Raw genomic sequence first — 131,968 nt, forward strand, 5'->3', positions numbered from 1 at the left:
GTGTGACATTATACGCTATTTTTGCACTAGTAATTCTTACCATAAATCGCTCTTGAAATGTGTTGTTAAACTAAGATAATTTGATTCACAAGTTAAATATGTTTTCTATTGTAAACTATTATAAAAAAATTGTGTTTCGTTTTTATAAAAGTCATGCAAAACATTTTTTTTTCAACAAATGATTTGTTAAATGTTTTTCATGTGACAAAAAGAGTTTGAGTGGATAAACTATAGTATCCAGATGTTTGTTAAGAAGAATATTTTACACAATTATTTATAATTTAGCTTAAAACTAAACATAACTTTTTATAATAATTTATAAAATTATATTTATCCCTGATTAAATTTCATAGTAATATTGACTCTAATAAATATAGAGTTGTCATTTTACACTAACGACAAGTGGTTGATTTTTCATTAATTGGGAGACGAATTTGGAAGTCAACATTTTCTAACACCACTGTTGATTTCCAAGGATAAAATGAAAAAAAGTATAAATTTCTATTTTTCACCTTTATACCAATATTATTACGAATTGATGGTTGATGTAACATTTGTAATTACAATATATACATAAATCCAGCATAATGAATCTCTTTTGTTAGTTAAAAAAATATAATGAACAATTACAAACATAAAAAATATAAAAAACATATTTACCATACAGTACTTCAATAAATAATAATATAAGAATTATTAATTTTAAAAACAAAGTAATTAATCACAGAAGAAAAACAATAAAAAATAAAAAATAAAACAAATTTGACTCTTTAAAATTTACTCCTTTTAGTCATTTCAAACTCTATTAAGGTGAATTTCTCCTTTATACGCGATTTTCTTTTCATAATATAAATATGTTAAATATTTTTATAATATTTGAAAACAATGTTTTATGATATCGATGCTGTACTATGAAGAGTAAACACGGTCTCAAATATTTTAAACAATTCTAGAAAAGGTTGATATAGTTTTAGACTCATTCAATCAACATGTAAAAAACTCAATCGAGTACATCTCTAAAAATTAAAATATTAATAAAAGACATAACATTAAGAATGCTTGATTAATTAACTAAATTAATTAATAATGACATTTTAAAGTAAAAAATGTGTTAAAGAAGGTCCATCACATCTAAATCTATTGCAATTCTAGAAATTGGTTCACATTTTACAAGTTTGGTAGTTTTTTACTATTACATTTATTATCTATTAATACATATGGTCACTAAAAGCATAGAAAAATCTTTTACATGTATTTCATATTCCCCACATCAATCAAAACATTAATAAAAAAGCATAGTAGATTATCATTGTGATATAACACCACAAATGTTACAAACGTGTTAAAATATACATGGTAAAATATATTTGTAGTTATAAACTTGAAAGTAAAATTAAATTTATTATTGTTTAAAATTTCGATATATTTTGATTTTTAAATTATAAAATTAAATAAATATATATTTTTTAATTTAACTATGTTAATTTTTTTTTACATATTAAACTAAAACTTGAAATTAATGTTTGAGAATGAAATGGTGTGAAAATATAAAACACCAATAATTTAACATGTTAAAAAAATTCACACAATTTTAATTAAAATAATCATTTTTTTTTTAATTTTGAAATTTAAATTATATCAAGACATTAACAAATTTTATTAAACACTAAAAAATATTTAATTGAAAAATATATTATGTTTCACATATTATTTATTATTTTAAAAACTAATTAAGTATTATGTAAATATTATAAATTACAAAATTGATTATAATTTTTTTATTATATTAATAAATAAAATTATTTTACAATTAATTTGTTTTTCTTTGATTAATAGATATTCATCCAAAGAAAATGAAAAAGAGGGAGAACAGATAACATAACATAGCAGTGATTTGGTTTGCAGAGAGTTCACAGTGAAGTGAAACCATTCCATCGTCTTTGTGCCTTCCTTGGATAATCACTCTCAACCATGCAAGCAGCATTGGCAGCCATGGCTGCTCACACTATTCTCTCATTCCAAGCTCCTCTCTCTTCTTCCTTCCCACTCCCACCTCCTCCTCAATCCATAGCCCTTCCTACCACTTCCAAGAAAGCCGTTGCACTCCTCAAGGGAAGTTCCTCCGTCCAAGGCATTGTCACACTAATCCAGCAAGACAACGGTATGCCACTGGCAACACTTCCTTTGTTCCCTTCTCACCGTTTTAACCACCTCTTTATGCTGTGTTTGTAGGTCCAACAACTGTTACTGTTCGTGTTTCTGGTCTTGTTCCCGGCCCTCATGGTTTTCACCTCGTGAGTTTCAGTTCAGGCATCTTTTCCTGTGCTTTCGCTATCCCTTTTTCGAAATCACTTTCTAATTTGTGTTATTTTCTCTTGCAGCATGAGTATGGTGATTTGACAAATGGGTGCCTATCAACTGGTATTTTAAAGGCCTTGGTTTCTATTTTTGGTTACCATACCATGGTTTGGTTCTGCTAATGAATTGAGGAGTATTTACTTTTTGAATTGAATGACATATGTAGGGCCACATTTCAGTCCTAAGAAATTCACACATGGTGCTCCGGAGGATAAAATTCGTCATGCGGGTGACCTTGGAAACATAGTTGCTAATGCCGATGGTAATGCCCTTTTCTCTTCTGTTCTCTTTCGTTGGAATGTTTTTAAACCTATCCATGCCCTAATTTCCCACTTCTGAAATACAGGAGTCGCAGAAGCAACAATTGTGGATAATCAGGTACTCCTTGTGTTTTTTATATGACTGATTGTCTTTTAGCATGTTTACAATTGCAATTAAACCCTTGCTCCTTGTGTCTGCGGGTTTGAATCTCAATTGTTATTTTTTAAGACCTATTAAAAAATACTTAATGTTAAGAACAATGGTTTCTTCTTTTTGTATTTAGCTGATTACATTGGCACCCTTCTAATTTCTTTTAAAATCACAAACTTTATAGTTTCTTCTCTTAATTTTTTAGAATATATTACTCTGATACTCCCTGTTACTCAAGAAACACATTACATCTTGTACTCCTATGAGTGTTGCTGTAAAGCAAAAAAAGACAGGTGTGATATGAATTTCAAAATATTACATGAGGTTAAAGTAATTTGCTTTATTGCATTTGTGAGCTGAATGAGGTGTTTATGCCTAAAATGTGCAGATACCACTATTTGGACCCAATTCAGTGGTTGGAAGAGCCTTAGTGGTTCATGAGCTTGAGGACGACCTTGGAAAGGGTTAGCACTTGGCAACTTTGCTATAGACTACAGAGGAAATCATTGTCAAGTTTCCGCGCTTTATCTTAGCCAATTAAGCAGCAGAAGGATGTGCAAAGGATACTGGCTTACCACGGGACTAATGTCGTGACATGAGCACGATATTGATTTTTCCTATTCTTGCTATATTTTTTGTACCTAACAGTACAATAATGGGCTTCTACAAGTTTCATTTGTGTTCAATCATTATTAGAGTATTTTTACTCTAGTCTCATTTGTTTATACTTTTGTAGGTGGGCAGGAACTTAGCTTGAGCACAGGAAATGCTGGGGCAAGATTGGCCTGTGGTATGACTATATGTTATTTGATTCACCTTTTGTTTTCATGTTCAACTATAACTAATCTTCTATGACTTTGTATCTTGTATTAATTCTGTTTCTTTGATAGAATGTCCATCACAATAATATGCCCAATGACCTAATCACATTAATACAAATGTTAAGTAGATCAGAACATGCATCTATTCACATTGGAGGTGTTAGTGCGTTCTCATATTGTATACAGATGTTGGTCGGATGTCTTGATAGAAAATCTATCTTATATGGAATTTTTAATAAAAGCAAGATGTATACACCTCAGATTCTCTTTTCATGTTAAAAAAATTGACTTGTAAATTGAACTATGAAATCTCAATTGAATTTGTAATTAGTCTTCAACCTAATATTTGGCTTGGAAAAGCTTTGCCAGCAATTACCGTTACTTATCTTCTCCAAGGCTTGGACAATCTCATTACGTGGTTTAATGATCAAACTGCTGTTTATTTTATGTGACTGCAACTGTCACAATGCTAAATTTCTGCATCATATCAACGCTTCTTCCTTTTAATATGATGAGTTTTGCACTTTCCTGTTTGCAGGTGTGGTTGGTTTGACTCCAGTGTAAACACAACTAATGTTTTTGTAGAAGTTGTGCTTTATCTGTTGCTTGATTTCATCAATTTACCCATGTAAGCTCTGAAGCATAACATCCTTCTAAAGATGAATGCAAAATGGAATCCTGAAGAGATGTGGTACCAGATATTCGTCTAATAAAATTATACTTCTAATGAATTTCTTGTGAATAAGCCACTGCCGAATGTTTTTACTGCAGTGTTCCAAGTATATACTGATGTTTTATTCAGAATGACTCCATATTGCATGTATATAGAAGATGACTTTTGTAGAGTTTGGCCTGTGAAACAGCTTATATATATATATATAATGGTGTAACAATGATGAGTTTGCTCAAAGCCCCAAAATCTTGGGGGTGCGTCTATGACAGTTTCGTATATAGAGCATCCTAATTGATATAGTTTGTGGATTCTTAAACATAGGAAATAATTCTTATGCCGGTACTTTGTTAGAGTAATTGATGTGAATGTGATAGTTTTTATGTAAGAAAACTGCTTACATAAGTAAACCAATTCTAATATTTGATGGACATTGAGAGACAATTGTAAGGCCTATTGTAAGTTCTTCAAGAATTGTTGGAATTCTTAAATTGTATGGGACTATATTTGTAAAAGTTATTTTCTATTAACTTCTTCAAAATTTTATTTTTAATTTATACAAAAATTAATTTTAGTTTATGAAGAAATATATATTTTTTATTCTTATTTCTTTTTCTGGAAGTGCATACAGAGACTATTCTTTCAAACAGGCCTATAAGGTGCACAAAAAACGAGTTAATCAATTTCTACACAGTTGCACCATGAGATGTTCTTATTTGCCTTTCAGGAGTTACTTGTGCTTAAATTGTTTTCTTCAGTTTGTATAAGACTTTTTGGCTCAAATATGGGAGTTTTGGGCTTTGAGTTTGATTCTAGCCTTCAAATGGGTGGTGGAATTATGTTTCCTTTTAGTGGAGTATTTGTCTGTTTGTTTTTTTCCTTATATATTTTCAGGTCAACTGAAGAATATGGAATTATAATGTAATTATTGACTTTAATCCATACTTAAAGATTATGAGCACAATCGTGTCATCCACTATGGTTTTGCATGCAATTTGGTTAACTGAATCAATTGTAGATAACAAGGCAATAACGGCCTCTGTGAAATACATCTACACAGCATCTCCAAACAAAGTGAGTGGTCAAAGAAAAGGAGGAAAAAAAAAACAAATTTGTTCACAAGGCAAGTACCACTTTTAGCCCCCCACCCAACTTCATCTATACATAATTAAATTTACATGTGGAATGTTTTTTTTTCTGCATTATTACTATTATACTTCTACTGAAGAACTGTCTATTTCGTGGCTAAGAATTCTTCTGATGGCATAATTAAATAATTTGGCTTTGAAAGGGTCAGGCAACTCCTTTCTCCATTATTAATTATGAGTAACCACTTGCGGTTAGAAGTTGGACTAAGAACAGAATAGAAGCCACCTACAATTAGGTATCTACCAGTGACTACAGCCAGAGGTAAAACCCGCTTTTGCTCTGGTGTAATCTTGCATTCACAAATGTAACTCTATAAAGTTTAAAACAACAAATTCAAATGAAGTCACCTAACCTCAAATGCACCAACTTTAATGATATTATGATTATGATAGCAAAAGCAAGAATTAAGAGTGCTATAAATCGTAAAAACCCCCTTCAAGTATTAAATACAGTTCCGTGCTCATGATTGAAACTTAAAATCACTAGTGAAACAACTGCTCTGTCCCAGTTGCACAAAATGATAATTTTATACTTTTTATCATTGTTTTTTGACTAGTGTACACATGGCCTTGGAAATTAAGTTGGAGGGCAGTAGGTAAATGGTATGACAGTTTCTTTCTTTCTTTATTTGCAACAAAAATTGGTTGTTTGTGATGTTCGGTAATTAAGTAGGGTATTGGTGTGACCTTGCTGATGCAGTTATAAGATGTGGTGAAAATTTGATGGAAAAGTTTGGTCACGAGGCAGGCATGAGAATGAAATTAAAGTATATAGCAGCTAGCTAAGCTAAGCCAAGAGAGTAGAATAGCTGTGTTCTCTAGAAACAATAAACCAGACAAATATAAGGTTGTTCCGCAGAGTCATTTTCATTCAAGGAACGGTTCAATTTTTGACCCGTGACCCCCTTGTTTCCACTTTCCAATTGTGAATTAACTTCATTCATTTCACACATAACCTCCACCATTCAATACTCAATAGTGGATGTACACATAAATATATACACTGAAACCTTTTCTTTGGTTTCAGTTTTCACTCATTATTCAGTACCTAACTGCCTGAAGTGGCAGTCTGAGAGACAGTCTTCTTTTTCTGCTGTGTGTGAAAAGACATGAACAAGTAATCAACAGTTTCAGATGGAGAAAGGATAATAATGCTAATCTTACGAACAGTTTAATTGCAAGAGTGGTTCATAACCCAATGGATAATAGTTTTTTATTTGTCAAATTTTTCATGTGTGTACATTTCACTCAATTGTGTATTATGAGACCAAAAATTTATTCAGAGAAATACCAGGTTCTACCATGTAACTACCAACTATTTGGTGGTTAGGTAACATTTTAATAGAGATTTAAATATTCTTTAGAGAAGATAAACATGCATCCGCCAAATAAGATTATTTAACTTTCATTTAAATATTTAACATAATTAATGTATATTGAAGATTTGAACTTGAAATTATTAATGAAGTTAAAAAATTGACACTTGATGGTGGTTTGGTGGTTGTCCAGTAGTATGAATACCAAAAAAAGTAGTATTTTTTATGTGAATCGATCCTAATTATAACATATTGTTTACTCGTTTTAATAATCAAATCCCAAAAGTGATTATTAGTGAGAAAACAAACCAAGAAAAATGCAGTTCTCCTTAGAGGAAGAAAGGATCGATCAAACTTTTGCTGTGATGAGTTCAGTTTTAGAAAATTAAAAACCAGAAAAAGACAACTCAATAAATTGCAAGTTTATTGTTCCATGCTTTCATTTTCGCAAACCTTTGACTTTTAGTTTTATAGTAATTTAAAAGGGGATGTGAAATCTTAGAAATCCCTTTCATATTAGTGTGGAGATTGTTATTTTACATTTTTTAGTTTGTTTTGGCAGATGATTAGAAAAAATCTGACAGATGTGCCTACACAGAATGTATTAAACTATTATGGGGTTGTGAAAGCTGGTTGATTCAGTTCTATAAACCAAAACATTGCATAAAAGACAGGGATGAGTGGAGAGAGTGTTTGTTTGTTTATTAGAACTATAATGTAATGAATAGTGATGTGAGTGTTTCATGCTTAGTTGCAACAAACAAGCTTGTCTTTACCATGATGCAGTGGAGTGAGTATTAGGTTTACTGGTTTTGTTTGTGCTGTTTCTCATGCCTTTTCAGACAAGCAATGCCAAACTAATTGCACTTCCACCACTTCTACCAAAGCCTAACAAAATCACTATTTTAACCATTCCCTTTATTGCAGGGTAGTTGATTTTTGGGTACAGAACTTTAATATTAAAGATAATTATAGAACTTAGAATATTTTGCAAAAAAAATTAAATGATTGGAAAATTAACTAACAAAATGAGGGTATAACACATTCATATAATTGCAAAATAGAACTTGTGTTAGTTTAGAGAAAAGAGACAAGGTGGTAGACTCTTAAACTAACAGTCTACCTAAAAGATACACACATTTTTTTTCTAAATTCATGAAAAAATTCCTATTTTTTTCCTAATAATTGACTTGCTTTCATGATTTTTAAGATAAGGTATGCTTAAACTTTATACTTTTTAACTGATGAAAGAATTTTTTTTTTCTAAAAGACTTGATAATTTTTGTTACATATGATAAAACAATTCGATGTAATTTTAAAAAGTATGTATGATTGATGGATGCATATGACATCTAATCCAATTAAATGTTTTGTCTAGAAAACACTTTGGATACACTTTCTAGAAAGTATTGGAGAATCCAATTACAAACGCATGTGGATGTTTTCTTTTTTAGCAAAATCATATTTTAGATGCTTAGTTTAAAACATGTATGGCTTTAGATGATTTCTGTTTCTTTGTAAAAACCACAGTTTATTTTTCAAAGCAAGCTTTTGCAAACTTTATTTGAACAAATCGTTTAATCAATATATTTATACATATAACACTATTATTTTGTATCATTTAAAGTTTTAAGATTGAATACACTTTATACGCTTTTTTTAACAAAAGAAAAAGAAAGGATAAAGGAATGGAAAAGAAGAAAAAGAATCGTGAAAACAAGAGAAAAAAAAGTTCAAAGAAGCAGAAATTGAAAAATATTTGCATCATATATAAAATGAATAATAAAAAATCTGAGGTGTACAAAATTTATTAACTTTAGAAGACCAAAATAGCAAACCATTTTATTCAAGCATTATTTAATTTTTTTTTTCTTTTAATAGAAAACAATTTCTCCACCAATTTTTCATCATTTTAAACCTGTTCTACTTAACATTTTCCTTTGTACAGTATAAATTAAATCTTGCTACCATCATATTGTAAACAAAAAAAAGCTAGATAAATCTACCATTACAAGACCAAGTCAGTAAATTTTAATTTAACATACATGATTATAAATTTAATTATATTTCCTTTTCTAAAACTTCCTCCTATAAATATGGAATTAGTCATTCATTTTTTTTCACAACATGCCTTTTCTTTCTAAAATTTATTCTTTCACAATTTGATTTTACGACAAATAAAAATTATACATACATAGATACATACATATATATATATATATATATATATATATATATATATATATATATATATATATATATATATATATATATATATATATATATATAAATTAATTATAGGTGTTTTAGATACAACCAACTTGTTTGGTTCTTATGAGTGGCTCACAACATTTGTATTAAAAGTGACGTGTGAATTGTTAAAAGTGGAGTTGGAGTATTAAGTCCACTACTTTCACTCTCCTATGCTAATTGCTACTGTCAAATATATATCTGCTGTCTCTACCTTAATTTTATATCAGTTTCATCTCAGGAGCGTGTTCACCACTCATGATCTTTATTATTTAGAAATCACAGAAAATGAAGAGTAACCAATAGGAGATGTTCCTTTTGCATTCTCTTCCTGAAAACGATTACTCAGTCTTTCATGATTAAGGTAAATAGGAGTATCCACCAATCATACGTAAGATTGAATAATATTGGAGCATGGTGTTTGGAGAAAAAGGCTGCGTGGTCAGAATTAAAGGATAAGGAAGAATGGTGTACTTCTCCTTCTTCTAATCCTTTTCTAGCTTTTTGTTTTTTTCTTCTTCCACTAATTATTATTTTTTTTTTCTTTCTCTTTTGAAAAAGGAAAATGGTGGAAAATGTCACTAGCATGTTATGTTGCATATGCCATCTTCACGTTACGTGCATCACACAAAACAAGTTAAGTTGCCACATTTAATTTGCTACGCTAAGAATCTCCCTTTCTTTATTCACAAAAACTTCACTGTGCATTGAACCTTCTCCTTCTATCTTTCTATCCACTTCTGCAAATGCATTCCACTAACCTCTATTATATATATCACTCTCTATAAAGGATCCAAGCTTCCTCATCAATTCTCCTTCTGCGCATCAACTTTACTGCATGCAATTTCTTCTGCAAGTTCATGCATCACAAATATTACTTTTAAATCTTATTTCAAACTTACATATAGTTGAATAAATGCTACAAGGTGCTTCAAATGAAGAGGTAACTACAACATAAAAATCTCATTACGTGAATTTTGTAAATGCAAAACACATTACAAGCTTTACTATGTCATCTAAGCGGGAATTAAACTATGGTGACCTTAATAGTAATGCTAATTTGGATTCGATTTATAAATATATCAAGAGTGGAGAGTGGTTATTTTATTAACTCTTGTTAACTAACTATTTTCTTTACGATTCAAATTTCACAATTCAGCTATAAGTTAGTCAAATTCATTCTCTTTTTTCAAACAATTAATGTAATTGGCAATATATTTATTTATTTAAAATGTTAATTTGATGTATGATATATAGACTAGTCCCAATTTATTCTTCAATAAGTCTTTCTTTTTATTGGTTCAAGCGTGGACTAAAAAAGTTTCATCCCTCAAAACTCTTTTTTAAAGATTTACTATTAAAATAGGTTTGAATTATCACAAGACTTTAGTTACCTTCTAAATATATTTTATAAAAGACTCGTCATTCTACAATTTTGACGGTTACCACCATGGGATAATCCTGATTGGGGTTAGAGGCCTTGAAATATTCATCAATGAAGGTAATCTAGGACATAATTGTCATACCCTTTTTGTATTAAATGCACAGTCATGAGAGATCGAATATGCCTCTTCCTAGCAGTTGCTGAGGATCCTCCTTTAGCGAACCCTCTAGAAATTGTGTTAATCATATCCTTTAGTGGATGGTCCCTACTAGGACTTCTGCTTTGGCTTCATCGATGAGATTATTCTCTATGTCGATCACTTTTAGACGTTCTTCGAGGACTGTAAAGTGAGTTATGCCTACGGGGTGAACTTCTCTCTAAGCATTCAGTTTTGACAAACTTCTTTAGGTGTCTCACCTAGATAAGTTCTTCAATCTTGTCTTGTAGTGTAGCACATTCTTCTATGGTGTGCTCGAGGTTACGATGATACAAATAATGTCTATTTTTGTCCGCATTTGGAGGAGTCGGTTTCTTTATTAGTGCAGACATCAAATACGCATTGAGGGCTTTCTCTAATATCTTTGCTCTAGGTGTATTTAAAGGAATATACTGATGGAAACAAGGGTCCTTGGTCTATTCTTTAGGTCTTGAATCTTGACCCTTATGGTGCAGTTTCTTATCAACACCCTTTTTGTCACTAAATAAGGATTATTCCTGCATTTGCTTCCTAAAATCCCTTATTTCTTCCATCTGCATGAAATTTTTTGCCCTCTGCCTAAGTTTGTCCAGGTTTTCTGCAGACTGCATGCATAGGCTATTCGCGAAGGGTCCTGGTGATGGCATACTTCCTAACCACATAAACACATTTAAGAAAGAGTCATTTATACAAGGTAAAACAAAGCTCTTTCTCTAAGGCTATCATAAAGTATTTCTAGACCTTGTATTAAGGATCAAGTATAGTATAAGATATCTTTTAAGCCTTGTATTAAGGACCAAGTAGTGTAGGGATTATAACTACAGCTTAATGGAAGGTGTCCTATCGTAGGACATGGTAACCACATGACAAGCTCTCAATGAAGAACTTTTTTACAAAGATAGTGATCATATGTTATTTTCTAAGTAGAAAAGCTTTTGCTAAAGTGGATTGCCACATAACATTTTAAAAGTTGAGAGTTTTTAAAATTTTTGTCTACTTTGAAGACACATTCTTTTATAAATGAAAATATTTCTCTCCTTGTAGAATCACTTTAAGAATTCAAAATGGTATGCTACCTCTCTCTCTCTTTTTCTCTCTCTCTTCTCTCTCTCTTTCACTTTATTTCTCTCTCTCTATATATATATACACACACATATATATATATACACACATATATATATATACATATATATACATATATATATATATATATATATATATATATATATTAAAAAACTATTTTAAATAAATAATACTTTAAATTAAAATAAGTATTAAATATTAATAAATTAAATTGTTAAATGATTTTTTCTTTAATATTAAAATATCACTTTTTTTTAATATGCACGCACATTATATACTGTAATTTGGTGATGAATTTTATATTTACAACTGACTTTCTCTGTTTGGATATTTAATCAATGTATTTAAAGTATCATTTTAAAAATCACTGTATTGAATAGCTACTAAAGCGAAAAGATTCTAAAAAACAAAAATATCAAAAAGAGAATTATGAAGTGATAAGATTTTAATAGTAACTTAATTGGGATAAGGTTTCCTATTAACACTGTGTAACTGATCTATCACACATTTTCAATCATTATCTTCACAAAAGTATAAATTAATTGATGCCTAATTACACGATCATGAACTCCAAATCAAAGGTAAACGCCAATTTTTGGATCTTTCTTGTCATACAAATATGACAATTTATTTTAGTTTTTCTGAAACATATAATTGCAAGAAATATACCATTTGTTTACTAAGACTAATCTCTTTCAAAAGATTTGAAGACACTTGAAGATTACTTGTCCTTTTCTAATCAGATTTTTTTTTTCCACATATAAGTGTGAGTTGGAGTTATTAATAATTTTCTTAAGGAATTCCACCATTAATTAAATCAACAACTTATTACACAATTTTATTCCCTGTCCAGAGCATGCACCTATTTAATGACAATTGAATTTATTGCAGAAGTGCTGTATATTGATTAACAAATATCTAAAAGTATTAAATATATTAGGATTGTTTTCATTTAATATATATGTTTTTTAGTTAATAGAAATTACAAAAATGTTAGTAATATCATCACAACTAGTAGTTGAAGGCATTATATTAGCATTTTCTATAACAACTTTTATACAACTGAACCTAATTAGTATGTTGCATTATACTATCAAAGTAAATTTGTATATTTATATAAACTATTAATATTATTACAAGACAAAAATTACGAGAATATAGATATTAATTAATTTAAAATTATAAACGGTAAGCACATATATACTTGTTTTTTTTTTAAATTATGTAATAGTTATTATATTAAGAAAACTGTGGTTTTATCTCTTCAATTATGGGAATTGAGTGCTTAATATATACATGCATACAAATTAAAGAATTTATTTGATCCAACCAACTTGCTTGATCTTTGAGCAACTAGAAATTAATTAGTAGATCCATAACATATAGCATGATCTTAAGATGTGGGTCAACGATACATGAACCAGATAATGAACTACTTTCGTACCTGCCAGCAAACAAATCCTCACACCAAATGGAAGATGGTAGCACACAAAACTAGCAAATGATGTCAAATGGTGAAATTAGTATTTACAAAAAAAAATGTCATTAAAAATACTTAGTGACAAATTTTGATGAATAATTTTGTCAAATTAAAATAATATACTTAAACTAAGCGTAATTTTAATTTTTAATATTATAATACATTTTTTACATTTTTTACTTGTTGAAGATAACATAGGCACATTTTTTTATTATATCGTCTTTATTTTGTACATGAACAAATAATATAAAGCTTTTTCTTATTCATACTCAAGCAATTGTAGTTTTCCTATTCATCAATAAGGACTCTTGATTTTACTTTTACAGAAATTGTTTTTATTTTAGTCTTTAGCGTGAACTTGCGGACAGATAGTAAGATCCTAATGATAATTTGATTGTTCTTGTCATCTGCAAAGGGCCTTAGAGGGGGAAGATCTACTTACAGAAAACTCTTTGACACTGAAGTTAGTAAGAGAGTTAGATTTTTATATAAATTATGTGTATCAGTGTTTATGAGAGAATGTGTATTCTTCAAGTATATTTATAGGATCAACATAACCATAAATCTATATTCTTATTGGAATAATATTTAACAGTATGTAATAAATAGTAATAGAAGGATAAATATAACTAACATACTAAAATACCAAGATTTAGTTATAATATGCAAATATAGTCCAAATACGCATAGTTTTGCATTGTTCCACAATGAAGAAGCTTATGCCTGTTAGGTTGGATAGAAACAAAAATAATTTTAAAAATATTGTATTTGATGACGTTATTGAAGGATCAAAATTACCCCATCCTTTATAATGTATCCTTTATTAGTGATATATCTCCAAAAAATATTCTTGGAATGCTAAGATAAATATAGTCAAATTTTGAAAATATCAAATACATAAAATATACTAAAATTAGAAACAAAAACTTTTATTTATATATTAATTTACATGTATAAAAAATAGTTAAAAAAGTTAAGGCCTGGTATAAGTCTTCTAGGCTCCGTTACTGGCCTTTATAATATAGTTTACAATATAGTGATATTTGGATTGAAGACATTACTAGAAGTGAACTTTTTATTTTGTTTCTTTGTTGATAATATTAGTACTAGTAGTGTGTTATTTTTTTTTTTGGAATTAATTAGTAGAATATATTACACATTAACGAGTAGTATATTTCTCACCAACTAGTGGACCATGTCTTAGTAAAGACGATTAAGTCAATGATTTGAGATCCACTTAATCAGTAACATAAAACTTTATTAAACCAATAGTGCTGGACCACTCCCCCATGAATGAAATGCTTCAACCTATTTACTAATTATATCAAATCAATATACATGCTTAATTATCCCCTAAACGTTGTTGATTCCAAATCACACTGTTTTTTTTTCTTTTTTACCTTTTCACATCTTTTAAATTTTCATTTAAGATCACATTTTCATCTCTGATTTTTTTTTTTCTGGTGAATTAATGTACTTCATGTAATATAATGTATATATTGTGTTTACAATGCCTTCTTGAAATGTTTTGTCATTAAGGTATCTTTAATGCTATATTCTTGAAAGTCATCTCATATGAGGTATCTTTAATTTCTTTAGGCAGAGAATAATTAATTGTAATTAAATGGAGTGGAAACATATAAATATGAACATATATTTGAAATGTGAAATTTTTTGTTTGAATTTTTAAATCGTTTTGTAGTAAAAATTGATTTGGAGTTTTTCCTTGGTTATTAGTTCTTGATATCTATAAATGATACAAAATCTATCAACAATTTCAAAACACTCTAATTAGTTGTTAGAAATACCAGACTAAAAAATATTTCCTAACCTGTATAATCCATCTAGAAATATATTATGGAACAAATCAATTTGCATAGAAATAAATCTAAAACATCCATTTAAATTTTCAAAAATGGCATGACCTCATATATTATGAATCAATGTTACATTTCTGATATAAAAATATTATAAATTTCAACCAAAGCTTAAAATACCTAATATGGTAATAAAATAAATTAATTGAATGGTATAAAAAGTTGACAGTTGGTAGAATACCCTTTTTTGACAGTAAGTATTTTTTTAATTTTTATTTTATTTTTTATCCATAAAAAACAGATTAGTTATTAACATTTAATTTTTAATAGATAAATAATATTGATCTTAAAATAATCTTGAAAAGCCTCTAATGTCAAAATTATGTCACAAACACTTGCCATTTAAAAAAGTTAATTAATATTTAAGTATAGAGTGAATAAAAAAACAATTTAATTTTATAGATAAAAAAACAAATAAATCATGGTTACAAAAATTAAAATTTTTCTCTAAAGGCAAATTGAAGCCTATGTATTATTACTATATATTAATTATAATTATCTACATTAACATATAGCTTATTTTTTATTAAATAAAAGATTAGAGGAAAGGAATATATTTAATAATTAAGTTCTTTTAACACATGTCTGACCTTTTTAAAAAAAAAAAAATGCTTACAAGCGCCTTAACCGGTACAAATTGCAGAAAAAACAAAGACAAATAAAATCAAAGAAGCTCGTAGTATTACACAATGTAACATATTTTTTTTTGTTAGGCACGAATATTTATTAATAAAGTATTCTTTAGAAACCATATTATATCGTGATTTAACCAGCTTTCGAAGCTCTCATTCTGCATGAAATCACATTAACATTTTTGGTTTTGCCATAAATGATGGTTATTATGATGACAGATTAGCTGCAACATCAACTCTTGAACGTTACTTTAAGCAGAAGATTAAGCTTTTTATAATAAGCTAAAATTTTACATTGAAAAAGAAAAAAGATTAAATGTTTAAATTTAATTTAATTATAAAATAAATTTATCAAAAAAAATTTATTTGTGTAAAAAAACAAAATTAAATCTACTTCAATCTCACACCATTTGTATGATGATGTTTGCAACAATAATTATTTATATTATAATTTAATTTAATTTTTAATCTAGAATTAGAGAGCTTTAATGAGAAGATTGAGTATAAATGAGGAATTTAATAAAAGTAGGAACCGTCCTACAGTGGTTATGTGATAGAGTTGTATGTTACATATACCCTCCTTAGTCCATGCTTCTTACCCGAATCCTATACTTAATCACATGCTACTTATGTCCTTTTCTTTTCTTCTTCCACTGCTAATTATAATATACATCAGTGTTTGCTTCAAAGCCACCACCATCTTCCATCTCTGCTTTAACATAAACATTTTACAAAAACAAATAATCATACATTAAATTTATCAAACAATATTTTTAATAATGTTATAAGATAATCAGTGCTAATATTCTTTCTTCAAAATAAAAGGCATTTAACAAATTGACATGCTCCTTCTCATTAAATTCGAACATTAACTGCAAAATGCAAAGCATGTTTAATCATTGATGAATCATACGCATGCAGAGTCTGTGTGTGAAAACAGTGTGCTGTTCTGGAGCACAAACTGGCGAGAAAATATAATATTCTTTCGTAAAAAGTACTTCCACCATACACAGCAATAAATAAAAGAAAAGAAAACATTAATTGCAGCAGTTAAACAAGGCAAAAAAAAAGTATGGTCATGATTGAAGCGTGCTTCCACACGCTGTTAAAGACGCGTGACCAAACACAAGAACTTTTCTTGTTTCCAACACTTCCAAGGTTAGAAAAGCAAGGAAGATTTTGGGTGGCTGACTATTTGGAGTAGCTACTGTAACATATTATCATAACATAACAAACCCTCTTCTTGCCCATTCACTACCAATATTTATAAATATAAATATATATATAAATATAAATATATAAATATATATATATATATATATAAAAGCTGTTCACACACTCCTCCTCCATATAAATTCTACATGTCTCTGTGTCTCTTTCTCTCCACTACTACTGCATCTCTTATTGCAAAGCCAAAAACCTCTGTGCTGTTCATAGAGCTCACTGTTTGATTGTCTTTGTTTAGTACCATATAGGATATCTAATGTTGTCAGAAATATCAGACATGGAAGGCATGGCCATGGAGGAGCTTGTCTCATGCAACAACGATCCCACCAACATAGCCAAAGGGAAGCGAACAAAGCGACGCCTGAGGCCTTTGTCACCTTGTGTTGTCACCGCCGTTACTGCCACGGCCGCCGCCATGACATCAAGCTGTTCGAGTGCTTCTGGCGGCGGCGGTGGGTCGTTTTCGTCTATCACCTTGGAGGAGGAAGAGGAAGACATGGCAAACTGTTTGATTCTCCTGGCACAGGGAAGAGGAGGAAGCGATCCTCTTCATCACAAGGACTTATGTGATGATGTGAAGACGGAGAAGGGTGGCAGCAAAATTGAATTTTATGTTTACGAGTGCAAAACATGCAACAGAACATTCCCTTCTTTTCAAGCACTCGGTGGCCACAGAGCGAGTCACAAGAAGCCCAAGGTTGAGGAAAAGAAATCCCCACCACCGTCGTTGCCACCGCCACCGTCTTCGTCCTCGCAACTATTTAATTTTGAAGAAACGAAACCGAATCACATGAAGATTAGCCCTTCCGTTTCGCTTCAATTAGGGTGTGGAAACAATAGGGGTGGCTTAAATTTCCATGGGAACAAGTCCAAGATTCACGAGTGTTCCATTTGTGGGTCAGAATTCACATCAGGACAAGCATTGGGTGGCCACATGAGGAGGCACAGGTCATCTAACAACAATAATACTAATAATATCAATACTGTTGTTGTTCAGACGACAACAACAACTTCTGACGGTGCCGTTGAAGTTAAGCCTCGGAGTGTTCTACAATTGGATCTCAACCTGCCGGCGCCGGAGGACGATCTCCGGGACTCGAAGTTTCAGTTTTCGGGGAATCAGAATTCCATGATGCTGTCGGCTGCTCCGGCTTTGGTGGGATGCCATTATTAGAAGCCAGAGTGGGAATTGGACGGAGAGGGGGAGAAAAGTTATATTATTTGATCAATGATCATTGTGAATTATTAGCTCTATTTTAATTTACAATTATTCTTAATTATCGATTCTTTGGATTATTTTTTCCTTTTATTAATAATTTCCCATTTGGATTATCTACTCGTTCAAGTTTTGGAATACTTTGAGTAAGTAAGTGGTTAGTGTTGATGGTTGCCTTTCATTCACGAAAAGTGATATCGAGTCATAGAGCATCTTCATTTTCCCTTTTTTTTTTCCTCTCTCTTTATTAATTTTAATGTATCTTATTATAGTTTGGATGTTTCTTAGTAATGAATCATAAGAATTAGAGTAGAAGATGATGGATCAGTGGAATGGATTGGCATGGCCAGAGAGTTTGATTGCATCATATCCACAACCAAAAGTCATGGGATAGGCTTCCTCTGTTTGCCTTTTTATCTATATCATTATCACTTCAATAATACTTAAACAATTTCTCTTTCAGTCTCTGTCTTTCTCACTTCTCCTCACTTACTCTAGCTACCACACTCATTTCTCCTCTTAAGGGGTGATTACCAAATTAAAATAACAATGTCTCAACCATTTCACTAATCCAGTTTACCAACCGTTTAGTTCTTGGTAAATTTGATATTTTGATGAGAAAAAAAATAAAGAATAAAAGTTGGGTGGGTATGTAGGTTTGTGGTGTGATTATGTAATGGAAGTTCCGCCCATACAAAAGTTGATGCTCCCAAGAAAGATACTGGTGAGTCTGAGACCACAAAGAAACGTTTGATTAGGAGGTATAGTAGAGTGTGGTCCAGTGTTTGGACCCATCAACCATACTCTCTATCTGTCTTTCTAGTATGTAGTTACAAAGTAGAGGGTTATTATTTATGCAGTTCACAGAAGGGAGATGAGAAAAGGACATGAGAAAGAAATGACAACATTGTTATTTTTTCTCTTCCATGAAAAATAACAACATAAATGTTTTTAGTAACGTGTCTTAGGGTGAGAGAAGGGCATAAATGTCGACACGTATTATAGGGTGAGAAAGAGAGAGAGAGAGAGATGGAAGAGTTTTGAAGTGACTTACAGTGGCCACTTATCTAAAGTTAGTTATGTGCACGTTTTGGTGAATGCTGGTAAGCGAAGCATGTGGACACATACGTTGCGTGAGGTGTCTGAATGCATAAGAAATCAGAAAAAGAGAAGTAAGTGATCACTCATTGACATTAGCACATGTAGGTTGGGAACTTCCTTCCATTACATTTTTTTTTATTTATATTTATATATTCTCCTTGCTCTAATTCTTATTAATTATAATATTTCATTGCTTTGCTTCTTTTGTTAATTAGGCCCATCCTAATTTCTGCTTCGATCACTAACTTCTCATCAACTTCGCCATAATATGTGGACGCGCAATATCATGTTTTATACACTTTATTTTTCAATTCAAAAAACATAAACAAATGTAAGATCAACCACAACATAAGTTATATGTTTTGGTCTTACCATTCCTCAGTTTCCAGTCACGGCCAGACAGTGGTATCATGAGATGTCCATGTCCTTTTCTGTGAAAAAAAAAAGAAAAAGAAAAAGAAAAGGAGGAACAACGAGTATTTTAAGTTCTATTATTTTAATATTTCCACGTTATTTGTAATTTTGTATGACATCATTTTCACACAATTTTTCCTTTTGGATAATACAACACACCCACACCACACCACATAAATGACATGTGTTCTTACAAACACATTGAAAGTTTTCACTTGGGTAAAATTAGAGCGTTTCCCTTTATCCCTTTGAATTTCACGTTATTGTTAATATAGTAATTCATGGGTTCAACGGTAGTAAAAATTTATACTACTTTTAACTCAAAACTTTAAAAATAATTATTAATGTTAACTTAAAACTTTAAAATAATTATTAATGTTTACTTCTTCTTACTTCTAAGTATGTTGTATTTGTGATGATAAATACTTAACAATATGTGTATATAAATCCATGTGTATTTCATATTTGATCCGATGTGAGACTTTGTTTGTATCCAACATTCATCAACTTAGACTCGTAATTGTATTCCAATATTTTACAGTGAACAAGAATTTTCCAATCTTAAAGATGTTTGCCGTGACTTGTGATCTCAGGAGTTGAATAGCTGTGATTGAATAGTTTGGAATTATGTGAGTTGTGTAGGAAAATACTCAACCAAACTGAAGAATGGAGTAATTTGAAGTTGTTATGGTTTTTGCTTCTAGGTATGTATTTTGTAGTAGAATCGGTTCACTCTTTCTAGGGATAGAAACAAAAAACTTCAAATGCATGAATTGTGGTTTTCTGTGTCCTTATTGTCCCTACTACACTATAGCCCATCACCAAAAAATCGGGCACCCTTCACTTCTATTTGTGTTATTGGTGTTAAACAAATTTCCATTAGCTTCTCTTACTTAATCATGAATTAGTACTGATCCAACATGATTAGGTTCAAATTACCAGAACCAAACCATGATCTTTATAGTTTATTATTACTAATTGTGTTTGGTATGCAGCCAGGGAACAATAAATGTGGATTTAAGTCTTCCTTTTTTAGATTAATTTAGTGGTAGTTCTTACTTTGGTGTGGTATGTGGCTACCTAAGATCTACCTCACTGGTTTGGGTTTAGTTGGCTTAATTTCCATGGCTACAAATTCTTCACACTCTGAAACAATTAAGAGTAGATATTTTAACATTGTTTTAGAATCTGGGGGTATAAAAAATCAAAGACACGTGCATGTGTGTAGTAGAAAAATAATAGAAATATATACACTTTTTATATATAATTTTTTAAATACTTTTTTATTTACTAAAATTTATTAAAAATTATAAAATGTACATTCTGAGTCAATATATAAATTTTGTTGAGTGTGTGTTTCATGTTATGTATGTTTGAGTTAAACGAAGGATCAAGAAAATTGAAACCTTTGAGATGATTGTTGTGAAGCTGCCCTACATTTTGTTCTAATTTTTATTTCTATGTTTTCTAAAATCTTCTTTCTTTTTTTTCTCTCTCTGATTAATTGAATTAAAATTATTACCTTATTTTTTTATAATGTCAATATAAAACAAATACATATTGTCTAACGTTAGAGATTATTCTACGTGGCTTTTAATGACACGACATTGATGAGAAATAAAAGTAAAGATTCAGATATTTATAGTCCTTGTAATTTATATTTTTATAGACCACGTAAAATTATTTGACTTAGTTTATATTCTTCGAAATATTTGAAGTTTATTTTCGTTTTTTCTTTGTGTGAAAGAAATTCCATTGGATGATGTCATGAGAAAGAGTATTGTGTGAGCATGTTGTCATTGTTGTAAACATTTAATGTATTCATATATTAAAATGATCAAAATAATTTGAGGGCTTGAAGAACAAAAGTAGCCAAATTGATCATAACATCTAAAAGAAATTTTATTGGGAACAGAAAAATAAAAATACTTAAATTTTAAAGAATAGAAAACATATATAAAATTACATTACCAATGCTTAATTAAAACTAAAATAATAAAAAAAGTAATGTGTTACTGCCCAGGATCGAACTGGGGACCTTCAGTGTGTAAGACTGACGTGATAACCACTACACCACAGCAACAATTTTTACTAAGTCAATTCTTAAAATTAATATATCCTGTAATTAAATAACAAACCCTTAAAATAGTGAAAAATGAAATAATTTTAAAACAATTATTTAATATAATGATAATAAATAAAAATGTGCTCGTAATTTTTATCCAAATATATGTATTCTATTCTGGGAAATATTTTCATTTGATTATAATTACCTTTCTTGTTAAGTCATTTTTTTCTTGAAGAAAACCATTGATATTAGCCTAAAGAGAAAAATGTTACTTGTTTCCATGTGTGTTGGGAATTAAATAAAGTAGCCACATAGTCTACATCATAGTATCTTTTTTTCTTTTAACTTTGGACACATTTTTTTCTCCAACCTCAACCATCTTCTACTATCCCTATAATAAAAATACCAAATTGCCGTAGTATAACACTTTTATATTTAATTTAAAACTATGTTTTGAATTGCATATCTCGGAAAAGAATATGTTTTGAACTATTCAAAATTTAGATTATAATTATGGATAACATAATTTAAAATTATTTAGCTACATGTAACACAGCAGTTAGTTTGGGATTTTAGTCAGTATTTCTATCCTAACTTTCTCATGTTCTTCTTATTTTGTGTTGAAAGTATTTTTTATTTATAAAACGATTTCTTTTTTGTTGTATATTTGTATACTAGGGAAGTTATTTTCTTTGAAATAAAGGAGAAGTTAAGGACAGTGGGTGGAAGAAAATAGAAATAAAAGGGATTAAACGGGAGGAGGGAAGATGCAGAGAAAGTGAAGTCTGTGGAAGAAGAGAAAGAGAGAAGGGTGCGAAAAGAAAAAAATAAGGAGTTTAATAGAGAGTTATAAATAACAAAGCCCACTTTAGGAGTTTAAAAGAGAAAGTATGATATGCGTGAGGCATGACCTATTGTGAAAATCAACTTTGGAACATAGAACTGATGTTATATCATAATAATTCTATTTACTATGTTTTTTCAAAGTTCAATAAAATTGGAAGTATATTTTTCCTAAAGCATGATCCTTCCTTGGATCGGTTATACAATTTTTACTATCAATGACGTTTTGATTAAATTTGAGTCCGTAAAATCTCAACAAAGATTGAGTGAGAGAATGACGATTTCAATTAAAATCGATATAATGATATCTTTGATGAAATTTGAGTTCATGATATATCTCAAGTTGATATTGTTAAGTTTTTAAAAATATTAAATATAAATATATTTAATTAATTATGATTAATTGAGAATGTATTAAATTTAAAAACTAGTTTATGTTAACCATTTATAAAAGTAAATGAATGGAATAAATTTACTTGTTGGTAAACCAGATGAATGAAGGCTAAGACAAAATCTACCCTTTTGTCACCTTCACTTATAATCCATTAAAATTTATAAAATCATTTTTATCAAGTTTTAAAAATGAGATTTTTAAAACCACCCAAAAAAATAATTAATTCGTTTATTACACTTAGAAATAATTTTAAAAATTATTTTTACAACCCCTATATATATACACATGCATGCAGAAATGCTAAAATTATATATTTTAACTAGAAATCTACTTTTATAGTAATATTAACGAGGAATGAAGATGGAATGGACTGATGTGAATAATTAGAAGTGGTGGATGGCAAGGCTGCATGAGTTTTGACTGTTTAGCAATGGCTTCGGTTTAGGTCATTTGCTTCTTGCATTTTCCAAGCATGCATGACGCTATTTGACATGTCTTAATTTTGAACAAGATTCTCCATATGAACACTTCAAACTTTGGAATAGGTTGACCAGATAAACCTAAACCAAAATCAAACAAATGTCTGCAAGTCAAAATAATATTAAATATATTTTCAATCCACCTAACATGTGTGTTTCTATTTTTGTGACTGCAACCATTTCAGATACCATTGGTATTTGCAAAAACACTTTCTGACACTGTTCAAAACTCTTTCAAGTTTCAGAAGTGAATATAAAGAAAAAGAAAAAAGAAAGTTATGAAACATGAAATTGATTTCAGCGTATATATGTATATAAGTATATTATATTATTTTTTTCTTACTCAATCTGTCTAAATGGATTGATTGAAACTACAGTGCCTGAGCTACTTCGACTCCTTCATAGTTTTAGTTTTGTTTCCAAGTCTGTCTCAGATTCATCTGGTTTTTTTCGGAATCAATACATATGTTCTTGGTAAATTTCCTTTTCATAGGATGGTCAAGTGTTTCTACGTTACGATCAATACTTCAAAGACAATAAAGAAAACCACATAGTACTGTTATTATAAGGAGAAAAAATGTTGCAAACAATTTATTACAAAAGCAAAAACAATATTTGTTTGTTCCAAAAGAAGGGGTGAGGACAGATAGAAGCATGATAGGTTTATAGATCTAAGCAACCTATAGCTATAGCTATATAATATTATAAAAATTGATCAACATGTTAAAAACGTATTGCCGGGAAGTCCAATAAAGTTATACCCCATTGGTGTGTGTCTGTCACTTGCAATTTCTTTTCAATTTCGAATGAACAATGACCCCACCCTCAGATAGGGTTCATGCAAGGGAGGTCGTAAGTGGGGAAGAACTTCTGAGTTTTATCTCTCAGTTGACTTCTCTCTCTCCTATTACCATCACACATAATATATCATAATATATCATACTATGTCTTGCTTCTCAAACATTATGCTTTGAATATTTATATCAACAAACGAACTCAGAACCAATCTTTATTATATCTTGCTAGCTAGCTAGCTACCACTGTTGGAAGAACAAGGTAATTGATCAAGCAATGATTTCAAGGGGCACATCTAGCTTCCAAAATCATCAAGGGCTTGAGATGTTCCCTGACCATGAAGATTTGGTGTCACCCTCTGTGGAATCTGGCTCAGTTTCACACTCCAGTACCCTCCTCTTCAATCTCTCTATTCTCAAGGACAAGGTGAGTGAGGTGCAGGCCCTAGTAGGTGTTATTCTCTCCCCAAATGAAACCCTGCCCGAGTCAACTTCCATGGCCATATCCAGCATGAACTCCACAATCCAAGAAATCCTAGTCACTGCCTCATCAATGATGTTCGCCTGCCAACAGATGGCTCTCACAACAACCCCTCCAGGTACCAATAATAACACCACTACATGCACCCACAAATTGCACCAGCCCAACAAGTTATTGCCTCACTCAAATTTTGGCACAAATAGAAGTCTGCTTGGTAACATAGCCATAGATATCAGTGACCATCATCAGGGTTGTTTATTTTCTAGCACTGAGTCAGAGGCACTGGACTGGTTTAGTGAAAGCTATAACAACAATAACGACGATAATAGCAATAGCAATATTAGTAAGACTAAGGAAGACGATCCAGGCGTTGTAATTGGTGAAAACAACATGATTATTACTAGAGGTGGAGCTCCAAGGGAAGAACGTGAACTTAACGAAGAAGGGTATAGTCATAGAGGGATTTCACCGAAGAATAGTGATGTAATTGAATTGGATGCTGCGGATTTGTTGGCTAAGTACACGCACTATTGCCAAGTTTGTGGCAAAGGGTTCAAGCGTGATGCGAATTTGAGGATGCACATGAGGGCTCATGGGGATGAGTACAAGACCAATGCTGCATTGAGCAACCCAATTAAGAATAAAGGGAAGTTGGAAGGGGAAAGCGAGCTTTTGATGAGTGTGAAGCCAAAGAGATATTCTTGTCCTCAAGAAGGGTGTAGGTGGAACCAAAAGCACGCCAAGTTCCAGCCATTGAAGTCGATGATTTGTGCTAAGAATCATTACAAGAGAAGCCATTGCCCCAAAATGTATGTGTGCAAGAGATGCAACCAGAAACAGTTCTCTGTGCTCTCTGATCTTAGGACACATGAGAAGCACTGCGGGGATCTCAAGTGGCAGTGCTCGTGTGGCACTTCCTTTTCTAGGAAAGACAAACTCATGGGCCATGTTTCTTTGTTCCTCGGACACCAACCAGCTATCAACAATGTTGGTCTCTCGTCATACTCTGGGAAATTGGAGCACCACACATTGCAAATGCAGATTGATGCTACCTCAAGATGATGATGATGATGTTCATATCAAGAGCTGCTCTCCCAGCTTCGTAACATGTTTAAATAAACTTTTCTAAGAAAAAACAATGTGCAATAAATTTAACTTTCTTTGTAAGTTAATTAACTCGTGCTTTTTAATTTTTATAAAAGTTTTCTTGTTTGGTTTTCCAAATAATAATATGCATAACTTACAAAGGTTTAATTTTTATTTTTTTTATAAATTTTACAGACAGTACTGTCTTTGATTAATTTCCTTGTCACCTTTTTCGTCTGTTGTGATGAATTAAAATCACATGCTATATCTATGTGTATATATAGAAACTTTGATGCATAGATTTTGTATCGCTTGGAGATACGAGAAGATCTTAGAATGGTGAGTACCTTGTCTTTTACCTTAGTAGTATTTCCTTACACTACCCGTAATATCATGTTCTTTTTTTTCTTCTAAAATCAAGTGAGTTTAACTTTTATCCTTCGAAATAAGAAAGTTTAATATTTTATAAGATGAAAAATATTTAAATTTATTATCTTAAATTTTAAGTTAGAAGTGATGTTAATATTGAGTGATTAGACTCGTGTATTATTATTATTTAATCTTCCCTATAATTATCCTTATTTTACACATATTAATATGTTATAACATTCATTAAAAACAGATGTTTTCACTTAAATTTTAAAGTTAAATATGTTTTTAACCTTTAAATATGAATGTAAAATTAAAAATAGTTTATCTTCTAAATTTTAATATATTTTGTTTTTTAAACTTTGAAAATAAATATATATAATTATTTCAATATAATGACATTAATTTTTATTTATTTATTAAATAATATTTCAAGTTAAAATTTGAATTAAAAAATATTAAATTATATAAATAACTCAAATATTAGTTTAAAATGTACGTGACACCATAAAAATTAATTTTAAAACAATTAAATTAAGAGAATTATAATTATAATTATTTATTTATAAAGTTTAAATACTAAATTGTATTAAAATTTGAAGTATAGATAGATTTTATTTTTATTTTTAAAATCAAATCCAATTACAAAGTATGCATAGTCTAGGACTTCCAAAACAAAGTACGCAATTACAAAAGGAAGTGCCATATTAATTAGTATGGTACGTCATATAATAATTGTTACGATAAAATAATAATATTAGTACTAATTTAATGATTCAGCATTTGAAAAAAAAAATATTTTACTGTGAGGGATAATATAAAGGAATAGCTTTTGATGTATATAGATTATTTTGAGCGAAGTGATATACTTATTAAATGAGACAAGTTTTTGTCGGAATTCCTTTGTGCTGTCTAACATTGTATAGTGAATTATAACTGTACCCTTTATCCATCACTCTAATTAATAATTTGTTGTTGAATACGTACATCAAGTGTATAACATATCACATATAAAGTAATATTTATTCATTAGATGTCATTGCCATCAGTTTAGTGTTTAAGACTTAAAGTTGTAATTATTGGACTTCTTTTTCAACCCTCACATTAATTGTATATAGATTCCCTATGGTAGAAATTGATTGACATATATATATATATATATATATATATATATATATATATATATATATATATATATATATATATATATATATATATATATATATATATATATATATATATATATATATATATATATAAAATTTTATTTTTACCCTTACCATTTCGTTATTTTTATTTCTTTCTATTCTCTTCCCGTTAAGAAAATATGTCTGGGACAGCTGAAATTTGGATTCTCTTTGTAAAAGTAATTATGTCTAGACCTTTTAAATTTAGTCTATATGTTTTTTTAGTTTTATAAAATACTTCGTATATGATAAAATTCCAATAAAAACATTTCATATAAATTAATAAATTATCTGTCTTCATGGTGTGCTAATCTTGCTAAGCTTATCTTGCTGATAGAGAATACACAGTTATGTTAAAGAAAATATTAGAAATGCTTTTTTATTATAAATTATGTAATTAACAAACATCACACACACACACACTCTCTCTCTATATGTGTAAACTCATATTGGGAATTAAACATTTTTAAATCATGAGTTAGTTCGTTGTATACTAATTTAAAAAAGTGATTTTGTATAATGATTTTTTTTGTAGAAGAAGTAACTAATTTTAATAAAGAGTTATTCATAATTTACTTATCAATGTCTGATTATTTCAAACTTGAAACAGGATCATGAAAAGAATAAATAATAATAATCTTTTTAAATTATTAATTATAACAAAAGAGATTTTTATAATTCAATCATATCCTTATTATAAGTGTAATATATCCTAAATCGAAGATTAGTTTTAAAATCTCAAATTAGTAATTAAACATAAATACATAAATATTGAGTACATTAAAAGAAGAAAAATACATCCAACATAAATAATTACTTTTAACCAATGGCGAGTCTTATACTAATAAATTTAAAGGATCAAAATAATATTACTTAAATTAAATGTAATTCTAAAACCTACCATTTCATAGTATAATTATGAAGAACATAGGATTAATATACAATATTGTTTTTGTCTAACTCTATCAAATTGTATCCATAGTCTATGCCATGAATAAGCAAACTTGAATTCGACATGCTTTATGTAACTAATCAACCTTGCTTATTTTTTTGTACTTGTAGTTGATGAGTCACTATTAACTTGTTGCTTCTTGTTTTCTTTTCATTTTTCATGAGCAAAAAGAAATGGATTGGTCAATTCAAAATTTTTTGTTCAGCCAAATTGATAGAAATGTACAAACATAAATGATTCTCTTCATAAAGGGGCAATATGCTTATTTAAAAATTAATATGAAATCTTAAATAACAAAAGTTATAAAAATAATCCCTAATTTTTTGTACTTCTTTTTTCTCGTTTTCCTTCACTTCTAGTCCTCCCATATATCTTTTATTTTATTAATGATATGCTTGTTAATTTTTTAAAACATAATTAATGTGTGCTATTGTTAAGTTTGGTGGTAAATAATTAAAAAATGACATGTTAGAAGTGACAATAATTTAAAAATAAGGAGATTTGATTATTTTAGTATAAATAATATTTTTATGAATGGATTTTATTATTTTAAAATACATAATCTTTTTAGAAATCACTTTTTTAGAGTTTTATGACTTTTTTTAATGGTTTTTCCTCTCTGTTCATTTAATTAAAGAACTAAAATCGTATGATTGATCTTTGTGACGAACTCTTCAAATTAGATCGATCAATTTCTCTATTTACGTAAGTTGAGTTCCAACTCATTTTCTTGGTATTTTTCTGTTGCATGTGAACCTTCTTTTACTTAGTGCATCTAGTTAGTCATTTATATGAGTTTTTGTTTATTAGTTGTTCTAATGGTGTGTCCTAATATTGTTTGTATTGTTTCTAAGTGTAGATAGGACATCCTGTGAGCTTGAAGGGATTTGAGATTCCTCATAGTAAGTTCATTTGTCCCTCAAGTAAGAGATTTGCGCCAATGTATGTTTGAAATTCTTTTCTTCTTTGGCTGTTTGAGATATAATGCAATGTAGTTTATGTATGTTTAATAGTATCATGGTGTTTATTCATGTATGATATTGTAATGAGAATGAGTATTCTAGTATGACATGATTCCATGGATCTCTTGCAAAGATTCTATGGTGACATTTCATTAGTGTAAGCATTGATGTGAGAGTCCAAATGTTGGAGATTATCTTGTTGCTTTAATAACCGTTCAAGCTTAGATATAATAAAATGAGGTATGTGGTGAGAGATACAGGAGATCCTAATCTAAAGGCTTACCTTGGCCAAAGATGTTGACAAACTAGCCTTGTGTGTGGTGGCTTGGGTGGTGGTTGTTCCATCACCATAAGTGTAAAATCTACTAAGATTTCACATCAATGTTTTATTTGGATAAATGAGTATGAAATGCGTCTTTATATGTGATATGATTGTTTTATGAATGAGTGATGTATGATGATATTTTTATATTTTTATATTCGATATGAACAGATGATTAATTGACAATAATTTTATGAGATATTCTTCTTTCTTATCTAATAGTTTTTCTAAGTTATTTTAGATTTATTTTATTAGTAAAGTTATTTTTTGTAGATAACGATATTAATATTATATATTTATATTTTTTAAACAATCTGTTTTTTTTAATGTTTTATTTATTAATTTTGTAATATTTTATTTTATTAATGTAAGTTGCTGAAATTAGAATGTTGTATTGTTCTGTGTCATCTACAAATTGCCATGACGTTGATGGTTGGACAAGACAAATTAAAATATCCCTAATTAACCTTAATTCTTTAAAACTACATAGGCTCTATCTACGAGAGTTTTATTGCACCTTAAAAAATTCTATTACCACACACATAGAAGATTAAGGTTAGAGTCAGCGATAATATTTTTCAATAAACTAGTATCAACGTTTCACTTAAATAAATCTTTTTAAATGTCTTAATCTATTATCTTTAAACAACTATCAGATCAAGTCTCATTAGGAATTAAAGAAATGTAAGAGAGAGAAAAAAAGAAATTGTAAAATCAATTAAAGCAATTGCTTGGATCCTTCGCAATCGATGTCATAGTAAATACAAATATATACTACTTATAAAAATGATAAATTAAAAATGTTAATAATAGAAATATACCAACATAAAAAATATTAATAAATATTTTTATTTTCAAACAAACAATTTCTATCCCATATATTTTTAACATCTTTTTTATTTGTTCATGAGCACTACAACAGATTGTTTGCTTAATAATAGAAAGAAAGTTTATTTATTCCATAGGGTGCATAATAATACGTTTCTGCATGTTCAAGGAGCTGGTGATTGTGTAATTGCACCCACCATGTCTAGTGCTACACAGGGTTGATCAACAGGTACCTGTAGCAGTCACCAACCAAATAGATCACTCAAATAAAACATTATAATTTCATACTATTTTATTTTATTTTATCTTTCTACTTATTTCCTCAACTAGTTTTTTTATTTTTGTATAAATATATGTCAGTATACATATATATATATATATATATATATATATATATCATTATACAGGTGTTTTAGTAAGATATACTAATAAAAAAATAATTTATATCATACTTTATGGTTACAGTTTTTAAAAAGAAAATATAAAAATTATTAAGTTTAACCAATACATAGATGCTTACTTAATTTTCTTGATGCACCATAAAGAGTATATTTCTTGATTGTGTAAATAATAAATTATTTAAGTAAAATATACTTCTTATATAAGATGAGCACTCATGATCATAGATTAAAAATATTAGCATTTATTATTATATATAAATAATAAATAATAAAAATATGTTAAAATATCAATTATTGTTATGTTTTAACTACTAAAATTACTCACTTTATTTTTTTAATTCTATAATAAGTAAATCTTAAAATGTGAAGGTTCACTCTGAATTTATATTTTTATAGCAGTTTGGTACTATCATTTTCTTATACTTCAAAATACACTAAGTATACTATTTTAAGGTTTTAAAATATATTAAAAAAAGAAAGATATTAATATCACTGTATTTTGAAAATTTTAACAAAGAATCAGTACCATAAAAATATCAGAAAACTTCAACTGAGTTCACCTCACACCAAAAATTAGAGTCCAGATTTTTTGTTGGATTTTGTTGATGTTGTCCTCTATTGAATATAAATATTAAAAATACACTGATGTTGATATATTTAAATTATTTTTAATATATTTTAAAACATTAAAATCAATGTTCAGCAGTGTATTTTAAAGACACAACAGAGAAACAACACAAGAAAATCCAGTAGAGAATATAAATTCCAAAAATTATGCAGTGGTTATGAATTATTTCGACTTACATAATGACCAGCTCCAAGGATCCAATAGAAATGCAGATTTTTGAATGACTTGAAAAACCCTTTGGTGGTTTTGTCACTTCCACAATAGATGGGGGTTCTGTCTTTTTCCAAGAAACTTTGAAGTCCTTCCCACCTACAAAATGGATACCCAAAAAAGAAAAAACAGCATAACTCGCATAAATGCTTTGCTTCACCAATATTGAAAAGATCCGTAAGATTGCTTACTTCAGTTTCTTAAGCCAAGCTTCTGTTCCCTTGGTTGCACAAATGAGATCAACCTATAATAACCACAAATCACAATCATCCATTGAGATACATACATGTTTTTCTGTGTGAGAACTTCTGCTATTGTAGGTATATCATTAAATTGCACATGACTTTCTAAATAGTAATTTAACTGTTCATTATCTTTCAATTTTGATTATATAGTTGCATGATCCAAATTTAATGTTATCATTTCTCACACCACATGCAAATTTGGGGATGAATAACACTTTTGAATCCACAAACACAAAATTGGGATGAACAATGGTCTCTGCACATTGACAATATGTCAAACAATGGAGATGAACAATCACATAAAAGAAAAATAAAAGATGGTCAAATCAGGTTTCTCAGCAATTTGCTTAAATATACTGATACAATGCTTTAAACCCAGACTACATGTCAAACAATTGGGATGAACAATAGTTATATGTAGGATCAAAATTCAAAGTGTGCACATAAACTGTTTGTAAAAATTGTTGGTGAAGGACACTTACTTGACCACTATACACAGTCACGTTGACCCCCAGTGTCAGCAGCTCATCAACCTAAGAGAGTTAAACTAGAGACATCAAATATAAACTAAAAGAAAAGAAATTACCCATTTTAATTAATCCAATTCCGTGAAATATCATTATCAAAACCCTTTGAGACCAAAATACAGAAACAAATTGTTTTAAGCATATTATAATCTTCTTACCTCACTGATTCTTGGCTTCATAAAATCAGCTACAAGACTTTCGAAAACCTCCCAGGACTGCACTTCGTATCTGTCATCATCACAAAAGTTGTTGTGAGATCACGATTTTGAATTGGAATATGAGATAATTTGACATCATAAACTCACGTAACATTCTCAGGAATGATCTTTAACTTCTTCCTGATGACACCGTTTAGTAATTTTTCAAGATCATCGTCCTCACTACCAAGGGTTGAAATCTTTGCATTAAGATACTTGGAGTATCGCATAATTGACACTTCTTTCGATAATCCCAGCTCCATTGCGTTTATGCTGTTTGAATCACTGTCATCTTGTAGAAAATTATAGAAATCCTGAAATATTAAAAAATAAGAATTTCAGGAGCTGTGGTACAAAACACCTTTACAATTACTTTCAAAATCTACCACAACTCCAAAAGTTAGCCAATGACATGAAATATTATTTTCACTTATACACACTATTTTAATAATCATTTCAAATTTTCAAAGTATTTAAGTGATTAAATAAACACACCAACGTGGTTAATGGAAATTATAGTACCACAGAATTGCTGCTAGCGCTAATCTCATTCTCAAGATCAGCCCATGAGTTAGTCGCATCAGCAAATTGACCTGCCTCAAGTTGCTGCTTGATCCTCTCAGCTATACTGTTGTAAAATCATATTTATCCACCAGATAATATAGAAAATGAAATCCAACTCCTACATTTCATCAATTTGTCTATTTCAGAATGTGGAAAAAAGATGCACCTGTTTGCCTTTTGCAGTCCATTGTCATCAAGTCTTGATAGATCTTTCAGTAGAGGACCCCATGAGAACTTCAAGGTAGAAAATATTAAAATTGTTAAAGTTGTAAGTTAAGTTTTAACCTTTGACCACAACAATACTGGAACCTACCACAAAATCTTCTGGGGAGATCCAGGTATCTCCTAATGCCACACCTAAATTAGAAAAATAAAGTTACTATCCATATAATATTTCATATATATAATTAATGGAACTATGTGAGGAACAAAAAACAAAATTCACCATATTGATGGACAGGAATTGTTATCTGTCTTGGATGATGTTATTGTGGAAAGAACAAATACCTCCAAGTGTAGCCTTCAATGTTCCTTGTTGAATAGCTTTGAAAGCTGATAATGCAAGAGCTACAGCAAACTTGCCACCATAAGACTCTGCCACAATGAACAGAGGACTCTTTTGGAGTTTAGCATCATTGTTGAATAATTCAGCTAACAAGGTTGTCAAGTCTGTGGTTGCCTCTTGGTCTGTTTTGGCATAGAGATCCGAATCTTCAACATAACTGTACCCGGTTCCAACAGGGTTGTCCTACATAGTACATGGCACATTGATTCAATGCCATTGTCATTGAAGGATGTAAGAAGCACAGTCAAAAGCTCATTAGAATGCAAAATCAACTGCTTCAAGGGAAAAAAACAGAGTTAATGAGCTACCACAAACAAGAGATCTGCTTTTCTCAACCAAGTGAAATTCCGGGGCTTCAAATTGCCATCCAAAGGACCAATCTCTCCAAAATTGCCAAGCCCAACTCCAGAAGCACCCTGTTAAATATTTTGAAAAAACTGATGCCATTTGAACAAAATGTGGCTATTCTTAATTCATATAATGACCCAATTAAAAAATAAATATTGGGAAGTCTGTTATAATGAGAATAAACTACTTAGTTGATATAATTTTCATAAACTGATTTAGTCAACTACTATGAGAACAAAATGACCTTTATCATTTTTTTTTCCTAATCTCAGGATAATCGGTTTAACTCTAAAAAAGCACATACTGGTCCTCCCTGCAACCAGAGAATGATTGGCCAGGGTTTGGAGGGATTATCCACTCTATATGGAGTTCTGTAAAGCCACCAGAACAAATGAGCTTCTGTGGTACCAAAATTCAAAGCATAAAGGTAAGTAACCATTGCTAAAAATAATTCAAAGAACATTCTATGCTAGTTTTCTATTAGGTATCATGAGAAAGAAAAGATTGAAGAGATTACTGGGTCTGATTTCCACATATCCCCATTCCTCTGATCCGTCTTCACTCCTTGAGCTGCTACTGCTACATGTTACTAATTCTCCCTGAAATAGTGTAACAAGGAATACAATGGTGATCACAAAAGCTTGAAACTTTTTCATCTCAGAGAAGGGGACAAGAAAAAAAGCAACTACAGAGTGAATGAGTGAGTAAACGGCAAAAAAGGTGTGGGGGATTGAAGATAGATAATAAATAATATTTCATTTTCTGATAAGACTGACTTGTCAACGGAATGTGCCCCATTCCTTGTGTTATGACCATTCACTCCCCTGAGTTTGAATCATTTGATACTATTCAAACTAAGTAAAAAAAAAAAGTTAGATTAGATTTAATTCATATTTTTTAATTTTATAAAAAAATATTTTATTATTGTTGAAGTTAGAATATTAAAATAGATTAAACTCCATACACTTACTACTTATACTGATAAAAAAAAAAGCGTTATTATTGATTTGGTCATTAGCACAGAAATAAAATTGACTAAAAAATGACAAAGAAGTTTTTACTTTAGTTTGTGAACATCATTAATGTTCTGTTTATATATATAAGAAACTTCTTTTCCGTTTTTCAGAATTTTTTCTCATTTTATCTTTTAAATAAAAAAAATTAATTAAAATAATTACTACTAATTTTATCTTTTGCATGGCTCTTTTTTCTAAATTTAATTATTTTTTATTTGACTGTCATTTTTAAACTATGATAATTATTTATAAAAAGAAAATACCTATAAGATAAATAAAAATTATATAATAATATTATAAAAATTATTTATATTTACTTTATAATTATAATCATAGTGATTTTAATATTTTTATCATAAGGATAGAATAACACACGTCCATTAATAAAAAATATTAAAAGGAAAAAAATAATAGATAAATAGATTATTACATAGTTAGCGTTGTTAATATTGTAAGAAAAAAAAACGTTTTTTTACAAAAACATGATAACTCTATGAATTTCGGAAAAATAAAAGATCACTTTCAACACATTTAATGAAATTAGAGACTAAGATTGGTATTAAGCCTTTCTTTTGAATATAATATCTTTTCCCTCAAAAACTCAACAACATATTTTCCAAAAATCTAAGAACTTAAAAAAAATCAAAGAACTTAAAAAAAATCAAAATATAATAAAATTTGAATATGAACTTAAGCAAGTTGATTTTCTCGTCGACATAATCATAAAAAATAAAATATCACATGAAATCTTTAGAATAAAAAAAGATCTTTAAAAATCTGGTCGAATAATAATGATTTTAGTATCTCAGCTACTCCTATATGTGATTTAATTCTAAAATAAACGAAAAGATGGAATCATAAAAGGAAGAAATAGTTTTTCTTTTCTTCTAGTATATTTATATATATTTTTTCTTATCTACGGGGTTTACAAAATTGACATTAAATAAAAGTTTAAATTTTTAATTAAAAATTCAAAAGAAAATATTGTTGCTAAAGACATCTTTTTTGTATTCCTTAACCGAATAAAATATGGTATTCTATTATAAATGTGTGTGCATTTAATATAAAATTATTCAAGTAGAATCTTTCTTTAATTTGGTTTAGGTCATATGAATCAAATATATAAATTAAATATAATTCATTTTACATTAAAATTAAAATCTAAATAAAACTAAACAATAGGCTGTTTCTGAAGCGACAAAGGCCTCTACCATGTTTACTAGGTCTTAGGATTTTAAGCTTTCTGCATTTTGTAAAGCTAGGGAACATTCAATCACTTGTATTAGAATCCTACATGCGAATGATATTGTGATTTGATTTCAGAATACTTGTTTATTAATTGATCATATGTTTATTTTTTGAGATTGAAGTATTGTTACAGATGTTCAAGTTTACATATTCTGCAAAGCTAAGAACAATGCTACACTACAACATGTCCCTCCATCACTGTAACAGCCTTTCCACGCAGAAGCACTCTCTGTGTGGCTTCATCAAAGTGGATATTGAGAATCCCTCCTCTGGGTGATGCCTGAATATCATATATTTATGTTAACATATAATATGGATTCAACTTTTCAATGACATTTGATAAATATAAGGTTGATTTAAAAGGTTTAGTACGAGATTGATTTAAAATGGGAGTTCCCACCTGATAAGCCTTGAAGTCGCACTTCCCTAGTTTCTTGCTCCAGTAGGGTGTCAATGCACAATGTGCACTCCCACAAACAGGATCCTGAAAGGAAACATGAAGTGAAATGGAGCATTGGATTTCTTTTGATATCATTGTTTGCATTGTTCTAAAGCTTCTTCTCTAAAATGGTGAAGTGATTGTTGGAAGAAGGGAATAGAACTTTCTTAAAGGGATTATGCAGTTCCAGAAATGATGTGTCAGAATGGAGTTCAAAATTAAAAGCATGAATCTTTCTGTAGATAAGATTCTTGACCACTTACCTCACTGACTCCAAGTTTTGGACAGAAAAATCTACTTATGAAGTCAAATTCTGAATCTGAAGGAGCCACCCCCGAAACAATTAACCCTATTGCAGGGCATTTAACTATTGCATCAAGCTGTGGCTGTAGTTCTGAAACAGCTTTCCCAGATGAGATTATGACCTAAAAGAAAACTGAATGTTTCATAATGTTCACTGTGCACAATTGCCAAAAAAAGTAGCAGATACACACATATAGTTTAATTCTAAGAATCAAGCAGGTTAACAGATGGTTAACACTGTTCAGCAGAATCTCTAGGTTAACGTCTAAGCTGAACTGAGTTGTATCAGACAATAACAGAAAGGGAAGAGAACAGAAATAGGAATTACGAGCAAGCAATCTCCAATTGTTGTCCTTTTCACATCAATTATGGAAGCACCGCCTAATGCCTCAGAAATTAGTGAAGCACTCTCATCAAAGTTGAACTCTGTAACCGGATCAGCAGGAAAATCCAATTCAATATACAAATCTGTGAGATCTTTCTGCAAGTTTGGGGCACTGGAAGTATGAATTGCTGGGATCCTTTTAGCAACCAGTACTCCAGATAGCGTCTGAAATTCAATAACATCACTATCCACAGAACCTGATGAAAACAGTACGTGCGCACTGGCTAATGTAGCGTGACCACAGAGTTTAACCTGCAGAAATTGTCACAAGTAATAAAGCTCAGTAATACCAGCGATTTAACTGAAAACTTGATCATTGAAGACATAAAAATGAACTAATATGAGATATTAGTTACCTCAGCAACAGGTGTAAACCATCTGAGGCGAAAACTGGGGATAGAGGAGTCTGATGTTGGAGTAATGGGAGTTATGAAAGAGGTCTGAGAGATATTGAATTCTGCTGCTAATGCTTGGAGCCACTTCTCCTCCTTCTCATCTTCCAAAAAACACACAGCTGCAGGATTCCCCTTGAATGCTGACTCAGAAAATGCATCTACCTGATTATCAAACTCAGATTCAGCAAAACAAAACATCCTAATTCCTATCAACAAAGCAAAACAAACATACCACAAAGTATTTCACATGTTTCTTTGCATTTGACAATGGAACAGATGCCATGTCTCTCCAGCGATTGCTAAAACTGGTCAAACCTTCAACGCTTCCCCGACAGCCGCCACCAAAGTGTTATGTGCTTCCTTCCCGTTTATCACTTTACAAATTTTTACATACTTTACATTTACTGTTTTACTTTTTCAATCTTTCTATTTTTTACAATTACAAAAAATTAATATTTTTAATGATGAAAATATTTTAAAAGTGATTTGCAAATGGTGAAATGATACAAGTGGTTGTAAGAAAACATTTTTCTATACTTTTTTTTATCAGATAAAATAATTTAGAATCGAAAGTTAAATTATTTTTTTAGGTTATAATTATAGTTGCCCCTTCATGCAAACAAAGAGGTGCGTGTGCTTGGCTTTGAGGTTTTTCCAATGACTTACCAAAAGTTTATAGTAGAGTTATATTATAAAGTGTTAATATCACTACGTTTTTTTCTAAGAATATGGGAAGATGAGAAAAGAAATAGAACTGGAATCCATATACACACATTTCGTGGGTGGTAAGAAGAAAAACTCTGCATAAGCTTAATAAAAGAATTTATTAAAGAAAATATCAAATATACGCTTCCTTTTATAAGCATTTAAGTATAATACTTTTAACATTTTATTAATATTTTTGTGAAATATTAAATAAAAATAACCATATTCATTATTTTGAGTACGAACGTAGCATGTGACTTAAAAATGGCACATGTTTTCTGTACTCTTTATTTATACTAACGAAATGCATTTGTGCAAACAACGGGTATGAGAGATTTTTCATACTACAATATAAACTTGTCAACAATAATTTATATTAATTGCAGATTACGAACATTTAATCAAATGCAAAATTTAAACTTCTTCTCACTGTCAATTAAAATTCCCATTCTAGTGCGTAAACCAACTGAGGGATTTTACATTAATGATACCGGGAAATACATCTCCGACTGAAAGATACATGGCAGAAAGCAAAATAACTTGACTAATTAAAAAAAAAAGGAGGTTAAAACCAGTGTGGCCAGTAATAAATGAATTTTATAACATAAACCAAAATTTTGGCTAGTTTCACAAAATCCCTTGACCTAGCTTCCTCTATTTTCAACTCTAACCTCCTTTCATTCCTTTGCTACGAAAACAAATTATAACAGCTAGAGGTGGTTGTCAGTATTTCTGTACACCAAAAAAGGCAGATCCCTGTACATACTAGTCGTTTGATCTGCAGCCAGCAAAGCAACCAAGAAAAAAAGTCTACAGCTTATTGTTCCACCAAAAACTTTACACAAAATTCAGAGCGCAGGAACAGGCTTATGTAACACCGACGTCCCTTGAAATATCATCATGCGATAAAATTTCTTATACTTGTTTATCTGAAACCACACCAGAAGTTAGTCCATATATAATGAGTGCAAACCATCGAGAAACTACACTGAACGTAAGATGAAGTTAATACATACCTCATCTTGAGCTAGCTTTGTAAACCCAAATTTACCGGTCCATATCGATTCAGCTTCATCGGCAGCTGGTAGGACAAGGTTTTTCACATTCAAAGAACCAAGTAATGTCTCGATACAAGAAAATAGACACTGAAAATAACCCTGGAAAAAAATACGTTTTTAGTTAGAATATTTCCTGACATTCGCAGAAATCCTTGTCACTATAGTAAAAAAATAAATAAATAACCTGTCCTTGTTGATCAGAAGTTGTTGCCACCAATGGAAGCTCAGCAATTTCTGACCCAAAGACACGAAATACTCCAGCGCACACAATATCTCCACTGCAAAACAATAAAAATATACTTGGTAAGTAACAATTCCAACCAGATTTGCAACCCACATAAACCATGCCACCGTGATATACTTACTTGACAGTAAGCACTGCACAGTACATCCCACTAAAGTCTTGACCCCGAATGTTCCTTCTGAGGAAATGCAACAAATAAGAAAATTCATTCACATCCTACATATACATAATATATAAATAAATAAATATAGAATACACAAAATATACAAGGCTTACCCAAACAACATTGTCGGAATGAAATCTCGGCCCGATGTTGAATCAACTATAGGATCAAACCTTTCCTGTACAAAAACAAGATTCAAACTAACTAAAATTGCACATCCATCAAATTTGACATAAAATAAATGTCGTTTTCAAAATATAAATGAAAAATATACCACAATTTCTATACTAAACAAAGTAACTGATAAAAAGTTCTCCTTTTATACATATTTACAAGACCCTTTTCAGAAATTTTGTCATAACTTTTCAAAAAAAAAAACCTTCGTAGTTGAATAATGCATTAATCTTTATTTCCTAAAATAGCATTAATTTATTGAGAGGTGTTTACCAAAAATATAATAGATATTTGAAATGAATGACATAAGTCTCTGAGTAATCTGATTTAAGAATATAATTACTCACGATATGAAAGTCTCACTCAAATACTTTAGATTTAAATATGACAAGCACAACAATACTAATTATTGATCAACTTATTATTTTCAACCAATTTAACTCACTTTCTTAAAGAGTATGTATCAGTCGAGAAGATCTTATAAATAGAGAAGGAATAGAAAACTAAATAAAGATTAATCTTTATATACTCACATGGAAGATAGCAACAGCCTTTGAAAGCCTTTTCCTATTCTCGACAGAATCATCAAGCTTCCAATTTATAACCCTCCATTTAACATCAAGGTCACCTTGAATGTCTACACTTTTCTCTTCATGCTTCTTTTTAATCAAACTTAGAAGGGAATCTGGGACACTCTTTTCCCCACAAGCTGCCAAATCCGCCAGAGCAGAATGAATTTGATTGCAAGATGTGCCACAAAACCAATTCCCCTCAGGCAATTCCTGTAAATTAATATCCGTTAAAAAAAATGTACTTATTACAAGACGAATTCTCAATTAGAGTAGAAAATAATATAGAACAATAGTACCTCAAGGTTCTGCATATTATGATCCTTCAAGCATCCAACATGATATTCTTTCTCACACTGCAAGAACACTCCTATCAGAACTTAAAAACATACGATATAAAGAAACTTGTCATTAAGACCTTGCTATCTAAAACACAGAAAAAGCAAATACCTGATCACAAATAATTACTGTCCGAGGACCAAAGCTTTTACTGAAATTGTGACGACTGTATATTGCATCAAAGCAGGAGGGAGGAAGGCAAAAGAATAATGTGTCAATGCTAGCGTATTGAATCACATGTATAGAAACTAACAAATATTAAAAAAACAGAACGAAGTATTCAATACAAAAGAAGAATTTCAAATGGCCAGGGAAAAAATTCCCAACGTGAGTTCACCACACCAACTAATAAATGAGCCTAGTGTTAAATTGGCAAGCTTTCAGTTGACTAGTGAAGGCATAAAACGACACCAGAGAGAGGAAATGGCAGTAATAATTTCATCATATTATAACTTGGGTCACTACACTACCTACCAATAAATAAATATATAGCAGTGTTACCTGCACAAGGCACATCCACCATGGTCAACTTCTACAGTTCTGACAACACGAATACATCTTGGGTTCATCTGTTCCAAAATATCAGTGCCTTCAATCCTTCCAGCTGCCAGAGCATTCACATTATGTTGCCCCTGCCTATCTTTCTGAAAAACATTCTGGCAATACTTACAATACCAAGTACCACTGGGAATGCATGGCAAAGGGACACAGTCTGAAATTGTAAAATTTTAAAGAGCCCGTCATAACAATGACTATAAACACTAGCATCAAGATCAAATTGCTGAGCAAAAGAATTACTCTCAAATTAAACAAAAAAGATACCACGACTTAAATTCAACCATCACTGCCAACAATTGCATTAAAGAAAGAAAAAACAATCTCCATAATTCCCAGAGGTGCGAGACTATCCATAAAGAAAATCTTACATAAAAAAAAATAATTTTGAAAATGATTTTCTCATATATTTTGATAAAATAAAATTGGATTTTTTTTTTCAGGAGGGAGACAAGATTGTCCAATTCCTCAGTCAAGAAATGACATGTTAAAAGCACTAGAAAGTGCTTAAAGAGTGTCTTACAGATGGCATACAATGAAGGATCACCATAAAAATAAAAAAGGAATCTCCATAGCTCAACTGTCAGTTCAGATACATAACATTGGTTTTTCTAAAGTAAGTTGACAAATAAAATTAAAAAGCGGACTTACCAAAATAACAAATTTTCCTATTGATTTTGATTATAAAATAAATCCACACTGAAGAATTTATTTAAGAGCTTACAATCACTTTAAAAGTGTTATTACAGAATTTTCTAAAGATTGTTGGGTGCAAAAATATCCTAAACACGGTTAAATAATGGTATGATTTCTAATCATTATGGCCTTTTGTGCCCCATATGCATCCAACAACCCAGAGAAATTCTATACAGGTCCTACATTCTTTTCAAGAAGCTTCCCTACATTTCATTAAATAGTTTTTGGCAGGCAAGATACCATTACTGACATTGTTTCAATATATCAAAGCTGGTTCAGTTTCCGTATCTAGTTTCTTGTTCAGTTTAAAATTTAACTCCTGGATGTATTATACCTCTGTTCGAGCAGAGTGTAAAGGAACACATGTCAATAAAGAATAGATTAATACAGTAAAAAGCAAACAACGTTTCACCTATGTGAAAAGCTCTAGGGCATCCATCACAACACAAAAGATCCCCTCCATCTTCACATATGATGCAGAGATCATCATTATCATTGTTGGAAAATCTCCGGTCTTTTGATAAAGAGATGGACAACTCATGGAGTGAGATTCCATTAGATGTGTAAATGTGCAGGTAACTGCAACACAATAACACAATTTTAAACAAGGAAATGACGACAGTCAACTGTTGAAAACACTCTGCTTTTCCTCAAAAATGATGACATGGTAACAAATAATTTTCCTCACAAATACTTAATCAGTTAATCTAATTATATTTTTACATACTGTACTAGAGCTAGAAAATATTTATAGGACCCAAAACAAATACATTGAGCTGAGCAATTTAACACAAATCTAGATAGAAAATGCGGGCACACGCTATAATTGCATCCAATAACAATTTAAACTCATTTAATGAGCAAGACAACAAATAAAACTCATAATGAGCATATTAATGCAAATTTAGATAAACAATGCAGGTGTACCCTGCATCCAATAATAAAAGTTAAACAAGAACTCACGGCTTTCGTCGAGATGCCCAACCAGCATGAGCTTCAAACTGAGAAGCACTGACCTGCTCAATCAATTTTTTTTACAAAAACGTATAGGTGTTAAATATCTATCAGAGCCTAATATGTGGCACTATATAACATATAACAAGGAAAGGTACCTCACTGTTGCAGCAGGTACAAAATATCGCATATCCCTTTTTGTAACCAACCAACAGTTTCTGACCACAAAACAATAGTACAATAAGGAAAGATTAAACCCAAAAAGACAATAGGAAAAAAAATAGAACCAATCTTAATCAAAGCTACCTCTCCATGAGCATAGTAGGCTACTTCAGTTCCATCAGGCAAAACATCTGCTTCAAATACCAACTTATGCAAGCGCAGATCCCTTTCAAATATTAAAAAAAAAAATACATGAATTAAATCCTTGATAAGTCCAAATCACAGGTATGTTAAAACATGTACATATAAGCAATTCTAAATTTTAAGTGAAGCAAATGTTACAAAAGTTATTTACAAATACACTTACTTCCTAGTTAGTCTTCCCTGACTCTTACCACGAGATGCACTGTGCTTCATCCCATTCTTTAATGAATTTGGCTTCATCACACTGTTTGATGAATTAAGCTTCATCCCACTATGTAACAAATTTGGCTTCATCTCATTGGTTAATGAGTTTGGCGCCAAGCAATTATTTAGCGAGTCTGGCTGCACGCCATTGTCTAATGAATTTGGCTGCATCTCATTGTCTAATGATTTTTGAACCATTACTTGCTCTGGTGATCTGAGATAGATAGGATGTGCATGCATTAAATAGTCATATGCAATACATTCGGTGAACTTTGATAATATTACTATCACAACGCACATTACATAGTCTCTTACAGAAACATCCGTGTGAGAGTGAAAGTGACATTAAAAAAATAACTAGTCATCCTATACTATAATAGCCTGTCCATTTATTAATAAGGAATAAGACAGGATGGTAAAACGGTTGATAAGTTTTACAATTTAGAAATTATCCATCACTTTAAAGGAAGGAAAAGGTTATCATATTTATCCCAAATTCTCATTTCTCATCCTTATAACGTAAAATCAAGCAGCCATTACGTTTATAAAACAAAAAATTAAGTGATACCTTGGCTGAACCGGTGATGAAATCTTTTTGCTACATGCTGTGGCTATTTGAGGGGGACTTGCTAAGCAACAATCGCATACGAGCTTTGACACACCCTTGCATGCTCCTAAAATAGATACCGAAAGACATCAATATCAGTTGTTACATGGCCCGGAAATAAGTATGCATTGCTGCAAACACATTGGGATAATCAAGAGAGAGAAATCAAGAAGTATATGCATTTCAAACCTCGGCAGTGTAAACAGATCGAAGATTTGTTCATAGTGAAGCCACCAAGTAGTTTTTGGACGGCTTCCTCCACTGACTCCAATGGCAAATCGCAGCAGGCATTCATGACATCACGGAGGTTATTTCCACCATTCCCACAATCCATGTAAATATACTCCGGGGGACGTTTATTTGCACTGCCAGCATGCAGCTCAAACACAGTGGGCGTGACCACCTATTTCCACAAAGAACCAAATAAAAAGCATAAATTACAACCATAATCTGTAAGACACTAAACCAAAAAGAATTTTCGTATAACTCACCTCAATCCCCATGCAACTCTCACAAAAGCACAGAATCCCAGAGTTTCGAATCATTCCTTGAAGCGCTGTTTCTCCATTCTTTCGAGCCTAAAAAGTCGTCAAACAAACTCATACATCAAGCAGAAAGTCTTAAATACAAACATTAAAAATCCATCATTAAAAGAAGTAAAGATTGATGTACCTTTGATCCTTTCATGTACCTCACTGTCAATCCGTCAAGAATGCCCGTAGCCAGAAGATCCTTCAACTTGGAAGGAAATTTCCTCAACCTAGAATTCGAAAATCTTCCCGAAATAGGAGTGGTCATTAACACCGAAGCCTCAGTTTCTGATTCCCTCTTAATAACATCATCAACTCCAACCGCACCAACATTTTTCTCGTCATTTGCTTCCTCGGGTTTTTCCTTCAATGCCGACCGCGTAAACCTTCTCACAGTCGGAAGCCTCTCCATCCACTTTTTCGTTCTCTTCTTATACTTCTTCCCCTTATCATCATCATTCTCCAAAACAAGGGTTTCCCCACCAGGAACCTTATCTCCCGAAACACCCTTCTCCGATTCCTCATTAATTTCGCCAAGAGGTTGTGCCGTCTCATCCACAACCTCTTCCTTCAACGTCTCAGCCACAACAGGCTCCTCCTCATTGACACCACTATCCAACACCTTCGGTTCCTCTTCGCACACGACAATTTCTAACGCCTTCGGTTCCTCCTCGCTGATAACAGTTTCCAACACCTTCGGCTCCTCTTCGCAGATAACAGTTTCCAACACCTTAGGCTCCTCTTCGCAGATAACAGTTTCCAACACCTTAGGCTCCTCTTCGCAGATAACAGTTTCCAACACCTTAGGCTCCTCTTCGCAGATAACAGTTTCCAACACCTTAGGCTCCTCTTCGCAGATAACAGTTTCCAACACCTTCGGCTCCTCTTCGCCCATAATATTTTCCATGGCCACATCACTCTTCGTTTCCTCTTCACAAACCAACATTGCCGGAGACTCTGACTCTCCCGCATGATTATTCTTCGGCTCATCATCGCTCTGAAGATCCACCACGTCGCTCTTAGCCTCTTCCTCGCTCAAGACGTCCTCCGACGTTTTCGGCTCGACGGTCTTCCTGGACCGTTTCCGGGCAGATGCCGTCTGAACAGGAGGGTCAGGCCGGTTCTTGCTGGCCCGCGTTCGGCCCAGAGAAGCGCCGCAGATCTCAGATTGGGCCTTCATTGCGAACGCGAACTCCCTCTTGAGACCAGTCCGAACCCTAGAAAGCAACACGAACTCGTCGGAATCGGTGCCCTTGGCCATTGATTGAAGCTATTGGCAGCAGAAAAGGGTGAATAATACCCGAAAATTTATGGAAGATCCGAGAAAGTGTGCGGATTGCACATGCGAATGGGGAAGTTTGAACGAGAGGATTGGGTTGGAAAAGGAAAGTTAGGGTTTGGAGAAAAAAGGGTAAGAGTGAATAATTTGGGATTTGAGGGTCAAGGGAGAGAAAGACGCAGAAGAGATGTTAATGTTTTCTCCAATGCCCAAACTAACCCTGCGATGATCGCGATACCATTTCTCCAGATTTTGATTTTCCATTTGGCCTTGTGTTTCGTGATATTCCAGTTTCTGCCATCTCATTTATACGTTCCATAAATTTAAAATTATTTGACCAATTTTGAATTTTTTTGCGGCCTATTCTTCATAGTTACCAATCATGAGGTGTCAACTAACTATTTGCCGTTATTAACATTATTCTATGCTACATATTATATTATTATAACAAGAAAATATATATATATATATATATATATATATATATATATAATTTTTAAATTTGAATCTTCTACATGAATAAAATGAAACTGGGAAAGAAATCTTACCTAAAGATTACTAGTCGTTTTTATTCAGCAAAGAGATGGTAAATTTTTTTATCGATATACAGTGAAAAGGTTTATATCAATTGATTATGAAATAAATTACGATATTAAAAGATGTATGATAAATTACTATTTCAGTTACTAAGTTGCATAAAAAATGTATTTATTTCATATAATTAAAAATTATAACAATAAATCTTTTTGAAATATGAATTATGTATTGTGTGATAATAAAATTATGATAGCGAATATTTTTATTGTATAAATAATTTGTATTATTGAGTATTGTTACTTTAATTTTAATGTAGAAAACTAATTAAGTTTATATTTCAATTTAATTAAATATTCAGCCAGTCAATATTTTTTACATATCATTATTTAATAAATATTGGTAGCGTTTCTACTAAAATATATTTTTATCATTGGGTTATTATGTTGTTTACTAAAAAACAGAATTCAGCCACATTATTTTATTTTTTTTTAAGAATAATAAAATAGAGAAAGTGGAGACTTTTTTCCTAAAATAATTTTTTTAAGAACAATTATTTAAATAGACTTATTGAAATATTGTTTCTTTAAATGGATTTGTTTATGGTTTTCTGTTTTTTTTTTTCTAAATGGGTAGGAGAAATAAAAATAAAATTGAAAACTAAAATTAAAATTATTGAAAAGTAAATTAAGATTATTAATTAAAAATATTAAGTTGAAATATTAATTATTTAAGAGAAGGAGTCAAATAAATAATAATTTATGGTTTCTTTTGTAATATATTTTAAATTTTAAAATTAAATTTGTTACTGTTAATTTTTTGAAAAAATAAAATATTATAATAGAAAAATTTTATAATAATAATAATAAAAAGAACAATGATAATAATGTTGTAAAATTTTAATTTATATTTTATTTTTTATCCATCTTTTATATAAACTATTATAGTAATAACAAATTTTATTCTAAATTATATTACAAAATTATTAAAGAGAATGAGTCAAATAAAAAATAACTTATGATTTCTTTTGTAATATATTTTAAAATTTAAAATTAAATTTGTTGTTGTCGATTTTTTGAAAAAATAAAATATTATAAGAGAAAATGTTTATAATAAGAACAATGATAATAATGTTGTAAAATTTTAAATTTATTTTTTATCCATCTTTTCCATAAACCATAACAAATTTTATTCTAAATTATGTTACAAAATTATTAAAGAGAAGGAGTCAAATAAAAAATAACTTATGATTTCTTTTGTAATATATTTAAATTTTAAAATTAATTTTTTTATTGTTGATTTTTTGAAAAAATAAAATATTATAATAGAAAATGTTTATAATAATAAGAAGAAGAACAATGATAATAATGTTGTAAAATTTTTAATTTATGTTTTGTTTTTTATCCATCTTTTCTATAAACTATTATAGTAATAACAAATTTTATTCTATAATATAAGAAGACGTATTGACAGAATACTAACACCATTGTCCCGTTGAAGAATTTCATCCAAATATTCACGAAAATATTGCATTAACATGTTGAGGCTATAAACTTTAATCCAAATTCAATTTAGCAAAAGGTTTTAAAGGATTGGTTCACGTGTCATGACGATAATTTATTGTTATAAAATCAACTAGTAACCTGAAGATTATTTTTATTTATATAATATATATTAATTATAGTAACATTTAAAAATTTATAATACAATATTTTTATTTACAATGTCTTATTGTTTGTAAATTTTATAATTATTTTATTAAAAGAATAAGTATATAATTAAAAATTATTTTTTTTTTTTTTAATAACAATAGTTAATTAATTAAAAGTACCATAATTATTATAATAGTAATAATAATTGAAAAAATAATTAATAAATAAGTTTATGCATTTAATAAGTTTTGTCACGTTATTTTATTTAGAGTTGTGAAAATGGGTCACAACCCGCAAGTCAACCCGGCCCACCACGGGTTCGGACTCGGTTGGATATGAAAAAATTGTATTTTTTTATGTGGGTCAGATTTCAACCCGGTTCATTTAAACTCGGCTCATTCGAATTGAACCCGTGGTGGGTCGGGTTGGCCCACTAACACACCTACCTTATTTTATTTTATTAAAATTTAATTTCAATTTTATAAAAAAATATTTATTATTTTTTTTGCTTGAAAATATTATTTAAGTTCCCTATTTCCAAAACTAATTAAACACCCCATGTGAGAATGAAATTTGGGAGTGAAATTTGTTTAGATTTGAAATATAGAAAGTTTGTATTTTTTATTTAAAAAAAAATTATAATTAAGTGAGCCAGTGAGCTAACCCGTTTACCCATCAACCCGTGATGGGTCGGGCTGGATTCGAATTTTTCTGGCTGCTAATAAAATAGTCAACTAAAAAAAGAATTATATAAGTTTGTATTACATATATCCATAAATTTATAAAAAACATGCAAGATGTTACACAATTGAGATATATTACACTAAACCAAAAGTGTAATAGGTCTTCTAAAAAGAGATGAACCTAAAATACAACATTTCACTTTATGTCTCAACTCCATATCCTCCAAACACCTACTCACGAGAGACATTTCCCTAACTCACATCATTAAGGTGACCATTACAAAAGAAAAAAAATAAAAAGATATTTCATATCATTTGTATAGGTTTTGTTACATGTAAATATCCATATCAAAGAATCTTAAAACATGCACTCATATATATTAGATTTGACCATCCAAATATTTGTATTAATGTCAGACTATGACAAATTGCATACTTGTAGTGGAACAACTTGTCCCTCAAAGTTACCACATTAGTCTGTCTACCACCCATAGCCAAAAAATCAAACCATAGACTAGGACCTCCTACTACTTCTTATCACATAACCAATTTTTCTACTTGAGATAGAATGATTATTGAAGCGTTGAAATAACTTTCAAGGTTGAGTCCTACAACAATACATCACACTATCAAAAGTCACCATAAAATATATTCAAGAGATCTATGGAATTATGCCAAGTGTATAACTATAGAGCATCATCATGGAGTCTCGCCACAAGATCCATGGTATTACACCAAGCATCAATATCATACCAACAACCATACTTCATTTTCACTCTCGTACCATAGTTAAAGTAACATTGTACACACCATCATGTTCATCAACCATTAACTTATATAAGTTTACAATTGTACTTTAACCTTATTTGCATTCATATTTAAAATTAACAAAGCATCAACAATTTCCTTCACACATATACAATTAGTATTTACTAAATTCAACTCAATTCAATATATAAAAACACAAAAACCAAAGACACAACTCACGATAGGGCGCACTTAGCGATACAGGGCCACCGCTTAGCGCCCTGCGTCAGAGACTAAACCAAGGTCATTGGAAGGCCAACACTCAACATACAGAATCATCGCTCAGCTCCACGCGTGCAGAAGTCAAAGCCAATGTTACTATAAGGCTAGTGCTTAACATTGTATCAGTGGCCCTCAACGCTACAACAAAAACCATAAACTTTAAACCTTGATCTGGTTGCACTTGAAACCTATCTAAAAGACCAAATTGATATTATTGACACTATGATTTGTTCTAAAACATATTTAAACATCATATTGAATACTAATTTGCTTAATTGGTTAGCGATTCAATACATCAAATCAAACCAACAACCACCATAATCCAAACAACAAACTTAGCATATAAAAATACCATATTTCAGCATAACTAAAAGTTATCCAAGTCTTGAATGGTACAAACACAAACTATCAACATCAAACTCACTCAAAGAATAGTCCCTACAAAATTTCACATGTTAAACCACTAATTCTATACCAATTTCTAATCAACATTGTAACATACTACCAAACCACAATTCGACATCGCTTTCAACCAAATCAAATAATTCAAACAATGTACCATATTAGTAACCATAATAGATTTCAATATTGATTCAATCAACTAAAACAACACTTTAAAGCATTCATAGACCATCAAAACAAGTAATCACATAGGAATTTATCAAACCAGCTACCAATCCCATATCAATTTCAACATGCATAACAATTTATATTAAAGCATCAACAATATTAACAAGTTGTAATTAACTTCTCTTACTTTACACAGGACCCAACTATTCTACAAGAGTTAAGACGACTCCAGCAACTCGAGAAACTTTATCTACACCTACAACTCACAAAACACATGATTAGGGTATATCTTTAGAACCATAATCAACAACGAGTCTTATAGAAAACTCATATGAAACATGCAAAAATACTACGAATCGGATGCAAAGGAAATGATACATATCAAAGAAAAAGAGTAGGAAATAAACTTTCTCTTTAGGAGAAACTGACCAAGTAGACTTGAAGATCTCATTGTTGTGATCACTTAGATAGTCTTTGGTCTGCAAACATATGAACATATGAGAAGAACTCCTAAAGATAAATCAGAGAACTTTATAAAATGGTTTATGGAGAAATTGTGTGTTTTAAAATAGTAAAACTCGTTTATAACGAAGCTATTTATATTAAAACTCGTTTAATATTAATAATGGAGTCTCACTATTTTTAAACTACTACTTTTAAAATTCTATTTTTAGGTCTTTATTGTTTCAGCATGACGAGTCTCATTTATATTGATTAATTACAATAAAAATAAATAGTTAAATATATTTTTTATTCTCAAACTATTGATTAAAAACATATCTCGTCACTAATTGAAAGTACGTACTACTATATAAAAGGAAGTAAAATGTCCATGACAATAAAAGACACTTAACGATGATAGAGTCATTCTTTTCTCTATGCAACTCTCTGTTAAACTTTTGGCAAGCGTACCAATAGTCAACTGTAGTATAATGATTTTTAAGTAAGAGTGTCGAACCCATGAGAAACAGTTTCGATTAAATAGATAAATTGTTATCTCAAACAGTATATATACAAGGATGTTCAATTTGATTCATGTTGGATGTTGATAAATAAAACTACGTTGCGTGAAAGTAAAATAATAACAACAAATAACTTAACGAAGATTAATATGAGAAGTTGGGATTGAATTCATCTATCTCACTCGTCTGCAATCTGGATGAATACAAACATATAGCAACTGAAATTACCAACATTGATGCAACACACCAAAGTCATAAGAGCAATTCCTTGAATATTGATTCCTCACATATCCAACAAACTGTCCAGCATTATATTCAAGTGTTATAAGCAATTGATAAACTAAAATCTATCCCTAGCATCATAGAATATCAAGTATTCTTGCTCAAATCAGAGTTTTAGAAATACTTTACAGTCAAGTCTAAAATCCACATTCATGAAACTATTGTTCAGGTAGAATCAAGCATTAAGAGCAGAACAAAAATACCAATGTTGAATAAAAACAGAAATGCTATATATAAATATCACCAGATTACATCCGAGTTCGAATCGATTACATTCAATCCCAAGAGAAGAGATCAGCCACTCATGGTGGCGATTGACATTCTAAGAGATGAACTCTCTTTCTTTCTGCTTCGTAAGTATATAAACTGCCCGAATTCTCGCTTAAGCTAAAATTATTCTCGCTTAAGCGAGAAGAAACTTCTTGGAGAAGATAATCATTCTCGCTTAAGCTAAAATATTCTCGCTTAAGCGAGAATGACTTTTAAGGTAATGGCTTCCTGGACAAGTCTAGCTTAAGCGAAATCATTCTAGCTTGGGCGAAATGTTGCAGGATTTGCTCTTTTCTCTTAGTTTACCTGAAATGTATACAAACTAGGGATCAAATGATTTCCTTTTACTCAACAACTGAGAAACATGTGATTACATTTCATCTTTCTTAGATTGGGGAAAATTGATACAAATGTACTCAATTCAAAACATAAGTGCTAAAATTCCATATGAAAATTAACTACTTTTTTGCATTTATCACTCTCTAGCTCCCTCTGGTGCAATTCTCTCTTTATCTTATAACTCTCATTCTGGTGTTGGAACCGAAAGGTGATTATGAACTTTGTGGTAGTGGTTACAGAATTTTGGTAGTGGTTGTGAAGGTTAATGATTCAATAATTAAGGTTGTCACACTTTTGGAACAATGATTGAATGAACAAGTCGTAGTTTAGTCATTAAGCAATTGTGAGGAATATGATGTCGCGCTCCTTGTCCATAACACGATTGCTTCATCAACGATCTACACACAATGTAATGCTTTGTCCTTATAATCTTCCATGGTGTAAATGACTACTTTCTTAACTGACTCAAAATTTGAGTGAAAAGTTGGCATGTGATGAATAGAATTGGTTAACCAAAACCTAATTAGAATAAATTAAGAAAGAGGATCATTAAACATCGCAATGATTTACAACTTTTTTTTGTATGAAATGGAAGAAGAAAATGATGTTGTATAGCGAGAAAAATCAAGACCATTGTTGTCACATGAAAGAGAGTGATAACGAAGATAAAGAAAAACTCTAATAAGAGAAGAATGTTGCAAGAAGAGAGATTCTAGTCTAATTATTTGATAATGATATTTTATATATTTTATAAAATTTAAGAATGAAATTGATGTATACTTTTTAAGACAAAAACAAAATACAATTTTAGTCAATAATTTAAAGAAAAAAATTAATTCAAAAATTAATTTATAATTAGCTTCATAAAATTATATATATATATATATATATATATATATATATATATGTGTGTGTGAATTTTTCCTATATCGTACAATTTTATGCCTTGATTCAAGGTACATTTGTGTTTTGTAGGAGGTAAGGATCAGTACTGTTAACACTCACTCATAATTCGTTTACAATATCTCTAACGAACCCATTAATATCATTTCAACCTCGTGCACTTCTATGAACCTTTGTACATTATGCCGTTGGACTAATTTTAGGTTAAAATTGTAATCCTATTAAAAAATGTTACATTCAAATAAACTACTATATTTAATCATGGTTAGATTCCTTATAGTAATACTATAGTAAAGTTTACTCATAATTTAAAAAAATAGTATAATTTATTAATTACACAATAATGTGAAAATTATTAATTACATAATTAGACGTCATATTCATCTTGTATTTAATTAATGTAAATTTTTTAACTATGATCTTTATGAAAAAAAAAAAAAGCATATATCGATTTCCCAGCACTCGGTAGTTGGTGATAGTTTCAATTCTGCAATAGCAATAACACAGGGAAACCAGCAAAGATTCGTGGAACCTTTGAGTCACATCTCTCTGTAGCAAGGGTATCAAGTGAATCATGACCTTTACACTACTCAAAACGTGACCAAGAATCAAAGTATACAATGATTCTAAAATTGAATAACCATTTTTTCAGAAATCACTACTGTCATGTTATTAATACCCAGCAATCATCAAACAGAAATGGAAAGTTTTAATTTCTAAGCAGGGGAATATACTCATTCTTAATTGGAATTCTGTTAAGAATATATACTTTTTCCTAGTATAAACTCGAACAACACATGCCAAAACTTAAATATTAAAGAGACATAATAAGAAACACGAATGATTTTATGATTATTTTTGGTTTTAAAGAGGGTAAGTTTGTTTATACTTTTTTAAATAAGCGGTTTTTAATAAAATAAGAAGTTTTTTTTTTATGCGTGTCGTTTATTTTAAACATTGGTTTTTTTTTTGTTTCTTTCAATAAGTAAATGATATTTACTTTTTAAATAAGTAATTGTTTTCAAATTTGATTGTTTAAAAAAAAAACTAATTATATGTTTAATCAATTCCACTCATAGTCATCTATACATTTTATTCATACCCACGTCAAAATTAAGCATAAATCTATCTACAGATTTTTTGAAAGCATTTTCTTCTCGCTAAATTCTTCAGCTTTAAAGAGATTAGTTGATTTATAGATTTCCTTTTTAACTTTCTCTTTCGTATTTATATGTCATGTTCTTTTTTAATGTATTTGTTTCATCATTTTAAAACACGTGAAAGAAACTTATCATGAAAAGAAATGTAGATTTCTAAACATGCATTAAATTAAATAATTTAAATGTGATTTGATGTATTTAAGTTAAATAATTGATATAACTTATAGTCTGTTTGTTTCATATATGGAAATACAGTGATTTATTGAGAAAGTAAACAAAACAAGACAACATAGTTATGGAATCATTTTTTTTCTTCAACTTTTTCTCTCCAACATCGCAAAGATAATGTGATAATTTTATTTTTTAACTAATGATAATTTTTAATATAAATAATAATAAAATAATGATAATAATAATATAATAATAATATAAGTAATAATAATTGTTTTGGGTAAGATGTTGGGATTCACTGGACTCCTGATGATCCTCCATTATTCAAATTGCATTGTTCGCTCCCTCTCTTCTTTGTTCAAGCCGTGTGGTTTAATAAAAATGAGTATTCAGAATTAGTTTTCTGACCTTCCTATTAAACATATATTTATATATATTAAAATAGATTTACCCTTAAGACTAACCCATATAATAAAAATAATCTTCAATTTTTATTTGTTATTTGTTATTTTACTTTTTAATCTATTAAAATTATCACATGATTTATTTATTTATTTATAAATTTTCATCTAATATTTTCTTTTTTCATCATTTTTCTCTTAATCCAAACAACATCACTTTTATTTATTTTTTCTTTATTTTTCTAGATTTAAAAAAAAACACAAATACATCCTAAGCGTGCAAAAAAATTTTGATGTGACATCCCTGAAATATACATCATGCATATATAATAAAGACGTCATTAAATTATAATAATAGAAAGCAGTTGAAAACATATAACAGTGTATTGGGAAAATTATAGTCATCCTCAGAATGCTATGAAGCTAAAACATGAAGTACTAGAGTCTTTTAAGATACCATAGGTTCCACCTATTACAGTTTTACAAAATGCATAAATTAAAGTAAAGAGATCCTAAAGAAATTAGGATTCAGCGTCCTCTTCTTCCAAGGCTTGCTCCAGGGGCACCTCCTCGACATCTGCTCCTATCCAAGTGGATGATCATCGCAAAAGAAAACACACCAACATAACAAGAACACAAACAAGCAAGGGTGAGGTAATTATATAAAAAGCATACGATACGACAATATGTACATGCATGAGTTAACTTCAATCAAACCGGATAAACACGCATCTTAACATGTTATGTACTAGACTTAACTCGTCCGGACTTTAGAATGATAGTCGAGTTATGACGGGTCTTGCACTCGTGGTGGCTTATGAAACTTGGGCTCCCCCACCCTACCACACTCACGAGGTTAGCCTGTTTCGGGCCTTGAGGCATACTGGAAGCCCCCAAGACTAAGACCTCCTCCTACTCCTCACCACATGATTCAATCCTCTCTACGTGAGAAGAAAGGTCATTGGAGTTTCAGGATGACTCCCAAGACTGAGCTCCTACTCTCATTCTAAACACTAAGAATCTCACCAAGAGATCTTACACAGATGGAACTTGGTTTACAACTTGTATCATCTTACCACCACTTATAACCATACACTTTCTGCTACCATCCACATACTTGTTTGAATATCACAATACAGTACTATAGATGCAATGAAATACTTCACCAACAACCAAAGAGCACATTAATCAAACGCAGCACAAGATGTAATTAGAGGACCAAACCCAGCACTCGTCGCACAGCGCACCACCCTCGCAGGGCGAGACTGGCGTTATTCGCATAGCGCACCCACCCATCTCGCCTTGCGAATTAAGTCTAAATAAGTATCAGAGTTTGGGTCTCTCGCATAGCGTACCTAAGTCACTATGCGAGAGTCGAGACAGAGACCAACCCCCTTACAACTCTCGCTATGTGCCCCACTCGCCTTTCAAATTAAATGGGCAGTGGTCCCAGACCACCACCAGTCGCATAGCGACAGGAGTCGCCAGGCGGCTCCACAAACAGAGAGCAACACCCTCTAGTAATTCGCACAGCGCATCAGCTCGCACAGCGAATTACCCAGACAGTGAGTACCCTCTACAGGGTCTCGCTATGCGAGACAGCTCGCATAGCGAGTCTGCATAATCTGTAGAACGTGAATTCTGCAAATTCATGTAACTCACACCCTCCAACCTATTTCAACCCCCTTTCCCAACTTCTAAGACCTCTAATTCATTATATGAACCTAGCTAAACTCGTATAGGTGAATTCTAACAATTATACAGTGATTCCAAAGTGATTTAGGCTTGAACTCAATTCTAAAACATCAAATCCTATGACTTAGTGGCTCAAATCATATTTACCATTTCTAACTTGATTTGGTCCAATTTTATGATCCTAACATGTCACATTAGGCCTACTTAAGCTACCCAAACAATTCAGTTTCTCTTAAGACTCCAATTGCCCAAAATCACTACTCAACTTCCTTCAAACTAACCTGAAACAGTACCTGAACCCTAAACTTCTCGTCTAAACAACTCAACAACCGGTTTTCTAATCCAAACACCTCAGCACACATCAATTAGAGAGATCAAGCTAAATCAAAACATATTCAAATAATCACATCACAACATACACAGGCTCTATAGTATAATACAGGCAAGTTAGGCCATTGGAATTAAAGTTCAAGCAGAAGAACATGCTTACATAGAAGTTCAACATACATGTGAATCACACAATGAATTTAAAGCATATAATCAGCTCTGCTTACCTTGGTGGTTATAAGCACAGTACTACTCAGAACAGTAGCAAAACCCCACTAGTGCCTTACACAGCCAGCACACAGTAAGACCCTACAACCCATTAAAGTGGAGACAAACACAGCTCTTAGAGCTAGAATAGGCAGAGAATCAAAAAGGAGCACCACCAACTGCATGCAACCAGTAAAGTTGCATGTCCTAGGTTCAAGAAGAGTGGAGAAACTGACTTACCCGTCCAAAACGAAAACTAATCGGATGGATAGGAAGCCCTCAACTCCGTGAGCGAAAGAACACCTCCTATAAGACAATGTAACGATTGAAATTTGTGTGAGGGTAGAGAGAAGGCAGAGCAAGAGAAGACTGAGTTTAGAGAGAGAAAGAGAAGCTGGCTAATGCACTCAGAGTTGGAAAATGAAGAAATCCCTTCTAAGGTCATGGTGCCCTTAGCTTTTTGGGCCTGGCTGCCTCAATCATAAGGCCCAACAGCCCCATATTTTCCAGGCTCTTACAATTGAGGTCTTCATCCCTATACAAATATCAAACGGGAAGTTACATCCTCTCATTTATGATTATAATAATTATAACCCAAAGAGTTAATATGTATTGTTACACAACTTTACATTTAAATTGTGGCAGACAAATAATATAGTCTCAAACTTGTTATTCTTTTTTTTAATTGAATTCACGGATTTTTATTAAAGATATATACCTAATTTGTAAGGGTGTTTTACCTTGCACCTCCAACCTTTTCACCCTACACTTCCAATTTCTTAAAATACTCCTAATTAATGAGGTGGTTATCAAGTAATTTTATGTTTATTAAGAAATTTTGTGTATCACTGAAACCCTACACCCCATTTTCCCTATAAGAAAAAATGCATCTCTGCACCCCATTTTTCATATATTAAGAATCCCCACACTCCATTTGAATTGCACATCATTTAAAATCTAATAATCTGTTATTTTTTTGTTTCTCTCCGTCCCATTTCATTAAGTCTTTTCCTCTCCACTCTATAACAGTGAGTGTGGTTTTAGAGTTAACAGAAATTTGAGAAGGTTTAATGAGGTAGTTTAAGGTGTTCCAACAACTTGGAGGTGGTGTGTAACACCCCAATAATTATAGCATTAAACTATAATAGAGTTCTTACATCATTGATACAATAAAACAGTTGATAGAAGGAGGAATAACAGTTTTCCTCATTATTATACAAACCCTCACTCAAATTTCAAACTAAATACAATTCACGCTTAAAACAGAGACTAAAAATATAAGTCTCATTCTTATAACTAAGCTTCAGTCGATCCTCCATCTAATGCTTGCTCCACCGACATATCACCAATTTCTGCTCCCATCCATCGGATGATCATCGCCAAACAAAATACATAACACAAAATAACAACCACACAACAGACAAAGCAAGGGTGAGCTAATGCAACATAAAATGTTATGGTAAATTAAATTAATAACCACATTTCCAACTTACAAGTTAAATTACTCAATAATACACTAAACATACCATAATCATCGTAAACTCACTCATCCAAATAATCGTATGAATATTGAACTCTTAGCTAGTTCTACACTTACAGTGGTACTTTACTCAGCTACATCCTATCCTACTCTGTTCCCCAAACTGGATCTTCGGATATGGATGCACTTATTCGCTAGCTCAATTATTCTATCCTACTTTGTTCCCCAAGCTGGAACTTCGGATATGAATACCACCACTGAAGCTACATCCTTCCTACTATGTCCACCCCACAGTGGATCTTCGGTAAGGATTTCCCCACTCTCCACCACATAACTTTCTCTCTAAGTGAGATCAAGACTATTGAGAGCATAAGAATGAACCCCTAAATCGGAGTTCCTACATTCATACGTACAGTACTTGACACAAAAATAACAAGGAGTTCCTCCTTATAACTCTATTCCACACTTTCCATTCATAAATACACATGTCAACATATTATCATCTTTAGTCACATCTCAAGAAAATAACTCTTACATACTCAGACATTTCACATCCTCACATAAAACATCACTTATTAACACATAACTCTTTATGGTCTATTAATTCGAACCCGTGAGTAGTTCAAACAGCTTGGATACCCTCACCAATGGCTCCGGAAGAGTTAAAAACCCCCATATCGACCTAAAGAACGTCCAAAACGGACATCAAAAACTCCCAAAACGTCAAAACATCAAAAAACTAAATTTGTCACGCATAACTCGCTCCAGCGAGTTGACTCATTCGCTCAAGCGAATTTACCATTCCAAAATCACGAAAATTCACTTTCCGGGCTATACCGACTATTCCTTTCACCATACAGACTTTCTAGACGTCCAAAAACTCATCTCCTATTAACAACCCATATTCCTCCAAGTCTTGTAAACATCTAAACTAAACCTATAAATAAAAGGCAGCGGATAAATAGTACAATCCAAAATTTCATATCAAAAACCTAGTCTCCTTTTAAATTTATAAACAGATTCAAAATCATCGATCTATACGTATACCTAAAAAAAAACTTCCACCGATTCAAAATACTTAATACGAACAGGATCTCTTCAAAATCATCAAAACAGAAGCATATTCCAATTCCAAACCGTACATCAATTCAAAAGATACAACAGAAGCATAATTTCATTCTAAAATCATAAAGAGAATCAAAATCCTAAACATATACCAAATTTAAGATCACACAGAAACAAAAAGACTCAAGGTTAGCTCCCCTTACGATTTTCTCCTTAGTTAGCCTTTCGAAAACACTTTGCGAACGTTCCCCCGACTCAAATCACAACTCTAAAGTCCCTCTGCTCCAAAACCTTCGTGCTCTAGCCTCTGGTTCAACTTAGAAACCATTCCAGCCCCTGGGACGTCCTTAAATAGCCAAAATTTGGCCAAAAACGCGTTTAAACAGTCAAAAACACGTCAAAAACGCGTCAAAACGTGTTCACTTACTGGGACAACTTTGTCAGTCCTGTTGAACCCCTTCCGAAGTCGGAATTACGCGTATAAGTACTCGAATCGAAGCTGTTCGAGTCTACTTTCTAATGGAAGAAGAATCAACTCAAGATCTAATTTTAACAAAAAGTAATAATTAAAATACTAAACAATGTCAAAGTTGACAGCATTGTATTTTGTACTATGATTTATACTTTGTTACAACTTGTTACATTTTGAGTTTCTTAGTCTTCTAATGACCCAAAACTTACTTTTTCTTCTAATTTTCAGGGTCTTACATTCTTCCCACCTTTTAAATTTTTCGTCCTTGAAAAATGCACTCGTTAATCAAACAGATGAGGATAAAAGGTCTTCATTTCTTCTTCCAATTCCCATGTCATCTCTTGGGTCTTCTCATTCCACAATACTTTGACTGTACGAATATCCTTTCCTCTTAGTTGCTTCGCCTGAACATCAAGAATTCGTACTAGTTTTGTATCTAATGACAAATCCTCTCTGACTTGAACATCATCCACCTCGAGTACATGATCAGGACTTGACACATATTTCCTCAATTGAGAGACGTGAAATACATTGTGCAAGTTTTCCAGTTGAGGAGGTAGAGCAATCTCATATGCTACCGGTCCAATTCTCTTGATAACTTGGAATGGACCAAGAAACTTCGGAGACAACTTCTTGGACCTTATAGCTCTTCCTACTCCAGTCATTTGAGAAACTCGTAGAAACACGTGACTTCCCACTTCAAACTCAAGAGGCCTTCGCCTACGATCTGCATAAGACTTCTGTCTGCTCTGTGATGCCTTCATTCTTTCCTGTATCAGTTTCACCTTTTCTGTGGTTTGTTGAATTAATTCTGGTCCTAACATCACTGTTTCTCCTTCTTGGTACCAACATAGGGGTGTCTTACATCTCCTACCATACAGTGCTTCATATGATGCCATGCCAATGCTTGCATGATAGCTGTTGTTGTAAGTGAATTCAATTAATGGTAAGACCTCATTCCAATTACCCAAATGATCTAAAACACAAGTCCTCAACAGGTCTTCTAAGGATTGAATCGTCCTCTCAAATTGTCCATCAGTTTGTGGATGATACGCAGAGCTCATTTGTAATTTGCTACCCAATTCACGTTGTAAAGACTGCCAGAATTTTGATGTAAATCGTGGATCTCTGTCTGACACTATGCTCGACGGTATTCCATGTAGTCTTACTACTTCTCTTATATACAGTTGGGCGAGTTTCATCATAGACATCCTTAGATTCATCGCCAAGAAGTGAGCGCTCTTCGTCAACCTATCTACCACAACCCATATAGCATCATGACCCTTTCCTGTCTGTGGTAAGTGGGTTACAAAATCCATAGCGATACTGTCCCATTTCCACTCAGGTATCTCTAGTGGTTGTAACATACCTCCAGGTCGTTGATGTTCTACTTTAGCCTTTTGACATGTCAAACATGCTGACACAAATTGTGCCACATCTCTCTTCATTCCAGACCACCAGAAAGACTCCTTGAGATCTTGATACATCTTAGTCATACCAGGATGCATGCTAAGACGACTTTGATGTCCTTCCTCGAGAATTAACCTTTTTAGCTCAACGTTATCTGGGACACAGACTCTGTTCCTAAACCTCAAAATGCCATCAGCTCCAAACATAAATTCTCTAGCTTGATCTGTACCCAATAAACCCACTATTTTCTGCAGCTCGGCATCTAATAATTGTTTATTTTTGACTAAACCCAATAAATAACTTGATATCATTAAGTTGCTGCACCTGATGAAATCCGACTTCAGCTCAACATACAACTTCATATCCCTGAATTTCTCGATCAATTCTAACTCCCTTACCATCATAGTAGATACATGCACTGTCTTTCTGCTCAGAGCATCTGCTACTACATTAGCCTTACCTGGATGATATAGAAGTTCAAACTCATAATCCTTCAAAAACTCCATCCACCTTCTTTGTCTCATGTTTAATTCCTTTTGATCAAAAAGATATTTCAAACTCTTATGATCGCTGAACACTTGGAACTGTGCGCCATATAGGTAATGCCTCCAAATCTTCAAACCAAATACGACAGCTGCCAATTCTAAATCATGAGTGGGGTAATTTTTCTCATGATTCTTAAGTTGTCTCGAAGCATAAGCTACCGCTTTCTTTTCTTGCATAAGTACACATCCCAGTCCTTGATATGAAGCATCACAGTATACTTCGAAAGATCTTCTTGGGTTAGGGATCACTAACACTGGAGCACTTGTCAACCTCTTCTTTAGTTCCTGAAAACTGGCTTCACATCGGTCTGTCCAAGCAAATAGATGATCTTTACGAGTTAATTGCGTCAATAGTGACACAATCTTGGAGAATCCTTCTATGAATCTACGGTAGTACCCTACTAATCCTACAAAGCTCCTGATCTCAGTTACGGACTTAGGTCTCTCCCATTGAAGCACAGCTTCGACCTTAGCCGGATCCACAGATATTCCACCAGCCGATATGACATGTCCCAAAAATTGCACCTCTTTCATCCAAAACTCACATTTGGACAACTTGGCGTACAACTTTTTATCTCTTAACACCTCAAGAACTGTTCGAAGGTGATCCACGTGTTCTTCCCGAGTCTTGGAGTATATAAGAATGTCGACTATGAAGACTACGACAAACTTATCTAAGAAAGGTCTGAATATTCTATTCATATAGTCCATGAATACAGCGGGAGCGTTGGTTACACCAAAAGGCATAACCACGTATTCATAATGTCCATATCTGGACCTGAAAGCAGTCTTTTGTACATCTTCTGCCTTTACTAAAACCTGATGATAACCTGATCGTAGATCAATTTTCGAAAACACTTTCGCTCCATGTAACTGATCCATTAAGTCGGCGATTCTTGGCAACGAGTATTTGTTCTTGATAGTCAACTTATTCAGCTATCTGTAATCCACACACAATCTGGAGCTCCCATCCTTCTTCTTGACCAACAACACTGGCGCACCCCAAGGTGAAATACTTGGTCTGATAAATTGCTTCTCAAGCAAGTCTTCTATCTGCTTTTTCAATTCTTCTAATTCAGCTGGAGCCATCCGATACGGAGCAATTGATACTGGTCTGGTGCCTGGTATCAGATCAATTGAGAACTCAATCTCTCTTTGAGGAGGCAGTCCCGGTACATCTTCAGGAAACACATCCATGAAATCACTCACCACTAAGTGATCTATGCTCCCTCCACTCTGGTTAACCTCTATGTGTGTCAACACTATGAAGCAACACGACCCTTCTTGTACTTCGCGCCACAATTTCCCCGAAGATAATATCCTCGACTCTTCCTCTTGAGGAAATAACAATCTCTTTGCACCGCAGTCTAGGAGAATGTGATTGGAAGTTAGCCAATCCATTCCTAAAATTACCTCTAAACCTTGTAGAGGTAAACAGATAAGATTAACTCTAAATTGACATCCTTCTACTACTACAGGACATCTAGTACATGCTAGAGATGTCTTAACTAAGCCAGAAGCTGGAGTAGATATTATTAAGTCATAATGTAGCTCACTCACAGGCAGTCCCAACTCTCGCACACAATCATCAGACACAAAGGAGTGCGTAGCTCCGGAATCAAACAAAACACAACAAGCTTTCCCAAACAATAAACAATTGCCTATGATAAGATTACCTGGCCCAGTTGCCTCCGCTCCGGTCATCGCATACACTCTGCCCACAGCCTGAGGTTTGGTATCTGCCATCTGTTGAGGCTGATTAGTTGGTTGTTGAAGCCTTGATCCTTCAGATGTGGGACAATTCCTGGCAAAATGTCCCTCCTTCCCGTAGGTATAACACTTCATAGGACCAACTAACTGAGGGCAAACAAACTTATAATGTGGTCCTCCATAGCGAAAACACTTCACCACGCTAGATTGTCCTACTTGACCTGATGGATGAAACGAAGTTCCTTTGAATGCTTGAAATGGAGGTTTAGAATAGGGCTTCCTCTTGTCTCCATGACTGAACTTGGACCCAGATGGTCCACCAATCCTCTGTGGCTGTCTTTGTTGACCTTGCACTTCATTCTTGGTCTTTTCTAACACTTTGGCCCTCTCCACTAATGTAGGAAACTCCTTAATACATAAACCTTTTACTAGCAATTTGATATCTCCTCCAAGGCCATTTTCAAACTTCCTACATTGCCATTCTTCATCCATATCCAGAGTGTGGAAGCGGATCATATGCTTAAACTTATCAGCATATTCCATCACGGACATTCCCCCTTGCACTAACTAAAGAAACTCCACTTCTTTGGTAAATCTTACACTGTCAGGGAAATATTCAGCATAGAACTTCTTCTGGAATAAGTTCCAGGTGATCGAGGTACCACTCCTTTCCAACAATGTCCTCGTACTGGTCCACCAGTGACTGGCCTCTCCTGACAATAAATATTCAGTATAAGCCAATCTATTCTCTTCTGGGCAGTTTTTGGCATTGAAAATCCTCTCCATATCTCTAAACCATTGGTCTGCTTCATCGGCACTAGTATTGCCACAGAATTTAGCTGGATGGTGTTGAAGAAAATTCTCTAGGCTCCATTCTTGAATTGGAGTAGGTGGAATATAAAAATGGTCAGTGGAAATTCTTGCACCACTGTTCATTAATTCCACATATTGTCTCTGGTGTGCCTCGGCTGACACCCTAGCAGCTTCCAATTGTTGTAACGCAATTGTGTTTTGTTGCATCAAGGATGCATTCTGCTGCTGCATCGCCACCACAAATGATTCCATTACTCTTACCAGATTAGAAACATCAGACCGTACAGGTGAAAGAGGAGGAGATGGTCTGGATGCCATGGTTCTGTCCAAAGAGAGGAACCATTAATCTAAAGATTAATTCCTATAATCGGAAGACACAACTAAGATCACACAACTGAAACATGATATCTTCATAACCTACAGGATTCTTAGAGAAAGAACTGCTCTGATACCATTAATGTAACACCCCAATAATTATAGCATTAAACTATAATAGAGTTCTTACATCATTGATACAATAGAACAGTTGATAGAAGGAGGAATAACAGTTTTCCTCATTATTATACAAACCCTCACTCAAATTTCAAACTAAATACAATTCACGCTTAAAATAGAGACTAAAAATATAAGTCTCATTCTTATAACTAAGCTTCAGTCGATCCTCCATCTAATGCTTGCTCCACCGGCATATCACCAATTTTTGCTCCGATCCACCGGATGATCATCGCCAGACAAAATACATAACACAAAATAACAACCACACAACAGACAAAGCAAGGGTGAGCTAATGCAACATAAAATGTTATGGTAAATTAAATTAATAACCACATTTCCAACTTACAAGTTAAATTACTCAATAATACACTAAACATACCATAATCATCGTAAACTCACTCATCCAAATAATCGTATGAATATTGAACTCTTAGCTAGTTCTACACTTACAGTGGTACTTTACTCAGCTACATCCTATCCTACTCTGTTCCCCAAACTGGATCTTCGGATATGGATGCACTTATTCGCTAGCTCAATTATTCTATCCTACTCTGTTCCCCAAGCTGGAACTTCGGATATGAATACCACCACTGAAGCTACATCCTTCCTACTCTGTCCACCCCACTGTGGATCTTCGGTAAGGATTTCCCCACTCTCCACCATATAGCTTTCTCTCTAAGTGAGATCAAGACTATTGAGAGCATAAGAATGAACCCCTAAATCGGAGTTCCTACATTCATACGTACAGTACTTGACACAAAAACAACAAGGAGTTCCTCCTTATAACTCTATTCCACACTTTCCATTCATAAATACACATGTCAACATATTATCATCTTTAGTCACATCTCAAGAAAATAACTCTTACATACTCAGACATTTCACATCCTCACATAAAACATCACTTATTAACACATAACTCTTTATGGTCTATTAATTCGAACCCTTAAGTAGTTCAAACAGCTTGGATACCTCCACCAATGGCTCCGGAAGAGTTAAAAACCCCCATATCGACCTAAAGAACGTCCAAAACGGACATCCAAAACTCCCAAAACGTCAAAACATCAAAAACACTAAATTTGTCACGCATAACTCGCTCCAGCGAGTTGACTCATTCGCTCAAGCGAATTTACCATTCCAAAATCACGAAAATTCACTTTCCGGGCTATACCGACTATTCCTTTCATCATACAGACTTTCTAGACGTCCAAAAACTCATCTCCTATTAACAACCCATATTCATCCAAGTCTTATAAACATCTAAACTAAACCTATAAATAAAAGGCAGCGGATAAATAGTACAATCCAAAATTTCATATCAAAAACCTAGTCTCCTTTTAAATCTATAAACAGATTCAAAATCTTCGATCTATACGTATACCTAAAAAAAAACTTCCACCGATTCAAAATACTTAATACGAACAAGATCTCTTCAAAATCATCAAAACAGAAGCATATTCCAATTCCAAACCGTACATCAATTCAAAAGATACAACAAAAGCATAATTTCATTCTAAAATCATAAAGAGAATCAAAATCCTAAACATATACCAAATTTAAGATCACACAGAAACAAAAAGACTCAAGGTTAGCTCCCTTTACGGTTTTCTCCTTAGCTAGCCTTTCGAAAACACTTTGCGAACGTTCCCCCGACTCAAATCACAGCTCTAAAGTCCCTATGCTCCAAAACCTTCGTGCTCTAGCCTCTGGTTCAACTTAGAAACCATTCCAGCCCCTGGGACGTTCTTAAATAGCCAAAATTTGGCCAAAAACGCGTTTAAACAGTAAAACACGTTTAAACAGTCAAAAACACGTCAAAAACGCGTTAAAAACGTGTTCACTTACTGGGACAACTTTGTCAGTTCTGTTGAACCCCTTCCTGAAGTCGGAATTACGCATATGAGTACTCGAATCGAAGCTATTCGAGTCTACTTTCTAATGGAAGAAGAATCAACTCAAGATCTAATTTTAACAAAAAATAATAATTAAAATACTAAACCATGTCAAAGTTGACAGCATTGTATTTTGTACTATGATTTATACTTTGTTACAACTTGTTACATTTTGAGTTTCTTAGTCTTCTAATGACCCAAAACTTACTTTTTCTTCTAATTTTCAGGGTCTTACATGGTGTTTCGAGGAGGAAGGCTTGACATGAGGTTGGAGATTGTGCTTCGAAGGAGAGAGGCTTGACGTGCTTCCCGATAATTGGTGGTATTGTTGTTCGTTAACAATTTTGGAAGATTGTTGTTGGAAGTTGAAGGGTTTTTTTTGAAGAATCTATTTCAGGTGTATATACATCAAATATAAATCGGACATGGACATCGTAAGTCCAACATCGGATGTGAAGATCCAATACAATATAAATCAGATATGAAAATCTGAAACCGGATCTGGATATCCGATATATTTTGTCTCGATTGTCGACAACCGATAAAAATCGCATTTCCAAATGGATGTAAAAGTTTCGTTACTTTCGAAAATGTGATGCATATAATAACTTTTAATATATTATTTAGTATTTCATTTCATTACTTAAATGTATTATTTAATGTTTTATTACATATTATATTTCTCAATTTCTGTTTCATTAGATATAAAAGTTTGTTTTTTAAATAATGAATGTTGTAAAGCGATGCATAGAATCAAGTTTGTTTATTTTAAATCTTTTATTTTTTTAAAGTTTAAAATTTTATTTATTTTGAATGTAAAACTTTATTACATTAATTTAAAATGTTTAATTATGTTATTTATAAATGTTTAAATAAATAATTTATATACAATAATTTGTATGAATATTTTAAATTTATTTAAAATATAAATTTATTTAAAATATACATTTATTTAAAATATAAATTTATTTAAAATATAAATTTATTTAAAATATAAATTTATTTAAAATATAAATTTATTTAAAATTCATATAAAAAATTATAAAAATTATTATGTAGTTTTAAGTATTATTATGTTTTTGGTGTTTAATTTTTAAGTTTATTATTATGTTTTTGATTTTATAATTTAATTATAGATATTTAATTCATTTTATTAATTTTTAATTTTGTTATAAAATAAATTGTATGAGTTTCTTAATTTATTTTAAAAAAATTGGTATGTAAAATTAATATAAAAAATTTCAATGAGATGTGAGAGAGAGAAATGAGACGGGAGAAAAGAATATATGTATACACTGACAATAATAAAAAAAATATTTGATTACTTTTTCGTTTTTTTAAATATTGAAAGTTTTTTAATTACGGGTAATTTAGGTATTTTGCAAAATTTTAGAGGTGTAGATGAAGGGGTTGGAGAGTGAAACACCTTTATAAGGATGGAAAAGACAGGCCCGTTTGAACAGTACTTGACCTAATTGTAAAGAAACCTATTTTTACATTCGGCCATTTCTTCCTCACCTCCCTTTTTTCTTTCTGCACATCCATATAATAATTTTATCCCCATTTTATCCCTGAATAAAATATATTAAAAACCCTAAACTTTTTTCCTCCTTCTTCATACGGACCTTCCTCTCGGCCTTCATGCTTCCATGTGATTTGAGTGACAAACAATGTGAGTAATTATGGGTGCAGAAAAAAATAAGAGGGGTGCAGAAGAAATGATCTTTGGGCAGCAATCTGTGATCCAATCGAAGATGCATGAGAATTCCATTGACGAAAAGAAAGTAAATAATGGAAACATAGTTATAGGTTGAAAGGTGTCTTAAAAAGTATGAGCACTACAAAGGGTAGGAGAAAGGAGAGATGTGTAGGTTGCCGGTGAAGAGTAGTTGGTGGTGGGGCTTCACCGGTGACAACTAATCCTTTGAATTGAATAAGCTTTGGAGTAATGATGAAAGGCCCCATCAAAATGAAAAATGCAATCATTAGAGGAAATAGCCATCACAAGCAAACCAATATATTAATTACCCAATCGAAAGTGACATCTCCTAACACGGTTTATCTTCTAAACCCTTTTGTCCATTCCCATCACAAATCTCACATTTTGTTTTCGATCACACCTATTCGTTGATTAATTCTATTCCAATCTCAAAAAGTGACAAAATTAGTTCTTTTCCTGTGTGTAGCGCAATTTCACACATTAGATTCCAAACTTTTTATAGATAACTGCCCGACAAATCTTTCTTGGTGTGCTTTTATATTTTTGTTACGTTTTATCAAGTGTGAGTCGAAGTCACACATTGGATAAAAATAAAAATATAAAGTATTATATAAAGGTGAAAAACTCATTAACGCATTGTCTTAAAATTTTGGGTAGAGAATGATGTCAATCTTTTATATGGTTGGACTCATATGTCATTGGTGTTTGTGTCTCCCCGGTAAATCTCTTCCTTGATAGACTCAACAGTAGTATCAAAACCTACGAAGGGATACTCGTGGTTGTGGTTGGTTGGGAATGCTTCCGTTGGAGGGAGAATGTACCAATGTAAAGGAACTCACCCTTAAGGAGGAGATTGTTGGGATTCTAAGTGTGAGTCCAAGTCATACATTGGATAAAAATGAAAAAGTAAAGCTGTGTATAAAAGTGAAAGACCCATTAACTCATTACATTAAGATTTTGAATAAAGAGTGATGCTTATATGGTTGAGCTCAAATATCTTGTGTCTCTCCCATAAACCTCTTCCTTGATATTGTACACACTTTTAATTTATGGAACATGAGTTATTATAGAAAAATATAAGAAGACACTGAGAAACACACACAGTATTCCAGTTTTCATTTCATTTTTAATTCCAAATGCAAATCTAATCAATCAATTAAATGTTATATATATAATTTACTTTCCGTGAATTTCCAATTGTTTTAGATTAAATTGGCAAAAACTATACCCCTAAAATTAGTGATACGTGATGCATCCATATACCCTCCATCCATGATCAAGCTGCGGTTTCGTGGGGCTTGCAATACGTAGCTGTGTCCGGTGTAACGGACCAATTCCATGTGGCCCTGTTTTGAAATGAACCTGAATTTAGTATACATTGAAAGAAAAAGTTTGGTGCAATTAATATTATATCTTTATTTAGTCTTATGTATAACTTTTGAAGGCAACGTTTATTTAATTATTTGATTATCTTTCAGATATTCATGAGGTTCTCTTAAGAGAAAATAGACCAGACAAAAATTATTTGAATAAAGTGTTGGAAATACCATTGAAAGGTATGGCGATAGGAATTGCACATAGTAACATTTGAATTATATATAGGTTTAATCATTTACGAAGTCCTTATTTTCGCGTGAAATCTCAATTTAGTCCCTTAGTTTCTGGACTTCTCAATTGGGTCCCAAATTTATGAAAATTGCAACAATTGGATCCTTTTCGTTAAATTGTGTCCAACGGCGTTAGTGTGTGTCTGACGTGGCACACTGTAGTCAGTTTCTTAACTGACGTGGCTGACTGAAGCAGGACAGTGAAGCACGTGGATAATAACAATTTTTTAATTAAAAAGAAAATAAACGTTTTAAACCAAAATGGGGATTCATATTTTGAATTGATCGAATTAGGGATTGGGATTGTTCTGAGTACTTCTAGGGTTCGGTTCGTCCAAAGTTCATTCCATTTCACAAATTGGGGTATCAATTTGGGTATTTAGGGTTTAATCGAAGTTATCTGAGTTGCCCGGCTCCTGCGCCATTGCCAACGTCCGCTACTCCACCGCTGGCCACTCCAAGCTCGTGAGCGTCCAACCCTTCGTCGCCGGCTACCGTTTCGGCTCCGTCGCCGTCGCGCACAATGGAAACTTCGTGAACTACCGCTCCAAACTGGAAGACAATGGGTCCATCTTCAACATGACCTCCGACACCGAGGTCGTGCTCCACCTGATTGCCACCTCCAAGCACAGACCTTTCCTACTCAGAGTCGTGGATGCCTGCGAGAATCTGAAGGGGGCGTACTCCCTGGTGTTCCTCACGGAGGACAAGCTGGTGGCTGTGAGGGACCCCTTCGGGTTCCGACCTTTGGTGATGGGAAGGAGAAAGAACGGCGCTATGGTTTTCGCCTCGGAGACATGCGCGCTGGATTTGATCGATGCGACGTATGAGAGAGAGGTGAACCCAGGTGAGGTTGTGGTGGTGGACCACACGGGAATCCAATCCCTCTGCCTCGTGACTCATCAGGAGACAAAGCAATGCATCTTCGAGCACATATACTTCGCACTTCCCAACTATGTTGTCTTCAGGAGGTCTATGTACGAGTCTAGGAGGAAATTCGGGGAAATACTGGTCACTGAGAGCCCCGTTGAGTGCGACGTTGTGATTGCGGTTCCCGATTCTGGGGTGGTGGCTGTGCTTGGCTACGCTGCAAAAGCTAGGGTTCCCTTTCAGCAGGGGTTGATAAGGTCGCACTATGTGGGGAGGACTTAAAAAATTGTTATTATCCACGTGCTTCACTGTCCTGCTTCAGTCAGCCACGTCAGTTAAGAAACTGACTACAGTGTGCCACGTCAGACACACACTAACGTCGTTGGACACAATTTAACGGAAATGATCTAATTGTTGCAATTTTCATAAATTTGAGATCCAATTAAGAAGTCCAGAAACTAAGGGACTAAATTGAGATTCCACGCGAGAATGATTAAACCTTTTATATATATATATATATATATATATATATATATATATATATATATATATATATAAACAGAGTCATACAACGAAATAATTTTTGTAAAAAAAAAGTAGTGATATTTTTATAAATAAATTAAAGTAATGTACATTAAATTCCTTATTGGTCAAAGTAAAAAAGATAATTTATGTTGGACTTCATAGTATCTTATATAAATTATTTATTTTACGTTGCACATTGTAGAGTTTGACATCAACTTTTACTAAATATCATATCTAGGTTCTTCTATTCATTTTTTATTGTCTCAAAACACTTCGAAAACGTTTTTGCAAAGATATAGTTTGTTATCCAGTGACGAAATGGTGTTGGTTTGGAGATTCATTTACCAAGTTTTTTTTCTTCAGTGGCGGACTTTTCATGAGACAACCTTTTGTCTAATTTGTTGAGGTTGTTTGATAAATTTTACATATTCGTTTGTGACCGTGATTGTTTTATGAAAAACTTAGTCATAACTTTGCATGAACGTCTCCTTATTTGTATATTGTGTTTGTTATTATATGAATATGTTGTAGTGGTAAAAAAAGTTTGCATCTTTTAAACTTTCATAACATTTAAAATCAAAACCAAATCTCAATTCTCACCTTGATTCATTTCTACCACGAATGAAAATAGCTAAATGAAATGGTGTTTATGAACTTGTTTTAGTTTTGTGTGTTGAATATCAAATGAAAGGATTTTTTAAAGTTGAAAAAATGAGTTGTGAATACAAAAGTCAAATTTAGGATAAAGGTTGAGTCACTCAGAAAGTAAATTGAGTTGTATAGGTTTAAGGGTATTAAAGTTAAAAAAAACTAGAAAATATAATTTTAAGCCTTTATTAGACTTCAATTCATGTATGTAGGACTCAATTATTTTCCATTGTAGTTTAACTATTTTAAGTTCGGCTCCCTATTCATTAACTCTTTTTAAAAAAGAAGTTCCGGAAGATACAATACCAAATGAGATATGAGTCAAACTATATCAAGGATTGACACCATTCTCTATCCAAAACCTTACAACGAGTTAACGAGTTTTTGATTTTTATATAGTGTTTTACTTTTTCATTTCTATCTAATATCAGACTTAAACTCACACTTGAATTTCCAACAAATTTCACTTAAATTTATGTTTTTACATCTGACTTAGTATAATTGGACCGTAAATTTACATTAAAAAGATACAAAATAACATTTAAAATGCGATATATAATTTTTGAATGAAGTAAGTAAGCATGTTCGTGGAGGTGGTTCTGGTCCATGCCCTACATCATTTCACATCCACTTCACACTGAAATAATATGAACTTTGGCATGTTTGGTGATTTTCAGAAGAGCACACACACTTTTCCTCCAGTCATTTTATCTTTCGGTACCCCCATTGCACCAAGTAATGCCAATCAGATAAAGTTAAAGAAAAAAATAAAACGAGATTATAAAATATTAAGAGCATGAAAAACGATTTTTTTTATACATTTTAAATTTTAGCTTTCTTTTATTCTCTTCCAAATTCGTAAACATAACTGTTAGATTATGAATATTGCTAACAAAAACTAGAAAAAAACAAAAAAGGCTTAAGCTCATCCATTATTATATTTTTTTTTTATCAAATACCAGTCGCTTTTGTTTTTTCCAATATATAGTTGGTATTCAAGATTTCTTTCTTCTGTTGGGCACATATTTATAGATTTTTCTAGTCCAATTAATGGTAGATCATGCACATGGAGCTTTTTGAGAAACATTCAAGACATTATTTAAAGTGGAGTTACAAGTAACAAAAATAAGTGCAATTGAAAAGTATATATGTATATATAAGTCTCTAATATATATATATATATATATATATATATATATATATATATATATATATATATATATATATATATATATATATATCTGCATATTGCACGTTCATCTACCAGTAAAATATCTGATTTGAGTTGTGATCGATGGTGAAACATGAAGACAAAGGAACATGACTATTCCCGCTTCTTTCGGAGCATGCATGCAATGTGTTCGAAAATTTGTCAATTAACAAAGACAATCATAAACCAGAGGCAGAAAAGTGGGGCAAGACAAGGGACCTTAAAATTTAGCAGGGGACGTGCTTTTCTTGTCTGTTTTTTCTTTGGGGGAGAGAACCACTTTTCCAATTTCCCTTAATTTCTAATAAACATCTGTTCTTCTCTCTCTCTCTCTCTCTCTCTGTATATATATGTTTATACAAAGCAAGCTTATGATTACCTTGAAGCAGCTTTAGTAGACATGTTTAGCATCTATGTTTGTATAACTTTTTCTTCAACTAATCAATACTAAACTAACCCATATCCGAATCTATCCACTGATTTTAAGAACTCAAATCAACCAATGTTTTAAAGTTAGTTCTGCCTCCACAAAAGTATCATGTGTTGGATGCAGCCTTTTCTTAACATCATCATCACCTACCTTCTTCTTCAAAGCCAGCTAAAGACTTATTTTTTTAGCTCATATAATAATTCAGAATAACCATATTTATTTTGTTTTATGTTTAACATTTTAATATATATTATCATATTATCATAGTAGACTGTAAAGCAAAAGTAATTTTTTTAGCGGTGTCAAAATGTAATTTTTTTACTTTTTTTTAACCATCTTCATATTATATTAAAAATCATCTCATAATTAATTGGTTTTTATTGAACATTTCTTTACATAGTTCTAATTCTTGTCATGTACATAGTGTAACTTCTACTTAAATGGCCACACTCTAGATTAGACCAAGTTTTGCAATATTTAGACGGTGGAAAAACATTGACTAATCTTTAACTACTCCATGTGATGATTAATTTGCCTCTTTTACAGTTATATTATATATGTTCATATATATATATATATATATATATATATATATATATATATATATATATATATATATATATAATGTGTGTGTATGATTGAAGAAATGATCTAATGATTGACAATAATTTTTTTTACTTTGTGAAAACGGGTTGATTAATTAGCTTTTCCTCTTATTCCGCGATTATAACATTTCCCTGGACCTGAATTTTATACTTTATGGTTTATTTTACAAGTGAATTTATAGTATTAATAGGTAACCTAGACCCCCACTTTGTGGTGGCAACTTTATTTGACCTGGGGTAAGTGTAATAATTCAATCTGGATAATTAATTGGAGATAACATATAAAAATAAAACGTAAACATGCATGTATGATGAAAAGCCATAAAGGAGTTTTTGTGCAAGAAAATAATAATTAAAGTGATAAATTATTTATGTGTACAGTCGTAAGTAGTTACTCAATTTTGTGACGTTTTAACCACAGAAGGGATAGTATCTAATTCTGTTAAGGTTTTATTTATGGAAAGAAAAAACTATAAGCTCTTTTTATTTTTCTTGAATTGTTCTTATCTGAAAAGTTAATATAGTCTAAATTCAATTCAGTTATTGTGACATGTTTCTGATTTGGCGTGACGTTTCTGATTTTTACTGTCGTAAGATGTTTGTGTTTGGTGGAGAAAAAACGACAACATTAAATAATTAAATGTTCTGGTTGCAAGGAAAATTATAGAAAAAGATTTGAAGATGTGGAAGTATAACTGTAAAATATAACATACCGAGACGGCGTCGTTCGGGAATTGGCTTCCACCAAACTTCACGTTCGATTTAAGATTTGGAACGTTTCGTCAATTGCCCGGAACAAAAGAGAAAGCGCCACGTGGCATCGGAATGATAGCTGCTTTATCTAAGGAAGAAAAGTCACGCAGACGCTGACGTGTCCGCATATATCAATCTTTTCTAAATTCGCAGCTCTTCCCTCTCTCTCTCTCTCTCTGTACCAGTCTCCGCTGTGTCTTTGAAAATTCTCTCTCTCTGATTTTTGTTTTTTTTAGATTAGGTTACTTTTTCTTTACTTCGAAATCGAAGGCGGAACTTCTTGGGTACGTTCCTTTTCCATGTTTCATGCTCAGTCTCGAGCTTCAGTGCTGAATTTTCTTCCAATACTCAAATGTTTTACACTCAGTTTCTGTGTGGAGACTTTTGCTTTGTTTACTATTGAAAATATTAGAAAGTGAGTTTATGCCTAACTCATCCCCACAAAACCGGCTTGTAAGGTGAGGTTTGCACCTCATTTATATATTATAATTTGGCCTTATCTCTAGTCGATGTGGGACTTCCAACACACCCCCTTCACGCCGAGGTATAGACATCTCGTGCGTGATAGTAGAAATTGGGTGGTCCGATAACGGCCCGATAGCGGGTGGAATAGAAGAATAGAATGCCCACTTAGAACTCGCTAGGATAGGCTCTGACCTGGTTCTGATACCATATTAGAAAGTGGGTTTTTAAGCCTAACTCAACCCCACAAAACCGGCTTTGAAGGTGAGGTTTGCACCTCATTTATATATTATAATTTGGCCTTATCTCTAGTCGATGTGGGACTTCCAACACACCCCCTTCACGCCGAGGTATAGACATCTCGTGCGTGATAGTAGAAATTGGGTGGTCCGATAACGGCCCGATAGCGGGTGGAATAGAAGAATAGAATGCCCACTTAGAACTCGCTAGGATAGGCTCTGACCATGGCTCTGATACCATATTAGAAAGTGAGTTTATGCCTAACTCATCCCCACAGAACCGGCTTGTAAGGTGAGGTTTGCACCTCACTTATATATTATAATTTGGCCTTATCTCTAGTCGATGTGGGACTTCCAACACACCCCCTTCACGCCGAGGTATAGACATCTCGTGCGTGATATTATGAGTTTCTCATTCTTCGACAATATTAGCTTAGAATTATAGCCAGTATGAAAACTCTCAGACTCATGTTGATTATTTTTGTTATCGACAAGCTAATTTTTAGAGTTTTTTATTTTTATTTTTATAAGCACTATTTTTTTCAGAGAATAAGAATTGAATGATTTGGTATTCCTTAATTATTATTATTATTATATTTGTTTTTTGCAGGCTAAGGTAAGGTAGAGTAAGCAGTAATTCCTTTCGTTGAAGTTTTTTCGAAATTCGGAGTTTGAGTTATTTTTCTTGACTACAGTAATACTGACGACGAGGACGAGGACGACGATATCAGGGAGAGGAATGATAATGGCAAAAGTGATTCAAATCCATGGAAATGTAAGGCCTGTTTCTGAGTAACTTTGATTTCCCCACTTGATATGCAAGTTTTAGTGCATTTGAGTCAGATGGATTGAAAAGATCTATGTGCTTGTTATGAAACTAAATTAGAAATGGCGGTTGCGGGTGTGCATAATGTGACTGCGCTCGAATCTACTTTCCTGAGGGAATCCCTTTCTCAGTCACCTGGGAGGCAAGGAGATGGAGGGATGGGAGGCACCCGGTCGTCTTCGGTCATGCAAATGTGGAGAGAGATTGAGGATGAGCAGGCAGTAAGACCAGTTCAAGGAAGACCTGGGGAGGTTTTACTTCAACAAACGAGTGATGAGGTGGTTGTGGACTCCTCGCAGGAAAATATGCCATATAGCAACCAGAGAGAAGGACGTGTGATAGAAGATGCAGGTTTGGGAGAGAATGATTCTGAGACCTGGTCACAAAGTCAGAATGAGTTCCATGACGAACAAGAGGAATTGAATAATTCTAGCCACGAAAACTCCTCTGATTTTGGAGAAGTTGAAAGGGAAAGAGTGAGGCAAATATTCAGGGAGTGGATGAATAGTGGTTCTAGGGATCGTGCATCGAATAATTCCCAAGGAAACAGAGGAGAATGGCGCGGGGAAACTGAGCAGGAAAGGGGCGGGGAAACTGATCAGGAAGGAGTGAGTATCATAAGGGAGTGGGTGCAGACGAGTAGCCCACAGAGAGGTGTTTCTTCTGGGGAAAATAGGGAAGAACAATCTTCTGAAACTGGTACCCAAATTGAATGTGTTCGTGATGGATTTATTAATCAGAACGACGGTCAAGCTGAGCATGCACGGAGGGGAATCCGTAAATTATGTGGCCGACAGGTGCTGCTTGATATGCTTAAGAAGGCCCAGATGGAAAGACAAAGAGAAGTTCAGGAATTGTTGGACCATCGGGTTGTATCTCATTTCCCCCATCGTAATCGTATTCAGGTTAGTGTCCTAAATGGATATCTTTAAGCCTTAGTTCTTTTTACTATTCCGGCATCACAGAGTATGATTTGTGGATGTTGAATATTTCCCCCCTAATGTAATTCGTAAAATATTTGACTTTATTGAGTTAGTGTTGGAAGGTACTCTTAAGTGAACTTGAAGTGTAATAAATTTAGGGTAACTTGTAACAATTGGTTGTATTTTATGCTCAAATTTGTAGGGAAGCTGAAGCGTAATAATTTCATCACAGGCATAGTGAATGGAGAATTGTATTATATGAAGAATAGAAAATTTTCTAGTATAAGGAGGAAACCTAGGAAAGAACAAAGGGGAAATACCATACGTTTGAATACATTTGAACAATGAATTTAAAATCTAGGACTTGGTTTGAATCCGGGCTTTGATGTTGCAATTGATGATTGTTTGTTAACATATTTTCAGGCCTTGCTTAGAGGCAGGTTCTTGAGAAATGATAGATCGATTGGTAATAACAGGTCCACTTCCATTGCAGAAAGTGAATTAGGCTTATTGAGACAGAAGCAGACTGTATCAGGTCTAAGGTATGCCGTTCATGTTGCCATTAAGTTGAAAAGAAACTAAACTTATTTTTTATGTGAAGTATTCTGGATTTCTTTCTTTCTCACTTGACTTTTCTATTTAACTTTCTTTTCTATTCTGGATTCATATAGCTGATGCATACTGAGATTCTGCTATTCCCCTCACCCGTATTGGTACACACCGGCTGTATTTGTTTGTTTAAAAATGTGTTCACTTGATAAAAGAAAAGACTGCTATTATATGCATATTTTACGGAAGGAGACAGTAAAGCAAGAATATGGCGAGGATCGCCTAGAGTATATTGATACATTTGAAAAACTTCTAAATAGTACAGTAAATTTGAAATGAAGGTGATTATTTTTAATAAGAAAATCAAGGAGTGTTTTTGGTTTGAGAAATTTTTTTTCGTTTTCACTTACAGGAAGCAAAATCAGAACAATTTGACAATTTTGTAGATACAGGTGAAAACAAATCAAATGGCCACGCGCAGTTCTAACTCTTTTTTTATTTATTTTTCATTTAAAATTGATATGTTTCTATTAATACATCCTTTTTGTGGTTTGTTTCATGCAGTTCTGCCCATAATCTTACTTTATGAAGATTGTATTTTTAAAGCTCAAAAGAGAGGTTTATCGTTTTAATAAAAAAACCAAAACCATGACAGAATTTATGTGAATTATAATAGGTTGTAGTGTGTATTTTGTTGAGAAAGGCAGACATAGGGTTTAAGGAAACCGGTGGATGAAGATCATTTTAAAATTACTGTTATGTAAAAAAAAAAATTCTCTACCGTATTTCCCATTGGACCAAATGAAAGTGTAACTTTTATTTGTTGCTTTAGCTTTATTGCATAAAATTCCCAGTAAGTTTTCCTTCCTTCATGTTAATTTTATATATATATATGCTTTGTACTAATAAGGTTAACTTGTTTTATGATCAGAGAAGGATTCTTTTTCAGAAAGGACAGTTTTGGTTGCAGTCAAGCAACCAGTAACCTATCTGATACCTCTTCCGAGAGTGATATTGATGTTAATGCAATTGAACAAACTGGAGCTAGCAGTTCACAAGCCGTTCCAACTGTACATTCTGAACAATCCCGGCCTATTAACAATGGAAGTGACGGACTTGAGATACCATGTGATCAGATCTGTTCACAAGGAACCCCTTGTGAGAAATTAGACTGGCAAGGCTCTGCCGCTCATATAGAAACAATTGATCGGGAATCATCTTCCAGTATCAGAGTTGAAAGAGGAGATGACACTGGACAAACTGTTGCTACGATGCCAGCTGAAGATTCTTCTAATGACCTTTCCCAACAAAGTTTGCAAATTGAAGATATAGAGGATGACAACATACAAGAGTTAAGCGAGGTACCTACTGAGCAATCTCAGTGGGGAGATATAACTAATGACGAAAGCAATTTATCAAATCAGGATGATCGTGTATATAGCAATATCGTTGGTGATGTGAATTTGATTGAATCTATTGCTCTGGAAGTAGAACAACAGGAAGAAGTTATTATTGAAAATGACGGAAGTGACTGGCATCAAAGTGTGGATGTTCATCAGCTCAGTAATACTACAAATGAATGGCCCCAAAACATATTGGGTAGCGAAGATGGAGAAAATTCTCGTATGCAAGAGCAAGAAGCCCCTGAAGCGTGGCAAGAGGATGGTGGCTTTCAAGAGGCTGTGGAAATTTGGTTAGGAGGACCTTCTGATAATGAAGTAGCTCCAGTTGGTAGAATTCATGGGTTTTATTTTCCCGAAGATGACAATGTGTATAGCGTTGAACTCAGGGAATTGCTAAGTAGGTACGTTGATATGATTGGAGTATTTCAGTCAAACTCTTTTGAAAACGAAACAAGTAAATTAGAATAAATAATTCTTTTCCTCTGGCAGGAGAAGTGTCTCAAACCTCCTTCGCAGCAGTTTTCGTGAAAGTCTTGACCAGTTGATACAGTCGTATGTTGAAAGGCAAGGTAACGCTCATGTTGAATGGGAACTGCAAGAAACAACCCCTTCTTCTCCCTTGGCAGAACAAGACTCTGGACAAGAGACTAGGGATCCAGTTGTTGGTCCTCAGGGTACTGTTAATAGCTCACTTGACCACCGTCCCTTGCCACCAACACCTCCGCCTCAGCCTTTATGGGATCGGCACTCTCGCCATGACAATTGGTCACAGAGTGACATAAATAATCAGCGCCTAGGAATTGTGCGTTCATTTGCGGGACATAACTGCTTTTCTTTAGCTGATGTACTCCATAGTCTTGACATTCAAGTGCCTATCTTTCCCATTTCATAATCGTGTTATTACATTAATAATTTTCTGACTGGACTTTTTTTTTGGCAGGAGTGGGATATTGTTAATGACTTAAGAATTGACATGGTTAGGCTACAGCAAAGGATGAATAATATGCAAAGAATGCTGGAAGCCTGTATGGATATGCAGCTTGAGTTACAACGCTCAATAAGACAAGAAGTCTCTGCAGCCTTAAATCGCTCAACTGGTTCATCAGGTCAGATTGCTTTTGTGCTTTCCGTATTCATTAGATTTTTCAACAGCCTTTAAACTTGACTTTATTACCTATGGGAGAATAATTTTGAACTGATAGTCTTCGATTCGTCATAGGAACACATGAGCGTGTCTCACCAGAGGATAAATCTAAATGGGAATGTGTGAGGAAAGGAGTTTGTTGTATATGCTGTGAAAGCAATATTGATTCTTTGTTGTACAGGTGCTATTCAGTGTCACTTTGACAAATCAGTAATCTTATTTGTATCTGATCTAAATCACTTAAATATTACTGTTGTATTTGTCTTGCAGATGTGGGCATATGTGCACATGTTCAAAATGTGCAAATGATTTGCACCAAAGTAGAAGAAAGTGTCCAATGTGTCAAGCACCAGTGGTGGAAGTGATACGTGCTTATTCTATACAATAGTTTTGACATTATAGGGTCACATACAGAATACAGGTCGTAACAGTTTCTTTCTCCTGGCGTTTCCAGGTACTTCTTTTTTAATAATTTTTTGTTCATTCCGTGATTACTGTATTTATGTGAGTGTACCAATGAAAACCTGATGGCTCTTCTGATTGCCATGATTCTGAAATGAATAAAAGTATTTTATTTGAGATTCCCTTTTTGATTTTTGATTTAGATAAAAAATCACACAAGTTGTTATATATTTGCATTTTCTGTTTTCAGCGTATTGTGTGTTGATTTTTTGAATAAGGAATAAGCACAACATTTACGTGACAAGTGAGTGATTTATTCACGTTTGGGTCATGTACGATATACAAAAACATTTTTTCCTGTAACTATTTGACATTGATATTTTGTTTCGGTATAATGCTTTTTCAAGTTGATAGGTTAATTTTGATTGCAAACAAATGGCCGACCCAAACCATCAGAAAAAAATGTATCGAAACTCTTAAAAGAGACACTCAGTTTTCTACAATCCTAATCCAGTGACGTAGTTCAAATGAAGGACACCTATTTCATTTGTATACATTTTCCTCTTAAAAGAAACTAAAAGCAAAATCAAATAAACATTTAAACTCATACAAAAACAACACGACACAGTTCATATTCTATATCATACAAGTCTCGAATTGGTTAGAAATAGATTTAAAAAAAACAAAGACATACATTTCTTACTTTACGGGAATAAAATCAATTGAGATTTCAATTTTTTTTACGTACGGGAATAAAAATATTGTAAGAAAGTAGTAATTTTCTTAAGATTTTTTAAAAATACTTTCATCGTTGAAATTTTGTAATTTATAATGTAAAAAATTTATAAAATATGAAATTGTAAGATTCCAAAGAATTATGGATTTACAAGCTTTAGAAAAAATTCATATATTTAAAATGATTCATAAGTGTTTTATATCTTAACCTTTAAAAAGGGTGAAATGGATTGTTATTTATGGTTCAAAATTACGTAAAACAAAGTACATTTCAGTAGACATTACACTAAATCATCAAAGATAAAAATAACATTTGATATTAGGTACTAGCCCATTATTTAGAAAAAAGACAAATAAAAAAGAAAAAAAATCTTACAAGAATATTAAAATAAAAACACATTTAAATAATCACCCATATTCAGAATGATAGGAACTATGCTGCTATATGGATAAATTATAAAAAACAAGTTCTAGTTCGTCAGGACTTCCTTACTTTATTTCTAAAAGAAATAAAAAACAAAATTATCTTATATAATTTAAGAAGATATTTGTATAATCTTATGATGTATTTATTATGTACATTATTTATATTATGATTCTAAAAGTACAAGTACAATATTATTTATAAAATTGATGTACATACATAAGAATTTTTTAGCACCTAACATGTTTCATTACTACATTCCTTTTTTTTTCATTAATTTTTGTCCTTCTCTTGTTTGTGAAATCTATATAATTATGAATAACTGCATTTTTTATCTAGTTGATGATAAACAAGTCTTGATCATGTAGCTAAAATTTTATCAGGTCTTAAAAATTATGTTAAAAACTCAAAGACATAGAATACCATCACATATACAAGTGAAATTAAAAAAGAAAAATTCATTGATCCAACAATAATTTATTATTATAATAACAATAACTCATACATTGAGTATAAAAAACAATAATGCAGAAAATATAAGAATCTAGATATTTTGATGTAGAAAATTCTTTGAAATTAGGAGATAAACTATTATCATTAATGAGATTAAACAAATATAAATAGAAGTATAACATTTCACATAATTTTGGGTGCAATTTTTTCATGACATTGATATTAATATCAACACATAAAAAATCACACAAAAATTAATTAAAATTCACATGATTTTAAATAACAGACAATCATTCTTCAGTCTTTTAAAATTTCAATTCTATATCACTAAATTTTATCCTGTCTTGAATAAATATGGTAACTTTTTGTTAATGTTTCAAAATTAATTGAATACCACATAAATGTTCTATAAAAAAAAAAACTTTTTAAAATTCCAATAGAATATATTCCTACAACTCAATTCTATAGAATACACTATGAATAAATTTATATTCTAAAATAATAACAGAATTTATCATAAATCCAATAAAAAAAACACCCACCTTGTTATGAAACAAACATCCACCATATTATCTAGGTACCATGCTGTATTTCATGTCTCCAATGATATGTTTAAAAAAAAAAACTCAAGTTTCATATTATCATAAAAAAAAACCTCAAAAAAATTACATGAATTAAACTTCAAACACATTTTCATCATCCATATAGTTTCTACCTTGTGATCTTCTAAGTCAAATGGAAGTTAATCTTACATGAACAACAATCATACTAAAATCCTAACAGGACTGAAAAATTATACAGTGAGACCATCAAATTAGAACAACAAGAACAACAAATTTCATACAGTTATGCATCATCACTTGTTAACCCTGTTAAAGTCATTTATGGATTGGAAGAAGAGTTCTACCTCCCTTGGCTCTACCTCTTCATAGAAGCTCAACTGATCATGATCATCAATGGTTAAAGCTTTCATCATCATGTGGGATGAAATTGATGAATTTGACTGTCTTTTTTTTCTTGGTGCAGGTGGACACTCCAGAATGCTTGTAACTTGGTTCCTTGATGACCAAGTTGGAGTTTTGCATTCTTCTATCTCTTCCTCAACTGGTTGAATAATTAACTTTTTCTTCAAATAATCTTCTTTTTCTCCTCGTTCTGGACTTGTGATTACTCCTTCACTCTCTGGACTAGATTCAGTACTCATTGAAGATTTCACTAACAGCCAAAGAACACCATTTAGTTTATTCATCAAAGAACATCTTCAAACAATGTCAAAAAAAAAAAACAACAAATCTTTATCTTCATAAAGATGTTTTTTGATTTGAACAATAATTCAAACTTTTGAAAGTGTCTGTGTGTAAGAGAGTGAATAATTGACATTTTTCTACCATAAATGAGTACCTTTTTTTATCTCCTCTCTTCTAGGAAGACCCTTTGATGTTCTTTCAATCCTTTAGATTTTCAAGCTTGAAACTTGAAAGAAAGACATTGTCTTGTTGATTTAGTTAGGAAGGAGAGACCAATATGAGAATAAGTCACTACTCTTAAACCATTTGAGTAATTAAAGGCTTTCATTTTGGAATGTTATGAGCAACTTACCTTTATAAAAATTTTATATTGTTAATGTTGGATTTGAAATGGTAAATTTTATATTTAATAAATTGTTTTTCCTAATTTGATTTCAATAATTTATTACCTCCAATTAATAGTTTACTAAAACATCCATTGTTCAATTTTTAATACCATACTAATCCAATATGTGGTTAATTTGGTCAAATATACACATAAATGTAAGCATACATGGTTTTTTGGGATTTAGATTTAAAATTCATAATGAATAATTCATTTTTCTCTAGAACATATTAATATATCACATAAAATTGATACATGAAAATATCACACTGATAAAAAAAATGCATGTCACAGTATAATGTACTAAAAGAATATTATATTGAGACATATATTGTATTGATCAATAAATTAATATACATAATAAATGAAATTAACACATGCTATACGTGTAGTAGAGTCTCTAAAGTAAGAGGATTAAAAGAAAATTAGGATAAGATTCTTGATACGTACTTATTTGACAAAAAAAAATATTTTTTCATAAACAAAAGTTAACTTCTATTATAAGTTATAAATAAAATGTAAATATTATATAAAAGAGTTTCTCAATTTATATATAAACTAAATGTACATTTTTTTAAGTGTTTTATGGAATAGTTTGTCAACAAAAGTCCAAAATGTACTTACAATTACCGATTAATATAAAATTCCAAATTTAGTAGATTTATATTACTAATTGAAGAATTACATAATTGATAAAAAGACTTAAATCAATATAATAATATATAAAATGTATTTACAAAAGAAAAACAAAACATAAACTTTTGAAAAAATAAATAACACTTAATCCACTAAGAGGATCTATACAATATAAAAGTTATATATATAAACGATCAATATTCTTTCTTATCAACTATATAAATTATACACTCCAAAAACATGACAAAAATGTAACTTTTTAAACCTACAACAAAAACAATAATAAGAAGTACCAAAATTTACTAAAAAGAAAAAAAGTTAAATATGGTGTTGACATTTGGTAATGTGTACCTGTCACACATAAACTCATCAACTATCAATTATAATATAAAAAAATTATCAATCCACCTCACTTATAATTTTGACACCTATTCATTTATTTGGTTTTTTTTGTCATTTCAAATCCCAACAATCATTCCATTTACCAAAATATCTATGTAACCTTTCTTGATATGTGAAAATGTCACTCATAAAATATCCTACTACATTTTATAATTTACAAAAATTCCATTTAGTATTACTGTAAAATCTCATTTAATAGTGTATAGCTATCAAATAAAATATTATAGATGTGAAGAAACTATGTTATACTCATCCACAAAAATATGTATTGAGTATAGAGAGTTGTATATACACACTAACAGAAAATATAACTTTTTAAAATAAAAAAAAATTATACACAACAAGATTTTATCTTAAATTTGTTCCATCACCCTTACCCTGTCCTAGATCAACCAAAAAATCTTCATTTGTTTATACTATTAAGGTGATCATTGTAAAAAAAAATAAAAAACAAAAAAAAGATAAATCAATGTACCATAAAAAGAATAATTATACAACACCTATAAAGATATTAACACATATAAATATTTATATCAACAAATCCTAAGACATGCAATCATTCATACTAGACTCGATCATCCGGATACATGTATTGATATCAAACTCTAGTGAGCTATGTATTTATAGTGGTCTCCACTATTTTATAGAGTCATTATCAATAGATTTCATCCTACCACATACAAGATTAATATTATTATGAATGATCATTGTTTTTTTAAATTATTTTTTATTTTGAACTAAATTGTTCGATGTTAATATATGAATCGATAATTTGATTTACTTTTAAAAAAATTGTTTTTTTGTTAAAAGTTAGCATTTAAGTTCAAGGTTAAATTAAAGAGTTAAATTTTGGTATAAAATGAACATTGTAAAAAAATTTGTATTTATCAACAAATTTTCGTTAATAAATTCAAATTATTGATCAATTTTATTAATAAATTTTAAAATTTAAATTATAAATAAATATTTTCTTCAATAATAAATTTTAATAAAATTCATAAAAAAATAATTATCATTGAATTAGAGTTTGTATTACGAAGGATAGGAGAGATTTGAAAACAACTCATCAAAAAATGGTTTATATCCTACATCAATTCTTGTAAACTATCCTACGAATGGATAAGTTATGATTTTATGTAAAGTGAATACGTCTTTTTTTATTAAACTATGCTCATTCGATACGGTAAAATTCTTTTCTCTTTTTCTCTCTTTCTTTGTTTTCCTAAAACAAAAGCATTTGCACGGTTCTATCTTCCTCTCGCGCTCTCACTTCTCTCTTCATCTTCTATTCTCTTTTCAATTAAAATATTTTTTTAATGTAAATTAATAAATATGCCTATGTAATATATAATAACTTATCTAATAAATTACAATTATTATTCTTCATGAAATATATTTGAAAACCAAAAGAAAGATAAAATAAAATTGAGTATGAATATAAATTTATTATTTTAATATAAGTTTATTGATAAAAAATTATTTGCTTATAAATCTTTAATGTATAATTAAATTCAATAAGTGTATTAAATATAGCATATAATAAATTTATTAAATTTCATATACATATTTATTAAATGTAAGATTTTTCATGCGAATATATGTATAATTGTATTATTAAACGAAAACTAATAGGCAAAATATGTTTTTGATCTTTGTATGTTGTACTTTTTTTTCAAATTTGTCCTTCGTAGTAATTTAAAATGGATCGATTCAATTTTCTTAAATTTATCTTTAAATGATGGTTATGTAAGCCACAAAGTGATAGAGAAACTAAATTCACATAGTATATGATTATAATATCTTTTAACTAAATTTAATATTTATTATCCTAAAAATATGATAAAAAGACAAAGTTCATATATCTTTTAATTTGAATACTAATTAATATTTCTAAAATATAAGAACTGCAGTCAAATTCAACGAAAGTAACCAAAAACAAATTTACAATTTATATTTAACATGTAAGACGTTATAAAACCGATAAAACAAAATATATTTATTTCAAATTATAGATATAACATTAATTAATATAGTTATCTCGAAAAGATAATTATAATAATAAATATATTTAAAACAATTACGAATAACAACTAGACGATCAAGAAGAAAATTTCTTTACATTATCGTCTGCTCATACAAACAAGGTAATCATTGCACAAGAAATAAAAAAAAAACACAAAATAACACTAAAAGAAAACAACAAGATAAATTAATGTGCAAAAAGGGTTTTCATAAACAAACATATAAATAATCATCATACTCTCACATTCATAAAACAATCATATCACATATATAGATTCATTTTAGACTCAATTATTTGAATACATGTCTTTGACATTAGATTTCACTGTAAGCATGCACTTATGGTAGTATTTATATTTTGTAGAGTCATAAACATACGGATTATCATCATACCACTGCAAAATTAGTTCTTTTCGCGTGTAACACCAAAATAGTCTTGTGGCTAGGACCTCCTGACATTCTCTTCCCCCACCATTCTTCTCTGTATGAGTTTAATTCCTTTCGCGTTTAATACCAAAATAGTCTTGTGGCTAGGAGCTCCTGACATTCTCTCCCCCACCATTATTTTCTATATTAGTTAAATGGTTAGTAATATATCATAATATTTTTTTATTAAACCTCTAATGTCAACGCGTATACTAAAATCATCATTAGATAGAATTTCTCTTTGACATTCTCTTAACAATTAATTAATTTATAATTAACATGAATTTTCTTTCCATGAATTTAAAAGGAATTGTATATATAATTGTTTAGATTAAAATTAATATAAAGTATGTTTAAATAACTAGTCCAAGTATTTTTAGAATTTAAAGGAGATACACTTAAAATATAAAATATTTTAACATTACAATTCCTTTATAAATAAATTAATTATTATTAGAGTAAATAAAGGCACGCCTCACATTTTTTAAATATCTAATATTATAAGTTGATAATATTATTATTTTATGGTAATATTCAATTTATATAAACTTTAAAGAAATATGAGTAAATTTTTAAAATAGTATAAATATTGAGAAGTTAATAATAATAAAGTAGCATTAAATAATTCATATGTAGAATTGTGTTTATGTTAGTGTTAAACATATTATTCTTTTAAGTGATAGACATATGTATATAAACATAAAACATTTGTATATATTACTTGTATTATTTATTGAGTAAGTCAGGTGCCGAACGTATATTAATCTAATCCTCAAAGCAATATTTGTCATTTAATTTTAGAAATAAATTTCTTTGTGAATGAAAATATAATAAGTTTACGTGAAAAGTTAAATAAAAAATTTTGGTAGCTTAATTGGTAGAAAATTTGTGGTGATGGGTTCAAACTCTTTTCTACCTTTTTGTAAAATAAAAAGAAAAAAAACAAAATAAAATTTAAAATATTGATAGTGAATAAAACACTCAGATTTTAAGGTATTATTGAGGGATCAAATAGGCCAAGTGGTGATTAAAATATTAATATAATAAGATAATATTAAAATAATAAATAATATTAAAAAATTATTAAATAGTAAAATTTTTGGACTATAAATAGCCATGAGAGGAGAGGTTATTCTGCACAAAGAGAAGAAGAATCAAGTGAGAGCTTGAGAAATAGAGAAGAAAGAGTTAGGGAGAAATTTTTAGTTACAAGAAGAGTAGAGGTTCTGAAGGGTTTTCGGGGAAACAAATTCGGAGTAAGAGAAGTCTGGAATAGAGGTATGGGAGCTAACCCTTCTAAGCTTTTATATTATGATTTAGTACTGTTTTATTACTATTCATGTCTTGAAATTCTTTGTGAATACTGTTAATGCTTACTGTATATCTATCTATATTGAATTTCTGTGTTAATATTATATGCTGTTGTTTTGAATCTGTAAATAAGAAATTTGTTAAAACTAGTTGAGGAACACTTTGGCTAAGGAAAGACTTGGTACTTAAGTTGTCCATTGTGACGCACCTCTCTTTCCTGGAAGTCTACTCGACAAGTTTTTAACTTATATCTTGTTGAACAGATTATGTACTGTTAAACTATTGTGCAATATATCTTGTTGGAATGAATTCATGTTATTGTGGTAGATACGAAATTATGAATTATAATTGTGATGGTAGGATAGAGGAATCTTAAAAACCGTGACCGCTCATCAACGTATCATCCGGATGAGTGTCTATTGGGTATGGTGGAACGAGTGTCTATTGAGTATTGTGGGATGAGTGTTTATTGGGTATTGTGGGACGAGTGTCTAATAGGAAATGTGGTATGATGGGATGAGTATCTATGGTGTGATTGTGGTATGATGGTATGAGGGTGTCTGACATAATTATTATATGATGTTTGTATCAAAGTAATTATGCATGTTTTATAAATGATTTGTTGCATGTTAACTCACCCTACTTGTTTGTGTTTGTGTATGTGCGATGATCGTATAATTCGTTATATGGGAGTAGATGAAAGAATGTCGTCTGATCCAGTGCCAATGAAGAAAGAGATAGAAGAATAAATTAGAATAATTCGAAGTTATATTTATGAGTTTGTAGTTGAAATCTGAGTTTAAAACATATGTATAGATATATATATCAACTATAAATTTTCAAGTCTGAGATTACAGGATGTTAGTGAGTGTAAATGTAATGTTACAATATATAAATTATGAATTAAGATGTGTGAGATTATGGGATGTTACAGTTGATTCTCTTTTCTTTATAAGTTTTTATTTTTGATACTTTTTAAAAAGATTTAATCTTTTTGAAAACTATAAAATTTAAATAGATAATTAAATATTTTATATTTGAATTGTTTATGGGTAACTAATTTTTTTATTTGTTTGTTTAAATTTAGTTATTATAATTATCTTAAGAAAACATGTGCATAGTATACAATATTTTAGTTATTATAATTATCTTAAGAAAACGTGTGCATAGTATACAATATTTTTACAATATCGTATAGATATAAATCACTATATACAGTAAATTTGTCGTCTTTTATGATAATTGATTTTAATTGTAATTTGAACATTTTGCCAGTGACCATCAAACTAATTGTTATAGAGTTACGTCCTTTTATCTATAGTTACATCAGTTAGAATTAGTTAATAAATAACATTTTAAATTAAATACCAATAATACCATTATACTTAAGGTATAAAACGAATTTATTTATAGACTTAAACTAACAAATAATTATACATTATAATAATTTTAAATAAATTACATGAAAAGGTACAATACAAAATGTTTATAAAAGAAACTTTTTTAAATTATTCGACACTCCTTACTGTAAAATTTAATGAATTTCAAAAAATAAGTATAACAAATATGTCTTTTATATATAAAAGCATGTATTATTTTTAAGAACTCTATTTAGTTAAACAATATGTGCATGTGATTCAAATAAATAAGTTTTTTTTTTCATTTTTTTGAACAGCAAGTTAATTGAAGCATTTCATAAAATATTTTTTCTTCATTAAATTTTAAATTAAATGAAGCATTTGTCTTAGTTATTCAACAAAATATAAAAAAACTTAAATAGATAATCTAACTTACTTATACGTTCAAAGTAAGATCTAAATTTATATTTTATGGACTTGATGATAATTATCTTTTAATTGTAAATCTTAAGTTTAACGTATATATTTAATGTAAGTATTTGTTTTTAATATTGAAGTTTTGAAATATATTTTGGGGCGTTTAAGTTCCCTTTTAAAAGAATTAATAATCTGTGGTTTATATGTTCTTCACATTATCATTTCTTTACTTTGACTTTTTCAGAAAAATCACCTATTAGTTCACAAAAAGAAAATGTTGCAAAATAAACTAGTCCAATTGAAAATTAAAAAAAATGAACCTTTAGTTTACGGATGAGATAGTAGATTGACTAATACTAAATTTGATCAATTTATCAAAAAAAAATAAAAATTTGAACATAGAATAATATTGTAAAAAGTAAACAAAATAATTAAATTCTTAGTAAAACTCTCCATTAAGATAAAACTGTCCATTAAGATAGTTCATATTCATAATCCTATGTTTAATAAGAATAATTTAATCAATCCTAAATGTGAATGAGTGGATGCATTGATATAATTAATTAAGATCGGTAATAAAAAGGTGCCCTGAAAGGTATTCCCTTTCTTTTTCTTGAATTTGATGTATTTGATTGAGCCTTTTCTTTTGATGCTAATCTTTTGCTGATTTCCTCTTCTTCTATTTCCTTTAAACCTTCTGAAGTATTTGTGCTTTGGTCAGTGTTACCATTCTCACTCCTCTTTGTCCATGTAAACTGTTATCATATATACACACTAAATCATTATTATGCTTAAATAAATTGAAAAAAAAAACACAATGAAAGTAACTATATTGAGTTACAATAAGAAACATTAAATAACTTATTAATAAATACTAATTAAGGTTTTTAATGAAGACAGAAACTACTTGAAATATTTCATCTATCTTCACATTACTTTATTGCAGTTTAATTTATACAATAACTTGTAAAGTCAGCAAAGTGACATTAATTTGCTTAAAAAATAGAATTAAAGTATGTTTTGGTAGTATTTAAACTAAAATTAAAATTTATCTTTATCTCAAACAAAAAATATATCAACATTTGGGATAATAACCGATTATAATTGTATCCAAATTTAACAATTAAAAACATATTTAATTCTAAACAAATAAGTCACATTAAATATTATAATTAAAGACTGAATAATAATTAATTAACTAATACGATACCTTACATCCCAAAGAGCAAAATCGAGAAGGGTTTGAAATATTTCTACTGCATATGTTGCAGAGAGAAGTGTCGCTGCAATTTTTACCAGTTCCTTTGTTCTTATGCACACCAAAACCCCTCTTGTTCAGAAAAACAACACGAAACTTATTAATTACGTAGGGTTGAATCCCACTAGTGTCCAACTCGTCTTTGATATCTTCGACTCTCACCACATTCTGATACGTTGATCTTCTTATCTGCATCACACTTATTCAACTCATCAACATCTATTTTTTCAAAAATTGTCAAAATCTATTCAAGAAATACCGCTAACTACTTCATAAAATTATACACTTACTTGAATCGTTCGATGGTTCTTGTGACAATATTTGACACAGTATAAACATAATGGTTTGTCACTCCTACAATCAAAGCAATACATGTTGCATTCCCTTCTAACACGTTCAGTGTGTTCTTCGCATTCGGTGAAAAATGTAGTAATTGATAGAAACTCTTCTAGCCAAGGTGGCACAACCATAAATTCCTGAAAGAACAATTAAAAATAATTTAATAACATAAAAGAAATCAACATTTAATTGTTATTCACGAATGAGCATTACCATTGCCATGCTGATTATAAGGAAAAAAATAGCTATAAGAATAACAAAGTTACTTGTTATAATAAGAAAAAGAAAATAACCAATGTGTGAGTTCTCTGCAAATATTTATATATAGAGAGAATATATATATATATATATATATATATATAAACATAAATATAAATATAGATAGAGATATAAATAAATAGATAATTAAATGAATCAGTTAATTAATTATATTTTTAACACGAATGCTTTTTTTAGTCTTCCCTTGGATTTATAATGAATGTTTTATTCAAACAACCTAGTGCTAATTATTCATGGTTTTTAATTTTGAACTATTGAACGAGGAGGGGATAAAAACTTATTCTTTATATAAACTGAAATTCTTTTTATGTGTTTGTTTAAATTTGGTTATTATAAGTATCTTAAGAAAAAGTGTGCATTTATAGTATAATATATTTTTACAATATCACCAAAATATAAATCACTGTGTACAAAGAGTTTGTTGTCTTTTATGATAATTAATATTAATTATTATTTATAATGGATCATTTATATTGTTTAACATTTTGCCGTGAGCATCAATCTTTTCTTCGATTGTTATAGAGTCACGTGTCTTTTTATATCTAATTATTTTAAAAAAATGGTCACAACTTCGATTGTTATAGTTACCAACATTTTATATAGTTATTATCTAAAAAGTTAATTATTGCTTTTATATTTATATACTTTTTTTTATTTGAAGCATTTCGTGAAATATGTTCTTTACACTAAATTAATAAGCATCTGGTTAGTTATTCAACAAAACAAAAACTTAAATAGATAAAGATTTTTCTTACTTGAAAGTTGAAAGTGAGATAAAATTATATCTTCTGTGACTTGATTTTAATTATCTTTTAATTTTAAAGCTTAAGCTTATTTATTTAATGTAAATATTTTCTTTAATCTTGACGTTTTGAAAAATAGTTTGGGGGCGTTAAGTCCCCTTCTAAAAAAACATATAATTTGTGGTTTAGTTTCATTTAATTAGGTAGCTTTTTAAAATTTAATTTTTTGTTTTCACTTTTTTAATTTGAAAGCTATAACTAATTAGAATCACAACAAATATTGTGTATAAGTTGCTATAAGTCTCCTCACAGATAGCGTAATAACCTATACGCTTAAATATGAATTATTAAACTAGAAAAATATTCATTTAATCACAGATAAAAAAATTCACTAACAAATCTCCTATGCATTCACAAATATAAAATATATTAACACCATTTTTTAGCACGATTTTCTTATAATATTTTTATTGTTTATGTTATTATGATATCATTTATCGTCCTACTCAAATATATAAAAGAAATCTACACTCAGCCCAATCATTTTTCAAAACATTAATTCTTGAAAATGGAGTGTGAAGAGTGACTATTTCTCTCTTTACTTCTAGCTATTTTTCTCTATATTTTTACATTCTTAAAATAATCTTATAATTATATTTTTTTTTCAAAAAATTATTAGATTTTGATATCTGTCAAAGAATTTTTTAAAGAATTTAACCTATATATACACATATCTCTAGTAAGATATTGTTTGCTTTGGACAAAATCTTCATCTGGGCATTTTACCTTTCTATATATGTAAATTTTGGAAAACTTCCCAGAAGATCACCCATCCCTAAATTACTCCAAGCTAAGCACGCTTAACCATGAAGTTCTTATGGGTTAGGCTACCAAAAAATAAATGTATTTTGGTGATATGAGTAGCCAAATCAATGTCTTTAAGCTATCTTTCAACTGTATAGTCTCATACCTATACAGTCTCTAGATCTCTCTCATTCCGGTGTATGTTCGATTCATTCATGTGTCCCTTCCACTGGAAGCCTGTCAAGAGCCACTCTTTGTTTGTGTTTCTTACACTTCGTGCCTCTTGCACCGGCGATCACTCCCCGCCCTCGTTAGTGCCCGGGTGTCACATTACATATTCTGAAATTTTTTCGAAACAAGTTTTTCATAATTTTTAGAATAACATTTTTGAAATGAAATTTTTAGAAAGTGTGAAATGATTTCTAAACAAAATTTTTGAAATTGAATTTCTGAAATAAACTTTCCAAAATAGATATAATATCTTGTGGAACAAATATGTTTTAAATTTTCTGAATGATTTTTTTTTTTACATTTTCTCTTAATATTTTTCTTTCCAGCGTTCTCCTCTATTTTCTTTCTCATATCACACTTTATAGAATGTGCTATAGATGAACTCAAGAAAAAATAATTTAAATATACAATTTAGAAATTATTTTTTTTCATAATTTTTATTTTAATTATAAAACTTGAAAAATAAAGTTTTAAGTCTAACTCAACCCCACAAAATCGGCTTGTGTAAGACCCATGAAAAATATTTACCTTAATAGTAACAATTTTATTACTAGTAGTAATAAATTTCTTTGTAAATGAAAAATATAATAAGTTTATGTAAAAATAAAATGTGGAAAGCTAAATAAGAAATTTTGGTAACTTAAATGGTAGAAAATTGTGGTGATTTCAAGAACATGGGTTCAAGCTCTTTTCTACCTTTTTGTTTAAAAAAAAAAATTAAAATATTGATAGTTGATAAGCACTCCACGTTTGAAGGCATTATTGAGGGATCAAATATGTCAAGTGGTGATTAAAATATTAATATAATAAGATAATGTTAAAATAATAAATAATATTAAAAAATTGTTAAATAGTAAAAATTTTGGACTATAAATAGCGATGAGAGGGGAGATTATTCTGCACAAAGAGAGAAAGAATCAAGTGAGAAATCTTGAGAAATAGAGAAGAAAGAGTTAGGAAGAATTTTTTAATTACAAGAAGAGTAGATGTTCTGGAGGGTTTTCGGGAAAACAAATTCTGAGCAAGAGATTAAGTCTGGAATAGAGGTAGGGGAGCTAACCTCTCTAAGCTTTTATATTATGATTTAATATTGTTTTATTACTATTCATGTCTTAAAAATTTGTGTGAATACTGTTAATGAAAAACATATGTGCTTGTTATATATCTATCTATATTGAATTTCTGTGTTAATATTATATGTTGTTGTTTTGAATCTGTAAATAAGAAATTTGTTAAAACTAGTTGAGGAACACTTTGGTTAAGGAAAGACTTGGTACTTAAGTTGTCCATTGTGACACACCTCTCTTTCTTGGAAGTCTACTTGACAAGTTTTTAACTTAAATCTTGTTGAACAGATTATGCACTGTTAAATTATTGTGCAATATATCTTGTTGGAATGAAAATTTCTGATGAATTCAGGTTATTGTGGTAGATATGGAATTATGAATTATAATTGTGATGGTAGGATAGAGGAATCTTAAAAACCGGAGTTGGTACATCCTTGATCATAGAGCAGCCCTGATCAAATCCAGTAAGTTGTGACTAGTCATATGTACTGGCGTTTATGGTGAGTTTGATTCGTCAAACATTTGATTCTTCTCCGGTGACCATTTATGGTGATATTTTAGTATTGTTAATTTATTTTGTGATATATTCATTTTGTATGATTTCTGTGATGATTGTATTTTATTATATTGGATTTGAATTTATGCATCTGAACATGATATGAGTATTATGGGGAGATTTTATAATGGTATAATATGATTTGAGGAATATGAGCATGGTATGAGTCTCGTGGAGAGATTCTGTAATGATATGGTATTTGTGTATATGTTGATGTTGAGGGTCCTATTGTTGGAGGTTATCCTGATACTCTAATAATCATCCAGTCTCAAGTAGAGAAGGATGAATTATGTGGTGAGAGGGGCAGGAGGTCATGGTCTATGTGCCGGTTTTGGACATAGTGTTGAGGACTAACCTTGTGGATGGTATGGAGTATTTTGGAAGTGTATTTGTAAGAAGAAGTAGAAGTCATAACAAGTGCATAACCTCCCGTGACCGCTCGTCAACGTATCATCCGAATGAGTGTCTATTGGGTATTGTGGGATGAGTGTCTATTGGGTATTGTGGAATGAGTATTTATTGAGTATTTTGGGATGAGTGTTTATGGGGTATTGTGGGATGAGTGTCTATTGAGTATTGTGGAATGAGTGTCTATTGAGTATTGTGGGATGAATGTTTATGGGGTATTGTGGGATGGGTGTCTATTAGGAATTGTGGTATGATGGGATGAATATCTATGGTGCGATTGCTGTATGATGGTATGAGGGTGTCTGACATAATTATTATATGATGTTTGTTGAGTGTATCAAAGTAATTATGCATGTTTTATAGATGAATTGTGGCATGTTAGCTCACCCTACTTGTTTGTGTTTGTGTATGTGCGATGATCGTATAATTCGTTATACGGGAACAGATGAAGGAATGTCGTCTGATTCAATGCCAATGAAGAAAAAGATAGAAAAATAAATTAGAAGAATTTGAGTTATATTTATGAGTTTGTAGTTGAAATCTGAGTTTAAAACATATATATATATATATATATATATATATATATATATATATATATATATATATATATATATATATATATATATATATATATATATATATATATATATATATATCAACTATGAATTATCAAGTATGAGATCATGGGATGTTACCTTAAATGTAATGCTATGATATATTAATTATGAATGATCAAGTGTGAGATTATAGAATATTATAGTTTATAAAGTGAAATTTACACATAACTTATATATTATAATTTGGCTTTGTATCTAAGACTTCCAACATAATCTATAAATATTTTTTAAAGTTAAAGGTATAAATTTTGATATTGATGGAGTTAGAGAAGAAAAGTATACAAGTAACCATTTTAGTTCACACTTCAAATAAAAGCAAACATGCATAATAAAGACAAATGAATCTTCTTGGAACACGTGCACCACCATTTTTTGTCATAAAAAAGGCATCTTTTTAGAAAACGTGTTTTCACACACTTTACCAAGAAGTAACATTAATTAAGTCTTTTAACTATTTAAAATTACCTTTCTTATCATTACTTTCAAATCATCTTCTTTGTATCTATCTATATAAATTAAGATTTAATATTATTAAATAATAAAAAAATATGAAAAAATAATTATTCATAATTTTTCTATTGTAATAACTTTTATTCATTTATCTTTAGCTTATCTTCAAAGAAGAGATTGCAGAGGTCATGCTTCATTATGTCTATATCCATTCAGTATGATATGACAGGCATGCTCTTAGCACATTTCACGCCTTCCCAGAATGATGCTTACATGTGAAACTTCTTCATAGTCTATAAAAAAAAATTAAATTGCTAATTAAATTTATTAAAACAAATTTCAAACACTGTATAAAAATTAAATTTAATGATTTATTTAATAAGAAAATTTTAGAGAAAAATGACGAGTAAAATAAAGCTGAAGTGTTTGAAAGAGAAAATCATAAATTATTTTAAATTATTAAGATTCACATACTCTTATTTTTATTTTAAAAATTATATTTTAATATACATAAACTTTTACATTTATTTGATTTTTTTGGAAAAATATAAAATTTATTTTTATATAATTATTTTATTTTTATATTATTTGTGAAGTAAATGTAAAGTGTGTTATTGTATTATTATTATTTTTTTTTACTTTTTTATTTCTCCTGTTGTACAGTGAAATTTTCATGCTGCCATGGCATTATTACAAGTAGAAGGATGTTTAAAGGTAAATGATTACAAAGCAACCATACAAATGCGTGGAACTCAAGAAAAGTAGCTAATAAAAATATAAATAAACTCCTTTTTTTTTTCACTTATTTTATATACAATTTTTACACCATTACATCACGATGATGGATATGTTACCATTCATGGTCGGTGTGGCTGGATATTTTATTTATGTGCATTAAAAATTTGTATTTATGTTAATAACTTATTTTGTTTATTTGTAATTTTGATTCTTCCATGACGGAGAGCTTGTATTTCTCTATTTAAAAGCTTTATAATTTTAGTCTAATCATTATTCTTTATCTAAATTTTACAAATGTTCTATTTCTTTTATTATTTTTATTTTTTTTATGTAATTAAATCGTAGACCTAATTATTTAAATATAAAAATGATTAAATATTTATATATTAGATAGAATTAGAGAAACAAAATTATGGGTTTAACCAAATAAAGGAACTAAATCTATTTTATGTGTATATATTATGACTTTGTTTGAAACTTCTCTGTAGTTCATTTGTGTTTTATTAATATACTGATTTTATTATGGAATTTAATCAATTAGAAACAAATAAAAAAATTTGAAAGAAAGATTAGAAAACAACACTTAAGATTTTTTGTTTTATTACCAATTTCTTCTGTTTCTTTTTACAGGTTGTTATTGTTTCTTGACAGGAAAAGTAAACTTAATAAAACAAAATGAAGTTTATTTATTTACAAACTAGTCTTATTTATTGACTGTGAATTGGGTTATTTTGACCTAGTGATTCTGGTTAGTTACTTACTAAGTCAAATCAATTCGATTCATCGAGTTAAAAATATTCAAATTCAATTTGATTTATCATAAGTTAGTAAATTAAATGATTGATTTATTGACTTACTTACTTAATGTTAAGTTCTTTTTAAATTTAAAAAATAATAACAATTTTTTTAATTCCAATTTAAATAAATTTCAATCTCAAATTATATTTAATTTTAAAAACAATTAAAAAAATATATAATACAATTCAAAACTATTTTAAACTTTAAATATAATCCAAATATAATTTAAAAGCAAAAACAAAAAACAAAATTAGATATATTAAAAATTGGGTGAATTAACGAGTCAATATGACTCATCACGGAGTTCAACCTTAGTGAACCAAATTTTTAGTGAGTCAGATTCAAAATTAACTAATATCAAAATTTCATTTTATTCTCACTAACCCAGTCTAAATCCATAATAGATTAAGTTAACTCACAAGTTCCAATCCATTTTGACAGTATTTTAATAGCCTCCCCAGTTTTGCTCGATTATGTCAATTTGATTCCTGATTTTAAAAAAGTATCAACTTGGTCCTCATTTAATAAATTTTGCGTCAATTTCGTCTCTTCCGTTAAATAGAAACAAACGGAGTTAAGGATTGATGATCTGGCAAAAACTTTTTATTCTCTTTCCTCTGATTTTCTGAACACATCAGTTTTTTTATCAGTGTTTGCAGCATTTGGTGATTAGTGATGCAATTAAATTCAGTTTAATTCAAGTTTTCTCTCCAATAAAAAAACTATATTAATTATACGTGAGAAGGATGATAAAAAACAATGAATTATATTTCACAGAAATCAAAATTATTGTACTTTTCCCAGTAAAATTTAATATACTTCACTGAGTATTGAAGTCAGAAAAATTAGTTATAAATAAAAATTAGAGTTATACTTCACTGAATTATATTTACACTCTTATTTTTTTAATTGTATTACATTATAATTAAAATAAATTGAAAGTCTTGCTAATTAAAAGAAAATTTTTGAAAAATTGATTAAAAATAAATCTAAATATATATTTTTAATTCCTTTAAAATAAGTGAGTTTATAATTTTTTTAAAAGGTATTTATTTCTTAATTACTCTAAAATTAAAATTTAAAAATTTAATTTTTTAATAATTTTATTGTTTTTGTTTAAATTTTATGATCAATATAATTAAGCATGCATTTAGTAAGTGAGTTTATTAAAAAATAATCATTATTAACATATTAATAATTAGTTAATTTTGAAACAATCACTAATTATTTTAAATTTATAAAATAAAAAATATATTTTATAAATTAATTATATATTAATACTAATTTTACCTTTAATAAATATATATTTTTTGGCTTTAATAATATATGTAACAATTCAATTAGATCAATAGAATTCAAACAAAATTAATAAAAATAAAATTTTCTACTAAAATTTTAATTATAATTATTTATTACATTAAAAATAAAATATATTAATATTGATGGTACTAAATCGATTATTTATCTAAAAAAATTATAATTACCATAATCAAATTTAATGAAATTAAAATAAAATTATATTTAAATTTTAAAAACATAATTAAAAATACACTACTATAAATGTAGTGTTTCCCGTACAACCACTTTTTCTTCCAACCTTAAGCTTCTTTTCAAGAAAAAAATACACTACCATGGATTAGGAACTACTCCTGCAACCCTTTTTCCAATTTATTCTCCAAAATTAAATTTAAATTTTGTCGATTGAATTTCCAACATTTCCAACATGTGCATGAACTACAAAATTAATTTGAAAGAGATAGCATTGGATGTTACCATTTGCTTTTCCAGGTTGGATTATTTTAAAAAGGAGACATGTGAACTTCAAATCACTAAAATAACATTCATGGTTTTTGCTTTTCTCAACTGTCTTTTATGCTTTAAGATTTATTTTGGTATGCTGTATAAAAAAGAAATCACTTTTTAAATATATTTATTTAATTTTTTAAGTAATAAATATGATATTATATAGTTAAAAAAGTCCTGACGATGTTTCTGAACATAATCCAAAGACAAAAGAAAAGGACCTGAATATAGGTCTGATAAATACTGTTGTTGGAGCAGAGGGGAGAGAAAAAAAGTTAACGACGTGTCTGTGTACTTAACGGAAGGGACTTGATTGAGACAAATTTTACTAAGTAGGGATACAATTGACATTTTTTTAAAAGAAGAGACTTAATTGACAACTCCAAAAATGGAGACAAAATAAGTTATTAAACCTATTATAAAATTGTAAGATAAACATAATTAACTTAACCAGTGTTAAACTATCATTTGTTTAAGCAAAGTTTCGAATTTCACATTTAATTTGTAAAAATCCTTTCCTAAGGGTGAAAATGATATATTTCCTTCAAAAATTATCATATAACTGCAAAAAGGCATCTTCAAGAAATTAAATATTAGTCAAGTTTAAAAAAAAAATCCAAAAATTTATATAACTCCTTATCAATCAATATGTTAATTACAAAAATTCAATCACAAAAATTCAATCACAGTTCAATTTTACAAACTAATTTTACACAAAAGTTAACGATGATGGTTCTACCTAAACTTGATAAATGTCAATCAAAACAATCATCATCCACTTATATCATACTTTGGAGTTTGGAAGGCTTGTATACATATTTAGTCAAAAATCAATTAGTCATTTCAAACCAAGAGATTCAATCTAAACATGAAATTCAAATGCTACTAACTCAACCCACGTTCATTAATATACTTAACGTATTATTATTATCTTATATCAATTATTAAAAGAATAAATGTATCTATTAAATTATATATATATATATATATATAATATTTAAATTTACATAAAAATTAATATGTAATAGCTTTATATATTTAAGTATAAATGTAATACGTTAATTAAAAATGAAAAAAGTAAAATAATATACAAAGAAAATAAACTTATAAACAAAGTTTTAAAATTTTAGATTAAAAGTAACGTATGTTGTTTTTTCGTAGCCAACTCATTTTTAATTAATTCATATCACATTAATGATGGTTTTTCTCAGATTCTTCCTAATATAAAAATTTCTACGTCTAATAAGAATGTAGGTACTCATTTACCTTGATCTATCTTGTGTAAAATGAACCACCAAATCTAACTTAACAATATATTTTAATCACAACAGTGACCTCTTTTCCATTAAAAAATGGTATATAAAATAACTCAAACTAAACATGATTAGTCAATCATCAAATTAAGTTAAAATTAGCATAAATACAAATAATAACATCATTAACAACTCCAACATTTTAAATATCTATAAATATTAATTCAGCTCTTCAATACTCAACTTTGAGGTTTTTTTTTTAATAAAAAATAACAATTTTAAGGCAAAAAAGTCTTAAAACCTTTAAACAATTTCGAAAGCTTCAATCTATAAAATCAACCTCACTACTTATTCAAATCAACCTCGCTACTCATTCAAATCTTAGAAAAACCTTTATCTCCTAATTGTTACATATATATTAAATATAAAACTCTCACATATGAATAAAAGAAAAAAAAATAGTAGAAGATAGAATTTTACCTCAATAAAAAATATAATTGGTCTATCTTAATACATTGTGTCATTAACAATGGAACATAATAATAAAAAATTATTTAAGATAAGTGGACAAATATATATATATATATATATATATATATATATATATATATATATATATATATATATATATATATATATAAAAGTTTTTTAGTTGGTTCATTTTAGTAAAGTGTATCAAGTTTTAAAAGACAAAAAATTTCCATTTATTAAAAAACATACTTTAAAATATTTTTTATTTTTAATTTAAAATAAAAAAATTAGAAACACTCATCTAACCTTAAGTCACATTTTTTACTTATCCAATTTGTTTCTCTCACATCTTCATCCTCTATCTTACCCACAAAGCAATATGCAACATCCTAATTTGCTGCTCTTGCATGGTTCGTTTATTTGTTTCTCACTTTAATAACAAAATAATTGATGAGATTGATGTTGATTTTTGATTGGAGGACTCTGTTATTTTTTTTCCTTCTGATTGTTATTAAATTTCGTTTTTAAATTTTAGAAATATTAGTTTATCTTTAGAGATGTTTTTTACTCAGAACTCTTATGTTGGGAGAACTCTTATGTTGGGATTACAACTATCACCAGTCATCAGCTTATTTAAATTAAAAATTATTAAAATATTTCTTTGTTTAAAGTATGTCTTTTTTTTCTATGAATGAAGATTTTTTTGTTCTTTAAAATTTGATACACTTTTATATATATATATATATATATATATATATATATATATATATATATAAAGTTTAAAATTTTAAAGGAATGAAATTTTGTTATAAAAAAATTATTTTAAACGTATTTATAAATTTATAAATAATTTAAAATATATTTTTTTAAAGTTAAATAAAGTGAATCTTACTTTTTTTTATGCATGTCGTGTTACACTAGGTTCCAAAAACATAACTAACATTTCCATGGTCAAAATTGTAGACTAAAAAAGAGAGAGTAATCTTATATTTTGAAAGCGCGTTCAGTTAGTGCCTTATCCATCACCCGTCTACTTTAATTCTCAGTTTCTTGGTGCATAAAGCTTTCAACATATCAACGCACTAAATTGGTCCTATGTGTTTGCTCGGAAAGAAAAATGCTTATCACAACATATCTTATTTATAAGGACCATGTAATTTGTGAACATTTTTTAAAATAAAAAAATCTAGTAGAAAGTTTGGATTTTCTGAAGTTATAATAGTCCCTAAGAAGAACTTTGGTTAACTCTAAAAATGTAACATCCCAAATTCTCACGTTAATGTAACATCCCAACTTTTCACACTTGATAATTAACATTACATTTACGGTAACATTCCGTAATCTCACCCTTTAAAATTTCTTAGTTGATATAAGTCTATACATGTAAAAAGATTCTAATTATAGTTCTTCGACTCCTCTTTCCTTGGTACTATGTGAGGCGACATTCCTTCATCTGCTCCCGTATAACGAATTATACGATCATCGCACATACCCAAACACAAAACACAAACAAGTAGGGTGAGCTAACATGCAACAAATCATTTATAAGACATGCATAATTACTTTGATACAAACATCATATAATAATTATGTCAGACACCCTCATACCATCGTACCCCAATTCCTATTAGACACTCGTCCCACAATACCCAATAAATACCATAATACTCAATAGACATTCATTCCATAATACCCAATAAACACTCATTCCACAATACCCAATAAACACTCATTCCACAATACCCAATAAACACTCATCCCACAATACCCAAATAAACACTCATTCCACAATACCCAATAGGCACTTATCCCCACGATATTCAATAGGCACTTATCCCAACGATATTCAATAGGCACTTATCCCAACGATATGTTGATGAGCGATCACGGAAGGTTTTTCACTTGTGATGTCATTCTTAGTCCCCTCACTATGTCCAAAACCGGCACATAGACCAGGACATTCTGCCCTCCATACCATTCATAATGTTAGTCCCCTCACTATGTCCTAAACCGGCACATAGACCAGGACATTCTGCCCTCCATACCATTCACAAGGTTAGTCCCCTCACTATGTCCTAAACCGGCACATAGACCAGGACCTCCTGCCCCTCTCACCACATACTTCATCATTCTCTACTTGAGACTGAATCATTATTAGAGTATCAGGATAACCTCCAACTACGGGACCCTCAACATCAACATATACATAAATACCATAACTGAATCTCTCCACGAAACTCATACCATGCTCACATTCCTTAACTCATTACGAAATCTCACCACAATCCTCATACACATACCATGACATTACAGAATCTCTCCGCGAGACTCATACCATACTCACATTCCTCAACTCATATTATACCCTTACGACATCTCCCTGTAATACTCATACATGTTCAGATGCATAAATTCAAATCCAATATAATAAAATGCAATCATCACAATTATAATTCATAATTCCATATCTACCACAATAACATGAATTCATCAGACATTTCCATTCCAACCAGATATATTGCACAATAATTTAACAGTACATAATCTGTTCAATAGGATTTAAGTTAAAAACTTGTCGAGTAAACTTCCAGGAAAGAGAGGTGCGTCACAATGGACAACTTAAGTACCAAATCTTTCCTTAGCCAAAGCGTTCCTCAACTAGTTTTTAACAAATTTCTTATTTACAGATTTAAAACAACAGCATATAATATTAACACCGAAATTTAATATAGATATATAAAAAAAATAGAAATTAAGCAATATTGAGATCCCTGAGAAGATACGAAATTAATATCTATAAATCTGTAATTCCGATTTCAAATCTGAATGGTCACAATAATTCACTATTTGTTATAAACTACATATTAAAATTTCAGGTTGATCCAACGGTTAACTAGATAGATATTGAGGTTTTACCGAGGTAACTCAGGTGCAGAATTTTAAGTGGTTTTTGGTTATACTCAAAATGCGGAACTAATTTTCCTAAGCCCAGACATTTACTTACAAATCTGAACGGTCAAAATAATTAAAAGAAAAGTTTTACCATACTAACTCGAAAATAAGAAAATTATAATCATAAAAAACTAAATTTATATAAGTGAATAGATAACTACCATTACCAAAATTTTAACATACTCACAACTCATATTCATTATCATAACATGGATAAAAATCATATACAAGAAGGATTAGCTCCCCTTACCTCTATTCCAGACTTAATCTCCTGCTCCGAATTTGTTTCCCCCGAAACCCTTCAGAACCTCTACTCTTCTTGCAACTAAAAATTTCTCCCTAACTCTTTCTTCTCTATTTCTCAAGCTCTCACTTGATTCCTCTTCTCTTGGTGCCAAATACCCTTCCCTCCCATGGCTATTTATAGTAAAAAAAAAATTTACTATTCCTTAATATTTTAATATTATTTATTATTTTAATATTATTTAAAAATAATATTTCAATCACTTTCTCACCAAATCTGATCCTAATTTCTACCTACTACTTTCTTCCATGCTAAGGAATCCAAATGCTGAAAATTTATTTTTACTATTTACTTTTTACTATTTACTATTTACTTTTTACTATTTACTATTCACTATTCACTTTTTACTATTCGATTTTCTTAAAAAAAAAAAAAAAAATACTAAATAAGTTATCAAAAATTTTAACCTCTCCTTATAAAATTACTATAATTTTATATCCAAAATTTATATTTTTCTATCCATTAAAATTATTATTACTAATAAAATACTAAAATTTACTATAAATATTTTTCATGGGTCTTACAAAAAAGATTTTAAATTAGACCAAAAAGTTTTATATGATTTTTCAAAATTATACTTATTATTAAAAATGTACGACAAAGACAACTTAGTTTTCAAAACCTTGTCATTATTATTTTTTTAAAATATTATTTTTATTTAAAGATAAAATAAGTTATGTTATAAATTTTATATTAATTAGAAATAAAATAATTTTGTAGTAAATTAAAAACCTTACCTATTCGTTGATTTTATAAAATTAAAATTATATTTACAATTTACTTTTGAAAATAATATCAAAATTATTCAAATTCATTTTAATGAAATTGATTATTTATTAAATCCATCTTATAACCTCTCAGTGATCACTAATCATATTTAATTCAGTGGTCCAAATATATATCTCAATAATACATGTTTTGGAAATTACATATCATATCAAGATATATTTTAATTTTATAATTTATATTCTCAATGTTAATGAAAATATATATGTTACGTGTACGTGTCTACTTTTTCTATAATAACAAAAAATAATAAATTTAATATTATTATTATAATTATAGAAGATAAATATAAATAATTTTATAATTTTATTATATATAATTATTTTAAGCTTAAAATGATTAAATCTAAAAGAACGTTGAAATAAAAAATATCACTTTAAGTAATTATTCTAATTTTAAAAAAGTATTTATTTAAAGGATAAAAATAAAAATAAAAAATGTGAAAAAGAAGAAGAAACAATAGTATAGATTATCAAGTATATATATACTAGAAAATATTCACTTGGTATCTGAAATAGGAAAGATCCTCAAGACACTGATATTTTCCTTTGTTGAAATGGAACACCACCACCTCTTGCTGTTTCAATGCCTTCTTTTCACTTTTCTCATGTATTTCACTTCAACACATTCTGTGAAAATTCCAAGGTTGAGCCCCATTCCTACATGGGATACAAGCTTGCACCACCCTGCAACTTTTGATGCAAAAACTTCTACAGATAACATTAACACATTTTACTACAAACAGCTTCTCGATCACTTCAACTATAGGCCCCAAAGTTACAAAACTTTTCAACAAAGATATCTCATCAATTTCAAGTATTGGGGTGGTGCCAATTCTAGTGCTCCAATATTTGCCTATTTTGGTGCAGAAGAAGCAATAGATTATTCCCCAGAAGGCATAGCATTCCTCACTGATAACGCTGCTTCCTTTAATGCTCTCTTGGTATACATAGAGGTATTCAATTTTATATAACACTTTTCTTTTTTCAATATTCAAAGGTATATATATATACATTGAGTTTGACAGATAGCAACCCTTAATTTCCTCATCAGCACCGTTATTATGGGAAATCAGTACCATTTGGATCAAGGGAAGAAGCATTTAAGAATGCAAGCACCATTGGATATTTCAACTCAGCTCAAGCTATAGCAGATTATGCATCAGTTCTCATACATGTTAAGAAGACATTGCATGCACCAAATTCCCCGGTGATTGTGATTGGAGGATCATATGGTGGAAGTTAGTCCCTCAAACATTCTTAGTGTTCTCACTCATGTTACTGCTGTTTATTCCTATGAATGTTACTGATATTGTTTATTATATCGCATGCAGTGCTTGCTTCGTGGTTTAGGCTCAAATATCCTCACATGGCCATTGGTGCTCTGGCCTCATCAGCTCCAATCCTCTACTTTGATGATATTACACCACAAGATGGTTACTACTCTGTTGTTTCAAGGGATTATAGAGTAATTTACCATGTTTTGATTTTAATATTTTCTTTCTTTATTTAGTTTTATCATAAAATATACCATAAAAAAATTGACTTAATAATGACGAGTTGGTTTATGCAGGAAGCCAGTGAAACATGCTATCAAACTATATTGCAGTCGTGGTCTGAAATTGACAGTGTAGCTTCTCAGCCAAAGGGTCTTTCCCTTCTTAGCCAGAGATTCAACACTTGCAGGTATAAACACTTTGTTTATTTATCTGTGAGCTTGAATTAGGTTTAAAAATTCATTTTTTTAACACTTAAACGTGTCTTTGTAAGATTCTTCTGTTGCCTGAAATTCATGAAAATAATATTGAAATTTACTTGTTACAGACCCTTAAACAAGTCTTCTGATTTGAAAGAATACCTGGAAAATATGTACGCTTCTGCTGCTCAATACAATCATCCACCAAGATATCCTGTTACAGTGATTTGTGGTGGCATTGATAAAGGTTCATTTGGGAGTGATATATTGAGTAAGATATATGCAGGGGTGGTAGCTTTAAGGGGAAACACCACTTGCAAAGTTAATGCTCCTTCTAATGTATCTGAGACAACTCTGGGTTGGAGATGGCAGGTAAAGATCATTGCATCAATTTTCTTTCAATTATTCTTTTTTCTTTTATCATTTTATTTCTAAATAACAGATTATAACACACACAAAAATCATTTTCACTTTCAGTATGTGGGGGAACTTTGTAAAATCAATTTTCCCTACTTTTAAAAATATGTGTGGACTGTGCTTTTAAAAAATGTCCACATCTTTGAACAAATGGGCTTTTAAGTTGAATTGGTTTAAGTCATTCAAATTAGAAGTATATGGGTTTTTCTTCTTGTAACATAAAAGATGGAGACCCTAATGGCTGTAGATAGCCATGGATAATTAGAAGATACATTATTAATGTGATGTGATTTAGCAAAAACAAATGGGAAATCTATATTGAATACATTATGTAGTAATAGGTCACAGTGAAACAAGAAGCAAAGAAAAGATAAGGAAGAAAGTAAAATAAGAAAATTTACTACTTATATGTTGAGTAGTGTACAAAGCATTGACACAAAATATATAAAAAAAAAATAAGAAGACAAATAGTCAAATAGAAACTTCTAATATCAAACCGTCTTATGTTAGAGATTGTCTAAGTAAGTCATAGACCATGATACTGTCTAGAAATATTTTAGACCATCTAAAATAACAAACAAACATTTAATTTAAGAATAAGATATTTAAAACTCAATGTTCCTTATTTATTTAAAGATCTCTTTTATTTTATTTTAAAAACGTAATTATTTAATACATGTTGGTTGCGTGAGCTTGCAACTTAATAAACTCATCATATATATCAGCTATATTCACTGTAAATTTACTAAAATCTTATTCTAACTTTTAATTCTTTTTTTTTCTTTTCACTTTTGTCTTGTAATATTTATTCGTACTATTATATATTCTAGTCGCTAATGTGAACTTCTGTGTGCATTTATTCAGACATGTAGCGAAATTGTGATACCCATAGGCATAGGAAACAACTCCATGTTCCAACCTGATCCTTTTAGCTTCAAGAGTTTTGCCAATGACTGCAAGAAACTTTATGGTGTCTCACCTCGCCCTCATTGGATCACTACATACTACGGTGGTCATGTAAGTTTCTTTCTTTTCTCTTCTGAAGATTATCAAAAGTTAAATATATTTTTTAGTTATAAGATTAATTTGATATTATCGTATGGTTGTGTTTAATTGTGTGGTGGGTGATGACAGAATATAAAGTTGAGCCTTCAAAAGTTTGGTAGCAACATCATCTTCTCTAATGGACTAAGAGACCCTTACAGCAGTGGCGGGTAATTAATTATTTAAATTAGATGATAATTACTTTGGTAAATTGTTTAAGAACAATATTCTTGAACAACTTTTGTATAAATCTTTTATTAAAATTCAGGGTTCTGGAGAACATATCAGACACTGTTGTTGCCATCCATGCAATTAATGGTATGACTTAGAATTTCGTTCCTGTATTTCAATTCTCTCTAATAGAATATTTTTTCAACATGAAATGAATCAAATGATCATTTTATCCCACTTAAAAAAATAAAAATAAAAATAAATTTTATCGTTATAAGTTTTCTCCAAATAAAAAATCAACACTTTGTGCTGTTGCTTCCTACGTTCTGTTAAATTTCTCCCATTCTATCACTTCCATCACTTTGAAATTTATTTTCTGGTGTGAAGAGACAAATTTGATAGGTGTAGGAAGCAACAAACCAGACTTATTGTATAGAAAAACTACGTAGAATGGGCCTTTGGCCCACTTTGTTTTTGGAGGAAGAAAAAGTTGAAAACCTACTTCAACCTTTGACGAATGTTACTTTTTCAGGATCTCACTGTTTGGATATTATGGGTGCAAATGCAAATCATAGTGATCCAGAATGGTTGGTTGAAATGAGGAACAAAGAAATAAAGATCATGAAAGGGTGGATCAGCCAGTATTATGTTGATCTTCTAGCACTTAATGGGACCATAAAATTGTAGATCAAAGATGAACACAACTTTTTCTTAATGAAATAATACAGCATTTCGCATCACTAATATGCTCACATAATTTTCTTGTCACTTTTGAGAATGTAAGATAATAATTTTCTTTTTTTTTCGTTAGGTGAATAGAAAATATGCTATCCAGTTTCTTTATTTTTAAGAAATTATTTACATTTTAAATTTTCCTAATATTCTTGTAATAAGATGATAAGTATCTCATATTTTTATTCGAATAAAAATTAGTGTTTATCATAATTATTTGTGCTTAGAGGTGAGCATACTCATAAGTCTTCCAAGAAAAATTCTAGACTAGAATTATAAAAGTTTAGTCATTTTAAACTCTAATAAACTCTAACTATGAATTGTCAAATAAAAAATTATTTTCCCAAGATATAATACGTGTATTTTCACCTAAAAAATAGTTTCTAGGTGATATTTACTTATCTATAATTTATACTAAATAAAAAGTACTGTATAAGAGTTATTTAAATATAAAAAATAATTAAATTAAATATATATATTAATTTTTCTGTTTTCACTTAACTTATCCATTTTATTTATTAAAGCAGTAAAAATACATACACATGTGTTCATTGTCAAACCTCTGAAAATGACACCTAGAAGGGAGGGACAAATGTCTCAACCAAAAGAGATTTAACATTTTATAAAATTTCTCAAACCACAACTCATCTCATTTTCTCAGAAATCTGTATCTCTCTAAAACTCAAGCCTATTCTTTTTTCCTCCTTCTCTTTAGAAATTCTTCATCCTCTTTTATTCTTTTCTTCAACCAGCTACTGTTTAAGCAATTTAGGAGTCAAGATCATTGTTTTCCACCGATCAAAAATCAAGTTTTAGAATCAGTAAGTTCACTCTCTTCCTAGAAAATTATGTTTCCTAGTACATGCAAGCCAAGTTCCATGTGCTCATCATTTTTCTTATTCTCGTTTCTAATCACTTTCTTGGTCTCTTGGGGTGATTCTTCCTTCTCAATCAGTGAGCTTTAGGTGTTCTAGGATTTTGGTGTGTGGTGCTCGCAATTCTGCAGATTAATTGAGCTTGTTGTTCGGTCTAGTTATAAGGTAAGGGAAGCTAGCTAATTTAATTACTTAGTTTTAATGTATGAAACTGTTGTTTGATGATGTTGCATGTATGTGAAATTGAATTGTTTGATGTTCGGTGATTTTGGGTGTGGACTGTTATATGCTATGTTCATGAGGTTTGGAGTTTCTGTATGATTATGGTTCAATGGCCGAGTGAAATTGGTAAGGTTTGGTGGTGATCATAATTCTACAGTTATTCTGTAGAATTTTGTAGTTTGCTGAAGGTCTTTAATTGACTGTTCGACTTTTCTCTAATGTTCGGTCTTAACTGAGTTCTGCTATTGTGGATTCTCAGTTAATGACCGCTTGGTCTAGTGTTGATTTTTAATTTAAAATAGCGTTCGGTCTGTCATATACTGTAATTGTTAGTGACCGCTCGATCTTGGTAGTGCTCGGCCAGATGCCAGCACTCAGTCTCGGTAGTGCTCGACCAGATGCCAACACTCGGTTTCAGTAGTTCTCGGTGATGCACTAAGCACTCGGTCTCATCATATTACCAAAATTATGTAATTGAAATTGAAACTAAGAGTGTTCGATGTAAGCTCGTAGTATTCAGTTTAAGCTCTTAGATTTTGATTATAAGCTTTAGTATTTGATTATGTCCAATTATAGATGTTCTATAGTATTCAGTCAATTCTTTGGATTTTGTCTAGTAAATACAGTTCGGTTATAGTCTTTGAATAATGATTAGCCTGGTTATAGATGTTCTGTCTCACAATAAGTATTTGGTTCAACTAAAGTGTTTAGCCTGGTTATAACGTTCGACATAAGCCCTAAGCGTTCGGCCTAAGCCTATAGTGATTAGTCTAAGATAATAGTGTTCGGTATGATCTACTAGTGGTCGGCATTAATCAATAAGTGTTCGGTCTAATTCAATAGTATTCGGATCAATCTAATAGCGTTCGGCTCATGCTTGAGTTTCACTCTTTACATGACGTTCGGTCATGTTCACCTTTAGGGAACAATATCCCGTTCGGTCATGTTCGCATATGGGAGGTGTTCTACCGTCCGATTTTGTTCATAATAAGTGTTGATATTTCCGTTCGGTTGTGCTCAAGGGTGATGTTTGTTTTACTATTCGGTTTGAAGTTATTTAAATGTGTTATGGATGAGGAAATATGTTGTTAATGAGGTGTGTTATTTATAATGTGATATGAAAGAGAATTCCAAGGCGGAATGTCTCAGTGGTGGTTTCAATGTGGTGAAAGTATGAATATGGTCAGACTAAGCTGTCGTTCATCCTGACATTCTAATGGTCACCGAGTCTCAAGTAGAGAACGGTGGCACATGTGGTGAGAATAGCAGGAGGCCTGGTTGCGTATAGCTTGGGGTTCCAACTATTGGACTAAACTCATGTGTAGACTTGGGTTTCCAACTACAGTAAGGGATGAAGGGCTAACCTCGTGTGGCGGCTTGGGTTTTCAGCTATGGTAATTCTGATGATTTTCCAGATTATCTTTCCATGAGTGCAAGAACGTCGTAGCTACATAATTCATACAGTTCGGACAGTCAAAGTGAAAGTGGTCGGTTATAATATGTTGGTGTGATTTCTGTAGAAGTATGATTGATTTATGTGTTTGTATGAAATGAATGTTTACAAAGTTAATTAAATTACACTAGCTTACCCTTATTTTCCTGTCTTGTCATGTTGTCCGTTCGGTCGTCCTTGTCCTTGCAATGATCACCCTTTGGGTGTGAGCAGAGTGTGCAGAAGATATTCTGGAGCATGCATTGGCAGGAGATGAGGGTTTTCCGCTAAGAGTAAGACCGTTCAGTCTTGTATTTGTTTTTGCTTTTAGTATAGGACCGTTCGGTTGATACACCTCTTGTATGGCCGATCAGTCTGCTTTTATGATTTGTATTATTATAGGTTTCTGTAAAGTTTTAATTTATGGTTATTTTAGGATAACTGTAAGTTAGCTTTATTTACTGTAACTGTTCTATTTTATTGTAAATGTAAGGACCCTTAATTATAGTTTATAGCTATATTTTTGGGATATTACATTCACAGTTTTAATAATAATAAAAAATAATAACATTAAAATAATTTTTTGTAATTTAAAAAGATAAGTAAATTTAATAAAATAATTATTTTAATTTTAAAATATTATTTATTTAAAGGATAAAATTATTTATTCAAACAAATGAACGATACTTAGAGAAAGAATATAAGACTATTAGATAATAGGTTTAAGATAATGAAACTCTTAATTTAATTTTATTTATATGTTTGAATTTTTAATATTAAAGTAAATGAGTTTTATTATTTAAAATATATTATCGTTTTTAATATCTTATTTTTAATATATTATGTAGTACAACATTTTTTATATTTTTGTAAAGAAAATCAATATATTATTAAGTTAATTAAATTAGTTTTAATTCATAAAACAATATAAGTAATTTAGTGTTCTATCTCCATGTATTTATTTTGATGTTTTTCATAATTTGTTAATGTTCTATGAGGTATAATCTTCATCATGAGTTTAGTGTGGTTTCTTTTCGCTTTGTCTTGTTTTATTTAAAAAACATTAATGTAACGATAAATGTTTGATAAATTTGGATGTTCGTACATCAAAGTTTATAATAATATCTAATCTAACTTATTCATATATATATATATATATATATATATATATATATATATATATATATATATATATATATATATATATATATAAATGAAACAGTTAATTAATTTTATTTTTAACATACTTGTTTTTTTTTCACTCATCCCATGGATTTAGAATGAATTCTTTATTCAAATAACTCAAAGCTAATTATTAACTTATTACTATCATGGGTTTTAATTTTGAACTGATGAATGAAGATAGAATAAAGATTTAATATTTTGAAAACTATAAATTTTAAATAGATAATTAAATATTTGACAATTGGATTATTTATTGGTAACTTAATCTTTTTTATTTGTTTGTTTAAATTTAGTTATTATAATTATCTTAAGAAAACATCTGCATAGTATAAAATATTTTAGTTATCATAATTATCTTAAGAAAACGTGTGCATAGTATAAAATATTTTTACAATATCGCATAGATATAAATCACTATATACAGAAAATTTGTCGTCTTTTATGATAATTAATTTTAATTGCTATTTGAACATTTTGCCGTGACCTTCAAACTAATTGTTATATTGTTAAGCCCTTTTATCTATAGTTATTATCTAATTATTTAAAAACCTATCACAACTTCAACATCAGTTAGTTAATTGGTTAATAAATAACATCTTAAATTAAATACCAATAATACCATTATACTTAAGGAATAAAACGAATTTATTTATAGACTTAAATTAACAAATAATTATACATTATTTAATAGGTAAGAATTTTAAATAAATTACATGAAAAAGGCATGTAAATACAAAAAAGTTTATAAAAGAAACTTTATAAATTATTCGACACTACTTACTCTAAAATTTAATGAATTTCAAAAAATAAGTATAAAATATATGTCTTTTATATGTAAAAGCATATATTAAGAACTCTATTTAGTTAAACAATAAGTGCATGTGATTCAAAGAAATAACCTTTTTCATTTATTTGAACAGCAAGTTAATTGAAGCATTTCATAAATTTTTCTTCATTAAATTAAATGAAGCATTTGTCTCAGTTATTCAACAAAATATAAAAACTTAAATAGATAATATAGTGATATCTAAAATTATATGGACTTGATGTTAATTATCTTTTAATTGTAAAGCTAAAGTTTAACGTATTTATTTAATGTAAGTATTTGTGTTTAATCTTGAAGTTTTGAAATATACTTTGGGGTGTTTAAATCCCCTTTTAAAAAAAATAATAATTTGTGGTTTAGATGTTCGTCACATTATCAATTCTTTATTTGAATTTTTCAGAAAAAAACACCTATTAGTTAAAAAGAATGGTACAAAATAAACTAATCCAATTGAAAAAGATAATGAACCTTTTGTTTACGGATGAGATAATAGATTGACTAATACTAAATTTGACCATTTTATAAAAAAAAAATGTAGAACATAACATAATATTGTAAAAAGTAAACAAAATAATTAAATTTTCAGTATCTTATTATGAAAGTGTCCATTAAGATAGTTCGTATTCATAATCCTATTTTTAACAAGAAAAATTTAATTAACCCCACATGTGAATGAGTGCATATACATACTATAGTGATCAAATATTCTAGCCAATAAAAAGGAATAATAAGATTCTGCAAATACATTGATATAATTAATTAAGATCGCTAATAAAAAGGTGCCCTAAAAGGTATTCCCTTTCTTTTCCTTGAATTTGATGTATTTGATTGAGCCTTTTCTTTTGATGCTAATCTTTTGCTGATTTCCTCTTCTTCTATTTCCTTTAAACCTTCTGCAGTATTTGTGCTTTGGTCAGTGTTACCATTCTCACTCCTCTTTGTCCATGCAAACTGTTATCATATATACACACTAAATCATTATTATGCTTAAATAAATTGAAAAAAAAAAACACAATGAAACTAACTATATTGAGTTAGAATAATAACTTATTAATAAATACTAATTCAGGTGGATTGAAAATATATCTTTATTTAGCTAGACTTCAACATGTATATATTTTGATTCATTATTTAAGGCTCCAACATGTAGTTTAATGATAATAAACTCTCATTTAGTTATTTATCAATCAATGTCTTACGTAATTTAAACCATCAATAAAGTTAAATAATTTTTATTATAGATATTTGCTTAATACATAAGTCATGACATGGTTTACACATTATCATTCAAGATGATCTCAAAATCATACATCATTCATAAATGTCAGATCCTTAAATTCAGCAAAGTGGAATCCAGATGGGTGCATCGGATTGAACCGAGTGGATTTAGGATATAATTAGCTTTTTCAAAAATCTTGAGCCATTCCTACATGCACTTTCTTCTCCAAATGTTTCTGAATTTCAGTTTTCTCCTCATTCTCTCTAAACTTCTTCTTCTTCTCTCTGCAAATTCTTATCTTTTTTTCTTCCGATCATTAATCAGGCAACGCCCGAGTCTTCCTGGTGTCAAGGACTTCATTTTTGCACTGATCAAGTTGTTGGTCTGAGTTGGTAAGTTCATTCTCTTCTTAGAATAGTTGTTTTCTGTCACATGCAAGGTAGTCTACTGGTTGCATGTGTTCTTCAAACTTCTTTTCCCCTTTCTAACTCCATTTTGGTCCATTGGGTGGTCCTTCCTCACCAATCAGGGAAATATAGGTGTTCTTGGGATTTTCTGGGGAGGAAGCAAAGTCTGGAAAAGAATAATCGTTGTTCGATCTGGTCAAGAGGTAAAGGAAGCTAGCTAATTTAATTACTTAGTTTTGATGTATGAAACTGTTGTTTGATGATGTTGCATGTATGTGAAATTGAATTATTTGATGTTCGGTGATTTTGGGTGTGAACTGTTATATGCAATATTCTGGGTTTGGATGAAATTTGTGAAGTGGTTGAGAAGTTATGCAAGTTTTGTAGAAAATCGAGCGATCGGTATAGAATGCTCGGTCTGGTCATATATTTGGGCTTAGCGGTATTAGGCTTCGTAGTGATAATTTGGTTATGTGTTGTTCGGTTTAATAGTGACGTTCGATTTAAAAGTATTCATTTTCAAACTCGGCAGTCTTAGGATGGGTATTACCGGTTGTTATTAGTTGTACTAGGTTTAACGTTCGTTATTAATAGTATTATGTATTAGCGCTCGGTCTTAATTGAGTTCTACTTTTATGGATCCTTAGTTAATGACCGATCGGTCTTGTATGAATATCCAGGTGAATATAGTAGTCGGTCTAAGCATATCATTTGGTTTTAAACAGCGTTCGGTCTATCATAGGTTTTTAACTATTATTGATCGCTCGGTCATGTACTGTCTTGGTAGTGCTCAGTCTTGTACTAGCGCTCGTTCTTGGTAAGTGATTGGTCTTGAACCAGCGCTCGTTCGATATAGTGCCCGATTTTGTACTAGTAGTTATGATAGTGTTAACGATCGGTATTATTGAGTTCTGTGGTCTTTTATGAGCGCTCGTTCTTATACTAGTGCTCAATATTGTACTTGTACTAAGTTAATAGTGTTCGGTCTAAGCCAATATTGTTCGTTCTAAATCATAAGTGCTTGATATAAGTCCAAGTGTTCGACTCCTGCTTGAATCTTATTCTCTAAATGATCGTTCGGTCATGTTCTCATATTGGGAGTGCTCTCCCGCTCGGTCTTGTTCATAGGTTATGTTGATCTTTTACGTTCGGTTGTGTTCAAAGGTGGGATTATTGTTTTACTGTTATGTGTGATATTATTTAAAGATGTGATGGATGAGGAATGATCATAATTCTAATGCAATGTGAAAGTATGATGGTATCAAGTTATGGTGTGATAATTGTAATGGGATGAGAAAGTATGATGTGACAATTATATTATGGATCTAAAAGAGAATTCCAAGGAGGAATGTCTCAGTGGTTGGTTGCAATGTGGTAAAAGTATGAATAGGGGAAGCTTAGTATTGGCGTTCATCTTGAAATTGTAATGGTCACCGAGTCTCAAGTAGAGAATGGTGATGCATGTGGTGAGAATAGCAGGAGGCCATAGCCTGGGCGGTATGTATTACCTTGACCTAAGGTGAGGAATAACGAGCTAACCTCGTGTGGCAGCTCAAGGGATTTCCATGCTACGGTAATCATAAGGTTTTTAGATTACCACCCACGAGTGCACGAACGGTCATAACTCATATTCATACTAGTTCGGACAGTCAATGTAAAGTGGTCGGTTATAACATGCTTTTATGATTTCTGTATATGTATAATTGTATTATGTGGGTATCTGAATTGTATGTTAACATAGTTAATTAAATTACACTAGCTTACCTTTATTTTCCTTTCTTATCATGTTGTCCATTCGGTTGTTTTGTCCTTGCAATGATCACCCTGTGGGTGTGAGCAGAGTGTGCAGAAGGTATTGTGGAGCAAGCGCTGGCAGAAGATGATGGTTTCTGTTAGAGTAAGATTGTTTGGTCTTGTACCTATTTCTGTAATAGTTTAAGACCGTTCGATCTAATACGATGCTTGTATGAACGTTCGGTTTGTACTGGTAATAGTAGCAGTATAGGTTTCTTCAAAGTTTTAAATTTATGGTTATTTTAGTTTAACGGTAAGTTAAATTTTATTCCTGTAACTGTTCTATTTTATTATAAATGTAAGAACCCTTAAGTATAATTTAAAACTATATTTTTGAGATGTTACAATACATACATATATGTTATTTGTATTTCTATTATATACATACACACGCATAAAAACTCAGTTGAATTAAATTCATAATCATTCAAACACAATTCAACAATTTTTACATATAAATATATACAACACCTATGTTAACAAACCACGAAAAATAATTTAAATAAAGACATCAAACAATATTTTCATTTAAACAAAAATAATTTTGTTAAGTAGGCCGTTAGACGAATCACTTAATAAAGTAACAGAAATGATATACTCTTACTTAGTGACGTGAGACAAAACTTTTGCTAAAGTAAACGAAATACTTAGTAAATGACTTAAATGATAGTCTCCCTAACATTTTAGACAAAACCTCTTTCACTAACACATAATTAATATCTCCCTCTATCCTCTTCAAAACATATTTCACAACAAAAACAAAATTAAATAATAACCAATTTCAGTTACTAAAAATAATTCATCACTATACTTACCCATTTAGATATCAATTTATAAAGTAAAAATTATTGATAATTAAAATAGTTTTTATTATAAATAAAAAAATTATAATACTTAGGATATATGTATATAAAAAATAATTAGTTTCTTTGTGTATACTATATTGTATCTAAGGAATTTAGATATTCAGAAGTATATAATACTCTTGTCATATCAGTTTAACAAAGAATACATAATTTTAGGACGAGTTGCCAAAACAATTCTGATGATACGTTGGTTGAAAACTTTATACAATCTTATCAATTTGTCCATTTGGTACACTTTAATCAAAGAAATGGAAATGCAGAATACTGATATAGGAAAGCACAATGCTTTAATCAGAAGCAAAAAAAAGGTCATTTTATCATGAACAATGAACAATTTCAATGAAAGAAGCTTTATGCTGCATCTGAATTGAACATATATGTATGGTGGATATAAGAAGAATGTGCATTGACAAATACACTTGTTTATGTTATACTTTTAGAAAGCATAGAGCGTGTCCACTATACATTTATCCTTGGAAATTAAACCTTGTGAATTTTTCTTTATGGGTGAGTGGCCATGATTACAATGAACATGTGAATAGCACATTGCTAGTTAGTTATTCTCACTGTCACCAATGGCCCAAGTGCATCAGAACTCAGACCATTACAACATGGTGGTGTTTTCTGATTGTATCAAAATGGAAATGGTGGAGCTCAAAAGCTTCCATCTTAAAACAGAAAATTCCCATTTCTTCAACCCCATTGCACTACAAATTAATGTGTGTTAATTTAATTATTCTCTTTGTTGTTCACATTTCCCTTAGTGTAATTCTCATTCACCCTCCATTTTCTTCATTGTTTTCGTTGAAGCACCATCTTTAGTACCAAAAATGTCTTCCATCATTGCAATAAAGATAAAGCACCAAATATGATTGATCCTTTTTATAATAAAACAGGAGAAAAAAAAAGTCAGCTACCTAATGTAATCTAATATAATCTTAATTTGGTTACCATAATTGAGCTTTTCACCTCATGAGGCTCCACTAATCCACAGAGTAATTGACTTGAAAAAGCATTGTGATTCATGTGCATATCTATCATTGTTGCTCAGAACATACTTAGTGCATGTTTATGAATATTAGTGCATGTTTGGGAGGGTCATGCGGTGTAGCTTCCTGCTATATACATGATGTCGTGATTTTCATAATTTTGTCATAAGCAAATATACTCAAACTCTTTTTTTTTAATTGAATCTAAAATATCTTCTGTTTAAATATTTACAAAATCTATTTTATTTAGTACATGATGTAATATGTAATTTACTCTTCTTTATATATAGTTTTTTTAGCTATAACTTAAAGCATGTTTGAGTAACAAAAAACAACTGGGTAAAACAATGTAATTTTCTTTTCAAAATTATCGAGACAATTTTAAAGAAAATACAAAAATGGACAAAGAGTGTCAGGTTGTTACGACTTCATTGTGAAAGAGTTGTGTCAGAATGATACGACTTTAATGTAAGTTTAATAAAATTTATTCAAACAAAAAATTTTAAAAAAAAATTAAAAAAATAGGTAAGTTGTGCTAGTTTGGTACAACTTTATTGTGAAGGAGACATGTTAGTTTGTTATGATATCATTATGAAAAATAGTGTCAGGATGGTAGGATGTTATATAAATAATCAAGTTGAAGTTGTATCAGTGTAAAACAACTTAAGTTCAGTATAATTTAAACTAAAATCATATTAAGATGATACGACTTTAGTTTAATTTTGTAAAAATTGTGTCAGATTGACACAATTTTAATTTAAAATGTTTGAATTAAGGTCGTATCACCTTGACATGAATACAACTTTATAAATATTTTACACTAAAGTCAGGTGGTGGTATTGACACGACTTTTTTTATAATGAAGACGTATCACTTTTGCACCATTTATCCATTTTTATAATTTTTTAAAACAAAACTCCTATTTCAATAATTTTTTTAAAAAAAATTGCACTAGCTTTTAAAAAAAATGTATTATGCATTTTGTGCATAATTTTACATAAAGTTTTATCATAAACAAAATCATTATTTAGAGTAAAACTCAAATTTTAATAAAATATTAGAGACTATTATCTGTATTAGTGAGTCTATGGAGTAAATTGTTCTCGCAATGTGCAACCAAAATTGGACCGAACAAACTATGTAATACTTAAAATTGTATATTCGAATGCGAATTAATATTATAACAAATTTAATACGTCAATTCAATTTTATAACAAATTAATATTTTGCTACACACATTTAATACGTCAACTAAATTTATATGAAACATAGAAAGAAATTTAAATTTAAATTTCATGTTAAATAAAAATAAAATTGAATAATACATAAAAAGAAAATTTTAATTTTTCTTGAAAATGGTATTAATCTCTTAAATAAGTTTGTTTCACATTTCAGTATTATCAAATATCCTAATGAATCTTCCTCGTCAAATTAATTGTAAAAAAATAATAAAAAAAATTACAAAAAATAATAATAAATGATAAAATATGGTATTAAAGCAAATTATAGTTTACGAAGGAAATGATAACAAAGTGCAATGATGCATATCCCAAGAGAAAGAAAATGGTGTGTTTAATTTGTGTCCACTAACAGTTGTTGCCACTCTATTTTTATCAAAATAAAAGTAACATTGTTCATTCTGGTTATAAGTAGGGTGTGGTAATAAATTCTTTTTGATATTCCAAATTGATTATATATTAAAACAACTCCACAAAATTTATAAAATAAAATTTATATTTATTTATATACTTTAAATTAATTTTATCTCTAATTAATGTTTTTTCCACTATTTTTCACAGAATTTCACCCACATAGTTATTGGATGCTATCATTATGTCAACGTTGAAGCAGTAATTCATACCATAAAGAGTTAAATCACCTTTGTGGGGGTAACATTATCTGAATATTGTAGATTTGGTAGGATTAAACCCTCACGCCACTACCTTTACTACAAAAATATTAGGAATTATTCTAGCCCAAATCTATAGGATTTAGTTTTTTCAATAAAACCATCTAGTATATATTGTTAGCAATTATTCTAGCTAAAATTTCTAGGTGAATTTGTTATCCTAATGAAAACATACTTATTATATTTTGTTCTATTATGTATTTATAGGTAAAACAATCATATTCTATTCCAAATCTTTATTTTTTATCCTAATAAACACATGTATAGTATATCATACTTTTATTGTTAATGGAATTTACTCATAGTGTTACTTGTTCTCCAAGTAACTAAATATTATTATTTTAAAGATTCAACTTACTGAGAATTTATTTGGTATTTGTAAGAAAATTTAGTTATTTTATAAAATTTATATGCATGATAAATATATTTTTATCAACTATAATACTTTTATCTAATCGAGTTTATGTTAATCACCCTGTATAATAATCAAATTACAAATGTAGATTGTTTGTTGAATTTTTAGTATATCATTCAATTGTGTCTTCAAAATATATTTAATTATGATATTTTGAACACGTAACAAAATAATAACACTAAAAATTAAAAAATTTAGTAGAGCATTTAGACTCCTAAATCTGATTAATTAGGATAAAGATATATGCACCATAAAAAAAATCTGATACATTTATTATTAACAAATTTATTAGATAATACAAATTAATTCAGCTTATACTTGTTAATGCGTCAATAAAACAATGTCAATAACTCTTAAAAATGAAGAGGAATATTAATGAGAGTTGTATAATTAAGAACTATAATTAATGATATCTGCACCACATAAACTTATATGATCATTCATTCAATTATTTTCTACCTTCTTTAAAAGTTTTGTTAAGAGAATTATTGAATTTTAAGTATTAATAATCGAATGCATGAGTCAGATCTTAGCTGCATCCACATCTTTTTATGCTTACCTTAAACTACAATGCACTTTTATTTGCAAAGATTTCAATTTTAAGTAATTTTTTCTTGCATCCTAGGTGTCTAAATGCATGGTATAACATAGCTTCATATAGCTGTAGCATAGTTTACTATAATTCAGCAGTAGCACCCTTTTTGCCAATTCTTTTTCATTTTAATATTTTTTCTTCTTATGTTGCCTTCCATGTGTTAACTAACACACTTTTTTCAGATATATTTTTTTATTTTTCAGATTCACAACAGATGGTAATACGAACCAACATGCCTACAAAAATAAAAATCATTGAAATTACAAAATTACTTAAATTTTAACTTTTGTGATAAATTTCATTTATAATTTTGATGCGTGGTTTCACTCTAATATAAAGAAAAATGATACTTTGATATACATATACAATTTTTATATTCATATAACACTATTTTTTTCTTATTTTTTACTTATTCTTTTTTATAAAAAAATAAATATTCACTTCTTTATAATTATTTTATTTTTATTCTGTATATTAAATAAATATAAAAACGTCACATCACAGTTACTCTAATGTCAATCCTCACATATATTCTCTTTTTTCTCTTATGTATGGTTGAACTCGTGGCACTAGACGACAAATGTTACTAGGTTTTTCACCATTTTTACAGCCATTGCATGCGTTGCCAAATTTGTGCTACAATGAGCTGTGATAAGAAATTTGTCCAGGGCACAGTTTAGGAATTGTTGTTTGACTCAAACAATCTCCAGAATGGGTAAAAACTTTTAGCCAATTTAGTAGTGATTTTGACTGTTATGGCTTAATATGATTTTAATTGAACACATAATTTTTTACTATATTATTCTTCAAGGAATTTTTTTATTATGGTTTCCAGTCTTGTCTCCTTATTTTATAAATATAAATATAAATGATAATAAATAATATAAGTATAAGTTATAAACAATTTAAAATAATTCATGATAAATATACAAATATAAATAATAATTGATAATAATAAATATAAATAGATATTATAATAAATAATAAAATAATTGTAACTAATGATCATGTATTATAATAAAATAATAACTGATAATAATAAATATAAATATAAATAATAAATAATAGTAAAACAATTTGTAATAAAGAATGTATATATAAAAAGGATAGATATATTATTAGTTTCAATATTTTTATTTGATGTAAAATTGAAATTCGTGTTTCATACATCCAAAATTAAAAAATGAATAGATATAGCTATATTAGGTTTATTATCTTAATTTTTTTTAATTTAAAAATAATAGATATAGCTATATTAGTTTTATTATGTTAAATTTTTTTAATGTGTTAAACTAAATTTTAATTTAATGAGTGAGTTGTTTATACTATTTGACATATTAAAATATATAAAAATTTAAGAAAGATGTTAAAGTTTAGAACTTACAAATATATTTAATCCTATAAATTATAATAAATATATAAATATTAATAATAAATGACAATAAGTTATAACAAATATAAATAATAATAATAAATAATATAAATAGAAATAGAAATAATAAAAAATAATACTAAACACTATAAATAAAAAATAAATATATAGGAAACATATAAATAATAAATAAACCTCTATCATATATATGATATAAGGACTTTGATTGAGAATTTTACGTCGATTAGGTTTATACCCCTAAAAGCCCCAACACGTCACGCAACTTTGAAATTGAATTTTAATTCTTAATTTTGATTTACTCAATAGTTTAAAATAATTATATACAACTTATTTTATTAACAGAAATTTTGATGATGTCTCAAAATCAAGTTTCAAGTGCTCTTATTTCAGAAAGATCTTGATGAAAACTTGTTTTTATATTAAAGCTTTTATAATTTAGTAGATTTATGTATAGAATGTAGTTTATATTTGATTCTATGTTACGTTAAAATTTATTTTGAATAATGAGCAATACGGATGATTTTTGGAGGTATTCTTGAGTGATGTCTCTATAAATTAGATATAGACTCTCATTCAAAAATACGAAATAAGTGTATTTTGAAAAATCTTATCTGCAGTGTGCGGTGATAAGTGCTGTGGCTACTTTCACAAGGAGTATGATTGAGTGTTGTTGTTGTTGCTGAGTTAAAAGCCTATCATCCTTCGTGAAGCATTCGGAGGAGATGTTCATCTTTTGTGAAGATTTAGAGGAGGTGTTCATCCCTTGTGGGTTATATGGGAAGTGACTTTCATCTCTTGGGATAACAAGAGACGTGGTTTCTAAACTTTTACAAATTATTTCTTTGTGATTGTTGTAATTTGTAATTGTTTTGTAAGTAATGAACTGTTTATCTTGATTTGAGATAAGCGACTGGATGTAGAATTGGTAAGATCCGAGCCATGATAAAATCATTTCTGCAAATTTCTCTCAACCTTACTCTCTTTATTTGTTATTTTTATTTGGTTGGTAAGTTTAATTTAGTAGAAATTAAAAGACACACGTTCGTATTAAAAACCCTCTTGGTTTATTATCCTACGCTAACAATCCCGCGGCTGCCGCTCTCACAATAATATATAAAAAATTTAAATACATTTCAATTATAAAAATAACTAAAAGATTACTTTTTAATTTTATAAAATTAAATACTTGTATTAAATTGTTATTATACTTTATTTTATTTAAAAAAACTATATAGAAAATTTAAATACATTCCAATTATAAAAACAATTTAAATATTATCATTTAATTTTATAAAATTAAATATTTGTATTAAATTGTAATTATAATTTATTTTATTAAAAATATATAGAAAATTTAAATACATTCCAATAATAAAAAAATTATTATTTATTTTTTATAAAATTAAATACTTATAATTATATTTCTATAAACTCATTAATATATATATATATATAATATACATATATATATACATATACATATATATATATATATATATACATATACATATATATATATATATATATATATATATATATATATATATATATATATATATATATATATATATATATATATATATATATATATATATATATATATATATATATATATATATATATATATATGCTTCCATTATACAAGCTCAAATCATTGTAGTCAAACCAGGATATAGCCTCAAACTCATTTGGCCATGGGAAGCATTTTGCAGTCATTTCAATGGCTTTTATTGTTCATGCTGACCATCTCAGTCAATGTGTATGCTTTCAAAATTCCAAGGTTAGGAACATGGCGGAGAAGCAAGGAACGTGACCCCCAGATCATTTCTTCTTCATCAAACTTCTCAGATGATTTCAAAACATTTTACTATACCCAAAGGCTCGATCACTTCAACTACAGACCTGACAGCTACCACACTTTCCAGCAAAGATATGTCATCAATTTCAAGTACTGGGGTGGAGCAAAATCAAGTGCACCCATTTTTGCATTCTTTGGTGCAGAAGCACCACTTGATGATGATGTATACTTTGTTGGCTTTCCCAGAGACAACGCTCCTCAGTTCAGAGCTCTTATTGTTTACATTGAGGTAACTACATGCAATCAAGATAACACCATTATTCATGACTTTACATAGTCTAATATTTTTTCAGTAATATTTAATAATACACTATTAACTTTTATTTATATATATGTGATTTTGTTTGTAAACAGCATAGGTACTACGGGAAATCAATACCATTTGGGTCAAGGGAAGAAGCTATGAGAAATGCAAGCACTCGTGGCTACTTTAACTCAGCCCAAGCAATAGCAGATTATGCTGCTGTGCTTCTGCACATCAAGAAAACTTTGTCTGCTCAGAATTCTCCCATTATTGTTATGGGAGGCTCTTATGGTGGAAGTAAGAAGTACTACATACAGTATCTATTACTTTTTTTTTCAATTTTCTATGTGCATATATATATATATATATATATATATATATATATATATATATATATATATATATATATATATATATATATATATATATATATATATGTGTGTGTGTGTGTGTGTAAACTTGGACTTGAATAAGGGCCAACAGTAAATTGTATTAGCATATAATTTCTGTTGGAAGTCATTTCACTTTACAAACCAGTTTCATAAAGTTGAATTAGACCTAAATTCAACTTTTGAACATGAATTCATTTATGGCATCAGATTGTTGATGGATAAATATCAGTAACTACATGTATATCAGATTATTCGTGTCATGTAGTTTAAAGCATAGTCTTCTGCATAATTGCAGCATGTCATTGCTGTCTGTATGGCTTTATCAGAGATATTAGTTTATTCAATTAAATTTTGATTTTGCTTATGTGTAAGAGGTGTTTCATTTAATTTCCCTTCTTATAAATATATTACGTAGTGCTTGCATCATGGTTTCGCCTAAAGTATCCCCACATTGCTCTTGGTGCTCTTGCTTCGTCAGCACCTATTCTTTACTTCAATGGCATTGCCCCACAAGCCGGATACTACTATATTGTGACAAAGGATTTCAAAGTAATATTCTTTTAATCTATATATGCAACTTTTTCCTTTCAAAATGATAATTTTTCTATTTGCAACTGATATGCGTAATTTGCATGGTTCAGGAAACTAGTGAGACCTGCTACCAAACTATAAGTAAATCGTGGTCTGAAATTGACAGAGTTGCTAAGAAGCCTAATGGTCTTTCAATTCTGAGCAAGAGATTTAAAACTTGCAAGTAAGCTTAGTTTGTGCACAACTACATTATCTTATTCATCTGATAACTATATAATTTGTTGATTAAAAAATTAATATAGTTTTGTTTTTTCTGTTTCAGGAAATTGAACAAAAGCTTTGAACTGAAGGACTACTTAGACTCTTTATACACTGACGCGGCTCAGTACGATTTCCCTTCTGAAAACCCAGTCAAGGTTATATGCAGTGCAATCGATGCAGCTGCTAAGAAAACCGACATTGTTGGCCAAATATTTGAAGGTGTTGTTGCTTTTATGGGACATCGTTCATGTTATGACATGAATGAATTTAATCGTCCAACTGAAACTTACATAGGTTGGAGATGGCAGGTAATTAAAGTTCTTTCGTCTCATTAAAAGCTTAATTTCAATCAGTATCAGAAATCATATTAAGTATAATTTTTTTAGTAATTATTATAAAAGGCAACACATTCATCATTCATATTATACTACTATGTTATAATTGATGCGGAAAATGTTATGTGTGATTAGAACTTTTTCTCAAAAGAAAGCCATCAATCTAAACACTTATTTATAAAACCTTATAAACTTCAGATTGGTTAGAATTTAACCTGTTTTACAAAAGTGGTTCTATTGAATGGTTTTAAAGAAATCATCAAACCTAACCACTTCACAATAATTATTCAACTCGACATGAATTAATGAGTGGTTTGTTTAGAACTTTTCTATATCAGTTCCATTCTTTTCAATGACAGTTCCATTTTTTTAAACATCCCTTAATGACACATTCATTACTTTGATTAATCTTTAATTAACTTCATTAACAGACATGCAGTGAGATGGTTATGCCAATAGGACATGAAAGGAATGATTCAATGTTCCCACCAGCACCTTTCAACATGAAGAAATTTGTTCATGAGTGTAGTAGCTTATATGGTGTTCTTCCTCGGCCTCATTGGGTCACCACCTATTATGGGGGTTATGTAAGTTTCTTCCATATATATATATATATAATCATTCTGCTCCATATAGAATATATAATTCTCCTAAACTAATGTTCCATAGTTGAATAGAAAACTGTTTTCTATGATTAGTATAAAATATTAATACTTTTTGGTGTATATGAAACAAAACGCAGGATTTGAAACTGATTCTCCACAGGTTTGCCAGCAACATCATATTCTCCAATGGATTGCGCGATCCTTACAGCTCTGGCGGGTACAGTAGTAAATATTTTCTTCAGAAACTATTATTTTATAGCTTCTTTTTCCAACTTGTTTCAATGAACCCTTATGTTTCTCCATGAATGGCAGGGTGTTGGAGAATATTTCAAATAGTGTCCTTGCTGTTACCACCGTAAATGGTACTTATCCTCCTTAAATCATATAACATTATAGACTTTGTTATGTAAATTTGATTAGAACAACAATTTCAGGGTGTCATTGCCTTGACATACAATCCAGAACAGCAAAGGATCCAGAATGGTTGGTGAGGCAGAGAAAGGAGGAAGTGAAAATAATGAAAGGTTGGATTACAGAGTACGAAGCTGATCTAATAGCATTCAGTAAACAAAGCAAAGCAGCAACACCGAAAAAAGGTTAATTGCTCCACCAACATTAAAAAGTAGAGTAACGAAGATTGTGGTGCTAAAGATGAACCCACAAAGTAAAATATTAGTGTGGGTTAGTGATGGATTGAAATTAATTAATAAATAAAGAAATAGATTATTATAATGCATAAGGATTTGAACTTGGTTTTCTTACGCGGAATGCACCTCAAAAAGCGTTTAGGGGAACATAACGCAATCATGCTTCCTCGCAGCAAGCACGCACCAATCAAGCCACCTCTTCTCAACACCATTTTTATCTCTCTGTCTGTAAGGGACATATATTATATGTACATACACATATTAATAGAAATAAAGTGGCAATGTTTTTCTTGCAAAAATAAGATATTTATTGTCTAATTCTTTTTATATTTTCTTCAAGAAGGAAAGACACACATTTGTTACTTAGGATATACGCGTGTTAGTTGGACTAAACTTATTATTAAAATTTATCAAAATGTCTTTGGTTGGGCCGGTTGATAAAAATACCTTAAAATCATATATCTTTCTAAAATATATAAATCATATAAATTTACAAAAAAATATTAAATAAAAAAACTACAAAAATAAATCTTGGCTGATTGAGTTTGTAGGTCTTAAAATATGGATTAAATATGTTTTTTTTTTCTTAATGTGTGAAAAATAGAATTAGTTTTTCTTAATAAAAATTAATTTAGTCTCTCAATTTTAGAAATACACAGATTTAGTTTATTTAACCAAATTTATTAAGTTCATTTCACATTTTAAATGCATTTATCGGCTAACATTAAAGTAAAATTATGTTAAACAAGGTAAATAACTTAAATATTATCATTAAATACATTTGAAAACATATTTAACCAACAAAAATTATTTTTGCTAAAAGTAAATTGTTTAAGAGATTATCTGAATTATTGAGTATTCTACATACTATTTGTTTAAATTTATTAAAAACATATAAATTATAATTAAAGATTTTACATATTTTAGAAACAAAATAAATGTATTAATAAAAGTTAACGAATTTTATCTATAAAATTGAGTTATTCTTAAAATCTTTTATTTTACTATAATCAATTTAACGAGATATTTTTCTATTATCTGTATGATAAATTTGTATGGGAGAATGGAATGAAGTAGGAATTTAAGAAATTTTATGGATAGAAAGGAAAAATAGAAGAAGATGGATGAGAGTGTTTTTGGAAAACAATAGAGATTTACTACCAAAATTAAGATTTGTTAAATCTTAATTAAAAATAGTTTATGATGTTTGATGGAACTAATTTAATCAGTTATTTATATGATTATTATTATTATTAACAATTTTTTGAAGGGGATTATTTACAAATATTTAAACTTAATAAAATATTCGGTTTGATACAATGAAAATGTAGTATATGCCTCGTAATAAATTTATGAAGTTTTATTTAAATTAATAAATAAAACTTCCCGTCAAATTATTTCTTAACATAAAAAGTAAATACTAGTGATTATTAAAATATAATTTTTTTCATATATTTTTTCAATTTCTTTTTACTTTTGATCACTATATCTAAAACAACATCTCTTTATTATTCAAATGTTATTTATTTTTTTCTCATTTTTTTATTTCAAAGAAACCACAAATAATGGTGCAATTGGTGAACAGACATA

At 30.1% G+C, this 131,968-nt stretch overlaps 11 protein-coding genes and 1 non-coding gene across 15 annotated transcripts; 7 read left to right on the top strand and 5 right to left on the bottom strand.

Moving 5' to 3' along the window:
* The first annotated feature begins 1,870 nt into the window (after window positions 1-1,870).
* LOC108333077 (superoxide dismutase [Cu-Zn], chloroplastic) lies at window positions 1,871-4,483 on the top strand. Its single transcript, XM_017568408.2, has 8 exons — window positions 1,871-2,161; window positions 2,233-2,294; window positions 2,382-2,421; window positions 2,525-2,620; window positions 2,705-2,736; window positions 3,158-3,233; window positions 3,506-3,559; window positions 4,129-4,483. Exons 1-8 carry the CDS (start codon window positions 1,972-1,974, stop codon window positions 4,152-4,154), a joined length of 576 nt encoding a protein of 191 aa, XP_017423897.1. The 5' UTR covers window positions 1,871-1,971; the 3' UTR covers window positions 4,155-4,483.
* A 12,465-nt stretch (window positions 4,484-16,948) lies between these two features.
* LOC108333166 (zinc finger protein ZAT5) lies at window positions 16,949-18,180 on the top strand. The gene has a single exon (XM_017568524.2). The coding sequence runs from the start codon at window positions 17,110-17,112 to the stop codon at window positions 18,025-18,027; it is 918 nt and encodes a 305-aa protein (XP_017424013.1). The 5' UTR covers window positions 16,949-17,109; the 3' UTR covers window positions 18,028-18,180.
* Window positions 18,181-21,594: 3,414 nt separating this feature from the next.
* TRNAV-UAC (transfer RNA valine (anticodon UAC)) lies at window positions 21,595-21,667 on the bottom strand. The gene has a single exon. It is a non-coding gene; the product is annotated as a tRNA-Val (tRNA).
* A 2,710-nt stretch (window positions 21,668-24,377) lies between these two features.
* On the top strand, window positions 24,378-25,774 carry LOC108332918 (protein SENSITIVE TO PROTON RHIZOTOXICITY 2). The gene has a single exon (XM_052870984.1). The coding sequence runs from the start codon at window positions 24,440-24,442 to the stop codon at window positions 25,703-25,705; it is 1,266 nt and encodes a 421-aa protein (XP_052726944.1). The 5' UTR covers window positions 24,378-24,439; the 3' UTR covers window positions 25,706-25,774.
* A 4,581-nt stretch (window positions 25,775-30,355) lies between these two features.
* On the bottom strand, window positions 30,356-34,774 carry LOC108333139 (serine carboxypeptidase-like 51). The gene is made up of 13 exons (XM_017568485.2): window positions 34,552-34,774; window positions 34,339-34,433; window positions 33,995-34,102; window positions 33,629-33,869; window positions 33,435-33,478; window positions 33,288-33,355; window positions 33,080-33,185; window positions 32,666-32,871; window positions 32,519-32,588; window positions 32,316-32,366; window positions 31,780-31,832; window positions 31,555-31,687; window positions 30,356-30,582 (listed from the first exon to the last, which is right to left on the bottom strand). Exons 1-13 carry the CDS (start codon window positions 34,688-34,690, stop codon window positions 30,514-30,516), a joined length of 1,383 nt encoding a protein of 460 aa, XP_017423974.1. The 5' UTR covers window positions 34,691-34,774; the 3' UTR covers window positions 30,356-30,513.
* Window positions 34,775-36,356: 1,582 nt separating this feature from the next.
* On the bottom strand, window positions 36,357-38,249 carry LOC108333320 (uncharacterized). The gene is made up of 6 exons (XM_017568729.2): window positions 38,053-38,249; window positions 37,782-37,982; window positions 37,369-37,677; window positions 37,001-37,162; window positions 36,699-36,782; window positions 36,357-36,578 (listed from the first exon to the last, which is right to left on the bottom strand). The coding sequence occupies exons 1-6, from the start codon at window positions 38,101-38,103 to the stop codon at window positions 36,471-36,473; spliced, it is 915 nt and encodes a 304-aa protein (XP_017424218.1). The 5' UTR covers window positions 38,104-38,249; the 3' UTR covers window positions 36,357-36,470.
* A 712-nt stretch (window positions 38,250-38,961) lies between these two features.
* On the bottom strand, window positions 38,962-46,544 carry LOC108333944 (uncharacterized). Its single transcript, XM_017569471.2, has 18 exons — window positions 45,127-46,544; window positions 44,946-45,032; window positions 44,644-44,857; window positions 44,416-44,521; window positions 43,807-44,061; window positions 43,584-43,665; window positions 43,436-43,495; window positions 43,287-43,339; window positions 42,736-42,902; window positions 41,574-41,784; window positions 41,184-41,238; window positions 41,033-41,089; window positions 40,698-40,946; window positions 40,104-40,168; window positions 39,949-40,005; window positions 39,768-39,861; window positions 39,542-39,682; window positions 38,962-39,454 (listed from the first exon to the last, which is right to left on the bottom strand). The coding sequence occupies exons 1-18, from the start codon at window positions 46,243-46,245 to the stop codon at window positions 39,374-39,376; spliced, it is 3,153 nt and encodes a 1,050-aa protein (XP_017424960.2). The 5' UTR covers window positions 46,246-46,544; the 3' UTR covers window positions 38,962-39,373.
* Window positions 46,545-63,356: 16,812 nt separating this feature from the next.
* Window positions 63,357-64,673, bottom strand: LOC108332916 (uncharacterized). The gene has a single exon (XM_017568216.2). The coding sequence runs from the start codon at window positions 64,671-64,673 to the stop codon at window positions 63,357-63,359; it is 1,317 nt and encodes a 438-aa protein (XP_017423705.2).
* Window positions 64,674-65,853: 1,180 nt separating this feature from the next.
* Window positions 65,854-71,809, top strand: LOC108332915 (amidophosphoribosyltransferase, chloroplastic). Its single transcript, XM_017568215.2, has 2 exons — window positions 65,854-66,075; window positions 71,054-71,809. Exons 1-2 carry the CDS (start codon window positions 65,854-65,856, stop codon window positions 71,807-71,809), a joined length of 978 nt encoding a protein of 325 aa, XP_017423704.2.
* A 4,008-nt stretch (window positions 71,810-75,817) lies between these two features.
* LOC108334224 (uncharacterized) lies at window positions 75,818-81,828 on the top strand. 4 transcript variants are annotated; one of them, XM_017569953.2, is made up of 9 exons: window positions 75,818-75,982; window positions 77,095-77,174; window positions 77,286-78,130; window positions 78,572-78,690; window positions 79,629-80,501; window positions 80,590-80,944; window positions 81,041-81,206; window positions 81,320-81,425; window positions 81,515-81,828. In XM_017569953.2, the coding sequence occupies exons 3-9, from the start codon at window positions 77,288-77,290 to the stop codon at window positions 81,630-81,632; spliced, it is 2,580 nt and encodes an 859-aa protein (XP_017425442.2). In that variant the 5' UTR covers window positions 75,818-75,982; window positions 77,095-77,174; window positions 77,286-77,287; the 3' UTR covers window positions 81,633-81,828. The 4 variants fall into 4 exon arrangements, with proteins under 4 accessions (XP_017425442.2, XP_052726621.1, XP_017423703.2 ...); XM_052870661.1 differs by having other exon boundaries at window positions 75,819-75,982; window positions 80,590-80,968; XM_017568214.2 differs by having other exon boundaries at window positions 75,823-75,982; window positions 77,095-78,130; window positions 80,590-80,968.
* Window positions 81,829-107,850: 26,022 nt separating this feature from the next.
* Window positions 107,851-111,462, top strand: LOC108333704 (uncharacterized). The gene is made up of 9 exons (XM_017569182.2): window positions 107,851-108,274; window positions 108,373-108,559; window positions 108,653-108,786; window positions 108,892-109,004; window positions 109,143-109,386; window positions 110,296-110,448; window positions 110,566-110,645; window positions 110,744-110,793; window positions 111,179-111,462. The coding sequence occupies exons 1-9, from the start codon at window positions 107,876-107,878 to the stop codon at window positions 111,331-111,333; spliced, it is 1,515 nt and encodes a 504-aa protein (XP_017424671.2). The 5' UTR covers window positions 107,851-107,875; the 3' UTR covers window positions 111,334-111,462.
* A 15,680-nt stretch (window positions 111,463-127,142) lies between these two features.
* On the top strand, window positions 127,143-130,463 carry LOC108332352 (uncharacterized). The gene is made up of 9 exons (XM_017567576.2): window positions 127,143-127,592; window positions 127,718-127,904; window positions 128,415-128,548; window positions 128,641-128,753; window positions 128,853-129,099; window positions 129,558-129,713; window positions 129,869-129,948; window positions 130,044-130,093; window positions 130,166-130,463. Exons 1-9 carry the CDS (start codon window positions 127,200-127,202, stop codon window positions 130,330-130,332), a joined length of 1,527 nt encoding a protein of 508 aa, XP_017423065.1. The 5' UTR covers window positions 127,143-127,199; the 3' UTR covers window positions 130,333-130,463.
* The last annotated feature ends 1,505 nt before the right edge of the window (window positions 130,464-131,968 follow it).

Source organism: Vigna angularis, chromosome 11 (genome assembly GCF_016808095.1).
Source record: "Vigna angularis cultivar LongXiaoDou No.4 chromosome 11, ASM1680809v1, whole genome shotgun sequence".
In the NCBI taxonomy this organism is placed as follows: Eukaryota; Viridiplantae; Streptophyta; class Magnoliopsida; order Fabales; family Fabaceae; genus Vigna; species Vigna angularis.

What these genes read in the sequence shown, in the direction of transcription:
- LOC108333077 (XM_017568408.2), top strand. Translation starts at nt 1,972, where the DNA reads ATGCAAGCAGCATTGGCAGCCATGGCTGCTCACACTATTCTCTCATTC. An exon ending in ACTAATCCAGCAAGACAACG is followed by an intron (nt 2,162 to 2,232) that starts GTATGCCACTGG and finishes CTGTGTTTGTAG; the next exon opens with GTCCAACAACTGTTACTGTT. An exon ending in GCCCTCATGGTTTTCACCTC is followed by an intron (nt 2,295 to 2,381) that starts GTGAGTTTCAGT and finishes TTTCTCTTGCAG; the next exon opens with CATGAGTATGGTGATTTGAC.
- LOC108333166 (XM_017568524.2), top strand. Translation starts at nt 17,110, where the DNA reads ATGTTGTCAGAAATATCAGACATGGAAGGCATGGCCATGGAGGAGCTT.
- LOC108332918 (XM_052870984.1), top strand. Translation starts at nt 24,440, where the DNA reads ATGATTTCAAGGGGCACATCTAGCTTCCAAAATCATCAAGGGCTTGAG.
- LOC108333139 (XM_017568485.2), bottom strand. Translation starts at nt 34,690, where the DNA reads ATGAAAAAGTTTCAAGCTTTTGTGATCACCATTGTATTCCTTGTTACA. An exon ending in ATTGAAGGCTACACTTGGAG is followed by an intron (nt 33,479 to 33,628) that starts GTATTTGTTCTT and finishes TTTCTAATTTAG; the next exon opens with GTGTGGCATTAGGAGATACC. An exon ending in TCCTTGGAGCTGGTCATTAT is followed by an intron (nt 30,583 to 31,554) that starts GTAAGTCGAAAT and finishes TGACTGCTACAG; the next exon opens with GTACCTGTTGATCAACCCTG.
- LOC108333320 (XM_017568729.2), bottom strand. Translation starts at nt 38,103, where the DNA reads ATGGCATCTGTTCCATTGTCAAATGCAAAGAAACATGTGAAATACTTT. An exon ending in GGTTTACACCTGTTGCTGAG is followed by an intron (nt 37,678 to 37,781) that starts GTAACTAATATC and finishes CAATTTCTGCAG; the next exon opens with GTTAAACTCTGTGGTCACGC. An exon ending in CAAAACTTGGAGTCAGTGAG is followed by an intron (nt 36,783 to 37,000) that starts GTAAGTGGTCAA and finishes GTTTCCTTTCAG; the next exon opens with GATCCTGTTTGTGGGAGTGC.
- LOC108333944 (XM_017569471.2), bottom strand. Translation starts at nt 46,245, where the DNA reads ATGGCCAAGGGCACCGATTCCGACGAGTTCGTGTTGCTTTCTAGGGTT. An exon ending in GATCTGTTTACACTGCCGAG is followed by an intron (nt 44,522 to 44,643) that starts GTTTGAAATGCA and finishes TATCTATTTTAG; the next exon opens with GAGCATGCAAGGGTGTGTCA. An exon ending in TGTGCAGTGCTTACTGTCAA is followed by an intron (nt 39,862 to 39,948) that starts GTAAGTATATCA and finishes ATTGTTTTGCAG; the next exon opens with TGGAGATATTGTGTGCGCTG.
- LOC108332916 (XM_017568216.2), bottom strand. Translation starts at nt 64,673, where the DNA reads ATGGAATATGCTGATAAGTTTAAGCATATGATCCGCTTCCACACTCTG.
- LOC108332915 (XM_017568215.2), top strand. Translation starts at nt 65,854, where the DNA reads ATGAATATTGAACTCTTAGCTAGTTCTACACTTACAGTGGTACTTTAC. An exon ending in CACCCCACTGTGGATCTTCG is followed by an intron (nt 66,076 to 71,053) that starts GTAAGGATTTCC and finishes GTTTAATCGAAG; the next exon opens with TTATCTGAGTTGCCCGGCTC.
- LOC108334224 (XM_052870661.1), top strand. Translation starts at nt 77,288, where the DNA reads ATGGCGGTTGCGGGTGTGCATAATGTGACTGCGCTCGAATCTACTTTC. An exon ending in TCGCTCAACTGGTTCATCAG is followed by an intron (nt 81,207 to 81,319) that starts GTCAGATTGCTT and finishes GATTCGTCATAG; the next exon opens with GAACACATGAGCGTGTCTCA. An exon ending in ATTGATTCTTTGTTGTACAG is followed by an intron (nt 81,426 to 81,514) that starts GTGCTATTCAGT and finishes TTTGTCTTGCAG; the next exon opens with ATGTGGGCATATGTGCACAT.
- LOC108333704 (XM_017569182.2), top strand. Translation starts at nt 107,876, where the DNA reads ATGGAACACCACCACCTCTTGCTGTTTCAATGCCTTCTTTTCACTTTT. An exon ending in CTCTCTTGGTATACATAGAG is followed by an intron (nt 108,275 to 108,372) that starts GTATTCAATTTT and finishes TTTCCTCATCAG; the next exon opens with CACCGTTATTATGGGAAATC. An exon ending in TTGTTTCAAGGGATTATAGA is followed by an intron (nt 108,787 to 108,891) that starts GTAATTTACCAT and finishes TGGTTTATGCAG; the next exon opens with GAAGCCAGTGAAACATGCTA.
- LOC108332352 (XM_017567576.2), top strand. Translation starts at nt 127,200, where the DNA reads ATGGGAAGCATTTTGCAGTCATTTCAATGGCTTTTATTGTTCATGCTG. An exon ending in TTGTGACAAAGGATTTCAAA is followed by an intron (nt 128,549 to 128,640) that starts GTAATATTCTTT and finishes TGCATGGTTCAG; the next exon opens with GAAACTAGTGAGACCTGCTA. An exon ending in AAGAGATTTAAAACTTGCAA is followed by an intron (nt 128,754 to 128,852) that starts GTAAGCTTAGTT and finishes TTTCTGTTTCAG; the next exon opens with GAAATTGAACAAAAGCTTTG.